Here is a 144,179-nt window from a genome sequence, read left to right as displayed (position 1 = left end):
AAACTAAGCAAATAGATACATGTTATCTCAGAAATCTAAAAAAAACCCAAAATAACAATAATGTTGGATTTGTTTGGGGTTTTTTTCCTTTTTTTTTTTTTGGTAGTTTTATTTATAACTTCACTCAAAAGTGAGCTGCAGTCCGGGAAGAGTACCCACACTGTGAAGTAAAAAATTTTGGTTACAATGAAAGTTAGGACTAACAAATGACAAAAGTCAATAACTGAAAAAATTGTTCAATGTGGGCAATTGAAGTTATTGCAATGCATCACTTCAACCTAGTTTTCTTTCTGTGTGAATGAAGTTCACATGAAAGACAATTGGGTTTGTGAGTAGATTAGAAAGAGAAAACAAATATTTATTTCCCTATGCTGTAACTTTTAAAATTTCTGACTCACTGTGAACTAGTCTACTGTTGAGCAGGATCCCTGAAGAACAAAGCTTTGAAGTCCCAGAACTGAATAGCCACCACCACTATTTCTCCTCTAAAAAACAACAAATGCTGTTTCGAAGTGCTCTGAACTGCACCCACAGTTACAAAAAGTAATGCAGAAATGCTTTCTGATTTGCTACAGATAACAGATGGTGTGAAAGAAGTCTGTCATACATAATGTTCAGCTGCCAAATCTCTTCTTATAAAAGATTGAATAAATATCCTGTGCAGATGATATTTTATGAAACAGATAATCTCCCAAAAATAGAAATTTTTTAAAGCTTTTCAATGCTTTCAAGAATGTAAATGTAAACAAAGAAAGAAAAAAGATTTTCACCCTCTTTTATGAGAAATGATAGGAGGAGTTATTTTTTAGAGCATTTTAATTTTTTTTCTTTAAATTGAAGGGAAAACATGATGCAGATTTAGATGTAATATTGGAATATTTCGGTTCCTTTAGTTCCACATAGTTCCTTTCATTACTGACCACTTAGTTTTTTACTATATCTCAGAGAACACTGTTTGGGTATTTTTTTTCATTACCAGATTCCTATTAGATTCAATAATTTTTAATGGGAATTAAGAAGCTCATCAGGACAACCAAATTTCACCAGCTGGTGTTACCACTTGTCATGGTTTGAGATAGCCCCAAAATCCAATCCCCTAGCTCCATTCCCCCTCCCACATCTCAATCTAATGTGAGATGGGTTTTTTCAGACAAAACACACCAGACTCAAAGTGGGGGAAAGGGAATATATTACAATGACTGTACAAATAAATACTATATCATATTATACACGCGATCACAACTATCTCTACCATGACATATGTATTTACAATGATCAGATATCTTCTCCCCTCCAAATAAAAGTCCAGGAGGGAAAGAAGGACAGATCCCTTCCAGTCTCTGAACAGCAGCATCTTCTGAGGCAGCAGTCTGTCTCCTTCACATGCAGCAGCTGATAGCTGGCTTTCTGCCAGCACTCACGAGGCAGGTATCCAACCTCTCTCGGCCCCATCGCCTCCAACCGAGGGGTCTTCCGTGGGCTTCGTAACCCCAGACAAGGTCGTATCACCACGTCATATCACGAAGACACAGGGGGGTCTTCGTGACGGTCTGGTATCTCCAGGAGACTCAGCTCCTTGCAGGGCCTCTGTGCCCTGCCTTCAGGCTGCCACCGTGGCAGCAGTGCAAGGGGGGGGAGCCAAGGTCAACTCCCCCCGCATTCCATCTGGCCGTCCCGGTCCAGCTCCAGGACGCTCTGAGCTTCTTAGCTCCTCTCTCTCTCTCTGGTACTGCATGTCTAAAACTCTTCTCCTAAATAGGAGTGCATGTCCCTCTTCTCCAAGAGGGGTCTCAAGGGAGTTTTAGGGGATCTAGTACAGTCTTACCCCCAGAACTCTGTCTCTCAGGCTGCTGGCTCTCTTTTTCCCAGTTCTCTTTCCAGGAGTCCTTTCTCTGGTGCTGCATGTTGCTTCTGCTGCTCCTTCAGTTCAGGTTCTTATCTCTGGCTCTCTGTCACCGTTTCTCTGGTCAGTGCTGGCTGCTGCTCTGTGCCCATGGAGAAAACATCTCCTGGCATAACTACAAACACTTAGCCCAGTCTAACACTGTTCCAGGTCTTTGCAGTTCCCCCCCAACCCAGGGCTGGGGGGCCCCAGAGGGCCCGAGGGGCTCAGAGCCCCTTCCTCGTGGCTCTACAACATGGCCACCTCTCCTGAACAATCAAACTACAACTCATCTTTTCCGGTGAGCTTGTGAGATGTTGACATTTTTTGCAGGAGCGCCCATTGGCTAGAACTCCAAAACTTCCAGGGGTTTCCACCCCTTGGGGTCTACCACTTTTCTTAGCCTCTGGGGAAAACAAGGTTCAAACCACTACACCACTGTTCACAGCATATAGTAGTGTTTGTTCAGGACTAAGCTGGTTTGGGTTTTTCTTTTTCTTTTATCTTTTAGGTTTGGGGGGGGGGGGGGGGTTTAGAGGGGGGTTTTTGTTGTGTTTTTGGTTTGATTTAGTTTGGTCTTTTTAATAGGAGTATAACTTTCATTCAGATTGTTAATAGAAATTAGTCGCCCAATTCTCTTTTGGTATGGTGGTTCAGAATTGTCGGTGTGATTGGTCAGATCAGCATTTTTACTTTGTGGGAATTATAGGTATTTATATGCTCCCAGTCAAAGTCTTTCTTTAGAAGACAGCCTGAACTCTCATCAGTTATCCGTATCTAAAGTGTCACCCCTCCTTTGCTTCCACCATATCTATATCTTGAATGATAATTAGGAGGTTTCCTCAAATAATATAATCAAAACTTCCAGGTTGTGGTTTTGAGGTCTTTTTTTCTTTTTTTTTTCCTTTCCTTGGTAGATGGGCTTTACTCGTTACAAATTTAGTATCAGGTTTTTGTTTTTGTTTTATTTTAATTTGATGCTAAAATATACAGACGAAGTGAATCCCAAGTTCTGTATTGCTGGTCTCAAGAAGAAAAAGTCAGATCTGGAGATGTTTTCTAACTTGAGTCTGTGGTCAGAGAGAGTCTTGAATAAAGTTATGCTTGACAAATTTTTGGTATTTGACAATTAAAACGCTCTTTACCAACTGTGTTTAGTGTAGTGAGTATCCTGGTCTGTTGAACAAGCTGTGATTTTATGATGAAGAATTTCAGTACTATTGAAACTCTCAATCAGCTACAAGATCAACCGGTCTTATTTTCTCATTTTTTCCCCCAACATTTATAGAATTATCTGAAACCAGGGGATGACTCTTTGAGTTCTATCTTAGTCTTCACTTCTCTGAAGTGAAGACTGCAAGTCTTTGACATGGAATTTAGTATTTTATACTGTTAACAACTTACAGTGATTTGCCTGAATTGTCTGTTCTTATTCTTATCCAGATCTCAAGGCTTATTCTAATATAATATAGTATGATGGATTTTTGTGCTTGTTTTTTTTTTTTGGCTAACTTCAACTTTATGTCCATCTGTCTATATAGATGAGTTTTGTGAAGGCAAACCCCCTAATATTGCAGCTAGCACTTTAGTTTTGTTAAATAAACAAAAAAGTATTTTTATGTCAGTTTGTGGGCCAGTAAGTTGAAAGACTTAATCATGGTGGACAAAAAGCAGGAATACTCCTTTAACTTTAAAAGAGGAATTTTGGGGTAAAATTTAGGGACTGTTTTTTAATAATTATTCCACATCCACAGCTAATCTGAAAGTAGGTTGGGGGCTCAAATGTCTAAAAAGTTAGATTTTTCTTGTCCCAAAGTTAATTCTAACATTTTGAAAAATAAGAAAATCTAAAATGCAGTACTTTCTCACATCCTGGTGGTGTATTTGTCACTGATACAAACTTGTTCATTAAATCCACCTCGTGGATCACTATTTGTCATTGGCAGTCCCTATAGGGCATAACTGACACTAAAGAAACAAACAAATGCTTATAGCTAATAATAACACTGCAAAGTCTGATCCTGCTTAACTGAGGATGTCCAGTGTAAGCACAGCTGGTTGCCGTAGGTAGTAGAGCATACATTCCAAAAAGGTGCTGAAGCAAAAGGTATGAAAAGCTTTTTAACAGTTCTGTCTTGCATATTGTACAAAGAATAATTGCAAGATGTGATTAGTGAAAAGTAACTACCTCTTCTTAAAAGACCAATCATTTTCCCACAAGAGTCAGAAAGCTGTATCACAGTATGTGATGCATTATCAGTTTTTCAAAACTCTTGTAGTGAAATTATCTTAATGTTCTTATTCTGTGTGGGTTTTTTATACTTCCTGTTATTGTGTGTGCATTCAAATGTACTCTCTTGTGAGCTGAATGACAAAACACATTTTTTTAATTCTGGACACAATTATAGTATTCCTTAAGGTTGAAAACGTCTCTTTACCCAGAGAAGCAACATCTTGGACTGTCCCTTTGACTGAAACCTCCTGTAATTTCATACTGCAATTTTCTGCTCTATTTAAACACAGGTCATTGATGGGTAAGCTGTATTGCTCCATATTTGCCCCTTGAGTGTCTTCCCCTCACAGTTTCAGAGTTCTGTATGATTTATTTTTCTTTTCCAGATTTAAGAGCCAGGTTTTGTTATTTTGTGTAAGCTCCATTGGTACTTCCACCATTAAGTAAAATAGCTCTTCTCTATGGAGGAGATCAGAATTTCACTGTGTGGGAGCAAAATTAAACAGTAGTATCTTCAAATGTGTTAGAGTTGGCTGATTTGGGTTTTTTTAAGTGTATGTGGGGTGTACAAAATGACAGTGAAGCTCATATTTATGTAAAAGGGAATACAGACTATCAAACCCCCAGATTTTTAACTTTTTTTAAAATTGTCTGAGTCACTTTTTTGTTTTTTATTGACTAAACCTAATTTGAGGAAGGAAGAGCTGAGAAGGAGATATTTGTTAACTTCTTTAGAAGGATATAGTAGAGAGGATGTACAGGTCTATTTAAATTATTCAAACTTATAAATAAAATGCCAGCAATAATTCAGTCATAACTTCTTGATCAATAAGTGGAAAGGAGGGAGAAAATCTCTGCCTTTCATTTAATATTTTACATTTCATCTACATAGATATTGGTAGAATAAAGTAGAAATAAAAAAGGCATAGAAACCTTCATCTAATCAAAGTTTGTTGCTGTCATTTTTTATTACAATCACCATTTCCAAAGTCTTAGTGAAATCTGTAAAACCACCTCCTAAGCCTTAGTCTTTTAGAGGGTTTCTTTTTAGCATTAAGGAAACAATATTTATAGATGGATTGAAGGAACATATGAATGAAAAAGAAGCATTAGTTATGTGGACAAATATGAGAGAGCAAGGAAATGTGCAGTCTTATTACTTAATAGAGCCCATACATTCCTCAGACAATGTAGAGGAAAAATAGCTTTTAGAGCCTTTATTCACAACTGTGATAAATCCATGCCTTTTGAAAGGTTTTGGTATAGGTAGTTGTGGAAGAATCTGTGAGATGCTGACTAATTAGAATAATGCAGCTCTTATTCGTACTTCTCAAGGTCTTACTTGGTACTTTCCTTTTAACTTGCCATCACTTCCTCTATTTATTAGCTTCTTAATGTTTTCTAGAGAAATAAAAGCCTGCCTGTGTTGTACCTCTAAAGAAATGAAATGTTGTATGGGGTTTTTTTTTAAGCTTAAAAAAGGAAAATTCAGATGTTGAGATATAAATAGTTTAAATATGTTAAGTAAAGCTGTGCCTAAAACCAAAACAAAATATTCACTACTTTGTGTTGGCAGGTAGAAACTGAGCCAGTTTTTGGCAGGGCCTCAGCACATGTAACAATTACTTGGGAAGTCAAATGTTGTAACCAAGTACGTTCTCCCATTTTCTTTCTTCAAATTTTATTGCTGAGCATGATGCCATGTGGTATGGAAGTCATATGGTATTGGTCAGTTTGGGTCAGCTGTCCTTTTGTGTTCCTGAAAACTTCTTCAAAACTTCCAGTCTACAGGCTGGGAAGGCATAGTGAGTGGGGTGGGGGTGTAGGGAATAACCCTTGACATGTGCATACACTGCTCAGCAGTAACCAAAACACTGGTGTGTTATCAGTGCTGATTTTCTCACAAATTCAATGCAGAACTCTGTATAGGCTACTATGAAGAAAACTCCATCCAAGCAGAATCCAATGTGTGAGCTTGAGAATCCTCTCCCACTACTAATTCATTCTTATGAGCTAATGCAGAGGGAGTGTGAGATTGAACACAATCTGTGTGATTCTGAACAATGATTCCAGAAACCTGAATTGACCTCTGAAATTGAGTGATTCCTGACTTCTGGGATTGTGATGGAAGTTAATCTATTTCTTTTAGCTAATTTTTTTTTTGTTTCCTTGCTTTTATTAGGCTATTAACTACTTCTTGTTATAAATAGGATATTCATACCACATTTATATAGAAGTTTGTGTAAAAACATATTTTTAAGTGCTACTAACAGATTTTGAGTCTGCCTTCTGAGTAATTTGATCTCCTAGTGTTGAAAAAAGAAATATTGACTTAACCATTTAAAATTCATTCTGTTCTCCTTTATCGTCTAACTTTTATCTTAGCTGACTCAGTGAGTCAGATCTGCAAATGATAGAATTAATCCAAATATGAAAGGAATTTTACTATTTCTACTCTTTGTTTTTTGTTTTGAGGAAGGGTAAAAATATTTTGGAAAAAAATAATCCCAGAAATCCACAATCACGAGTTTCTACATGAATTTTCAGTATTGGATATCAAAACAAGTTCTCTGTTTGTTTGCTTCCATAGTTAATTTTGTATCACCGCTGCTTTGTATGTACAATAACAGCTCTGAGTCATTGTTTTAATGTTTGATAAACAGGAAACATGTTCTCACTCAATGGACTCATTAAGATACTCTTCTTGTAGGTTCTTCATGCTATTGCATGAATAGCTGCCCTGAAGCACGTGTAGAAGTGAGAGAGCAGAGCTGGTCCATGATGACTGAGACAAGGAAGGCTCTGATCACCCATATTTGCCTTTGTTGTGCCCTTCACCACTGGGCTACCCACCCTGTTCTGCTGCAGGCCTGTGTGTTCTGTGGTCTCCTTGGTGGTTCACATACCCGAGAAAGTCCTTTTGTTGCCAACTGTATGCTGTTTGCTGTTTTCCAGATGAGATGAGCTGTGTCCTTGTTAACTCCACGTTTGTGAATTGGGACATTTGTCCTTTGTTTCCTCCATGGAGACCACCACTGAGGCTTCTTTTTTGTGCTTGAACACTGTTGCTCATTTCTGTGTAATCTGTGAATTCATGCTGTGGTTTCCTGTTTTCTTGCACACTGAGGTAGGCTGGTTGGTGTGATTCAAAGAGGTTGTTCTTAAAGATTGACCAGCTCCTCCAGGGCCTCTTTACCCTTTGGGACAGCCCTGCACAGCACCCATCGTTCCAGTCCCTGAGAAGGCATGCTTTACTGAAACCCAGAGTCTGTCTTCTGCCCCTGTCCTTTCTTGCTGTCCTCCCTCACTGTCCTCTGTGTCTTAACCTGTACCAGCTCCTGGTCCCTGCAGCCAGGTCGTGACTGTGGTATCACAGTGGGTAGCAGTGTGTAACTGAAACCGTGTTCTTGTTGACTCCAGTCAATGAGTTCTTTCACTGTAAGCATCAGTTATACAGTGGTTTTGATTTATTGGACAGTATGGATCTTTGTAAAGGACTCAAGATCCCATTGTAGAAACATACAACAGAAACAGCATGTGTGTGTAGAAGTTTTAACACTTGTTACTTCTTAGTCTGAAATACACAGGAATTGGTTTTGTTTGTTTGACTGTTATGTATCAGAGCAATTAAGAGATTTTTTTTTCTTTTTCGTTAGTGGATGCTATCATTCTCATCATCTTCTGGGAAAGGTGACTGTGACACAGTAGTTAAAATAAAATGAGGCTGTGGAGAAGATTTCACAAAAAGATTTCACATCTTTTGACAGTTTCATCTGCTTTCATTCAGAAAAATTTAATTTCTACAGTTCTGGACTCTATTTCTTTTATGTGTAACTTTGATAATCTCACATAATTTTTATAAAATAGGTTTTCTAATTTATTTTTTTTATGAGAACTACAGGAGGTTTGGAGTTGAGTGTTTTAGTTTTGTTTTCAAACTTAAGTGTAAGATGATGTCTTTGCCTTGAAGGAAAATAAAAATTGTAAAACTAGGCATGGTTAGAAGACTCAGTTATTTGGGTAAAGGAGACCTTAACGGTGTCAGATAAGTATAAACAAAGTAGTTTATATAGAGGAATTATGTGTGCTATCCCTCCAGGTGTCTTCCCTAATATTTGATAGTGTACTCAGATGAAAATTGTTAGTGCCCTACAAAGAGGGAAAACAGGAGTTTGAGAAAGTTAAAATTTTTAGTAATAGCTATGATGTTCATTATAAGAGACACCTTGGAGATAAAAAAAAAAAAAAAAGAACAGTTGAACGTTGAACATATTTAGCAAAATAAAAACTGAGAGTAAAAATAACATGAAGCTGGCTTACACTGTGTTCTAGTGATACCATTGAGTTAATGCATAATTTTGATGGTCTGACCTAATCTTTTAGTATTTTCTACTAGAATTCTGTCAGCTGAGATTCAAACTGCCTCCTTCTCCTCCCTGTGTTAGTCTCTGTGCATATATCAAAACACTGAAATGTAAGAAGAGCAGAACTACTCTTCTGATCCCAAGACTTCTTTTTTTTTTTCTTGTAAATTTCTGTATTATTGATTATTTATTTTTAAAGCAACTTTTGGACTATGAGAGATTGACAGGGTCTTCATATTTTCTGAAAAAGGAATAGAAGATATGCAGCTTCTCTATGAGAAGATAACTTTGTGGCACACAAGAGAGATCAGATTGGTGATAACAAACATGCTCTGACGGCAGTGTTATAGTGTGGTCACCCTTGACTGGATGGAGTGTTAAACTAGGCCACCTTTCTAGCTAGTGTCAGTCTCAGGCCTTGTTTGTTCTTTTGCCTATATCACCAGCTATTGGTGAACAGGTGGAAATGCAAATACTTTGCCTGGATAATGACCAAGGGTTTGTGCAATATCACCCTCACAATTTTTGCTGTGAAGATTTAATGTTGCCTTTGATTTCCAGGCCTGTAACTTGTAACTCTGTTGTGCCTCTGGGAGACGCTGCCCTCTTCCTGCAGCCAAGGACTTGATGCATGAGTGAGTGACCTAAAGACCGGTACGTGTCAGGAACTTAATTCTATTTAGAATCCAAGTCCATCACTTTACCTTGACAGCAGTAAGGCTCAGTCCTATCAGATAGCACCAGCTATTCGTCTAATATAGACCTCCCTTCCTCTGCCCGGTGACTGCAGCAGGATCCTAATTTAAACAACACTTTGAAGCAGATCTAAACCTGCAGTGGGCTCCCAAAGAAGACCGACAAACTTCTAAACTCAGCCATGTCTGGGGTTTGTTTGAGCTTTAGCTGTTCAGGTTTTTTCCCACATAGAAACTGGAATATCACTTTTTACTTGCTTGTTTGCTAGGGAAAACTCAAACATGGGAAGGCACACTTTAAAAACAGATCTCATAAAATGCAAATCTATCCCTGTCACCAAGCAACCAGGTGCTTTGTTTAGTTTTCCTTTCATTCTATGAAGTTATCTTCTTCATCTGAGTCTTTGCAGTTTGTGGTGTGTACCTTACTGCAGTACCACAGTCTGAGCGGACTTAGTATCCCAGCTCCTTGATGAAGTCTTCACCAGAGGTTAAACCAGTATTTGACCACAGGAGGCAGCATATCTTGCACCTATCAGGTAGTGCAGTTGGAAAGTCATATAAAAAATTGCTGAATTTTCATTGACTAGAATTTTTGGTCAAAATTCAGATGTGTTTAGGCATATAAGAGTAGCAATTGAGATGAAATATACAGCAAGTTTCACTTTTCTGATTGGACAAAAAAGCCAGGTTTGAAACTCTGTGTATGTTAGGTTGCTCACAAGAAAGATATATGTTATAGTATTTATCTCTTTGGCATCCTGTATTTATGTACCCATTGGGAGATGAAGATAATACAGCTCTATAAAGGATTAATCTTCTTTTCCTTAAAAAGCAGAATGTTTTTAAAGGGACATTATTTAAACCTGTTCTGAAGAGTTAACTGTTGTCCCCTTTTATTAATGGTACCAGCAAATCTGGAGGAATTGAGACTAATTACAAAATAATTCAGGTAGTTAAATTAAAGTTAAATGAAAACAGGGATGTGTATTCTAAATCTCATTTTATGTTACTAATTTCGTATTCTGAAAAAACTTATGTTTTTGGGTGGCGGGCATGATCTACAGGGAAAAAACAACCAAATAAAAACAACAACAACAAAAAAGTAAACTAAAAACAAACCCCCAAAATCTCAAAGAAACAAACACATTGCATCACTGAGCTGTAGGAAGAAATGTTCTTAATTCCTCAAATAATAGGAAAAAAATGTTAAACATTGCACATTAGTGTAGGAATTCTCAGGAAGAAAAATGTCCTGAGTAAATTGACATTTGCTCTAGTGTTAGAGGAAGCTGTTTAATAAATTGGCAGATATGATGAGCACCACTGCCAAAACTTTTTCCATGTGCAAAAAGTCAAGTAGGATGATCCAAAATTTGTAAAACATATTTCAGTTATAGCAGGACTGAGGCAGAGGGATGGTTTTAAAAACTATTTGATTTATAATGAAAACTAAATAAAAATTATTATTTCTTATTATGCTATGAAAACATCTATGTAGGTGCATAGAGAGGGAACATTGTCAGAAAAGTAGACTTTTTATATAGGTGACTAAATATTTTGTGAACTATTGCATCAGCAGTAAATCATCCAGCAAGATGTGGGGTTCCAAACTATTTGAAGGTGGATTCCAAACAAGAGGAATGATCATATGCAGCCTGAGTAATTCTGGTAAAAACCAAAGAAGGATCTGGCAGGACACTACCCTGCATAAATTCATAGTCATTGAATCTGCCTTAGTATTTTTTGTTACAGTGTTAGTAAGGTAAACTGAAAGGATATACTTTCAAAATAGAACTGCTTTTCAAATTATTTCTACCACTGTGACTTAATTACTGATGCTAATAATGGCTAACCCTTCACTGATTTCTTACTTTCTGTTTTAAATCTGGGAAAAAAAGTTAGAGTCCAACTCACTTCACTTCTCCAACTGATTTGTATTCTCAGTGTTTGAAAATGCAGTCATCCTCCCTTTCTTGACCTCAAAAAATCTGACTGACTTCAAAAAGAGGCAGCACCAGCTTAAGAAAATATAAAAGTCTTCACTAGGAAAGTGAAAGATTTTTCTGTTCACAAAAGTGAACAGATGGTTCTATTGAATTGATTTATTTTTTCATGTACGTGGCTATATTGCATCTAGTAAGTAAGATTTAAATGTAGAATCCCACTAAGAAAAAGAAATTAGAATTATTTCTGAATCACAGGGAAAATTAGTTTATAGCAGTGTCTGCTGCTGCTCTAGTACAGGTTGCTTGACATTTTCATTATAAATTTTGGGATCCTAAAAGAATTTCATGATGAGCTAGTTTTTTTCCTCATTCAGGCTCCAAATATGTGTTTCAGTATCATGTATATCCATATCTCATCCCTATTTCACACTTAATGGCTTTTAGAACAGTTTTTACAAGAGAAGCTTTGTAAGAACATCCACTTAGAGGCATCTGTGCTTTTTTTTTTTTTTTGCTTTCCTGGCAGGAAATATCTGTATCTCTAAAATCATAACTGCTTCATGGAAAGCTATTTCTCCTGATGAGAATCTCCATAAAATTTTTGATATTCTGAAACTCTTCCAGGATGCTAGTAACTTGGCTTTATTAATACCCTCAAAGGAGCTCATTGGTTCTGTACATCCTTAAAATCTAGAAGACTAATTAATAGACCTTTATCCACCTGGGAATGGGTTAAAAATTGCAAACATTCTCAGCAGATAGCAGGATAATGGTTCTATTTGCAACTAGGCATGATCTACTCCAATTTATGTTTCTTGCTGACAAATTAGTTCCTCCAGAATACCTGAAGTTTAAGTAGGTAAGTTATGATTTCATTTGCATGGATTGAAATTGAGTTCCTCTTGTGGGTTTCAGTCTCATGTAAAGATTCCAGGAGCATAGTCGATAGATATTTTGTCATTTGGCTGCCCTGAACTTGAAGTAGCTGAACTCTAGCCCAGACTAATAAATTCAATATACTGCATAAGGTGACCTCACTGAGCTTTAATGGAGACAAAGTTTATTAATCTATTAATGGATATTTACTCTTGGAGAAGATAACAGATGTCATATTTCATAGAACATAAAACAGGCCATACTCAGAAAAAGTATGTCTTTGCAAGCCCTTGGATGTAGACATTACTGAGGGAAATGGAAGGGTGAGGGTGGTGTGTATGTGGGGGTGATGGTTGTACAAACAGGAGAAAAAGGAGAAAGTTTTACAAAAGGGAACAGGCACAAATAAACAGCTGCTGCTCGGTACTTTTTTTGCTGACAAAGCACCCAGAACCTCTCCACTTCAGTCTATTCTGTCTTTTTAATAGTCCTGTTCTTAACCATTTTTCCATGTAAGGTATTCTGTACGTGTACTCCAAGGTCTAAATGCCAGCAACTGGAGGGACTGCGGGGGAGAATGGTTGAAATAGAGAAATGCCTGTGGGCCACAGGGCCTGTAGGTCTGCGGACAGCAGATGGTTTACATTTCCCTAGTGAATTGCAATTCTTTGTGTGAGTATGTACCTGTAATGTGCCAGCAGATGTCAAATTGGGCTCACTGGCAAGAAGAAGGAGACCTGCATATGGGAACACTTGAGGTCTGAAGCAGTGAATGTATAAGACACCCGGAGTCTGTAAAATGTGTATCAGAAAATGTGGAGTTTGTGACAATATTTGTTACTCATGCGGTTTAACCTTGGTAGGCCGCTGAGCCCCTCACAGTTGCTTGCTCACACTCCTGCAGTGGGATGCAAAGAGAACTGAAAGTGTAAAATTGAGAAAATTCATGGGCTGAGATAGAAATAGTGAATGAAATCTTTAGTTTGTTTTCATTATTAAACTACTACTCATCGGCAGGCAGATATTCATCCATCTCCAGGAAAGCAGGGTTCTATAAAAAATAAAGTTGAATGCTGAATATCATCTCCCTTCCTCCTTCCCTGAAACTTTTATTGCTGAAAATGATACCATATGGTATGAAATGGTCCTTTGGTGAGTTAGGTTCAGTTGTCCCAGCTATGTCCTCTCCCAATGTCTTGTGCACCCCCCCACTGGTGGTATGTGAAAAACAGAAAACCCACTGGTAAGACCTGTTCAGCAATAATTAAAATTTCCCTACATTGTCAACATTGATTTAATAACAAATTCAAAGCATAGCAATATACAAACCACTATGAAAAAAATTAATTCTATCCTGGCCAAAAACACTGCAGAGATATCATGAATTCAGGCATACTTATGAGTACGCCTGAGTGAGGGTATGTATTTTTTCATAGATGGACTTCAACACTAATCAGTCACAGAGGAAACAAGACTTGTGGGTGTTTACTTTGTAATTACATGTTGCTGGTTTTTATGTGGGTGTTGGTAAAGCCACTGTCTTTGTGACTATTCAGTATTTTGAATGTGTTTGATCATGTCTCTTCGGAATGGGTGTGCAGTCCTGCTGCTGTCCGAAAAAAGGACAAGAGCAGCCACACCAATGGGACAGGGCCAGGAGAGGCATTCTGGCCTGAGACTGTGTCACCTTGAATAACAGTAGCTGGGATGGAGGAATCATCTGGGTCCTGGCACCCATTGGATTCTGTGGGGTTTATTTTTTTTTAAACACCTTTTCTTTTTTAAAATCACTCTGAAGAAGTTAGTTACAATTTATTACTTTTTCCCCCTGCATATAATCTTTACATTCAATACTTAAAAATTGGAATTTGGTATTTAAGAGAAACAATACTATTAGTGCTCACTGTGTCTCTTTTGGGGTATGCCTATCATAGCCTAGAAGAACAAGTTGTTCAATCTATTCTACTCAGTGTGCTGAAACAATATTAGCTTGAATGGTTAGGAGAAGGAGGCAAGGAACCTCTTCTTGAATTTGTAGTTATTCCTTACCTACTTTCTGTAGATCTTTGATCTAGAGAAGCCTTTTTTTGTTTGTTTATACTATAAACTGATGATCCAGTTTTCCTAAGTATTTACTCTCTTTCAGAGAAACTTTCTGCTGCCCCTTTGACATCAGTTATTGAAAACTAGAAGTTTTAAACTAGAAGTTTTATTGCATATTATAATAACAAGCAATTTCTTGTTTTACCAAATTTAGTAAAACTTTTCCAAACAAAACTTGATTTACAAAACCAGCAACAATAAAAGTTAAATTTCAGACCTGTTGGATTCAGAACAGTGAAAAGGAGCTTTGAAATTTTTCCAGGAACTTTGAATAAGGTGCTCTTATCCATCAGTTAACCACTCCAGATTTTATTGCTGGGTGGCTCTCACTTCTGCAAAAGGTGCATTCAGCTAGAACAAAATCTTTTTCCCATATTAAAATTTTGTTCTTGTTCTCTTTCCATGTATGTGAACAATCCTCTCTTTTTGTGGCAGCTACACCAAGGCAATGATACTTGAGTTGCAAGTTGTATTTAATTTAGTCATACCTATACAAATTGCAGTAATGGTAATGTAAAAATCTAAATGATGTAGCCATATCTATTATCTCAGAAACCTACATAAGAAAGGTAACTTATTAAAATGAGTTAGGTAAGTGGAAAACCAAACTTCTCTGTGAGTAGAACAGGTAGGATTGTTGATATGACAGAGTACCTATTAGAGAAAGAAAGACATCTCAGGAAATAGCTGTTCAAAATACCTGCAGGGCTTTGTGCTAGTTATTCTTTACAGTTTCTCTGATTTCAAGACATGGTTGTAGAAACCTTTATAAACTGAGCTTTTGAGTTTTTCTTCCCTTCTTACACTGATGTGCATTGAGGGTTTATAGCAATGATGATGTTTCATAGCAGAAGATGGAATATTCTTTCAGAAATTAGTTAATTGTAATTAGTAACCAGTGTTTGGCTCAGATTTTGAGAATCCTTCTCTCTTGGTCTTTCAAATTTCTGCCCTTCCTAAAAAGTATGATCTTTCTGTTTTAATGTAGTGAAATTATGTAATTTTACTACTGTGGGTTCTGGATTACCTGATACTATTTTCTCATCTTTGCAGCATACCTCTGCAGTATGTTGAAGCACTGTTGCCTCTGGAAATTAAGATACAATTTTTTGAAAGGTGGATTCAATAGATAAGTATTAAATTAATGAGAACTAGCATGTTAGCAATGTCATCCAAAAAGATCTAGGTGTATGAAATGAACTTCAGATTTTAAAGAGAAAGAATTTTTTGTTTCTACGTTCAAGATAGACTTGAAATAAGTATTATTACTTAAAATGTCATCTTAATAGCTAGAGATGGTAGTAAGTATAATCACTGGTTTTGCTGTCCTTATTTTCTTCAGAAAACAGCAATTTGATAATGTATTTGTGTTTCTAATGATTTTTTTCACTCTGATGTTCCTTATATCTTGGCTAAATTACATTAAGTTACATAGTGCTATTTTAATGATCGAGTTTTAGGGGACTAGAAATCATAATCTTTGGGCATCATATGTTTAGTAATTAGTTTTTAGTTTAATGAAAGCCAAACCTCATCTATTTTCTGCTTCTGTGGTGGGTTGTTTTTTTATTGATGGAGCCTTTTTCATGTTAGACAGTAGCTTCTTTAGTATATACTGAAGAGGTATGTAACGTTCATAAAAGCACTATTTGAGATACTGTGAATATCCAAAATCATTTGTTATCCTGAAATCTTGAAATGGCAAAACCAAAAACCACCCAAAACACACATTCAGTATCTGTTTACAATCATACATTCAGTCCATGTATGAATACTATAGCATAATGATTTCTTCATAGCTGTCACTTACTGATTATGTTTAAAAACACATCTCATTAATGTAGCACTGGAATTTATTTGTCCTTGCTATTATTTTTATAGTATAATCTCAAGACCCTCACTCCAAAATTTTATTTATTTAAATTTTGAGAGAGTTGGAGCTAAATAGGAGGTTCTAAAGTAAAAGGAACCAAGACTTTGCCAAAAACAATGACAGAATGAGTTGAGAGATCACCTGTGGAAAACATTCTAGCCTTCAGCCATGTTCCTCTAGTTTGAGTTAATAGTATATGCATGAGCATCATAGACGTCAAAGCTCTCAGAGATTTTTCTTTTTAATTAGAAGTGAATGAAGGCCTTGTTATCTTTTGTCCTATTTGTTCTTATAGTAGCCATTAGATGAATATTCTGTGCCTGTGTAGTTACAATAAGAAAGCTTGTATCACTGTAAGAAAGAGTTGCAGAGGAGATAGAAAACAGAAAACTAGAAAGAAAAGGGTGGCAAAGTGAGGGAGATGAAAAACTGCTTGAAAAAGGGGTAAGCAGGAGAAGAAACAGGGAAAGAAAGAAGAAATAATAGATACCTTTATGAAACCAGTCCTGTTAAAAAGTGGGCTTTTACTGGTTGATGCTTGTTAATATAAAATGCAATTTGTTTTGCTCCATTGCTGGTTTTGAAAATTTTTGTAGGTTAGAAAAAATTCTGGAGTTCTTTTTTCTTACTTTATTAGCACTGCTTTCTATCAAAAGCCTCCCTGCTTTGATTTGTCTAGCTACAAATGTGAATATGTCTCTATTGAGCTTTCAGGTCGAATTAATTTAAGCTAAGATTTCTTCTTAATGTACTTCTGCAGTAAGGTTTTAACTCAAGGTTATAGCTAAATTAACTTTCATTGAAGGACTTCATTCACTGAACTTTCTGCTTCTAAGTATTATTGGCAAGATAGTACCCCAAATGCTTCTCTAGGGCTCTGCCAGAGTGAATTCCCTGTTAGGGACTGGACCATAAGCACTTCTGCGTGAAAGCACAGAAGGCTAAGAGGTACTTAATGGCAAAACCAGTTATCTATTTTAATGGTCATATTAAGAGAACCTAACTACTATAGGCCTTTGGGGAACTAATCTTATGATTAGAGAGTGATATGAATAACGATTCAGGTTGAGTGGACATTGGAGGGGCATTTGGGGCAGGAATGAATATCTGAATCACAAAATACAAAACCAGACAGCTTTAGAATAAAAATCATTGAAACAGCTTTTCATCGGAAAGTGCCATGTTGCTAAAATTATGATATTTTTATAGAGTTATGTAAATACATACAGAGATAAATTTATGTATGTATATATATGTATGAGTACATAATGTATGTATAGAACAGTCAGAAAAATACATTTATTGACATGTCTTTTCTAACATTGTCAAGGCAATATTAATATTTAATCTGTGTGTTCTGTAGAATTGTAACTATTCAATACATCAAACTACATCAAACTGCGCGTTGTCACAATGGCAGTACTTTAAAGCTATCAAAACATGGCAGTAGAATATAGTAATTTTGAGATTCTGCAGTGGAACTTTTTGTGGAATCATACAGAGAAAATCATACAAGTACCTTTTTTTTTTTTTTTAATTTGATTTGGAGCAGACAAATTTTCAAATGTCAAAGGTCTTCTGCAAAATGAGCTTGTCCTGTCCAACCACAATTAAATGAGTTTTGAGTAGTCCAGTTTTATTGTCTGTCTTTGGTCTTATGAGATCTAAATCTCAGATGATTTAGAAGGGGCCAGGTGTTACGATTTTGTTCTGTTCTGAAAGTATTTCCAAAAGAAGTGACTTGCAATTGACCCGGGAAAGGGAGCTGAGCCATGCTGAACCATGGACCATGCCCTGACGTGATGGATGCAGGAGACTTTGAACTGCAAAGCATGTAGCATCACTTTAATCTTCACCCTTTCAGGACAGCTAAGAAGTGGTAGGGTCTAAGAATGCATGATCTGAGGTTCCTGGCTGCTCTGGGCAGTGAAGTAGTACCAAGTGAGGCTGTGACAGTATCACTATGGTTGCTTGTTCCAACAGTGAACAAGGCTCTGGGACATACATGACTTCCAGCTTGTGTATTAGCATCCTTGATTATGACATTCTGCTGTGTAATCCCAGTGCTCAAGAATCTGTCACACTCAGTGTGCCCCTGGGCTGCTTACACATAGATGTCACCACCAGCACAGTGCCATCAGTCCTAAGATCCAGGTCTGAATGGTTTTCAAGCTTTCCCCTGGCTCTGTGCTGCTGAGACTTTTTCAGCCTCCCTTTCCTTGCAGTACCTGAGTTCCCTCAGTTCTTCAAGAACCCTCACCTTCATGTGTCCAGCCACCTACAGCCATTTTGTGGTTCTGTGCTTCATCGTCTTCCATCTGGAACTCATTTTGGTGTTCTTATGTCTTACTGGTGTGAAGTCTTATCTGTGTTGTGGAAGGAGAGACTGTAATTCCCCTGGGATCCTGCTTCAAAACCCAGCTGTGTGTGTATGTGAATATGGATTGCCTTTGGTTAGCATTGTGGGCACATTAGCCCTCCAATTGCAGTGTTTTCATGATGATTAAGGAAATGCATGACATAGTGGAGAGACTTCAGAGCAGCTCTAAAACCACTCTGACCTTTTCTTCTCTCACTCAGACTGTGTTGCCATTTACACACAGAGACCCCATATTCACCTCAGGGGGCTCTCTACACCAAAGTCCCCCAGGTTATTAGCTGAGAGTTGATTTGCTTTAGCTGATGGAACAGCTCTTCTCTAGCCTCCCTGCCATTAAAGCTGCTGCTGAGATTATGGAGTATCATGTGGCCACGGTACAGCAGAGAGGATTACTGGTAGGACCCACAGAGACATCGAGCCCTGTAGAGAGTGATTAGCAACTCAACATACACTCCTGGCTACCAAGAGCCTGAAGGAAGCTGATTAGTGCAATGCAGAAATGTGTTTGTGTCTGGGAATTGGGGAGATCACAGTGGTAGCAGTATCTGAGTACATGGGCAGAGGATGGGAACAACTATTTCCAGACTGTTTCTGATGGAGAGTCACCTCTAGGTCTAGAAGTTGTGCATTGAGACTGTTGTGTCTGAAATACTCTTGTGGAGGACAAGAACCACCATAGTAGCTGTCCCTGGAGAATGGAGGATGCAGGCTGTGATGAGACCACAACCATTCATCTCTGGGGTGGGACTCCCATGGCCTGGGGTGCTCCTTTGCCCACCAGACAGAAGAGTCCTGTTGCCTTTCTCAACAGCCCTTCAGCTTTGAGAGCTGAAGGTAGAGACAGCCATGTGACTATGGCCTCTTCAGCGACCTGCACTGAGGAATTCCACAGGATAAGGCTCTAGAAGAGAAGAAGTCTAAGAGAGCTGGTCAATATTTAAGCACCACTTCTTCAAAGCTCAAGACCTGTGTATCCCTATGATGAAGAAATCAGGCAAAGAGGGCAGCAGACCTGCCAGCAGGATGAGCTGGCAGCCAAAGGAAGATTAAGGAAAATATGGACCTGCTGCTGAATCACATGGATTTCCTGGTAACAGAAGACACAGAGAAGGCTGAATTACTGAATATCTTCTTTTCCTCAGTCTTCGCTGCTAAGGATGGTTCTCAGGAGTCCCAGACCAAGGAGGTAAGAGAAAAAGGCCAGAGAAAGGAAGACTTCCCCTGGTCATAGAACATTGTGTTAGAGATCAGCTAGGCAGGTTTGACACCCATAAATCCATGGGCCCTGTTGGGACGCAACCATGAGTGCTGAGGGAGCTGGACAATGTTGTTGCTCTGCCACTCTCCATCACTGAAAAATCATGGAGAACAAGAGAGGCGTCTGATGACTGGAGGAAGGCCAATGTTATTCCCATCTTCAAAATGGCAAGAAGGAGGACCCAGGAAACTACAGGCTAGTCAACCTCACCTTCATCTGTGGAAAGATAATGGAACAGGTCATTCTGGAGGTCATGAACACGTGGAAGAAAAGAAGGTCATCAGGAGTAGTCAGCATGGATTCACAAGAGGAAATCATCTTGAGCAATCTAACAGTATTCTACAATGGCATGGCAGGATGGGTCAACGAGGATGTTGTCTACCTCAACATCAGCAAGACTTTTGACACTGTCTCCCATAAAATCCTAGTAGATAAGCTCAGGAAATGTGGGTTAGATGAATGGACAGTGAGGTGGATCAAGAGGTGGCTGAATGGCAGATGTCAGAGGGTTGTGATCAGCAGAGTAGAATCCAGTTGGACGCCTGTAGTTAGCTGCATTCCCTAGGGATCAATACTGTGTCTAATCTTATCCAACTTGTTTTTCAATAACCTATACAAAGGGATAGGTATCCTCACCAAGTTTGCTGCTCTTATGAAACTGGGGGGAGTGTCTGATACATCTGAATGTCTGTGCTGCCATTCAGTGGGACTTTGATAGGCTAGAGAACTGGGTGGAGAGAAACCTAAGGAGGTTCAACAAGGGCAAGTGTAGGGTCCTACACTTGGGGAGGAATAGCCCCAAGTACCAGTACAGGTTGGTGGTTGACCTACTAGAGAGCAGTTCTGTAGAGAAGGACCTGGGTGTCTTGGTGGGTGACAAGTTGACCATGAGCTGGCAGTGTGCCCTTGGGGCCAGGAGGGCCTCCTACATCAGGAAGAGTGTGACCAGCAGGTCAAGGGAGGTGATCGTCCCTCTTACTCAGCTCTAGTGAGGCCACATCTTGGGTACTTGTGTCTGGTTCTAGGTTCCTCAGTACAAGAAAGAAAAGGAACTACTGGAGAAGGTCCAGCGGAGGGTCACCAAGATGACAAGGGGTCTAGACCATCTCTCTTATGAGGAGTGACTGTGGGAGCTGGGTCTGTTTAGTCTGGAAAAGACTGAGAGGGGATGTCAATAATGAGTATAAATATCTCACAGGCAGGTGACAAGAGAAAGATACCAGACTATTTTTGGTGGTGCCCAATGACAGGACGAGGAGCAATGATCATAAACTGAAACACAAAAAGTTCTTTTATGTTGAGGGTAGCAGAGCACTGGAACAGGCTGTCCAGGAAGGTCGTGGAGTCTCCCTCTCTGGAGACATTCAAACCCTACCTGGATGTGTTCCTGTGTAACCTGCTCTAGATGACCCTGCCTTGCCAGGGGTCCTGGACTAGGTGATCTCCAGAGGTCCCTTCCAAACCTAACAATTCTGTGATTCTGTGAAAAGAGCAGAGTACACTAGTAAACTTTTGCTAAGACAGCGGGTGGATTCTAAAATTTACTTCTGTAGCTTTTGGTGTTCACCATAGACTGTTATACAGAAAATAACTTTTTAATAAACACAGATTCTGTTAGTTTGTTTAAATAACCTTCCCTCCTTTTTCCATTTCTTTCATGGGGCTCCAAATTTATGAAGAATATTTTCTATTGAGTCTCTTCTTGATTTAGGATTGAGTTCAAGAACATCTTGAATGTTTATTTTTCCATGTTATTACATGATTAAGTGTTCTTGTCCTGCAAGTAAGACTACGGAAAATTACTTTGTATGTAACTGCCAAGTACTGTATTAAACATCTTGTGTATTACTTTACAAGGCTTCTAGGTATTTAATGAAATTAACAATTCCAAACCACTTTGAATTATCAAGGTTAGGAAGCTGCATTACCTAGGTAAATTGAGTCTTTTGGGAAAAGGGGGGAAAAAAGAAAGATTGAGATCAGTATGTGGTTTCTCAAACATTTGTTCTTTCTGCTATAATGAATATGACTGAAAATGTCAGAGCTTTTGGTAGACAATCTATAATACTTTTGGGGAGGGAAAAAATTATGAAATTGTGGAAAGCTAAATCTTAGAATGTTTACCCTTTTCATTTACATCTTGTTTCTTCCTTTTATTAGAGCAATTGGATTTTATTTGGAAATGGGTGATGATCCTGCATCCTCTAAAGTTCTTGTGCTAAGACTTTTAAGTATACTGAATACTTTTGGGGAGGGAGAAATATATTTTCCTAGTTCAGGGAAGTAAAATTCTCAGTCTACAGATAATTCATTCACTAATTTTCATGGGCAGGCGAGTATTCAGCCATCTCCAGGGAAGCAGGTCTCCATCACATGTAATGGGAAGACAAACACCATTCTACTTGGGAAGATAAACACCATCACTTCAAACGTCCCCCAACTTCTTCCTTCTTCCCTAAGCTGTATATACACCATACAGAAAACATCATGTGGTCTGGAATATCCCTTAGGTCAGTTGGGGTTAGCTGTCCCGTATGTATTCCCTCCCAACTTTTGCATCCTCAACCTCCTCTTGGTGGGGAGAAGAAAGGTCTTGACTCCCTATAAGCACTGCCAAAGAAGTGCCAGTGTTTGGAATGCCCAGAGGTCTCCAGTTCTTTGCCTTGGAACATTTTTCCCTTGGCATAACAAAGAGAACACCCAGCAACAAAGTGTGGCTGGAGCTTTCAGGTGATAGACATGATAATGAAATAGTTTCTGATTAAAGAAATTTATTGAAAAATTGTCTTTCAGAAGTTTTGTAACTTATTGCATAATTCTTGAGCCTCTTCTGAAGTGATCTAATTTTTATTCTAGGCAGTTTGTAACAATAAGAAAATATTTATATTTAGGATAAGAGGTGGACTTTGTAGTTCAGGGAAAATGACTGGCACATAGAGATTTAGCCCTTCTTATTATGCACATTAACTGAACTCTGTACACTGACAGTAGTGCTTGTGCACAACCTCTCTGAAATTGGAAAGTTATCCTGCAAATTTATCAGGACTTCAGCAGATGCATGAAAACCCTTCAAAGGAGGTATTTGTTTGTGTAGTAGGACAAGGTATGGAAACTTCAAACCTGTCTACCACAAAAGTAACTGTCTGTGTATTACTGAGGTCATCTACCACAACACTGTGCTATTCCATTTTTAGATCAAAATTTGTGTATGTTTTGGACTCAAATTTGTTCCTTTTTTGTTTGGCTGTTTTAGTTTGGTTTAGATGTTTTTGGTTTTTTTGTCAGTTCTTGCTCTGTTACCAATGGTAGACATGCCCTGAGTTTTTAATAAGGCAAATAAGCACTTTTCATTCCCGTTGCCAATGTGTTGGTTTTACTGTGCAGAAGCAGTGATGGTGTTTTTCTTCTTTATCAAAAAATGTAATATCTCTCATCAATAGTTGTTGTCACCAGCTGTTGAAAACCAACAGCTGTTCCTTTTCTATCACCAGCTGTTGCCTACAGGGATGGGAATCTTTAGAAATGTTCTTTTAATAAACTCTGAAATTACATGTCTTGTAATAACGCAATTTAATCCTTCACTTACATGAGTGTTTAAAATATACTGTTTGTAAAGATGCATGGAATGAGAATAGAGTCACATGAAGCTGTCTCTGTATCTACAAAATACACGTATGAGTAGTAGTAGTAACTCACCATTATTTATTGTCCAAACAGTGTGCAGAGATGGCTGTTTAATATAAATACAAATTTTCTGTGTACAACAAGACACATATGTGTGTGTGTGTACATATATTTAGACCAAATCTTCCTTCTACTATTGAAAAAAAAATGTTCCTCTGCACAACAAAGTAGTTAAGGAAGGGAGGAAATTAAACTCTAACACTGAAAGTAAGTACTATACTGCTTAAAACAGCCAAATAAAAGCTTTCAGATTCACCATTATGCAGAGATTTTTTTAAATTCTTTTCTCTGCTAATGGTTACTAAAATATGGTGCTTATATGGAGGATTTTTGTTCAAATAAAGCTACTTTATTGGAAGTTAAGTTCTTTGAAAAGCTATTGTACATGTTGGAGTTTTCGTTTTATTTTAACAGATACTTATAAAGCAATTTGAAGAATATCCGAAACCTACTATAAAGTAGGTGGTGGTTGCTGGTGGTGTTCTGCAGTTTTACAGTCTGCTTTTTGGAATTACACTGATGATATTCCTTAGAATGAAAAAACATAAGACTTTTAGAAAGCTCAGAAGCTTTAAAACACTTTCCCATACTTAAAAATGCGGCATTTCTGAAGTGAAGTACAGAGGAATTTTGTTGACTCTCAGATATTATCCAAGGAGAACAAGAAGAATTGAAGGAATTGGGTCTACAGAAGACTAGGCATTTATCAAACTGGTTGAGAAGACTCTCCTAATCTAGTCGCTTGGTACTGTGAATAAAAGCTGTGGTACAAAAATGATTAGCAAATTAGTGGGGAAATGGTGTGAAATGTGTAATTGATTATATAACTGCTGAATAAACAAAAGTAAGGTAAAAATATTAATAGTTAAGGGAAAAATTGATACACCAGAACAGATAGTTTATTTTATCTGATCTCTAAAGCTACTCTCATGAGAATACAGATTGTTGAATACAGATCAGTGTCTTGTATACAGTGTCTGAATGGAGACAGGTATAACACTCAAAAAATTATCTTAATGTAATTGATATGACTGTACCATGTTGTAGATATGATTTTCATTGACTGCTTTACAATCAGTCTGTTCCTCCTGATGTGGAAAATTCTGGTACTCTGTCTCATATCTCAGATTTAGCTAGGGTAATCAGTAGTTAGGTGGCCAGGAATGGTAAGTTTGGGTATGCCGAGATGTTCACATCAATGATAGGTCAACAGTTTATTTTCTGTCAAGATTTTATCTTGGTCCAGATTTAGGATAAAAAAAAAGTATTGGGTTTGCCTATCAAGTTTTGAGTTTTTTGCTTTTTTTTTTTGGCAGAGGGTAGGAGGTGGGGAGAATGGGCTACATGGGTGGCTTTTATTTGAAGGTGCTAGAAGCTTCCCCCATGTCTGACAGAGGCAATGCCAGCTAACTCCAAAAGGGACCCACCACCGACCAGGGCTGAGCCCATCAGCAACGGTGGCAGAAAAGAAAACCAACCTGCGGAATACCAGCAGCAGAGAGAAGTGAGAATATATGAGAGAAACAGCTCTGCTGACACCAAGGTAGTAAAGAAGGAGGGAGAGGAGGTGCTTCAGGCACTGAATCTGTGGTGAAGACCAAGGCTGTCCCTCTGCAGGCATGGAGGTCCATGGTGAAGCAGATATGCACTTGAAAAGCGTGGAAGACCCAAAACAGAGAAGGTGGATACCTGAAGGGGGCAGTGGACCTGTAGAAAGCCCACACTGGAGCAGGCTTGCTGGCAGGACTTGTGACCCTGCAGAGGTGCCACTCTGGAGCAGTCTGTTCCTGAAAGACAGTATTCCACGGAAGAGATCCATGCTTGAGCAGTTTGTGAAGAACTGCAGCAAATGGGAAGAACTCATGTTTGAGATGTTCATGGAGGACAATCTGCCATGGGCGAAGGACTCCACACTGGAACAGGGAAAGAGTGTGAGGAGTCCTTCCCCTGAGGAGGAAGGAGCGGCAGAGGCAACATATGTTGAACTGACCGCAGGCCCCATTCCCTTTCCCACTGTGCTGCTGGGGGAAAAGGAGGTAGGAAAAATCGAAAGCAATGAAGTTAAACCTGGGAAGAAGGGAGGGGTGAGGAGATGGAGTTTTTAACTTTTTGCTTTATTTCTCATTATCCTACTCTAATTTGATTGGTAATAAACTAAACTAATTTCCCCAAGTTAAGTATGTTTTGCCCATTAATGTATTTGGTGAATCTTCCTGTCTTTATACCAATGCATGAGCCTTTCATTATATTTTCCTTTCCCTGTCCAGTAGATGAGAAGAATGACTTCAAACTCACCTTATGGTCTGGAGCTGGCATAGTTTTAAAGCAGATGAATACTTTATTGATTTTATATTTAACTTTGAGCAAGATATGTTCTTTCACTTCACAGAAGGGAAACTCTGCATTTGATTTTTGGTTTTGTTTTATTTTTATTTTTACTGATGATGTGAGAAGAACAATCCAGACAAAATTATAGAAAATGGGTAGTAGGAGACTGCAAATGTGCTTCTCAGCCTGGAAGGTTTCTTCACAGAATTACCTTGTGTATTTGAAAGGCACATAAGACAGTATCGATGAAGCAGGGTTCTGTGAAATCAGTAAGTGTTTGATATTGTTTCCATGACTGTCATAACTTCAGTGTTCTTGAGACCACCTTTGTCTCTCTTTCCCTGATAGTGGGCACTTGTGTGAATATGTTCAGAATTTATCAAGAGCAGTAGCATGCGACCTGTGGTGTCGCTGTAACAGGTATTGGTAACTATTGAACTCTGGAAAGGTACCAGTCTATCCCGTCTTCCCACCTGTGGTGAAAGATATTTAGGTCAAGACAAGAATTTCCCCTCCCTAATTCATCTACTAAGCATGGAAATCTCAACTGTATAACTCTATGAAGAAGAGCCTTCAGAATTAAAATTCTTCTGTGAGTGTGAGAGACTGAGAGAATATGGTGCCATCTCACTTTTATGTGAATGTGTGGAGAAACAAAACAAAACACTGCGTCAATAATAACTGAACTTAGCTAACACTGTTTTATCAATCACTTTTTTTCTTTTTTTTTTTTCAGTGGCTGGTTATAACATTTCTTTCTATTAAAGTTAAGGAATAACAGAAGGGAAATTCCATATGCAAAATTCCTTAAAATTAAAAAGCAAACCTTTGTAATAACATGTCCATATTACTTTGCTTATATCAGCAGAAGGACATAGAATGAGATTTTTTGGTATGCAGCTTTTGATTTAGTTTTTTTAATGCTGTTGTCTATTTGTCTATTCTTCCAAGTTTGAACCCCCTGTCCAAGTGCAAAAACTTTCAGAAACCCCAAACAAACAACAACAAATCTCACCCCCCCCAACTGGCTTACATATCACGGAGTCGTCAGATGAACATGTTTTGTTTTTTCTGCAGAAATTTCTATTGGAAGGTAATTGGATTCCATATTGCATTGTAACCAATCCTTTGTTGGCAAGCATGGCCTCTGGTCTCCTAGTTGAGCACCCCTTTCCTGACCCTGTCTCTTTGTCAACATTTAATCTCAGATCTCCAAAGGATCATGCCAGCTGAGTAGTAAAGGGGTCTGTAGGGAAAAGAAGCTGTACCACTAGAGTCTGCCTGAGAAAGTAAGGCATGTAGGTTCAGTTTCTTGCTCTGCTGAAGATTTTCTGTGTGAAGTTGGGAATAGATGTTCTGTCTGTCTTCTCTTTTCATCAGGAAAAAATTCTATGCCTCTTGGGTGCTCCATAAATTAATATTTATAAAGAGCCTAAAGGGCTATGCTGAGAAAAGGATGTTTGTAAAGCAGTTCTAACAAATGTCTGCAGCAAGTGTATGCAGGATTGTTGCTGTTTTTTATTTTTCTTGCAATGGAACTCAATGTTTAAACCAAAAAGCGTGCTCTTGAGAATGTGTGTATTATTATCACAAAGCTTCAAGGGTTCCTATGTTTGGGACTGCAGTAGTTCTGACCCCAAGCTGAAATGCTTGCAAATACTTTTATTTCAGAGAAGCTGAATATTTAAGTCAGGCAAATTTGTCTTCCGAAATCTGGCACTTCTCTGTCTGCCTTGCCTGAAGGGCTTTAGTTGATGCTTTCAAAGTATGCTTGCTGGGTCAGGGACACTACAAAACCCAGAGGCAGTCTCTTAAAACTTACCGGACAGAGAAGGTGGAATATTTCTATCCTCTCCTTCCACAAGCTGAAAATGTCAGTTTCAGTCTGTATTTCAAAGACTATCCTGTATTTTATACAACTACTGTTTTTTACACACGATTTTCATGTAAAATGCATCAGATGCCAGGCTCTTTGCAGTGATGCATGGCAGGAGAAGTAGTATAATGGGCACAAACTGATACAAGAGATTACGATTGTTTAAAAAGGTATTTTCACCCTAAGCACAGTCAAGGAGTGGAGGAGGCTGTGGAGTCTCCATCCTTTCAGATTAACGAGACCGGACTGGATAAAACCCTGAGCAATCTGTTTGACCTCTGAGCTGACCCTGCTATGTTTGGGTCGTTGGACTTAGGGGCCTCCTAAGCCCCTCCAGCCTGAATCTGTGATCCATGAAATTCTATGTCTTTAAGTTTCGTTTAGTCTTTTTAGTTTGTTTGCTTTTTTTTTTTGTTTTTGCTTTTGTTTGGTTGGTTGGTTGATTTTTATTTTTGTTTGGTTTGGTTTGGTTTTTTTTTTTAGTTTGGAATTGGTGGATTTGGTGGATTTCAGGGGGAAAGATAATATGGATTTTTGTGTGTTTTTTTTCTCCTGCCTTGCCAGCTATTTCAGTGGGATGCAGTTAACACTACATTGATCTCTTTAGCCCACATCCTCTGATGTTTCTAAAGGAAATATCACAGCAACCTTGAGGCTTTTGTAACCACTTTATTATTAGATTTTCACAAACATTTTCCTTGTGATGAAAGTCTGTAGTGAAACTTCTGGCCATTGCTTCATCAGAGGAATTTAGGTGGGGTAGGGGAGGTGGGTGTCGCTTGGAGAGGCAGAAACTTTTTGTAGGAACAATGCTAAATTCTGAGAGATTGAACATCAAAAAAAGCCTATTTTTAAGAAGCATGTGTGTGGAACAGTTTGTGTTTCTATATACCTCTACCCTTCTTCTAGTTATCTTTCCCAGTGCAGAGATAGCTTAGAGCTCACAAAGGACTTAATAGCAGGTGGTAGTGCAGGCTTGATTTAAACTTATTCTGCAGCCTGAGACTGGAAATAGAGCAGTACAGTGAGCTTTAAACTATCTCCCCATTTTATAGCAGGCCAGATGCCCCTATCTGGCAGATTGCAACTCCCATACTACATTGCTAAACTTAACATCAAGCCAATCTGGAAAGAACCTCACTGACTTGTCTTACGTTTGCTGAGTGATATTACAACAAGCATCCTATAATGGAATATATGGTCAGGGATGGATGTCAGTCATGCACACTCAAGCGCGTGAACACTTTTTTTCATGTGAAAGGATAGTATAGACCCAACTTTTTTTCTCTGCATTGCCTGGATGTTATCATTAACCCTGTATACCTTAATATTTTTTCTCTTTATCTGAATGATTGTGAAGGAAGTTTAAAATAGAGAACAGTTCTATGTGGACAGAGCTCACAGCCAGATCATGATGTGATCATAGCTACACTATTTTTCTCCTGCATCTCCCTTCCCAAGGCTAACTTTGTATAGTTGTCGTACAAACATTTTTCATCAAAATTCTCAGACCAAGATAGAGCCTAGGGTCCTCTAAAGTCCATCTTTCTGTCTGCTGAGTAGCACTGAAGTTGGGCTTTACCTATTGGCTGAAATTGGTACTGTGGTGACACATTCCCCCACCCTTTCCTAGAGCTGCACTTTATCACCTAATGAGTAATGCTCGTTAGGCCTTGACCTTGATGAACAGCACCTGGGCTAAGGTCCTCTTGAGCTTATCAGAAACACTGTCTGCTGCCAGGAACTAGTGCTAACAAGCTCCTGGTTTTTAATGAGCAGCTTTGGAAACATATTTTTCTTGCCTGAATAACAACCCAAGTGGAACAATGTATTTGTTGTCAAACTTTCTAGGAAAGTTACCAACCCAAATTCAGGCCAGGATGGAAAATTATTATGACTAAAGCCAGCTCTCTTGTGATCCTATAAATATCAGTCCTCTGTGAGACCCTTTGAGCTCTCCCGGACCACAGTGGGCTGCAACCAGCAATGTCTGTGAGTGGAACACCTCTCAGAGACAGAGAACTCTCAAGTTGACTATACTTGGAGGATCACCACGGAACGCTGACCAGGGCTGATACCTCCATTCCTCATGGCTCAACCCTTCACCCACTGAGAAGATGCAAAAGCATCCGACATCAGTACTTCACAGAACTCGAGGGGAATTTTTCATAGGTATATATCTTGTACATACTCTTTAGAGCTGTGTGTGTGCAAGTGTGAATATGCTACAGGAAATGTATTATGAACATTGCTCTCTTATATTCTTAAATATGTTAGATTTGTAAGCAAGTTAGACCTGTAAGCGAGTTACTGTCATGCTCTGGTGGCACATTTGTAACATGGGCTTATAGTAAATACTATAGAATCTTTTGTTTAATTGTTTAGTTTAAGTGCTGTTTAAACCTTTAGGTCTAAAGTGTTGGTCAATCCAGGGCTAAGTCTGGTAAATGGTCCATTCTGAACCTTGTGACTCAATGGGAGTGTCTCCCTTATTCCTTTTCATCCTTACCCTTTTCCATCCCCAGACTCCACATAGATCATTTTCGGTTTGTTTTAGTTTTTGATTGATTTTAGATTCTAGTTCATTTTTCTCTGTGCTTTAACCATTTAGTAAGTAGTAGGATGAACCTCCCCAATTAACTTTTTCATGGTTTTACTTTTATATTGAACCTGCTTTTGCCAATAGCTTTGACAGTGATTCTTTAAGCAACCTAAAACACTCATTCACAATGGGTACAAATAAAGCTCTGACAGTTCCTAACATGGTTGCTTGTTTCCAAATCACAGATAGTTCTGAATCTAGGAATGAACCAGAGTTCAGTTCAAGCTGCTCCCTGCTTGCCTGTATGTTTCTTAAAGATTGTGTAAATCAATTTTATCTTCCCATGCACTGCAGCTATAACTACAGAGAGGTTCTCACACTGATCTGATTTTTCTGCTAGTTGTATGTGACTTTGGCACTGGTGACAGAGTTTCCATGGATTTTAGAGTAGTTAAGAAAACTCTTCTTAATACAGCTTCATGTTATTGCTGGACTAGATTTTGTTGAACTGTACTACAGGTAGCTCAGGCAAGCAAGCCTTCCTTCATTACTCCTTAAGCAAGGATTTGCACTCTAAGGAGAAGAGAAATGAATTTAACTGTCTGGTTCTTAGCTACCTTCTTTTGTGTTATGGTATTTTTTATGTTTAATTGACTACTTTATTCTTAAGGAACAATGTTATGTTTTCTACCAAAAATCATAAAGACTGAAAATTGAAGTGTATAAATAGCTCTTGCTCTACAAGTTTCAACCATCTGGTTGCTTTAAAGAAAACAGGAAAAGAAAGTGCCTTAAGGGGTGAAAAATTAAAATTAAAATATTTTAGAAATAAAACATTAACACTTCAAAATTCAACTTTTATCTTTTCATCAGCGTTAAGACATCTGGACTTGAAAAGCTTTATTTTCTGCCTGCATATGAACTGAACATCCTCTGGTTTTGTAGTGTGCAGTCAATAAGACAGTACAGCACAGCTGAAAATTCACAGCAATGACTTTATCCTCTATGCAGTTGGCAGCTTTTATTCATTTTCTGTCTCTTCCACAACTTGCTGCAGCGATTATGTGAAGTCATTGCAGTCATAACAAAACCAAAGAAAAATATCTTTTTTAATCTCTATACATTGGGTACTAATTTCTTCCTACTGCAACATTAAAACCTATGCTGACAACAAAGGAATTCATGTTTGTTTTAACAAAATGCTGAGATAAAGTACATTAGTATTTGATGCCTGCATCACACTCTGTTTTCTGTAGTTTTTACCATGAAGTTTTATCTCTGAAAACACTTTTCCCCCATTACAATAGAGGCCAAATAACAAATAATTTGATTGGGTCCTGAGATTTGCTTAGGATTAGACAGTATATGCAAATGAGTTACATTTCTTAGTATATGTAAGCATATATGCCATGCTAAACTTAGTGTGGAAAAACTCTGATCTAAAGCACTCAGTGCACAAAAAATCAGTCAGTATTCTAAGGCTTTGTAAATCAAGGCAGAGTCGGATTTGCAGCAACTGAGGACCATGCATAGCTTTCACACGTAGAAAAATAATTTCTGTGTGTATGGTAGCATATCTTTTCATGGTGGGTTGATCACAGCAGAATGCCAGGTGCCCACCAAAGCTGTTCTATCACTCCCGTCCTTGGCTGGACAGGAGGGAGAAAATATACTAAAGGCTCATGGGCCGAAATAAGGGCAGGGAGAGATCACTCACTAATCACCATCACAGGCAAAACAGACTCAACTCGGGGAAAATTGTTGAATTTGTTGAATTTATTACCAATCAAGTAAGAGAAGCAAACCCAAACCTTAATACACCTTTCTTCCACCCCCCTTTTCTTTCCAGGCTTAACTTTATTCCTATTTCTCTACCTCCCCTTCTTCAGTGCCTCAGGGAGAGGGGGAATCGGGGTTGTTGTTAGTCCATGACACCTTATCTCTCCCACTCTTTCCTGCTCATGGGGAGGACTCCTCACACTCTTCCTCTTCTCCAGCAGGAGGTCCTCCACAGGATGCAGGTGGATATCTGCATCTCCCCTGTGGGCCTCCGTGGGCGGTAGGGGGACAGCCTGCCTCACCATGATCTTCATCATGGAGTGCAGAAGAATCTCTGTTCTGGCACCTAGGGCACCTCCTGTCCCTTTCTCTTTACGGAACTTGGTGTCTGAAGAACTGTTTCTCTCACACATTCTCACCTGTCTCTTCTCTTACTTCAGTTGATCCTGAGCAGTAACTTCTTTCCCTTTTTTGAATCTGTTACCCCAAAGATGCTACCTCTGTCTCTGCTGGGCTCAGCCTTGGCCAGCATTGGAGCCAGCTGGCATTGGCTTTATGAGACATGGGGGAAGATTTTGGCAGCTTCTCGCAGAAGCCACCCCCGTAGCCCCTCCACTACCAAAACCTTGCCACTCAAACCCAACACACTGTCAATTTCATTGGCATTTTGACGAAACAAAAACTAAAATATCCTTCTGTTATGTGTTAATAAACTAATTTGAAGCTTCTTTATTTCCTATCAGTCTATTAGCACATTTCATATTGGTACAACTTTCTTTACCAGGTTTCAGTTAAATATGTTGCTTAACAGCACCATTTTTAGCATATGTATTTTATATTTAAGCATGTACTGGAGAAGTTGCCTGACATATCCTTTATAGTTGCCAATTAAAGCAATTTTGTATAGCTCTGTACATACAAAATATTACTAATATAGGAAATTATCAATTTTAAGCAGAAGCTATATATAAAAACTGTCAGAACATTTTTTTACTTTTTTTTTAGATACCTGAAGTTTGTTTTTATTTTTTTTTATTACTACTTTCCTCTTTCTTTCAAGGAAGGGGGAAAAAAGGACCAAAAGAAGGACCAGGACATAAAGAATAATACATTATTTTAAGGTATTACATGGAGCAAAGCAGTTTTCTTCAGTGGTGGTAAGTGCATATCTGAAAGTAAGCTAGAATGGGAGATAAAGAAACAGGTTTTCCCTGGGTATGTATATTTCTTCCATCTGGTGCATTATTTTACGAATTCACTTCACTTGGCTTTCAAATGTTACTTAACAGCTGGTCTAAAGGTTTTCATATTTGCTTTGTACACGTTCATAATTCATGTGTTTTTTAATATTCTTGGTAACATTTAGCTGGAGATTTTATTTCAGTTTCATCATTCTGATTTTCCAAATCAACAAATACAGTTTAGTTTTCAAATAACTTATTTCTTTAAAAGGTAAATGTGTAGTGGAAGGGTGCTTATGTCAGGAACTAGTAAAAAATCCAAACTAGAATATAATCATAGGATCTAAGAATAAATTAAGCTTGAAGGGACTTTTTGTCCTCCTCCTCTTCTAAGCAGAGCCAACTGTGAACTTGGATCCAACTTAAATAATGACGCTGTCCAGTTAGATTTTTGAGTATCACAAAGAATGAGAATTCCACAATATCTATAGACACTTGACCAAGTGTTTGGCCATTCCTTCAGTGGATTTGGGATTTTTTTTCTCCTTGTTTGTATTTGGAATATCCCTTGCAGTATTTTATGGTAGTTGTCTTTGGTGTTTGTTTTTTGCTTTTGTTGTTGTTAGGGTTTTTTTTGTTTGATTGTTAGTTTTTAGTTCTTTTCTTTTCCCTTTTCCCTTTTCTATTTTTCCTTTTCTCTTCTTCTGCTGTTTTCCCCTTTGGAAGAGCTAAACTCTGTCTTCTCTTTATTCCTTTACTCCACTCCCAACCCCACACTCATTAGGTAGCGGAAGTCTGCAGCTCGTTTTCCCCTTTAACTTCTGAAGCTAAACAAACCAAGGTGCCCAATCCTGTCATTGTATCAGGCACTCTAACTCCCAGTTGCCTTGTATGTGACTTCATTCATTCCTAAAAGGCTAAACAAAAGAAAAGTACCTCTTCCCATGACCTAAGGGCTGTAGTCTGGCAAATGAAGTCTGGTGTACAGTTACCTTTCATCACTAAAAAAGGCACCATTCTCAGATTATTTACCATGACCACCAAGTCTTTTTTTTGCAGTCTGAAGTCTTGGAAAGGATATGATCCCTCCCATATCCAGGATATTATATTTATATCTGGAAATTTTTAAGATTTCTCTTGATCTATTCTCTCTGAAAAATTGCCCTCCCCTCCAGTCTAGTGACTGCTCCCTTGGTTTGGCATGATCTACAAACCTAGTGAAGGCTTAAATCATAGCATCATAGAAGAATTGGGGTTGGACGGGACCTTTAAAGATCATCTACTCCAATGCCCCTTCAACTAGATCAGGTTGCTCAGAGCCCCGACCAACCTGAACTTGAATGTTTCCAGGGATGGGGCATCTGTCACCTCCCTGGGCAACCTGTTCCATCCAGTGTCTCACCTCTTTCAAAGCAGAGAAATCTTTCTTAACATCTAATCTAAATCTTTCCTTTTTTAGTTTAAAACCATTCCCTCTTGTCCTATCATTATCTGTACGCATAAATAGTCATTCTCCCTCTTTTTATAAGCCCCCTTTAACTACTGTCAGGCTGCAATAAGGTCTCACCAGAGCCTTCTCCAGGCTGAAAAACCCCATCTTTTTCATCCCTTTGACCGGATCCCTGATACAGGAATTAAACAATATATGCTCCAGTATTGACCCTGAGGAAAAACTCATTGCAAGAGTCACTGGCTGCTGATCCAAGAGCTTTTCCTATGCTGTGCAGCCCATCCATCCAGACTGCATTTCCAGGATATGGCTTGAGAGTGCTGTAGAACACTGCTTTGAAAGCTTTGCTGAAATTTATATAAGAAACATTCACTGTTCTCTTATACTCTATTAGAGTTATAAAGAAGAAGTGGTTTTCTAACTTCTTGTGAATTACCTTTTCTGTGTAATTATTAATTTTTAGATCTTTATTGAAGTTGTTCACAATTACTCTCAAGAAACCGAAGTTGTGTCTGACTCCTAAATAATTAAGTGGAATTGTTGAAAGTATCAAATTTTCAACTGGCATAAGTTGATACAGGTCAGAAAATCACTGAAAAAAAAGGTGGATGGATTCTTTTATATAAAAGATATACACTTTTTTGTCATAATACTTAAATGAAACTTCTATAGTTGTCTTAGCCAGACAAAATGGAATCAAGATCCAAAATACTGCTCTGCCACTTAATATGTGACTAGACTTAATGCCTTCTATCAGAAATACTTGTGTGTAAAGTGTGGCATATAAAAATATACTTTTTTTTTTCTTTTACCTTAGTTCTCAGGTAAACGAGAAGGGATTTTTTTTTAAATTCAGGAAATAATGCTTTATATGAAGTATACCAAATGCTGAAGACCCTTAAAATCCTTTCAGAGAAATGTAAGATTGTTCATTTTGTGGTTTATTTCTTGAAAGTTTTTCTTTCAAAACCAATCAGTTTACATGATACTTACCATTGCACAGTCAGGTCACATATCAATCAAAGATATATAAACTTTTGATAAATGTTTCAGAATTTGTAGAAATAACTAGCCAATATACAATAATTACGCTTTAAGTATGGTGGCAATGCCACATTCAAGAGTCTGATCTTTATAATAATTGAATATTTATATATTTTATAGTATAGATAAATATTTTATAATATTTATATATTTATGTAATCTTTAACACTGTGGTGATATGCATAATATATGAATGGGTGTCAAGTTCAGTTTTTCTCTAAAAAGTTTTTTTCTTTCCTGTGTCTGCATTAAAACAGGTCTTTATTTGCATGTTATTTCTGAGCCCTTTCTATTTGTTTATAATTTAACAGTTCTGATTCTTTTTATTTTTGGCATTTTATTTTTATGCTCACCATCCTTTCTACTTAAGACCACTGTAACCCCTGCCCTACACCACTGATGCAGCTCTGAAGTACTTTAATGTGCATCACAGTTTCATCTCTAATGCAGTACTTTATGTATTAACTAAATTATGTATATTATAATCTTCATCTGAAAAGAAGTAAATGAATTCAAATTTAAGTAAGCAATTCACTACTGTAGATGTTCCAGGTTTTTGTCAGAACTTCAGATGTGGTAGCTTATCTGAAAAACAGGAGGAATGCTGAATGTGTTTGTGGTGTGGAATCTGCCTATTTGCTAGTACATCCAAACTTCATGGAAATTTCCTATTTATGTTGTAAGGAATAGGTATTCTCAATTCCCCATGGGATTTATTCCACTTCTTAGGAAAGGTTCACTTTTCTGCTAATACGTAGTCATATACCTTGTTTTTCTGTTACACAGTTTTCTGTGCTGCTGCGTTCTTAGTACCCTGACAGCAGGGGAGTGGTGAGGAAATATTTTGCAATAATATTCAGGGTTTTTTACAGAACAAAGGCTACCCTTTGTGGCTGCTGAGCACTGATTTTTGCAGTGCTTTATTTTTGTATTATGGCAATGCTTTCTAGCAATCATCAAGACTAGTGGTGGTGAGCTGCCAGTAGTCAACGGGAAAGACATATGAGAAACAGTAAATGTTTGATTTGGCTCGCACAGGAAATCTTTGGACTTGGGTTATACTCTTAGTACTCATCCATTTCCCTTCTCTCTTTGAAAACAAAACCCCCCACCTTTTTGTAGCAGCAGTAGTAGCAGTGCTAGAAAGGTACAGTCTCTCAGAGATGACAGCAGTCTTAAAGAAATGTTGTTTCTCAATGTCCTTGATTCCCATGCAGTCCCATGGACTTGGTATTTCCAGTCTGATCAAGTGATGGTCCTTCTCTTCACCTTGATTTACTCTTGAGGGTAACGTTTTGCTCCCTCAAACTCTGAGACAGCTGTTAAATCCAGTAAGGAGTACTGACAGTAGATCTCACTTTTAAAGGCTGGAAGAGGAAATTCAATACTAGAGTCTGTTGGTGTTCTTCCTTCATTACTAGATTTCTTACCTCGATTAATAACAAACAGGCATTTTCCTTAATCTTGCTTTGTTACCAATGTCCTCATAGGAGCCTTTTGTTTTCCATCACATTCCATGTCTATTTTGCTCCCAGTGAGATTTACTTTCCTGATCTTGATTAGGTTTGTTTGGTATTGCTATGTAATCATAGAGCCTTTACATGATGCAGGATTTTCTTTCTCTACCTGAGAAGAGAAAGATGTATATGTTGTAGCTTCTTATAGCCAGAGGTGATTAGACTGTCTTCTATTCTGGAGTTTGCACAGTAATTTTATTTCATAAAACTACTTTCATGCTGAACTCTTCCCTACTATTAGTGTCGAAGAAAAAAGGATGTGATAAGAATCAGAAGTATAAAAGCAAGCAGAAAAATATACCAGTTTAGTTCAGAAACAGAGATCAGAAGTGAAGACAGGAAAATCTCTCTCATATTGAATAATTGTTGTACTGCTGAGTGGCAAAACCCACTTAAGCCCCCTTCCAATATGTTACAGTCTGTAGTTCCCAGACCTGTCCACTCATTCACTGACTGAAATCCAGCTTTTAAGCTGCCTCCATGTGACAAATTCAATACCTGTTTGTTTTTTTTTAGAATATGAGACAGTGCAGTTTATATGGAAATACACACAAGTTCATAGTGCACTTGAAGATCTAAACAAACAGTTCAGAATCTTATAATCTCAAAAGACTTTCACACGCTTTATAAGCAGGTACTGTGATAAGCTAAAACTGTAGGCAACTGCAAGTTTCAAGCATACTGAGCAGAAAAATAGACAATATGAATTCTCTCTGGATATTATATCCTAAAATTTGAATCTCAAGCCTGCTCCATCTTATGCTATTATTTTTGAAATGTGCAAGCATTTCACTCCAATTAATTTCTAAAATGAGAGGATCTGACCAGGTACTTTTTTCAAAACATCCCATGGTTTGCTATACATCCTTGTCATTACACAGAACCAATGTCAGATGGTTTCATTTTGGTTTTATTTCAGCTATCTTAACTCAGTGGTCATTGACAATTTTTGCTGTTTGTTTTTTGTTTGTTTTTTTTTTTTAATTTTAAAAATATATTGATTCCATTAGAATTTCACAGAACTCACACTGTCACATTTCTGCTTTTACCTCTTTTATACCTTTATGTCCCACATCAGAATTCTTCCACTCTCTACTCTCTTTTTTCTGGTGTATTTTTTTTAACCTTTACTAATACAGTTTGTAATGTACATCAGCAAATTAAATAACCTAAAACTTCTTTAACCGCACCTGAATTTGAAAGCAAGTGATGAAATTTGGGTAGACTACAGAGGCCCAAATAATATTTTTTGGATAGATGACAGTTACTAATATCTTATCCTTTTTCCTTGTGTAGTATTCAGAAAGATTGTCACTTCAAGGTGTGATGTAACCGCTGTGTCCCAGTGGAGATAGTGTCAGCTATTTATTATTGCCCTTTCTATTCCTGCTAATGAAATTGACCTGCTATTAGAGTCATGCTGAATAGGGTGGAAACTTAGTTATATCAACAGCAAGGTTCAATCTGACAAAGTTAATAGAATTTCTTTCTGCAGATTTTACAGAACGCAGTATCCCTGGTTCTTTCTGTGCAGTGGTTTGGGAAAAAGATTGGAACGAAATACTAGGTAGTTTCATTAGAGTTTCTAGAAAAACTACCTTCTCCCAACAATGTTTAGAGAACCAAAATAGTCTTGCTTTAACTCATTGTAATATAAAAGGATGTTTGTGATGCTGTACAGAGATGATTCTTGTGTTCTTATAGAGCAAATTATGTCTCTACTGTGTATCAAATTTGAATTTCATGGGTTTTTTTCAGTGAAGTGCTATTCAAGGTGATTAAAGATGTATAATCTTTCTCAGTATAAACTCATTCTGCTTTCACTTCGTGTCTCCCCTTTATGCTTACACACAGTAGCGGAACATTAACCTCCATTCTAATTCTACAATGTTAACACATAGCTCTGTGTAGTGAAGATGGTAAAGAAAATCAAATCATATGCCTCAGGGATTCAGACACTGGCCTCCACAGGGGTCAGAAAGACTTCCCAACCGCAAACAAGGACATACGTTGGATGAATCTTGAAGGTGCCTCGTCTTTTTATCTGAAGCACCAGTCTCTGCTGTGGCAGGAAATAGTATACTAGATCAATTTGCAGCAATCAGATACATTCAGAAGGTTTTAAACTAAAATTTAATCACTGCCTGTTCACTTCAGAGAAAAACTATTGTCATTTTCCCCTCTCTTTCCCCTGCAATGAGAGGCTGATTTGCTAATCATCTGATCAAGTGAAGGACATGGTGTTTGAAATACCAATAAGAGGTCTGCATTTCTGAAAACATTGTGAGATGTAAGAATTCGGTGAGGGAAGTGTCAAAACGGACTTCCACATTAAGTAGAAAATGGATAATCTTTGGATGAATGGGATTTCTGAGACCTGGGACACAGAATATAAGATTAAATAAAGAGGAGGAGTGAAAAATTCCATGGGTAGGAGTGGAGATGCAATTCAAGACCTAAATTTATGTACAGTGATTAAATCCATGGTCTTGTAGATCAGTTACATGTCTGTAGGAAGCAATTAAGGTGACAGTGGAAAGTGACTTTAGACTTAGAAAATTATGGTAAACCTTATTTTTTTCATACTTTCTCTTTAAACCTTCTCTTTCTTCCGATTTAGGTTTTTTTCTTTATGTATGTAAATTTTTCTACTAGTTTAACTGCCTTAAAGGTGTTCTGAATGTATTTGGCAGTACTTCAGTCTGGATTATGGAACCACTCTGTTCGGGATTCCACACACTGTTCCTAATATATCCACACACTGTTCTTCATGTATTCAAGCATTAGTACGTTTTTTCACTTTAACTCTGAAGACTCATTTGATGATTAAGTCATGTTAAAGACTTGTGACAAAAATTTCTCATTGATCTTTGCGATATTTAGTATAGAGCAGGATGCTGCATTTTGAAAAATACCTAGAAATCTTTATTTTCTAGACTATTGGATGTTTATAGAAGGTATCAAAGGGGATGCACACAAATGTTTAATAGTTTTGGAATAGAGTTTCTTCTTAGTACTCATGTTGGGCAGTTTTAAATTAGTGAATGTGTCCTTATTGCACAAGGAATGACCACAGATACCTTCATAAAACTTATTTCTCATATCGAAACAGTTATTAATTTCCTTTCATGTGCAGATTTTCTTCCTTTACTTGTTAAACTGAACCTGGAGGTTCATTTTAATTTTCATGACACTCCTGTGAAGAGATGTGGTTCTTGTTTCTCTGTTAATCCTTTCTAAAACAAGTATAAAAAATATCCTTTAAATTTAGGCATCGGGTGAGACAAAAAATACTGCTTTTTTACTCTGAGTTCTTAGTGTTACATACAATTTTTTTTGAAGCCCAACTCCAATCATTATTTCAATTCTGAACTTTGAAAACTTTGGACAATGACCTTCTCAAGGGACACAGATAGTTAAGAATCCCAGCGGTGTTTAGAAAGTAACGGTTGTAGAAGTTTGAATGTAAACATGCTTTGCTATAGAGTAAATGAAGGTGTGTTGTTATAGGAAACCAACTACTTTGAAGGTATTATCTTCCTATAATAAATGTTACATTTAATGAAATTTCATTAACTGTCCTGTGAAACAGTGAGAGCACCCGGTAATCAATAGCAGTGTTGGTCAAATTCATAAAATGAGAACATAAAAGAATATTTCATGTAAATTACCCTACCTGCTTATTTTTTTGTGTTTATCATTTCAGTTCTACTGAATATAAAAATCTAAAAATATATAAATGTAAAAAGTATCATTATTTAATGATACATATTTAAACATAATTAATTATCTTTGCAAACATTAATTGGGAGTTCCTGGGGTTTTTATTTTGCTTTTTTTTTCTGGATGAAAATGTTACTATGAATGAGAGAAAGAATGGATTCTCCAAAACTCTGGAAATATAATTGGCTTAATATTGGGTAAATATCAGTATTTCTAATTTTTACTTGAAATCATGGGTACCTTGAGATGTTGTTGGGGTTTTTGCTTTTTTTAACAAGTACTTCACAAATTTCATTAGCAACATTTTGATAGTGTGAACACATGCTAACTATCAGGGAACTGTGGTGTAAATTATTGGTCTCTTTGGAATCTGGCAGCTCATTCTCCTACTTAATAGAATTAGAGAGCTATTCTGACAATGGACTGCACTGGCCTATGACAAGAAAGATGAGAAATACATCCTCTACTTAAGGTTCTGAGGAGGTGAAAGAATTAGAAGAATTAAAGATAGTATTTGTATTTTTAGATTTGAATTCTATTAGTGAGTAATAATAGAAATTATAATGGCTACTTTTTGCCTGGACAGCTGCCTCATTTACATCAGTATCACTTTGCTGGCTGCAATGTCGCATTGACTTGAATGCGTAAATGGAAACTCTCAAAAAATAACAGTAGAACTAGTGGGCCTGATGTAGATAGATAATGAATATTTTCTTACTCTTATCTTAGATTGGTATAGAATGTCATCGAAAATTGTTTTTGCTGTTACAGATGTTTGAATGAGGCCATAAAAAATATCAGTATTGTGATCAGCTGCAGAGGGTAATGTAACTGTAATGACATCCCTCCTTGAAAATAACTTTCTGTTTGCCATCTAGTTCTTGCTGTGCCAGCTAGCTCCTGTCTACACTACTCAGAATATGCTAGGAAGGAATTTAACATAGTTTACATACTTTTCTGCTGGTGTTGATATACAGTTAATAGGTTTATTGAAATTTACTATGAATTTGTATACCAAAAAAAGATATTTAAGACTAGTAGAGATTTTTGCTTAGTAGCAACTCCTTGGAATGAGGTCATGGTAACTCCCTGTCTTTGCCTACTTAAGGGGGCAAGAGTACTGCAAGGGGTATTCAAACTGTTCACAGGCTGGACTACTGTAGAGTCCATATGAGATTTTATCCTGTCTTCCCAGAAAATCAGCTGGGACCTAGAGAAATAAGGTTTTACATTGCTTCCCACACTTAATTCACCTAGCAACACAGCAAAATCTGCTGAGGAAACAAACTAGACTTAACAGCTTTTGGATCTGGGAACCAAGCTGTCACACTCTGAATGAGATAGCTGCCTATAGTCAACAACAAGGGATTACAGAGAAAGTAGAGGCTAAATATAGACTTTGCAGGGGTTATGGTATTTCAGCCCATAGCTTGGACTTTTCTTGTCATATGCAAGTGTGGAAAAAGTTCATTATAATGGTTTCTATTTATCCAACTGAAAAGTTAAGTAAAAAGGTTGTTTTAATGGACTGGGAAGAGCACCAAGGGCAGTTTTGACTGCTTTTCTACCTGCCCAGCAGAGAAAAAGAGGTGGAGATTTCCTGAGTAGAGTATTTAAATCTGACTGGGATACATGCTACTTTTGATAAATTTGAAAATCTAAGAGGTTACTTCCTAGTTCTTTTACCTCCCTTTTTTTGTCTAGAGCTTGGATTTTAACTTGGATCTTTGTGTACAGAAGATGGCAACTTGCTAGGAAGATATACACTGAGAATAACACTATGCTGTGTTTATTGGAGCTGTTTGTTGGACCTGAAAACTCTTTCTACCAAATTTGCTTTAAAAAAATATATTTTCAAAATGGATTGTGTCCCTGCTGATATAAATCAGCATAAAATCAATTTAAATTTATAGAATTCATTGGTCATTTTTACTTGGTCTGGTCCGGAGGGTCATATATTCAGAACAGCATGTTCTTCTGTTGAGACCTTGCCTTGGCAATAGAAAAAGTGTTTGGATGTGTGCATTAATGAATCTCTGTGCACATTTACTGGCAGGTAACTGAGAGAAATGGTGGATTGCTGTTTCCAAGTAGAGTCTCTTTGGCTTACACAAGATTCTGCTGTCACAGTGGTTTCTCAGATGAGATGCTATAAGTTACAGATTTATAAATATATAAATCTGTGCTTTTATCTCTTCAGTGCTTATTTTGCAGAATGTCACAGTTGTTGCTTATATTATAGGTAGTTGGATTTGTGATTACTGAATTTAGGTGGGGAAAGATTGTTCTTGAAGAAAGTCATAATTAAATAGAGGTGAAACTCACTATGGTTACAAACATTAAATGTTGGTGTGGGAACAATGAAGGAAGAAGACCTTATTCAGTATGTATTTGTTTCCTGTAATAGATCTGTTCGTGTGATTTTTTATCTTAAGGTGCTCTCACATCATCTGCATTATTAATTTCTATTGCAAAATTTTGTCTTAGGTCTGAATGTAATTTAACATGTAGCATTCAATTTCTTGTGTAAATCCAGTACCATATAAATGAATTGAAGAAACATTAATTTTCAGAGCATTGAGAATCTTCTGGGTGTTATTTCAGATTAATGAATTACATACAACTTCAGCATTTTTTCTAATAGTCATATGAAGTTTTCCTGCTATCCAAACAAATCCAAGTGGAAAATAAAAACAAAATAAATCTAATGCTATCAATCACCATTTTACTTAAAGGAAAAAGAATTAACTATTTTTCTAAACCAAACATACTTATGTATCTTCTAAGTAGAATTTGCTAGTTGTACAAATGCATTAATATAGAGTATGCATAAATACTTTTTTGTTTTTATAAAATTAGTCTCTCATGGTCTAGCCTTGCATATCTTGTTCTTCTATAACAAATGTTGGTTTAGGTTTTTTCCTTTGTTTTTCACAAATCCCCAAAATTCTGACAAGGTACAGTAGTTCCTGAGATAGTTGTTTTGTTCCTAGTATTCACACATAATGTTAGCTGCTACCTTTCTTTCAAAAGTTTTGGATGAAGGGTATAATTGCTGATGCATAATTTTAAGGGAACAAGAATTTGATCAATATGATGCTGAAAACTGACATTGATGTAGCAAGTGGTTAGACTGCTGCTTTCATTGGAAATGTATTTTAGGTAAGAAGATTCTGGAAAATAAGACTCAGCAGATGTGATACTAGCAGGCCTATATAAATTTCATCTGGCATTTCTGTTGTCAGTGTGAAGTTTGCTTAAGTGCACAATTTCATGGTTCGCCAGTTACCGTCCTTGGCTGAATTTATTTTCAGTACTGGTGAAAAAAATTATTGGTTTACTAGTTGCTGCTCAGAGGTTATAACTCTTGACAGAAAATGCATAGTCCATTAGGATCTTAAATTTTTAATTCAATGTTTGTGTTTACTGATGGAGGCTAAATAATCTGCAGGTAGTTGCACATGTATGAGATAATTAATTACATGAGAGCGAATTGCAGTTTCCCTTACTTTGTTTTTCCTTATGTTAACAGCAAATAATAAACTCTTTTTCCATTATATTTCTTATTATATATATGTGGTAGTGTTCTGGGTGTTGAACCAATCATGTTCGTCCCTGTGAAATTAACATATTACAACAGACTGGAAAAGGAGACTGGTACATAGCTGGAAGGAGAGGCAGCCATGGCTTGAGACACCATGTGCCAGAGCTGAGGGGCCAGCGAGCCCTGCTGGGGGCCATGGTCCCCAACCCCCCCAGCCGGGACCCGGTGTAGTGTTAAAACTGGACTGGGTGCCGTGGCCAAAGGCTGGGGGAGTTTCTCCACTCTGAGCAGCAGCAGAAGACACTGAGAAGGTGGCAGAGGCAGCGTTGAGTAAAGAACTGAGATGTCCTGCAGGAGGGAGAGCCGGCAATAGAGCAAAGAAAACTCAGCAAAGACTGTTTGGGGGTAAGACTGAATTACTTTCCCAAAACCCTGAGACCTTCTGGAGAGGAGGGGTGGGCTTCCAAACTTTTATGAAGTCCCAAAATGCAACAGCAGCTAGAGAAAGAGAGAGGAGCTGAAAGCTCGGAGATGTCCTGTGAGCTGGACCAGGATGATCAGACCAAGGAATGCGGGAGAAGTGGCCTCACCTGCCACGTTTGCAGCAGAGATGGAGCAAAGGAACTCTGTTAGAATGCTTGGGGCAAAAACTGAACTCAGAACCCCTAAACATTCTGACTTGGGGGAATGACTCCTCCCCGAGGAAGGGACTTTCACAGGATGCCTTGAACCCTGTGATATGGCTGTTGTAAGGCGAGCTTTGCAGCCCATGGGAGAGACCTTCAGTTGGAGCCGAAGGGCCGAGAGGGATGAGAGAAAAACCCCTGCATTGTAATGAAGAGAGAGAGAGAGAGAGAGAGAGGGATGTTTCCATCTATGACAAATCAAAACTGCTGTCTCGAAGATAAGGGAGAGATGCTGCTGCCCTGAAAGTGGAGAAGACTTTTTTCTTCTTTCCTTCTGGACATTTATGGGGGAAAGAAGGGATTTGATCTAATGTATATATATTGTTTTATCATAGGAGAGATAGTTAGGATTGCTGTATATAAATGTATTATAGTATTTATTGTGTTAGTAATAAATTTTGATATAATTTCCCCATGTTAATAGTTATGTTGAAAACCTCTCACACTGAAACAAATTGTGGGGAGTTTGGAAATTGGATTTTTGGGGAGTTCAAACCACAACAATATATAAGAAAATCCACTCACGATCCTTAAATAGCTCATACAGATAAAAACTGGAGGTCCATTTATTTAAAAGTAATATTTAATTATTGCAACGTAACACAATACTAGTGTCTTCTGATAGCCTTTCTGGCTCCATGAGAAACTCCTGTGGTTATTATGTGTGATTTTGCTATCCTTCAATCAAAGCTTTGTTTTGTGCATGTAGCAGAGTATCATGAGCCCACTTATATGTATGTTTCATTTAGACAATTTTTACTTGCCATGGAAAGTAGTTTGTGGAAAATCTGATTCCTTAGCTTTTGGCTGAAGGGAGTTTTTTCTCTTTTATTGTGACAATGTAGCATACATGATGTTCAGGAAACTTTTAGTGACAGTACTGATTTAAAATGCTATCTGTCAACTCTCCTGAAGATAAGTTCCCATTTTAGTGTTATCATCTGTCAAACTTGCAGCTTAGGTAAAGAAAAGAGGAGGAAAAGGCGGAGCAAAGGGAGGAGATAAAAAGAGAAAATTTCTCTACTACAGATCTCCCTCTCACTTTCCCCCTATATCCCTACTGCCCATCTCTTTCTCCCCCCTTTACAGCAGATAGCTGCTGAACTAGTCTGTGAGGAGAAGAGCTCTAACAGCAATGAAGGAAAAGTGTCACAAGCCTTGAAGCTCCATAATACACTTGGCTCGGGTGCTGACAAAACTGCAGATATTGTGACATGCTAACAATAATACAATACCAGAGGAAAGATCCACTGTCCTCGAGCATTTTAAGTCTACCGTGAAGAGCTGCAGTTGAGTTTGGATGCAGCTTGCTTTAGAGCACCACAAAACTTTGTTTCTATGCTATTCTTAATATGTTCTTTATGCATTATATGAGCTATTTTTTATTCTGCTTTTTATTCTTTATGTTATCCTTGAGAAGGATAGTCTGTGCTTTTGTCATAGTTACACTAACATTTCAAATCCTTTATGGAAGGATATCAGTGTGTCTAACAGCATATTTGTTTCCACTAGCATTTGTTAGGATTTGAAACATTGGTAAGGGCTTAACTAGCCCTAAATACTTGGAAAAATCCTATTCATTTTCCATTCAAAAAGAATTGTGTTTAAGTGTAGTAGCTCACATTAAAGTACAGCTAAATTCAGCTTGAAAAAATTGAAACTCATTGTGCAGTTTCAACTTCTAAGCTATTTATATTAAACTGCATAATACCTTTGATGATTAACCAAAGGATCACCTGGACACAAGTGCAAAATGTCAAGTTACAGAACTCTCTGTATCTGAACTGTAATATTGCCAGACCAGTCCATCTCTAAATATTTTAGTTCTCTGGTTTAAGTATTTACGGTAAGACACTTATGTCTAGTACTTATCAAAACAATTTTCAGACCAGAGTTTTCAAGTTTGCTTAGAATTTGGCTAGACCAAATTTTAATTAAAAAAGAAATACAGACACGACACCTTAAAATTATGTAATGAAGTTCATTGGCTGCTGTGATTCTATTATATTCTCTATTGTTTAGTCACAGAGTTGCTTAGGGAACTTTACATGAAGTGTTAAATATTATCCTTATTCACTTGTACAGCCAAGTTAGACTCAGTCATAACTTAAACTCATGGAGTTGCAGAGAAAATAACTAGGCAAATTAAGCCATGATGAAACTTCAACAGTTATTTTCTGTTTGATCTAGTTTAATTTTCACTTCTAAAATGTGAGGCAATGTAAGTGATGAACTCTTGTGTTTATACATTCATATAATTCATAGCTTTACCCATTACCCAGATTATTTGAAGCTCAGAAATAGTGTTATGATGTAGGATACGTCTCTTTCAGCTTGTGATGAGGAAATAGAAAATAGCATGGTGAGGGCCTAAGTAACACAAAGAGGAAAGAGACATTCCACATTTTTGTGTTAGTGGGATTCTAGTCCACATATCTTTCCACCCTCTTTGTTACATCACTGAGCTGAGAAATATACTTTTACTTGGTGTGTCTTCTGACCAGACATTCTTCTCATAACTATCATTACCTTTTGAGAGACATTCAGTTACTGATTGTTAATGCTGCAGTTGTGGTAAGCATACATCTAGATACTTCTTCATCTCTTTGGTCAGATTGATGGTCTTAAATTTTTGTTAATTTCTTTGAGAAACATTTATTGTGAATGGTATATATTAATATCTATAGCATGAAAGGCAGATACAATACTATCCAAATAAAGGACTGAAGCTACTTACTTCCCTTGTCAGTACATTGACTTGGTTTTCACAGACAGAGTATGCTGAGTTGGAAGGGACCCAAAAGGATCATCAAGTCCAACCCTTAGCCCTGAAAAGGACCATTCTGAAGAATCACACCATGTGCCTGAGAGTGTTGTCAAAAGGTTTCTTGAGCTCTGCCAGGCTTGGTGCTGTGACCACTTCCCTGAGGACCCTGTTCCAGTGCCCAGCCACCCTCTGGGTGAAAAGCCTCTTTCTAATATCTAACCTAAACCTACCCTGACACAGTATCAGGCTATTCCCTCAGGTCCTGTCACTGATCACCACAGAGAAGAGATCAGTGTTTGCCCTTCCTCTTTGCCTCATGAGGAAATTGTAGATTGCGATGAGGTCTCATGTCAGTCTCCTCTTCTCCAAGTCGAACAGATCAAGTGACCTCAGCCACTCCTCATAAGACTTCTCCTGTAGATCCTTCACATCTTTACTGCTCTTCTTTGGACATTCTCCAACAGCTAAATATCTTTTTAATATTGTGGTGCCCAAAACTGCACACAATATTCAAGGTGAGGCCACAAAAGTGCAGAGCAGAGCGAGACAATCCCCTCCCTTGACCAGCTGGCGATGCTTTGCCTGATGCCCCCCAGGACATGGTTTGCCCTCCCGGCTGCCAGGGCACTGCTGACTCATATTCAACCTGCCATCAACCAGGACCCCCAGGTCCCTTTCCATGGCACTTCTTTCCAGCATCTCATTCCCCAGCCTGTTCATACATCCAGGGTTGCTTTGTTGTGTGTGTTTGATTCTGTGATGTTGGGGTTTTTTCTTGTTTTTGCTTTCTTTTCTTGTTTGTTTTGCTTGGTTGGCAAGGTTTTTTTTTCTGGTTTGTGAATTTTGGGGTTTTTTTCACCATAAGTGGAAATTAGATTATTCCAAGAACTGAGATTTCTGCCAAATTTATGCAAGGAACAAGATTACTGTTTCTCTTGATTGTCAGTCCACAAGGACGACTGGCAGTTTTGCAGACCCATAACTTGTGCCCTCTATAGCAAACTGTGCCAAATAAGAACAGTCAAGGGACTATGAACCACTGGACCTTCAGAAGTTCAGGTAAGTCAAAGAAGCTTAGGATAATCCAGAGGAAGCCTTACCAAAGCTCTGCTACCTTTGAAGATTGTCTATCATTGAGCCATACGGATTTGATATAAAATAGAAGCTTTATTTTCTGGAGTTTTTTCTGAGTCATTCATCTAAGTCCAAGTTCAATTAAGTAACTATAATTTCAATTTTTTTAAAAAAAAGTTTGATATTAAACCTATTAAAGTTTTCTTTTGCCATTTGTATGCCAGGGACAGCAAGAAGAAAAACCTGTAAAGAATGGAAGCTTTCATCTAATGTGAACCTCTGTTTCTTCTGTTAAAACTTAAATAGGAGAAAATTAACTTACTTCTTCCTCCAGATTTTGATAGTCAGATTGGATGATGCGTAGCTTTTGTAGCTTACACTTGAATTAATTGAACCTTTGAAATGGAAATTTGAAAGCAAACCTGTATATTATTTAGGAAATATAAATTCTGTTTTAAAAGTAACAATATTTTTTTAAGAAGGTTGGAGTACCTCAGAGTTTAACAGAATGTGAGAAATATCAATGTATCAAGATGTATGCCAGGGAAAATAAGCATTCCAATTGTACCACAAATGACCTATTGCCATTTTTCTTGATGACTGTTGTATATAGAGAGTTAACTGCATTGTTCATTTCCTACAATTCATTTTGATTGCTTATTCTGATAAGTGATTAGAGTTTTGTGTTTTGTTTTTTTTTTATAAAGGAATATAAATTAATGTCCTGTATGTCTAAAGAATGTATACAGTTCTAAATAACAACTCTGTGCTAAAAAAGTCAATGCAACAATACCTGCATAATCTTAAAATGTATATATGTTTAAATCTAAGGGTACGTGCAAGAGACAAATTGAATATATATATATATGTATATGCATATAGGTATATATACATGTGAGCACTTCTGTTACAGAAGACTTCTCCCAGTCCCTCTTCTCAGTGTTCTTGAATCCAGAGTGGAAAACTGCAATAATAATAGTGTTTTAATACAATTACTTGGATTTAATTCCTTCTTTAAGAGATGTAAGGTTTCTAAGCAAAATGAATACATTTATACTGAGGACACTGCAGCCTCTGCTAATTTAAAAAGAGAAATAAAGTCAACACAAGAATAAGTTTCTTTTGCACTGGGCCACTGGAATTACCTCATTACTGCCTAGATTTTCTGCTTTTATTAAAGATTAAAACTTTACTCTGGTCTTCCTTTCACTGTGTGGCAGCCCCTGTCAAATTCTGTAGTCATTCTAACCAATTTGGTCATCTGTTTCAGAAGCTAAATGTGGTACTTATTCTTTGCATGGTAGGCCTGCACCTGCAACGTGTGCACACCTGCAGCATTTTCTTACAAATCTAGGCTAAATAAACATATTGAAAGAAAATAATTAAAAAAGTGACACCTGTAAAATCAGTTTTATGACTGAGAAATCTAAAACATAGTTCCTTGCCTCTTGATTAGCTGTTTTTTCTATACCTATGGCTTCCCTGGTAGAACTACTGGATGAATGGATGGCTGTCCACACCACTGTATGTACACACTCTTCCTGGTTAATTCCAAGTTTTGGAGCACGAATTCTGCATAATGTAAATCTCAGTGCTGATTCCCCTCAATGTGCAGACTGAAGGATGTATTAGAGCACCCTACAACTTCAATGCTCCTACCTCTCCTTCTCAAAGCTAAGCCCATGTAAATCGGATTCTTCTCTTACTGCACAGTGGCAAAGCACCAAGATCCAAGTGTATATCCTGATTGCACTTTGATTTTTATTTTTTTTCCTAATAGGAGTGAGACCCAATTGTTTACCAGACTCAGTCATTTTCTCTTGATGACATTCGGATCACAGCAGAAAGGATAGCAAGGCATGTGTTCCCGCTGGTTGAAGAAAAGGCATCTCTTGTTCCACTGGAGTGTTGTGGCAGTTAGACACGGACCCACCACATTGAGTGCAGGCTGGCAAATCATTTATTAACGGTCAAGCACACGTTTTTATACTCCTCGATTACATAAGAGGTTACATAATCATAGATCACGTGCTATTTCCCCAACGATCATTCTCGAATCCTTCCAGTGGGCATGTGCAGTCGAGCCCTCTCTTCGTGGGCCTGCAGCAGAGACTACATTTCCCATCCTTCCTTGCGATAATCTTCCTGTAACGTGTTAACCCTTTCCCAAGGAATGTTAACAGCTGAGTTAACATTGTAATTTATTCTTCTTCTATCCTCAGTCCTTGCTCTGTCCTTCCACTGCTGTTTTGGATCTTATCCCTTTTGCCTTTAAGTTGAATTATTGTTTCTCTGTGTAGCTTCAGTGCCACTGCTGCAATCATGAAACTTTGAACAGAAGAAGAAAAAAGTAAAGGTTTGGAGGTAAATGTGATATAACAAAGATCAGGGGCTTTCTCCAGGTGAATATAAGATACACCTTCTTTATTTAGCCCTCAGTAGAAAATTTTACATGATTATGTTTTAAATTAGAAGATACAGAAAGTAATGCAGGTTATTAAGAAGGAGGATAAAGTATCAGCTAATGCAACTATTCACGCTGAAAGAAGAAATATCAAATAAAGGGAAATCATTAGTGTTTCTCAAAGGTCATTGGGAGTAATTTTCTTAAATGTTTTCATTAATGACCCTTACATTAATAGTAGGGAAACATTTTCAGCATAATTAGATTCTGTGTCACTAATTTTTTGTTTTCATTGCTCTTATTCCTATTGTCATTTAGGTTTCTTCCACTGAGAGTTTCTATTTTGGAAATGAGTGACTAAGGGAAGGTCTGAGTATACTGGTACAGCTATAAACTCTCATTGTGATGCATTTGCAAAAAGGGCAAAATGCAATTAGAACTATGTTACATCGAAAAGATAATTGCTGTTATTAAGATCTTGATAAAAAGAATTCTGAAAAATTATGTTCAAGAAGAAAGAGGAAAGAGAAGTTAGAACTTGAGCAGCTGCAAGTGCAGAACACTGTCAAGGAAACTGAACCAGCAAACGACCTTCAGTGGAAAAGACTTGAATTGTTTACTCTAGCAAACCAAAACTAAACATCTCTTCCTAAGAAGAGATGTTAGCGAAATTCGCAAACATATCAAACATAAATACAAGGAAGAAAAGGCCTATCTGTCTAAAAGGCCATGCTGACACCCAATAAGTGAGTATTAATTTACCTGAATAACTATAATTCGTAAACTGGAAGATTACTATCTGTTTAAAAAAAGAAATTCTGGAATTTTCCTCTACCAAAAAAAAATTATTAGGAGGAAAGCTGTGATTTGTTTCCTTTTTTTTTAAAAAATTTGGAGGTATCTTAGATTGTGTAAGGGATTTATATAACATAGTGTGTTCCAAAGCAAAGTTTTAGACAGAGAAAGGGATTTTAATAAGAATATTTAAGTATTCTAATTATCTGGGAACAACATTAGAGAATAGAATTTCAATTTATGAAATAAATTCCCATGCACATCAGCTGACAGTTTCAGAAATACGCAAGTCATTTCTGCAAAGAGGGTATAGCACCTTCAATTATTTACATTGCTATTGAAAATGTTTTCATTGTGATACTCTTGCTCTGTACAGCAACAATGATTCATGGAGGCCTATGGTATCCTTTTACTTATAAACCAAAAGAAGTTAAAACATTTCCAAATTTGAAGCCTCATTGCTAACAATTGTATGTGTGTCCTCTGACTGTGCATGGCATACTGCTAAGCACTTATCCCTGGCAGGCAGTGTTGTGCTTTAAGAATAACTGCTCTTGTTGCTGATCCATACATTGGACATATCAGGCTTTGAGTCACTATGCATTGGGTTATCTTGTCTTACAGAGTCCTTGAGGGACTGTTCAGTTAGCAGGATTTAAGAATGCTTTGCAGTATGGAGAAAGTAATCTAGGTGGTAGTGTAGCTGGAATGCATCAGGCGTACAGCAGTAGTATTTTACACTAAGCGGGTTTTTCATCAAAGCAGGAGAGTGCAATGCTGTTGATTGAAAGGAGAAATAATAGGAAATGTTAGACAAAACTTTGAAGTCAGTTCCAAAGATTGTTTGAAGCCAGAGGACAGAGGTTATATGTGCCTGGATATTGAAAGGGACGGAAATAAGTGTTGGTTGTGTATTTTCTTGACACTTTCCTCCTGAAGGCCCCAAGGAACCATCTGAACATAGAAATGAGGCTTCCACGGCCACTTTTGAAACTCGTCTCACTGACTTTATTGGCACTTTCCTTCCATTATAAGTGTTGGTCTTTTTGTCTCTCACTGGACACTCTTTCTTCCCTTCAGGTCATACCACTGGGCTCCTCACTACTTGCCCTTCATCTGTCACTTTTGCTGTTTCTCGTTACTGTATAATTTTTTCTACTCCTTTTGCTCATCTTCAAAGACAGCACAGAATGGACTGAAACTGAGGAACATTGTATAAAGTATAAGTGTACCAGATTTTTTCTTCAAGGTCTTTGCCTTACAGACAGGATCTTCACAGATGTGTTGACACTGATAGGTATGGAGTTCCAACAAAGACCGACTTCACTGGCCAAAGATGATACCAGTAACAAGGCAGCTTAGTCAGAAATCCATTGGTTAACATGGTCTGAGCATCTATAACGTCTTGGGTAACTTTAGTGGCATCGCTGGGACAGCTTCGTAATGAAACTGGATTCTTCAGTATGCAGAGGTGACATTTTGATTAGTCTTGAGTTTCACAAGGCATATTTTTCCAGTGATATTTTAGGCAACTTATTGTGTAGATGGAGCAAGATAGTATGAAGACATGGAGGTTGCTTACTGATGATTTGCAAAGTAGAAAGTTCTTTTAGGACACAATTTTTTAACCCTCTATTTCCTTTTTTTTTATGCTTTGTTCTTGAACCAAGTGAAATTTCACTGCTGTAGTACAGAAAGTAAAATGTATCTTTGTTCTGTGTTTAGTTTTTTAATTTGAAATTTAAAGTTTAATTTTTATTTTTAAATATCATAGTGATTTCCAAATATAGAAATGGAGCAAGACCAAGTACATATGAAAAAGGATAGTACTGGAAAAGCTTACACTCTTCAGTTTTTTTAAAAAAATTTGATAGACTAGATACAGAGGCAGATGGCGCCTCAGCAGTTCAAACAGGTGTTGTATTTTATCTCTCATCTGCCTGTTGCTGGAAAGGAACTACTCTCCTTCTTTCGGTCTTACCAAATCGTAGTAGTTCTTCAGCATCAACTTTGCACCTTTTACCTGCTCTTCAGGAGTTTTCAAAAGTCATTCAAATAATCTTTTATGTTAATTTTTAACTTTAGTTCATGTTTAACTTAAAGGAGGCTATAGCTTTTTTACCCTGCTCAAGGGAAAGCTAATCAGTGCAAAGTCCACGTTCTAGTGCATACATTCATTACTATTTAATTCTAATGGTTTGTCCCTGAGTCCTTAATATTTTTGGTGAAAATTATTATACCTTGTGATTACGTGGTGTGGAATTCCAGCATATAAACTGTCATCCATTTACTGTGATTTTCCTTATTTTATACCTTGAGACAGAATGGGAATGGATGGAAAAACATCCCTATCTGTAGCATAGTCATAATTTCTTAGAACTCAGCAGTGTTAACCAGGGAGACTAAGAATTAGGAGCTTTATTTTCCATGTGACTGTTTCATCCTTGCCCAGTCAAGCATCTTGCTGCAGCTATGTTGGATGCACAGGAGCCTATGCTGAAGCTCAGCCTTGGATAGCTAAAGGCACTGTGTCTTAAAGCTTGCAGCATACCTCAGGGGAGGAGGGAGCTGCTTCATCCATTTATTCCTTTCTCTTTCTCTCCTACAAACTAAATAAAATTTGTTTCCATAGGTATGAACACTCCTTAAATGAGACAATCATTAAAGCCTCATGCTTTCTCTAAATTTATCTGTTTTATAGCAAAGTTAAGAATGAAGGATGGAGGAACACCCAGGAGTCCATTAGATATTTTTTTGACGATGTCTGAGTGAGGCACTGTGATCTGTCTCATCCCTTCTGCAATAATTCAGCCTCCTCTCAGCACAATCAGTTTCTGTTGATCTTGACCCTAAATTAAGCTCAGCTGATTAGAGCATGGTGCTAATAACACCAAGGTTGCAGGCTTAATCCCTGTATGAGCCATTCACTTAAAAGTTGGACTCAGTGTTCTACGTGGGTCCCTTCCAATTCAGAATATTCCGTAACTTCTGTAACTTTGTATTTCAATGTAATAAATTTCTGGAGTTTACATGAATATAGCTTAGTGGTGCAACATTTTTCTAACATTTTGTTTAAAAATTCTGTATATATATATATGTAAACAGAAATTTGCACATTGCACTGTCAGCATCATAAACATCTGTTTCGGACTTAGTGACATTCAAATGGTTGCCAAATAGTTCTTTTTTATTTTTTTAAAGAAAAGTTATTAAGGGGACAAATTAGTAGTTGATACAGCTCCAACTGTATCCAGCTACTATACGCTGGAGTTTGAACTGAATTATTTATTATTAAATTGTCTCATTATGTTCCCAATTTGTTTTGGAGTTCTCACACTAAATCAGATATTAAGACATCTGTTACTTGCTGATCTACTAATGTAGTTTTGATTTCTGTTAGCTCTTACATGGTGTAGAATTTCTTTTGTTAGCTGAATAAGTAGATATCAGCAATCGTAAAGGTCTAAAATGGTTTCACAATGTCGGAGGTACTATTTAGCTAGAAAAAATACTATTTCAATTAAAAATTCTATGATAATGCAGTTCCATATCTCTTAAGACATTTTTTTTTGAGCTTCAATATAATTGAGTAGAGATTGATTCAGCATATTTTTTATTTGAAAAAAGCACCTTTATTGCCAGGATCTCATAATAACACATTTAGTCATCGTTAGTAAATGAACATTATTCTTTACTGTCAATTCAATTGTCCTATTTAAGACTCAAACAAAATATTTCAAAATGCCAGTGGACAGAACCGTCACGACAAACTTGGCCGAAATGCATAAATGGTCACAGAAACTTACTAATGTTTTCGTTAAATGAATACTCTTGTGTAGCTCAAACTAATGAGTTAATTGCATCCAATCCAAAGGTGAAAGTTATCTGTTTTGGTGATGTGAACCAACTTTCAGTTCTTTCAGCTGAATGTTGTAATTTCTGTTCTTTTAAATTTATGTTTAATAAGCTACTTAATGGTAGGATATTTTTACAGGATAGACAAAGATGAGGCACAGATAAATTTCAGCATGCATACAAGAAAGAGAAGCAGCAGAATGGGTGGGCTAGGCAGCAGCATACAGGTTTGGCAAGGAATGTTTCAGCTGGAAATCCTGCTGGGGGAATTTTGTAAATGCAGCTGTGGTGTGTATGTCATCAGTAGAAACCAGTCAAAACCTCAGAGCAAATGTTCAGAATTTATCAAATCACGTGAAACTTTAAAGTGCGTCTTAGGATCTTATATTCAAGCTTAATGTGGCTTTAAACTGGGTATTTTGGGGGCTGATAGCAGTATAGCCATATTGTGCAGTAACCTGTGTCTTTGAATTATTTTGAATACCAGTGTTTCCATAGGAATGTGTACTCTGCCCTTGCTGGGCAACAAATCACTGCACATCTAGTGTGTGGAGTGATGTGTGTTGGCATAGTAAAGTTTGTTTCCTAATTCAGGCCTAAAAGTATTTTTAAAGACAAAACACTTCTTATTTTGCATTTTAACTGTGTCTTTTTAAATTTAAATTACTAGTATCTCCTAGGAAGAACCTGGAAGCTTGGTAGGGCTTGTTAGTGGTTTCAAAAAGAACTATTTAGAATAAAGGTAGATACTGTCAATTATTTTTCATTTATCTAAAGGGTAAATAGTATTTTCTCTACTAAAGAAAGTTCTTCACTCAATTTGTAAAATAAAACTTATTTTAACTTTGCTTTTAGACTTATATAGCATAGCAATTATTCTTGGGTAAACAGTTTTAAAAAAACAGACTATGGTGAAGTATAAAAAAAAGCCATAACACCCACAGACAAAGATTTATTATTTATTTTATTTTGTTTGTCCTTTCTGTTTTAGGAATAATAATCGGCTATAAAATCTGAGGAAAAGTGAAGAAATAAACCTTCCAAAGCATAATATCATTGCTTTGTCTTGATTTATGCATGAGCTATTCTTTTTTGCCTGTTTCTAATATGAATAAATATTTCATGCAAAGATTTAGTATCTCATTTTATTTGAATTCAAAGAAGTTAAAAATTCAGTGTCTGTGTAGGTATATATATTTTAAAATTTTAAATTCTTGTCATTTAAGCTGTTAAATTAAGTCCCTGAAAACTCAGCATTGTACAAAGATATAAAAGATTCAGACATGCAAGTCAGTGGCAAACTACTGAAAAAAACTAATCTGTGACATACCAAATTTGGAGTTTATTAAATATGAATAACTGATGTTTTCTATATTATTTATATGAGAATTCTTATGTAAATGGAACACTAGGGATTTACTTTTAAATAAGGCCTAAAAATGGTACAAGGTGCTCATAATTTAAACTTTCTACCAGTTTTTCTCATAGCAACTGCTAAGAAAAATAAAAAATATTGCTTATATCTTTCTTTTTAAGATTATATCACAGATAGTAGGCTTTCTGAAATGTGTTGATTTTATGCCTTTTGGAAGGATTTACTGCAATATCAAATAATTTAGGAATTCTGCCATTCTAATTAGTGGCATTTTACATCCATTTTGTTCTTTCAGTGCGTAAGGGAAGGAGCACACTCATGGATGCTTAGGTCCCACGGGATATAATTTGGGCCACCTGGTCTTTGAGCTAGAATCCAGAATCCTGTGCTGAGCCCTTGGGCTCAGAGTGAAATCTGGGATTAAGACATCTCAAAATGTGATGTATAACAGCTGGGATGCTCATGCAGCAGCTTGTTTAGTCTTCATACTGCCTTTGGAAGGCAGGAGCGGTAAATTACTTGTCTAGAGTAGTGGTTGCTGCTATCTTCAATGGAGAGGGTTTGTATATAGGCCTAGAAAACTGTGAGCACAGTTCAGTATTCTCTTTATTTGGAGAAGATGAAAAAGTAGGTTATACTATGTACTTGTTTTGTTGTCCTTGATTCCTCAGACCTTCCTTTATTTTGTACTAATTATTGGTTATGCTGCAAAGACAGTTCCAGGTTATGATTCCATTTCTCCATAAACATGTTTCCAACTCTCTGTGGAGTTTGGTGTTAGCCCTTTTAACAAAATTCTCCCAAGTTTTCTAAAACATGCTATTTTTCCCACAAAGTAAAATGTAGTATGTAAGATTGTTGTTATGGTCCTTTTGTCTTACAATATATATTACTAATTTCTGGGGGAAAAAATGGCATGTCTGAGTGAATGTTATATATTGACGTGGATGATTCAGAGCTCCAGAAACCACCTAGAATCCTAGGCAAGAACACACAGAAAGTACCCCAGGAAGTAATGAGTTAAACTTAATGTTCAGAGGAAAATATTGTGTGTGTTTCTGGACTAGGTTACAAGGTAGCATTGAAAGCGTTAATATGTAATGTTACTTCCAACTGTACAAAATGTCATTTAAATGCCGAAATACAGTGCAAGACCTGCAGAAGTGCATAGGGGAGCATCATGAATAGCAAATGAATCTATTTTGATCCTTGATGGATGTTTCAATGAATAACAAATGAGTTCTCAGTGATTGGACACGAAAGTGTTAGTGATGGGTTTTTTTCCCTAGCATAATAAAGGAATCATCTGAAAGTGTTGGTACGTGGCAGACTGTGTTTAGTTGCCTCAGTACTGATGGTTGGGTTGTCACCTTTTCTTTAACTGTGCTTCCTGGTATTTTATAAAGAAACAACCATTTGTGTTCTTTCAAGATCTTATTTAATTATTATTTTTTTATTTGATAGAAAGGAATTAACTTATATTTGCAAAATATATGTTGAGTATACATTTTATATGCATGCATTAAAATACTTTCCAAAAGTCTCAATTCCATCAAACCTTATTAGAACTTAAATTATACATTCAGACCTTTCATTTTGAAATACTAGGGAGTAATTCTCTTATCACCAACCCCTTGAATAAAACAAAAATGAGACTGCTTGGTTTATTTTTCAGAATAGAGAGAGATGGTAAAGACACAGAATTTTGTTCTCAGACCTCAAACTGTTTCATTAATATAGAAAAAAATATAACTCAGAGCACTGTCTGAAGGTTCTACTGTCTAATAGCCAGGTATTTCAGTGTAGCACAGAAATCTGTGACTGCTATGTGGTGATTCTTGTTAGAAATGGCACCTTTTTTTTGTTCTCTTCTTATTGCCAAAGAGAATGATTTGGCTTGTACTTGTGCTTGCTGTCAGATTGGCAAATACAAATCCTTGCTTACAGAATTTGCTAGGTGTTTGTATGGAAGTGGGTTAGTATACCAAATTGATGCTTTTTAAATTATTTCTTCAAATAGTTCATTTCAATTTTTTTTGTTTCACTTTCTAAGGCATATTCTTCACAAGTAATTTGCTGTTGTGTTTTCATAATCACTATAAATCAAGAGCTGTTTGGCTTGCTTGCTAGTTTTTGAAGGTGCATATCAAGAAATAGTTTTTGGCTAGCCAGTCGCATGCTATTTTTCTCACCATGGACACACATTTATTTTGTTTTACTGTTAAAGAGAAAAAATGATAATACACCTAAAACTGAACGTATATAAAATTAGCAGCAGCAGTGGAGAATGTTATCCTGTTTTCTTCTAGTTATATTCTTTATATAGTCGCATAGTAGTTGGAAATTAAATGCTCTCTCTTCCATTAACCAGTGATTCGATATCAATTAATTATCTTTGACACATAGATCCAATGTTATTTTCAAAATAATCATTTGCACTAAGGGACTATTTTTGTAAGTCAAAGGTTTTCCAGAACTGGTTTGGTCATTTTGCTGTCCAGGTGCAAAATTCAGCTGCAGCAACATCCCTTAATTGCCAAGCAACCAAGAGGAAAACATCTGCTAGTTATGAATATGTTCTGAATTGGTAATCATAACAAAATAATGCCATACCTCTTCAGCTGAAGAGTAAGTCAGAAGGCTAAAGGCTGTTGCACGTCACTCATGTTTACCTTGGCTTATGACTGTCTGTAAATTTATTACCCATTCTGTCTCAATAAGACACAACATATAAAATAATAAAAGGGATATAAATTTAAATATTGGCAGATGTAAAAAAAGCATAAAGATATATTTTGTGCACTCTTTTTATGAATTCATGAATTTTCATGCTCAAAATGACTATTTTCTATGAGTAGATAGCCAATATAATACAGTGTGTGTTGACTGTACATTAAAGGCTGATGACATTTCCAGAGGAATGAGTTCTACATTATTAGATCTACTGAATTTCTTTTTGCAAATACAGGGACCTATTATTATCTTCTGGTAGTTAGCTGTATTTTCACTGTAGTCAAGGTAATTACATCATATTAAAATTAGTTTGAAAACAGTCAGTTCCACTGAGTAAAGGAGCTGATGGCATCAAGATGCATGTACTGAACTTTTAGACTTTTCCTCTGCCACGAGAAGAGAGTTGATGTAATTCCAGTATCCTGAACTCACCTCATTCCCCCACATTCTGACATAGTGCATGAGTATAGCATGTGCTGTTTAGTAAGTGTTTTGTCTGTTTCTTCTTTGTACAGAAGATATGTACAGACTCAATGTAACTTTAATCACGGTTCTTGTATCTTATGTACTTGTGTTGAATGCAAATAGGGAGTAAATCTAATTTAAAGTAAGACCCTTCCTGTTTCGGACTTTGAAATGTCTTCATCAGGAAAAAGCATGTGCGAGAAAAGCCAGCAAGACATTTTACAGCAGTGTTTGTACAAAATGCCTTTAAACTTGCTGAGTTTTGCCCACTTGCTCTGAATTGGCAACATGGCTGTGTATCAGCTTATTGATATGCCAAGGAAATCTAGTCCTACTCCTTTGACTATTTTCCACCTCTATTGCCATTAATTCACCCAAACACAAGCTCATAAGAGATTTGTTCATTGTTTTCCACTCAGGGAGATCTGACATTTGCTGTCTCTTTGTGGTATCTGATACCTCATGGGCTTCTGCTTTCTTCTGTGGTTTAACCATCAGGATTTACTATGTCCCTGTTTCCGTGCTGACACACAAGTTTCATACTTTGCTGCATGAAGTCTCAAATTTGTACAAGGGAACTGTTGTAGTTAAACATAGAGAAACATCGACAGACTTGACTACGGCACAGTCTGAAGGAATATGTGCCATTTGGGAGCAATATTCAGGTTCTTCTATGTTGGAATCATAAAAATTTTTCTAATACCAGTTTTCATTGTTGATATCTCCAGCTGTCCTTCTTGTCTAACATACTTGAGTATCAAATTGAATAAGAAGCTCCCAAGTATTCTAATTTGCTGGTCCCTTTGCCTGATTTCCTTCATTAGCAGGATGGACATGTTCTATAGGTGACATAGCCAAAATCAGTAAAGACAGGAACATGTTTCCAGTTGGTAACACCAGTATGTCTCTATGGCATTATAAACATTTAGCATACTTTCAGGAAGCCTATAGAAATTTGAAAGCCTTTGCTTCACTAAGGTGATCAGATCAAGGAAAATTGTAGTGTCCACAAAGTCATAAAAAAGAGGTAAAACTATAAGCAAAATGCAAACCTGATTGGCATTTTCTCCATTATCCCTTGCCTAAGAAAAAAATCTCTAGTCACTAATGACAAGCTATTAAGAAAATCGAGGTGTAGCCTTGGAGAGGGCCAAACTGGCCTTTGTAAACAGTAAAATATGTTGATAGTGGGTAAGGACCGGGATCAGGACTGTCGAGAGGCAGAGGGCAAACTTTGGTGTTTGAGGGATCCATGAATGGATCCATGAATGGAGGGTCCTGTGGATCCAGAGAGTGAGGGCATATATTTTCTCTAGTAAGCTTCAGCCTGGACAGCTAGGGAGGAGGAAGAGGACTTGATTTTCTGTACTCAGGTTTTATGCAGGTTCTGGTGGTGTTATAAGCAGCACCCTGTGTAGCCATCTGTACCAGTGTCCTCTCTGTGTGTTTGACCATGATACGCACACAGCTTTTCTTCTGGTTGAACCATGCAACATGGAAAGCATCAGCTGCGTTGTTTGGTATGGGAAAAAGAAACCTCTGAATGGCTGACTAGGTTCTGGCAGCTAGGCAAGAGGGTTTCTCATCTCCTGGAGTCTGCTGGACCACATCCCTGGACTCACTCTGCTATATTTTGCACATGGTCACTCACTCATGCAGTTATGATTCAAGTTCCTGTCACCATCTACAGCTCAATAACAAATATTTACATTCCTGTGGATGATGTTTTATAATGTCAAAAAAACTGAAAAGCATTTGATGCAGTGAAATGAAAGAATTAAAAGTTAATGAAATACAGTAAAACATAGTTGCATTGAAATTTCTGTAAAAGAGACAAAATTATGTGATTTAAGTTGGTGATTGACACATTTGATAAAATAAGCAGCAGCTCTGGTACATTCTAAGACAGGACAGACAAGGAATAGCCAGATGCTTACAAGATTCCAGATCTTTTAAATTTATTTTAGTGCTTTTGTGTTTATAGTACAGGTTTTGCATACTGTGTTGAATAGAAGAATAGTACCCATGTAATTTAAGTGACAGATGAGTGATTGTTTGTTTAACCATTTTTGAACAGCTTCCAAGTTTTGAGAGAAAGAATTGTGTATTTCTGAAGGATTATATAACTGTACAAGCTGTTGGTACTCAGTTAATTAATACCTTAGAGATGTGGCTATAACATCTGATAAATTAAATTTATGTCATTAGGTTTTGTAGTATGAAAGGCAGTGTACCATACTGAATCAACCTCTGACAAAGGATAATTATCAATAGTGCAGATATTTAATGTAGCTATTCAACAAATGCAGCCTTTGTACATGATCAAGAGTTCTACATTTCTTGCATGGATGCACGTCTATCTCTTTGTATGTTCTTTGTGTATAGCTGCTGAATTTTGGCTTTGGTATTTGAAAGCCATTAAGTGCTTTTTTAGCTACAGATTTTATCTATTTTATTCCAGTTGCCTGAGTCTGACTGACTGATTTAACTGGCCAGTATGAAACTCGCTGCAATTTCTGAGTGAATATAGAACTCCAAAGTAGGTTTGGATAACTCTTTCGATGTTTAAAGTTCACTGATCTGAGCATTCATTTCATTTGGTTTCTATTATTTAAATGTTCAGAGGAAGCAAATCCCAGAGTTGGAAAATATGGTCAAGTGAAAAATTTTCAGATTAGATGAGTATTTGTGAGTACTTTGAAGATTATTTTTTTCTTGTATCCCAGTTTTGTTCGCTGTCCGCTGTTTGCTGGGGCATGCTGCTTTAAGCCACTTTGCTCCTCCCTTTATCACATAGCTACAGTGTTGCTTTCTCACACCCTGTGAATTGTTTACATTGACTCTGTTTCAGGCTTTTTCCAAAAGAATATTTCCAGGAAAAAAAAAAGGTTTTGCAGCTCAGAGCAATGAAGGGCTGCATCAGGTCTACAGTTATTTCCTTCTAAAGTCCCTAGTGACTAGCACAGGGGTGGAACTTGGATAAGTACTAATTTTCAGAGCCTGTGAGGGAATATCTCTATAACTTATCAGTCTGATGCTTCCAGGCTGCTCCTGGCTTCCTCTGGGGCCCACAGGCCCACTGGCTCCTGTAAGTTAGAGCAAGTTTCTGCTCGCAAAAGGCTTCTGGGATGAATATACATGATTATACATCCAGATATCTCTGGACAAGATAGTATGCAATTTTGTAAGTTCGTTAAATGAATTCTGTTTAAATACACTTTCAAGTTTATTTTATTTGCCTTGTACTGCGGTCAGCAGTCAAACCCTCACAGATGCTCACTCCCCTCCTCTGCTCTGAGATGGGAAGAATGTATAAGATGGCAAGAAGGCTCACGGATCAAGATAAAGACAGTTTAATGGGTGAAGTAAAATCTGGACACACCAAGCAAAGCAAAGTAGGAATTCACTCAATATCTCCCATCATCTGGCAAATGTCCAGCCACCATTTGGGAGGCAGGGCCTCGGCATTCATAAAGCTAGCTTGGGAAGACAAATGTCATAACCACCACCACCTTCCCTTCTTCCTTTTTTCCTTGAGCTTTGATTGCTGAGCATGGCATGACGTGACACGGAATATGGCATGGGTCAATTTGGGGCAGTTGTCCTGAGTATGTCCCCTCCCAAGCTCTTGCTCACCCTCAGCCTACTCACGGAGAGGGCAGAGTGGGCAACAGAAAAAGCCTTGACACGGTGCAGACAGTGCTCAGCAACAGCTGAAACACTGGTGTGTTATTGAGGCTGGTTTAGTCACAGGTCCAAAGCACGGCACCATGTGGGCTGCTGTGAAGAAAGTTAACCCCATACTAGCCAGACCCAGTTCAAATTTAATGATCAGATTTTCATCACTAGAGTCTACTACCCCTCTGTGATAAGCAATTACATTTTATGCAAGGCCTGTGAAGTACAAATAGTTCTGGCAGATAAAGCAAGTAAACTCTTTCACTGGAAAAGGTACAATTCTAACCCATGTCTTGGGATTATCATCAGGTATGTAGTATTTGGATAAGAGAAGGTATTTGTTAAAAACTAGCAAATATTATTTCCACACTTTCAGCAGAACTAAGGTCAGAAAGTCGTTGGATAATGCTGACTTTTATTAGTCATCACACCCAATTTGAAGTGTTTTTTTTTTTTAATAACAATAGGTATACAAAACATTTTGTTTTGTGCTTCTGTCCACCTAGGAGCTGTATGCATCATTCAGCAACTCATACTTTGTAAAGCCCATAGTTGTTTTAGATAAATATTAAACTGTGTTCTGCATTTCCTGCACTGAGTTACAGGAGTATCACAGGAAAAATGCAAACAACAGTTAAAATTCACTTACCATACATAACAGACACTGACACTAATGTTTTGTGGAGATTGTACTTTTGTATATGGCAGTTCTACCTGAACTCCAACATTTTTTTTTGAAAATATTTGGATGAAGGTAACTCAAATTGTAACTTCATACAAAAGAAATGAAACCTCCTATAGCCAATTTTGCAACTAGTCATGGGAAAGTCATAAAAATAGGACTATTCTTGACCTGTAGGAAGATGACAAGAATCAATGACTATACTGTGAATTTACTTTCTGTCAACAGGTTATTCATCTGAAACATTGCCATTTTGAAGCCTGCAGAATTTTTTCTTGACATTGAGAGAGACTTAAAAGTTTCATTTCACCTTGTTCGCTGGAAAGATTTTTTTAGTGGCTTGTTTCAGCTGAGTAGTTTCAGTTTTATATGGAAAGTCTAGAGCACAGGGTGATACATTTATACCTCCTTAGAAAAGAATTCTTAAATTTAATTGTGAGCAGTCATAAAGAAAGAATTTTAAAAGTTGGTTTAGTTTTCCAAATTTCCTGGAAAGAGGTTTCTGGTGTAAAGGTAATACCTAGACACTCAGGCACCATTTAAAAATGTGAAGTCTGATAAGAAACATGTTGATAGTGGTTGCTGTGATTATATGCACAGTGTAATTTGGTGTAAATATAAAGTATAAATCCCCTGTGCATGTCAAATTTAATTTTTTGCATAGATCATGTGTACAGGTCATATACATATTGGAGATAATAGCACCTACTCTGTCTAAATAAAATCCTGAACACAAGAAATGTATTGAGTTTTTTCAAATACATTTCATAGCCTTTGAAAGTTCAAGGAAAATAATCTGTCATATGCTTAGTGCCATCTGTTTACACAATTCAGAGAAGTTCAGGAAAAGGAGACAATTTTGAAAAGTTTGCAATAATAACAAAAATAATAATGAAATGCTTATGAATTATACATGGAAAACAAGATATGGAGATACTCTAAAACCAGAATACAGTCCAACCAGAAAATGGTATTTCACTGGAAGGGAATTTTCAGAGACAAGATAAAGAAGAGAGACAGATACAACTTGGTTCTAGTTTTTTCCTGTCTAAGACTAAAGTGGCCCTGACTAAAACATCAAAATATAGAGAGATGAAGAGAAGTGGAGATACAAAGAAGGGCTAATGGTGGGGAAAAATAAAAAAGTAATAAACCACACAGATCAAGAGAAATAATGGGTTTTATTCTACTTCTAACCTCAGTAACAAGTAAGCATTCCTTTCACAGAGTATTTTGCATTAGATTTGCATCAAAACAGAAGTTGGCCCCTGGGTAGTTTGTTTCTTGTGCATTTTACTTTAAAATCACATACCAAAAAACTAAATGAAAAGTATTCCATCTTGTTTCATTTGGACATACCAAGGTGGTTTATTAGCCTAATATGGATATGAATGGCTAATTTGTTGAATTCAGATGTTTTAAAAGCTCAGTTTTGAGGAATCCTTATCAAGATATTCCTCATCAATGTACCTTTTAATTTTTAATTGCAAATCAGTAGTTTTTGCAAGATTTCTGGATTTTTACAGAACATTTTCACTCAGATTTGCAATATTTAAGAAAGATTACCATTACTGTCCAGACTGCTTATGAAGTAAGAGGTCTGGCCCTTTACCTGCTCCAGTATATGTAGTTTCCTGGTTCATATTATAACCCAGAGTTCACAGAGTGTTCACAAAAGATGTTGTTTACAGAAATATAAAGGAGAGGAAGGGATTTTGCATTTTTATGTTAATTTTGTGAGCTGAAGGCAATGAGAAATTTCTTCTTGGAATACAAAGTCAGTTAAGGATTTCCCTCAGAAATCTTGCTTTTACTGAAATGTTTGAAATTCTTTTGCCAGTATTGCCTTTTATTTTAGCATGGGCAGAAAACTCTCCTCTGAAAACATTTGAGCCAAATGCTGTAAGTAATTAACGGTTAATCTGCAAGTATTTTTCTAATTTTTAATCATCAGCAGTTGTGCTACCCTCTCACAAAGCTCATTTACTGGATGCTGCAAGTGGTATTGACCTAGTCTACCTGGAGACGTTGAACTTTTAACCTTCTTAAAAATGAATCTCGAGAGCTTCTTTTGTTCTAATCTTATTTCTTTATTTAACTTCTTTCTTAGAGAAACAGAAGATAGTAATAGTAATACTGATTAAAAAAATAGACTCAGGAGTTTAAATCTATGCATAATTTAGTATCAATGACTCATATCAATGTTCTGTAAGACCTTAATCAGTGTGAAAAATGTTTCTAGGCATCAGAAATTGCTGCTGAATTTGAAACAAAGAGCATACTGCAAATGAGCAAGAAGCGCAACAACAATGGAACTGGAATTTCTGAGCAGACTGTAAAATTAGTGGAAGAATAGTATGAAAACACATATGTGTATCACCAGAAAGAAGTGTCAAAGTTGTGAAAATCACTTCAGTATCAAAACTAGTGATCAAAGAAAGGGATTCATCCATTCATGCCATTCAGCATCCATACGGGCATGCCGAACTATATTGTTACCTAAATCAACTAAGCCAGACCGTCTCAATGACATCAATAATTGGAGACCCATTGCTATTGGGTCTGTAATTTTAGGGTTATTTTCAAGGATATTGACGGCTGGGCTGGCAAAGGCATACCCCATAAACCCTAGACAAAGGGGATTTATAAAATTGCCAGGCTGCTCTGAAAATTTAAAATTAATACAACTTCTTATAAAGAATGCAAAAAGAGAACACAAAGAGCTGGGAATGGTGTTTGTTGACATCGCAAAGGCTTTTGACACAGTAAGCCATCAACACATTATCGCAGGCTTGAAACAAAAGGGTGTAGATACTCATATTATTAATTTGATTGCAAATATGTACAAAAATATCTACACCCAAATTGGCACTAAAAATGAACAATCAGATCCAATTCAAATAAAAGTGGGAGTTAAACAAGGGGACCCTATGTCTCCATTGCTATTTAATTTGGCTATGGATCCTTTATTATGTGAATTAGAACAGTATGGAAAAGAATAGAACACTATGGGCTTTACAAAAGTATGTATGCATACTTTTATAATTTACAACATATCAAATAATATGGATTAATAATATAATGAGTTCTTTCATTAATATTAAATCTCTTTGGCCTTTGCTCTTTGTCACCAACTTTGTGTGCTTACACTATTGAAAATTAAGGTATTCTTAAGTGTCTTTTGAGTTATCATGCAAAATTTGAGATGTCATTTTACTACAGTCCTGCTATATTTTTTACTGAATTATTTCAATTAAATCCCTCTGGAGAACTAACTGTTTTTTCACATAAAATGAGGAAATAAAGCACTGGTTATTTAAAAGAAGTTACTAAAAGTTTTTCTAATGTCACAAACTGTTGTCTTTGTAGCCTTGGCTGAAGGTTACTTTTTTGTTGTTAATTTCTCAAACCTTTAATAACTGTAATTTGCCTATGTAGAACAGCTGAAATAAATGACTAAAAATTGAAAAACTCGAGGAACAATTGTTTTGAGGTGAATGATATTTCTGAATAAAATACCAACTTTCTTTCCTGGGTTTGCTAATATAAATAAAGAAAATGTTTTCTTCAGTCAGAAAAACTTGATAATGTTTCTTAGTTTCTTCTGACATAAGGATAAGAGTGCAGTAAATTCAGTATGACTGGTCAGAAAAGAAAAAAAGTGTTCATTTGGCCTTTTAAATGGAAAAAATTTGCATCTTTACATTGTATTCACCAATTATTCCTGTGAATTTCTTTACCATCCTGTTCTTGAATGTTTAAATGACAGTTATGTAAAAAAAATACCAAACCAAGCCAAACCACAAAAACCTGACATCAAAAGCACCACCACCAAAAAACACAAAAACTCCCAAAAAGCAACAACAACAACAACAACAAAACCCTGGCAAAGGGAAATTAAGCATTGCAAATTCAGATAAAGGCCAAAATTCCGTGTCCATGTAAGCCCAACTGACCCAGATGGACATGGAAGAAATACACCTTAAATCTAAGGTTCTACATAAAGATAATATCAAATGTTCTTGAAGTGTTTTCTTAAGATATTTTTGTATGTGTAAGATAATGATTAACCATCTCCCTCTTATCAAATGGTATTAAATAGATAGTGACACTGTTTTAGGTCCATTCCTGACCCCCAGTTTTTGGGAATTATCCTGCAAATACTGAACTATTCTTCATTAATGCAGCTGGGCAAACTTACAGTATGATTCTGAAGTAATTAATCCAGTAAAGTTCACCTTAATTTAATGTATTTGTGTAGATAATTAGAATACTGGCTCTGTTCATTAACATTTCAAATCTCATTTAAATGTAAATTGTAATATTCTTCTTTCGTGCAAGAGTGGTAGTTAGTGTCATTCATGAGTAATAAGGAATTTGTTCCTCATTAGCCATAGGGATAGATAAAGATATAGATCAAATGTGGATCGCAAATGTAGTTAAAAAATGGTTACCTGTCTGGAAGGGGAATTTAAAACAAGCAGTCATTGTTTTTCTCTAATTTTGCATTTTTTATTTGATCCTATTTCATAATTCAGAACATTTTCTATTAATTGGCTCTTTACATTATTCATGAGGGTGTGAAAGTGCAAAAATGTTTTCTCTGAGTGACTTATGAGATACAGTATGAAATTTTAAAATACTATTTTCATATTGGTTCAGATTAAGCCCATTTATAATGTAGAGCTCTACTCCCAGATGTTTTTCAAAGCACTAGAAGAAATACCCAGAAATAATGAAGACTGGCCATGTGAAATTCTTATTTTAAAAAAAATCTAATCATCCTATTTTGACTAAAAGATGGCTTGAATTGATTTAGAAGAGCAGTTGTAACTTGCCTCTGAAACTATAGTGAAGCAAATGAGTAATAATAAAAAAGAAAAAGATCACAAATTTCCTTTCTGTTGGTTAAGTGATGGGAATCTGCAGATTGTATAAAAGAAAAAAACAGATGTCTCGTAATCCTTACCATTTGTGAAACACAGAGAAGAAACAGGTATTTGTAATCCATTGCTGTCCCATTGAAGGTCAGTAATTCAACTATTCTCTACATAATCTACATTGCTTCTGTACCATTTTCACTGAGGTTTTTAGCAGAAAGCTAGCAATTATTTTAAGATAGTTGCATCAAAAATTAATTTGAAGTGTGCTCATGAATGAAAGGTGAATTAGGGAGGAAACTGATGTAATTTTCAAATACTGAATGAATGAGAAACTAAACAGTGTTAGCATATGTGAAGGGGGGGAGTTTAGACTTTTGTCCATCAGTGCCTCAGGAAACTTGAGACCCTGGTGTCTGACAGTCTGTCAACAACTCGTAAGGAGACCCTTCACCAACAGATTCACAAGATCAGAGAGTGCTTCAGCTGCCCTTGTTGGGGCGGGGCTCAACAGAGTGAAGACCCCTCAGTGGGTCCTTGCCAAGGTGTTTTCCGCTGCCGGCAACTGAGAGGACTCACTCTAACAGTTCACAGAATAACACTTTTTATTAATACAAATTGTGACAGATTAATAAGGTTTGAAAGTTGTCAGTGATAGGGTCTGGCTTCAAAAATATGTTTTAAAGAAATCTACCGATATATTAAGGAAGCACAAGCTCTAATACGAAGGCATCTACTAATATACTATAGGACAAACCCAAACACAAGCTCTAGTCCTAAAAGCAGCATTTAATAATTTTAAAATTCCTTTATTGTGAAGAAGAAGATCTATTCCTTTACATTTCTATGCATGTACGTCCTTGAGTAGAGAGAAAGTATGAATTATGCATACCTATGTATGGCTGAAAAATATCTTATGATTGTAATAAAATTATTATTTTGAACCATTGTCTGTCAGAAGTACATCAAGTTGTATTGTGGGGATTTTTGCCTCTCCTATTAGCAGTAAAGTTTTTTGACTGTTTTTGCAAATCCATCTTTATAAAACTTCTGACATAAGTTTGCTGATGATCTAATCTCTGTCTTTTCCTGAGTACTATATAAATAATTTAATTATTTCCTTGTTTACTTAGAGCAACCTGATATGGTGGAAGGTGTACCTGTTCATGGCAATGGGGCTGGAACTAGATGATCTTTAAGGTTCCTTTCAATCCAAACTTTTCTACGATCCTTAACCAAATTAGTTTTGGTCTCAGCTCTTAGTCTGGTAAATACTGTACAGAACTACTTTCAGACCATGTGGTAACAATAGCTTTCCATTTTTCTGTTTATATTTGTAGTCACTCTATGCTTGTATCAAAGTGAAAACTAAATAATTCTTATATTAAGAGTAATCAAGAGATACCACATACAGTTCTCTAGAAGAGGAACTTATCACAAGGGCCTTTCAAAATGGCTTTTATAGTACTGGAAAAGAAACCTTTAAGTATATATTAAAAGACAGCAATTTTTTTCAAAGCAAAAAATTATGATGAAAGACCCTTTAAGATTACCAAACATACAGCGGTCCTTTTAATCATCTCATTTCCAGATAGTGAATTTCTAGGTTGTCACTGAAGGTTTTCCTATTAGTCCCCAAATTCAAGAGTCTGTGAATGCTTTTAAATTCCGTTTCTTTCTTACAGTTATCATAACCAGCTCATTCTTCCTTCTTGATATTCCAGCATTCCTCTCAGCTGACCATGTTTCACAACCATCACAGAATGTGCCAAAATAGGGCTAGAAGGAATCTGAAGAGAATATGCATCAATCCTATGTACAATTCATTTTTCAAATATGAAGATAATCCCAGGTACCTTTGTCTTTGAATTTTGCTTTAATATCTAACCTGATTCTTCTTTTCTATAGTTTCTGTTTATTATTTTCTATTCATTAACAAAATGAAGGAAAGATTGTTCCCTCTTTCTTCAATGCAACAGTATTTTTGTGTCTGGAAGACGTAGTAATAGCCACCCTGATCTTTCCTTCTTTTGGCTAAACAAACCTCACTCATTCCTCTTTCCAAATTTCATATTGACCTCTACTGAACTCTCCCTGGTCAGTCCACATCGTTCCTGACAATCAGTGTACAAAGCTGAACAGTGAGTTCCATCTGGTGCCTTATCAGCACTGAGGAAAGTGAAGACAACAATTGCATGCCTCATGAGTAGGATTTCTGCCTATACATGCTAGTATGAAGTTTGTCTTTCCTGTAGCATCATGATATACTTGAGTAACATTTAGTTTTATGATCCACTATAAACACAAAGACCTTTTCTGAACAACTGTTATTCCATCCTGTATTTGGCTAGAATATTATTCCTACTTACGTGTTAAACTTTGCCTTGTCTTTATTGACGCATACTCTTCAGTTTCCTCTAAGACCATTTTTCAGCGGAAAAAAAAATGTTCTTAAGACATTATGAATTCTGATTCTGATCTTCAATTTGCTTGCAAACCATCACAACCTTTTTCATCAACTGCAAATTTAATGTGTACAGTGTTTATATCAGCAGCCAAATCATTATCTGAAACACTACACATAACCAGACTGAATATAGGCCCTTTGAAGAATTACATCACAGAAGGGAGCTACAGGCCATAAAATGGAATTATGCCATCTATACTGTTTTTTCTTAATTTGTATCTGAGAATGCCTTGTAAAATGGTGTCAAGATCCTTACGTAAAATCACAATATATGCAGTCTCCAAGTTATTATTTTTAAACAGATCTCTTATCCTGTCACACAAAAACTTGAATACCATTTGACTTTAATGCATCCAAATTTAGTTTTGGTTGCTTCTTATTTTCAAACATTTATTGATAATCTGATGTTTCCCATGTAAGCTTTCCTAAATTTAAAAGCAGGATACCTCTTCTATAACTCTATATTTCTTCCTTTACTGTTTAAAATGTAAGCATTATAATTGCCCCTTTCCAATTGTCTTTAACCCTATGTGTTCCCATTAAATAGGGTAAACATGAAAAAATTCCAATTTTTCTAACTAGTATTTTAAAGGTGGGTCAGTAGTTTCTTTTAATCAATGCATTGAAACAGCATAGTTAACTCCCATTCTTGCAATTTTAGTTTTGCACTAAATAGTAATCTTGAAGACTGGAAATATTTATTTCAGAAGTGACCTTCAGTGTTTTTCTAAGTTGGTAATATCAACTGTTTCATTAAAGCTTCTTGAGCTCTACATTTACCATATTCTTGGTATTTGGAAGGTTTTTCCAGATTTGGTCTAGATGGAATCTGTCTATCATTTGGTCTTTATGTTAATCTTGTTAATCCTTGAGAGGCAGTAATTTTTTCCCTTGTCTGTCAATCAGGATTTTCGAATGGGTTTGACTATTTGTAGTTAAGTTTTATTGGGAGTTTGTATCTTGTTTTGTGCTGTTGAACCTCAGTAAAAGTATTTTTCAGTTGACTGTCTGGCCAAAAAAAATAGAAGTTAGAACTTTGAGATTTGTAATGAACATCCATGTAAAACTAGAGGCATTTTCACTTGAGAAACATGGAGACAGTAATATTATCTAAACAAACGGTATTTTTAAAAAAAATCATATTTTATTACTGTGATGAATAGCTGTGAGAAATGTTCTTCAACCAGACACTAAAAATATTTAAAGCCCCATGAGATTTAGATAGTTAGTTCCTTTGCCTTTGTCTTCTCTGTGTTGATGCAATGATATTCTCTTACACCTTTTGTAAGCGATGTGTTTTTCCTCATTGCTATGGATTGAAACTCCTTTTTTTTAATACTATAAGAAATATCAAGTGCTGATTGTTTGTTAGATTACCTTTCTCTGCTCAGCATTTCAGTGAAGAAATATGATTTAGTCCATCAAGCATTTACTGTGACACATAAATTTTTCTACTTTCCGTTACCCATTTTATGGGTAAAGTCGGGGGGGAGTGAGGGGGGCAGTAATTGTCGTGGTTTCACTAGTTCTTCACCTGTTTCCATTGAAATGAGAGAGAATCTTTCAGAAAATTACTTTTCTGTGATAAAAACTACTAAACAAATACAATACCTAGACTTTTGTGTATACCAGGTAAGAAATTAGAATATCTACAGATGCTTACTGCCTTAACAGGAAAGAAATCATTAATATTCTAACTTAATGAGTAACAGTAAAAAATATTCTAATGAGCTCTATTTTCAGCAGGTACAAATGAGAGTAGTTGCTTTGTCTTCAGTGGAGCTGTGTGAATAAATACTAGCCAAGAATTTGGGCCAAGACCAGTAATTAATCAGATGCAGACTCTGTTTTACAAAGAGAATAAAAACAAGAGGAAGGTTCCTTTTTACATGTAATTCATCTCTATGCACTAGAGCTGATATACAAGTTTGCTGTGACTGCATTGATTAGCAGTAACTATAACATGGGTTTCATTTTATATTTTCTTTTTCTTTTTTCCAGTTTGCATTTAGTATGTTAGGAGGTAATAATTTATAGTCAAGAAATAGTGTCAGGAGGCCTACATGGATACTTCTGACAAGATTCAAACATCAGATGAAATCATAGAAGAGTTAGAAGAAGGATCTGGGCACAAAGGATGAATAGTACAGATATTCTCTGAATGTGCAGAGATGAATTTAGGAAAGCCAAAGCCCATCTGGAGGTAAATATGTCAAGGGGCATGAACAACAACAAGAAGAGATTTTACATGTGGCAGAAAAAAAGACTGGGAAAAATGTGGGCATCCTGTTAAATGAGACAGGGGAGTTGAAGACAAAAGGACATGGAAAAGGCCAGGGTACTCCAAACATATCAAGAGGGTGAGTGGGAGTTGTCATCTTGGATTTACAAAGGAGAAATCATGTCTGAACAACCTAATGACTTTATACAACCGAATTACTTTCCTGATGGACAAGAAGAGAACAGTGAATGTCATTTATCTTGACCTTAGTAAAGTGTCTCTCATGACATCCTCATTGACAAACTGATGAAGTACAGATTAGATAAATAGATAGTGAGGTAAAATGAAAACTGACTGAAGGCTGTGATCAGTGTTGTGAAGTCCAGTTATAGGCCAGCCATGCACTAGTAGTGTTCCCCAGGGATAATAGCGAGGCCATTACTATTTAATATCTTCATTAAAGATATAATAATAACATAAAGCACACCCTCAGCAAGCTTGCACAAGATTCAAATGTTGGAAGAGTGGTTAATAGACCAAATGTTTGTGCTGCCATCCAGATGGAGCTCAGAAGGCTGTAGAAATGGGTTAATGGGAACCTCATGAAGGTTTGCAAAGAGATATGGGAAAGACTAACACCAGACAGCAGTGTGGACTGGGGACCCAGCTCACACTATTTGTGGAATAGAACCTGAGGGTCCTTTGACTAAAATGGCCAAGGTGACTATAAGGCAGCAATATGCATCAAAGTAGACCAGTGATTTACTGTGCTGCCTTAAGAGGAGCAGTGCTAACAGGTCAAGGGAGACTATCCTTCCCCTCAGCCCTGGCAAGACACATCTGGGTCTTCTAGTATAAGGGCAACATGAACTTATTAGAGTGAGTATAGTAGAGGTCCACAAAATCATAGAAGGACTTGAATACCTGTCTTTTGAAGAGGCTGAGAGCTGGAACTGTGTAGCCTACAGAAGAGAAGGCTTGAAGGGATCTTATCTATTTGCTTAAGTATATGGTGAAGGAGACTAATAGAGAGATGGCCTCTTCGCAGTGGTACACAGTTGAAGGACGAGAGTCAATGAGCACAAACTGAAACATGGGAAATTTCTTTTAAGTATAAGAAAAAAATTTACTATCAGGTTGTTCAATCACTGGACCAGATTGCCCAGAGACTTTGTGGAGTCCTTTGAGTCATCCTTTGAAATATTTGAAGCCATTTGAACACATTCCTAAGCAGTCTGTTCTAACTACCCCTGTCTTGAGCTGGAGGGCAAGATTAGGCAATTTCCAGAGGTACCGTCCAACCTCAATAATTCTGTCATGCTATGAATTTACTGATAAATTCAGTAGGATACATTGCATTAGGTGATCCATGCTACTGGTATAGTCTTTGTTCCACAAGGCAGATTTTTTTTTTCCTATGAAATCACTTATTTTGCACTACTTTATTGCCCTAATAATGCTCACTGTGACTAATGTTTCAAGGAATTTTTAAATAAATACTTGGAATATATATATATATATATATATATATGTGTGTGAATCAGCTTTCTCTGCAGACTAGTTTTTAATACCTTATTGGATGATTCACAATGGCTGAGTAAGTGCTTCTGGAACAAACATATCGTCAGCATCCCTGATTCCTTCTTTAATAACAGGATGTCTTCCGATGAAGATGATCACTCACTGTCCAGTTTTTCTGTTGATGTTTGGGGTTTTTTCCCACAAAAAAGTAAATGTCCACATTCCAGAAATCTAGATGTAATTGTTTGTTTGGGGTTGGTTGTGGGTTTTTTTCGGTGAGTGAAAGGTTGACTTATGAAAACCGTTTTATTTGCTGTGTTCAAATAAAGTCAGAAACCATTTCAGAATACCAATCAAATGGGCCAGTAATATCTTAATGGACAATCTGAAATAACCTATCTTTTTCTATGGTTCTCCTAGACAGTGCTGAAATATAGCTTAACATTTTTTAAAATGAGTAATAGGAAAAAGAGAAGAGACAATACTGGAGAAAGTGTTACATATACTTTTCACACCTACCTTGCCTTTTATTTCCCCTGTGTTCTCCAGATAATGTAGCTTTCTTCATCTGATTCTGCCTGAATCTTGGGAGAGAATTATTCCAAATCTACTTAACAGCCTGTGACTGTTAGTTACCCAATTGCACTTACCTAGTTTTGAAGATGTCGGGGGAAAATATATTGCCCTGGATCTTGCAGACCAAGAGAGGCAAAACTGCTGCACAGTTTCATGTCCCAGGTCCAACCAGCAGTGAGGCTGAAACTCTATTCACAGCAGGCCCATGCAGACAGAATACAGGTATAGACCACAAATATGCATGCATACAGGGCTACAGCTAGCTCCATTGATTGGACATGCACACACCATTCACATCAATACAGTTTCATCCTGCTCCTGTCTCTGGATGATCAGGGTGAAAATCTAGTACAGAGAATACATGTACAACTCTCATCTTACCAGCAACTGACCTCAGACATTGTCTCTCCGTTGTCTGGTACCTGAATATATAAACTCTTGGAGCTGCAGCTCCACTTCGTTTGCTTGTTCAAAATAACTCACACATGCACACGTGGTCACACCCTGCTAAAGCTGACTGGGGCTCATCTCATCTCCAGTAGCCAGCTGCCCTGTGGTTTCAACCCATTTGCATATACATATACATATACATATACACACCAACAGGTCTCACTGGCAGCTGACTAGGACTGCCCTGATGCCCCTTGATAGGCAGCTCCTCTCATGCTCTTGACCTTAAAGACATGAGCCCCTCCTTGGTCTCCAGGCTGCATCACACACCTCCCAGTTGGTCCATATTGGTTCTTACTAGAACTTGCACTTGCTGCAGTTGCTGGCAGCATGGGTTTGTGGGGCTCTGACCACAAGATGGGACAGTTGTCCCATCCCCATGGTTGGCACTTGATCTCACTCACTCTGGTCTCCAGTTGGCACGTAGGCCAATTGGCCTGTGTTCTCAGTCCAGCTGGTGGCATCCAGTCCTTCTGTTTTTTCAGTAGCTGGTACTGTACACACACATGTGTGTTTAGGTCCCTATACACCAGAATACCCCTTTTTTCGTATTAAACTTTCTTATTTCAGTTTCTGCAGTTGCTGACATCACAGATGTATGAGCCCTCTGACCTGTAATCTGACTCCAGTTACTGCATTCAGACCCTCCAGTACACACATGCACATGAATATATCCCTCAACCAGGAAGAGAATTAGAAAGAAGGTCAATAGATAGAGCTGTTCAAGTACAGGATGTGGCTAGGTAAGTACAGTGATCATCACATTATTTATTTGCAAGCAACCAGCCCCTTTTATCCATTATCTCTCTATTTTCCATATACTTGTTCCTTCCCAAATTGCCTAAGTCCATGCCTTTCCCTGACTTTGGTTCCACCTCCAATCATCCTGTAATGTGTCTTTTGCAATCTCAATATGTGTCCCATTGCCCTAGGCAGCAATACACCTTCAGCTGGCAGGACGCTTCCTGTGTTCACACCTGGACAATGGGTCTGAGGGTCTTCTGGGACAGCCCTGATAAAGGTCTGGGCACAATATCCCATATCGGCTTCCTGCCTTGCATCCAGGTGCCTTTCATCTTCTGGAGATGGGCTCGATATGGGCTGAGGCTTCCTCTAATGGACTGGAGAGCAGCCAGGGTAGAGATTCTTTGTAGGTGTGCATACGGGCTTTTACAACCTACTCTAACATAATAGACTAATTTCTTGTGTATTGTACTTTGGCAGAGTTTGTTTCTCCCTGGAAAGTCTCTAAAAATCCAGCAGTGATTTCTGTAGGTATAGTCTCTATTTTTATGAGCGTGCATTCAAAGTAAAATAGGGGAATTAAATAGTTATTTAACAACGTTAAGTATTTACCTGAACTTCTGTTTATAATGGGCAAGATATGCCATTCTTGGGCTATATACTTCAATGGTCTCTATGGTAATATCTTCAAATGCCTTCCATCCATTTCTGGGTAGGTAGCGAGAAGAAAACTAACTTTTGGTATTGTCTCAACCAAATGAGGTACTTGGGCAGCTGTTGTTGACAGGTAACATCTGGATCTTTTATGTAATTTCTCACCTATTTTATGACTGAACAACAGTGCAGCTTACTGGTACTGTTGAATCAATTATGTTCTCTGTTAGTTTGAGCTGCCTTGACCTTATCTGAGAAAGATTCTGAGTTAAATTAATTTTGACGGTTACCCTATCCCTATCTATCTCTGTCAGACCATCTTCTATCTAAACATCTGAAAACTTCATAGTCTGTCTGCTTTTGCCTGTTGACTATTTCTCCCCGAGCAAAATAATATTATTGTAGCCTATTGGACTCTAGTAAGATGAAGAAATACTTCCTTGGCTTTTTCAAAACTCTTAGTGATGTCTGAAGGGATGGTGGTACTACCAGCAAGGAACTTTGAACTCATAAGTCTTTGAATTCATGTTCCATGCATTGATTGTGCATCTGTGAGGCCTAGCCTAGGAGATATTTTTTTTTAACTGTAAAATGACTTAAAATCATACAATCATTAAGAATGGAAAAGATGTCCAAGATTTTTGAGTCCAGCTTTTGACCAAATACCAGTATACTCATTAAACCATATTGTGAAGTGCCACGTCAACTTATTTTTTGACCACCAGGGATGGTGACTCCACCACTTCCCTGGGGAGCCTGTTTTAATGCTTAACCACTCTTTCAGTGAAGAAATTTTTCCTTTGGCACAAGTTGAGGCCATTTCCCCTTTTCTTATTCAGTCCAACAAAGTGCTTTTGTAAATTAGAAAAGACAATAGATATATTTATGGGGGTTCAACCTGTGAACCCTTCAGATGTTTGCAGCAAGCAATATCTTCCCTTTTTGAATATATTGAAAAGGACAGTGTGCATTAAAGACACACTTTACTGTAGAAACTTCTTATGAGATGAATGGGAAAGACTGAATCACAGTTAACACTTTCTTTGATTGTTCATATTGTGGGTGCTTTGAGACTTTGATAAAGGTCTTACTGACTGGTAGGTGTATTGTGTGTCAAAATAAACAGCAGATTGTTATTTTTTTATTCCCTTCATGCTAAAAAATTCTTTTTTAGGAAAAGCTTAGTACAGTAGTGAGCAAGAGTGCTGCTTTCAGAGAAAATTACAGCTAAAGAGTAAAGCCTCCATCTTTCATACTAAGGGGATGAATGGTCACATCTGGTAAATGGGCTGTAAAATGGGTCGTACTAAACTCTTTTCCAGTGACAACCATATTCTTACTTTTATTGAGACACCAATCCAACTATTTTATTTGAAGTAACTACAGTTTAAAAACTCTGAAACTGAAGAAGTTGTTTCATATCTTAACTGCTAGGTACTCATTTCTACTTGCCTTTATTCTTTTAAAATTTGGAAGAGTTGTTTGTTTTCTTTCTTGTTTCTTCTTTTTTTTTTTTTTTGTTCTATTTTGCTTTGCAATTTTCTGTAGAAAACCTTTTAGGTATTCAAAACATTCTTAAAAGCCTGTTTAGAGACCTTAATATCTTGGTTGGAAAGATTAACAAACTGCAGGAACTCTTTGTGTGGTGAACATTTGAAATATCTAACACATGATAACTGTAACAGACAGCTAACAGGATATGCATATACTGAAAAAAACTGCTTAGGGGCCTGGAGCAGAAAAAACCTTGAGCATATTCAGTTAGGGTTATTAGCGTGTGAATGAAGAAAACACATTTCAACATTCAGTTACTTAGAGTTATTGCCTTTAAGATGAATTGGAGAGTTTCTTTTTCTTTTATGATGCATAATAAGGCTTTTTTTTTCTCCACAGCACAAAAGTTTTTCCTATTAAAAAAAGAAAATTGTTATTATTAGATCTTTGTTTCTTCCTCTTTGCCTGAAGATACTAGCAAGATCTTTGAAAGACAGAAATATTAATGTCATATGAGGATACTGCCTGAGCCTCAGCCTCTAGAGAAAGGATGTATATTCATATTTGCCATGCATTTAAATTTACAGTTTATGCAACTCACAGGTTTCTTTTGAAATAATTGGCATGCTCCCTGCCGAGTTCCAAGATCTGTTGAATTCAGGAGAAAAGTATGTAGCCCATCTGAGTTCAGTATATATCAATTTTCTCCAGTGTTACCTGTAGGAAACAGAGAATCTATCTGTGGTTTCTCTTTTAGAGGTAATTGCATTGAAGACCATGGTGGGAACCACAGTTGTATTGAAGCATGAGTAAGAAGCAAAGTGGAAAAGGAGAGTTTGGTGAAACAGCTTCATTTACCTGCATCACTGAACCTAGAACAACTGACACAATGCTTGCCACAGAAATTTGTGATGCTACTTTATACTGTACAAGTCATGATAACATTTTAACTGTTTGAAGTAGGTTTGAGGTGTATTAGCTTTGGCATGTTTTTGAAGTCAGTGGAAGCTTAATAGTTTCTATCTGAAATAAAGCATTTGTGAAGAGGGCTTCAAATTCATTACAACTGTGATATACCAGGGATGATGTTTTCCAATAGATAATATCATATTGCAGAAGTATGTACATACAGACTGGGGAATGAGATGATGGAAAGCAATGCTATGGAAAGAAACCTGGGAGTCCTGGTTGATGGCAAGTTGAATATGTCAGCAGTGCCCTGGCAGCCACGAGGGTCAACTGTGTGCTGGGGGGCATCAGGCAAAGCATCACCAGCTGGTAGAGGGAGGGGATTGTCCTGCTCTGCTCTGCACTGGTGCAGCCTCACCTTGAATATTGTGTGCAGTTTTAGGCACTGCAATATAAGAAAGATGTTAAGATATTAGAGAGAGTCCAAAGGGCAATGAAGGGCCCTTGATGGGAAGCCATGTGAGGAGTGGCTGAAGTCCCTTGGTCTGTTTAGCCTGGAGAAGAGGAGACTGACATGAAACCTCATCGCAGTCTACAACTTCCTTATGAGAGAAAGAGGAGGGGCAGGCATGGATCTCTTCTCTGTGGTGACCAGTGACAGGACCCAAGGGAATGGCCTGAAGTTGTCTCAGAGGAGGTTTAGATTAGATATTAGAAAAACATTCTTCACCCAGAGGGTGTTTGGGCACTGGAACAGATTCCCCAGGAAAGTGGTCACAGCACCAAGCCTGACAGAGTTCAAGAAGCATCTGGATGATACTCTCAGACACACTGTGTGACTCTTAAGGAGTCCTTTGCAGGGCTAAGGGTTGGACTCGATGATCCTCGTGGCTCCCTTCCAACTCTGTATATTCTTTTATAAAATTCTGTAATAAAATGATGCAACATTTGCTAAATAGTTACAGGAGTAGAAGTGTATGTTTTGCAATACTGGGTAAGAGGTGTACTTTATAAATGCAATCAGTAGTAAGGTAATCAAAGAAAAAACTTTTAGAAAATCTTAATGAATTAGTACAATTTCTTGAAGTTATAAATACTACATTTCTCAGTCTGATAGGATTTTTCTGTTGAGGTTATAAACTTGATTATATGACAAAATTCTTCAGACAAGATAAGTTCTGAGGCATTAAGCATTTTAAGGCAACAATACCAAAGTAGTTCTGTGCAGAAAGGAAGTCTGAGACATAAAATAGACTCGCTTTTTTGGCTGCCTTTCACTTGGTTGAATTCATCCCCATTTTTGCATAGTGATGGTGAAAACAGCATAATGAACTACCAGATCAAAAAAGCTAAATGTAAATTTAGACAAAATATAAATGACAAAAAGAACCACCATCCCAAACATATTTGAAAGCCAACACAATCTGTCAGTCTTAAAAGCAGAACCCTGACATCCTTTAGAGTTTGTCTTGATGGGCAGAGAGAGCTGAAGAAAGACGGAGATTCACCAAAAATGGTGAGTGATCCATTTGTCCCTGTGTACGGATTTTCTTAAGAAGGCTACAGTCTCTTCTATTAGGAATACTTTGGTTTTCTGTTTAAATTCTGTGACTACCTACTTTGCTTTTACTGGCATATTCTAGCACTTAACAAAGTTAATACAGAAGAAGCTGTGGTAAAGGAAGACTTTTACTGTGCTCTGATGCAATGCTTTTTGAAGATGTAAGACAAATGGTGAAACTTCTGGAAAAGTTTTTGGACAACTTGTCTTGTTAGATATCAATTGCTTTGCTATAGAAAGTGTGAATATATGTAGAACAAATTTTATTTAAATTAACGTAAAAGGTCAGAAGGAGCATGTGTGAAATGAAAAAGCTCAACAATTTATAATTCTACAAATGTTACGTTTTTGGGAATTTTTCAAATTGAACCAATCTGACCTAAGTTTGTGGTGCTCCTATGATAAATTGAGTAATTTGAGTAGCAATGAGGTGAATGCTGTCTTACAACTGAATAGATGTCTCTATCAGGTAATTAGAGACCTCTGGGATAGGAGCATTTACAGACTGAAAAATCTGGCCAGTTTTAAGCTTTAAAATTGAATTTTACTAAGTTCTCTTGTGAATAATATACTTCCTGCTCATGGCCTGCTCATTCTTACACAATATTGAACATGATTGCTACTTATGAAATAAGTAGTCTTTAAAATATATGTTTTAAATTAACTTTGACTATACAATGCCATGTTTAGTAATGATGGCTGCAATTCTTTGTGTTCCTTACTTTCAGAGACCTGAATGATCAAGGTTAAGAGCTCTTTGACAGATGTTTTTATGCCATTGCTCCTTTCTAGAAGGGGAGTCTGCTTTTCCGCTTGTTTAGTTTGCTTCTGCTTGCCAATCGTTCTTCCAGAATGTTCAGCAGGATTTCTGCCTATTTTCACTCCCTTTGCTTGTCTGGTTTTTGTGTGACAACTTTTGTTACTTAGATGCCTCCTACCTGCAACTGCATCCACCTGCCTTCTCCCCTTTTGCTCATATACTTAAATAAAATTTTGGCTGGTTATGCAATCACAGTGTCTCAAAATGCATGCTATTGTTAGCTACACAATTTTAGTATGGTTGTATTTGGATTTAAGACACGTTTATATTAATTATGTCCTGATTGGTATATTCATAATTTATAGATGCCACAAACTTTGGCAATATATGAATGGAATACAGCTTTTCCATTAGCAGAAGTAAAAGTTCTCTTTAATTCAAGAATATTTGAACATTTAGAGTTGTTGTAATTATATTAGATATTGAACTTTCTGTCGTCCTCTAAGCAGGTTTTAAGTTGGTAGAAGAATTCAGTATAGCCCCCCATGTGCATTCTTTCAAAATATCAAAGGTATTTCCTTAAAATGATATTTTTAAGGCAGAGGATTTCTATTAGTTGTAAAATAGTCCAGTTTTGTTTTAGTCTGATTTCATTTCTGAAGATAGTCTTGTTAATGCTAGATATATCTGTGTGGTTTTCCTAATGAAAACATTATGTCATAGCATTTTCCTAGTTGTGTTGAGAATTCCAAATACCCTGACTGTGTTGCACTTCAGATGCTCACAGGTAGTTAATAGTAATTATATGCATCTGCAATGTCTTCAACAATACCTGCATTGGATATCAACCTTTCCACCATAAAAAAGCATTCCTGAAGTTGTGTTGGCAGGTTTTGTTGTTTAATTGTTTCTCCTTGCGGAAATAAGGATCAAAGTTTTGGAGCACAGTGTCTTGGTTTCATTTGTCTTTGTTCTGAGTGGTATGTGTCTGTAGGTATCCTCACACATATACACTAGACAGTTTGAAGGCTGGAATCATATGATAAATTGTAGAATAATCCAAGACAATTACTTCAACAGCTCCCGAGTAAGCAGCTATTCCTTCTCTGTCATTGTGTTTCGGTTAGAAATTCTTTGTTGGCACAAACAGCTGAAAGCAAAAATTATGTTTCTTATGAAGGTGTTTGTATGGATACAGTCACTGTCTTTTTCTTTACATTGAACTCTAAGCTTTATCACCTTTTTATTTTAGGTTTATTTTAATACTCTGAAATTGTTATTCTTATTGTGATGAAGGACTGTTTTTGTTGTAGTACTGTGGCTGTCTGGCAGATTGTTTTCATTGTTCCAGCCTTCAGGAATATTAACAAGTAATAGCAATATAAAAGATTAGAGAAAACTCTTGCAAATTAAATATTATTATTTCCTCAGCATAAATCACCAGGTATGTAAAAATTACTTTTTTGAGACTAAATTAAAATAGAAATGTTATTACCTTTTAGTGTAGATATTTAGGCAAAAGAAAACATTAATATTAAAGATATATACCATCATCTGATGCTCTCTGAAAAATACTGAGCTACCTCCTCAGTGCTGTCATCGGGGGCAACTGCATCAGCTTCCATCGACCTTTGTCAGAAAGTGCTATGTAAGTTTTGCATCATGGTACAGAAAGCAAGTTATACCATGTAGCTGCTCCCTCCAGTTTTGCCTCAGGGACTTCATTGCTTCTCATGAAGGTTTCACATGGGTATGTGGAATTGAGGGCTATTAGTAGGGCTTATGAGAAGAAGAATATATACTTATTTCTGATTTGAACATGTTCAGTAGAGAATGAGTATTTCAAACAAGTAGGTGTTCAGTGTCTGTTTCAAAAGAGCTTAAACTGATATTTAATGGAACTTGGGCATCTCATATTTAGGCTTCTTAGAAAAAAAATCAGTATTAGCTTTTAGAATTGCCGTACTTAAGAGATACTTAAGACATTGGTGCAGTTAATATGATTATAGTGTTGTTTTTCCATCACAGCATGTTTTTTTTCTGAAAACTTCCAAACATAAGCTTAACACCTGCCGGTTTATCACCTTTAACACACAGTGGCAAAATCTATTTCCATGCTGCAAAAACTCAACAGATTTTTCATAAAATTTTAGTGTTGTTTTTGGCTTTAGGAATCAAAACTTTATACGACTAGTTGGATTGTTTTTTAAAGGCTGAGTTTCAAAACTATAGTGAACAACACAGCATGTTTAGTTCAATTCAAGAGCTAATAAAGTCAGAAAAATAGCTAAGTAGTGAAGTTCAGATGCATTATTTGCTTTATATATTGTGTGACTGATTACATTGTCAAACCTTTCAGACCAGATTTTTTTGTTGTTCTGCTACACCAGTGAGCTGTTGTGAATAGATTGGATACTGGGGACTTGCATCAATGATACATTTTTAAAGTACTGTGTTTTATGCCATGGGACATATTGTCTTTCACCTCAAGATAACAAAACTTTTGGTTTTGGAGAGTGAAGCTGCTGAAGCTTTTGATAAGGGTGATGACTTCATGTCTGTAATGCTAAGAAATGTTTATGAACTCACCCTGAGAATGTCTTGTGAATCTGGTAGGTGGCACTTTGTCAGAATTTTTGGTTTACTAGTGAGTCCTTTTTTATGTTCTTATATAGTTAGGAAGAAGTTTGAAGTAGATATAAGTTTTCTAATTATTTGGTTGAAAATATGATTTTATTATGTAGTCCCTTTTCAAGCAGAGGCTTCTGTTCGTTCAACAGTGTCAAATCATAGGAGAAAGCTTCCTCTTGAATTGTGGGTTACCTAAGTAAAAACTGCAAAACTACATTAGTGAAGAGGTGTAAACAGTAGCTCAATCAAGGTCTTAGCAACTCTGAAATAATTGGAAGGAAAATATGGATTAAAAAGACAGATTTATTGTCTGAGACAATAAACTAGCATGACTCTTGCTCGTTCTCATAGGATGATCCATTTCACTACTCTTACCTCTAACATTATTTGTTTAATATAAATGCTGGGGAGGATATTTAGTAAAATGAAAGGAAAAAGAAAATAAATGTGAATTCTGCAGTTTCCAGAGATCTTCCTCTCTGAATTGGCTGTGATATTAGAAAAAAAATACATAAATTGAGTTTCATTGTAAAAATTGTTCTGTTTTCCTTGTATCTCTTGTACATTTTGTTTTAGAATTCTTCTTTTTCTCATCCATCTGCTTATATAAAAATACCCAATTTTGTTAAAGTTTGTTGTTTGTGTCCTTGTTTTTCAACCAAGAAAGTTTAATTAAAGAAAGATTAGTTGTTTTTATGGATTCTTCTCTAGTAGATTTTAGTTTCTTTTGATGTTTTTCTCATATGACTTGACACTCAAGCTGTAACGTATGCCTGATTATCTTCTCTGGGCTAATTTGAATGGAAAAACAGAAAACAGCTTCTAGCTTGAGGGTTAAATTATTGTAAGCACAATAATTATGGTTTAATTGTATTCAACACAATTTTGTATTTTTACAGCTTGTCCAAGATTCAGTTACAACAGACAAGGCTAGTAATGCATCTGAAAAAGAATAGCTTTCTTTTTCAAAATGTTGAAATAAAAAAAGTCATAGTATAATTAATACTAAACATTCTCTGTGTTAGTGTGACTTTTCTCCTAATCAAATGGCATAAACAAGTTTCTAGTTAACAGAGTTAGTTATTTTTATTATGAGTATATGCTATTTACTCCTCTGGTCTAATCTGGTAAACTTCAGAGGATAAATAGACTGTTTCTGTCTTTTTTCTTCTTTCAGATAGAAAGAAGACTATTTCAGACATTTCATATGTATCTGACTGGACTTTGCTTCCGCTATAACAGGCAGTGTGGTCAGAAATGTGTAGAGCAACCTGTTCGCTCGAGTTTGGAATCACACCACCACTCATGCAGACAGCATGCATCAAGGGTGTTTTTCCAGCTTCACGTTGGAAAGTATGCATCTTAATAGTGGACTCAAGCAGGTTCCCAAACCTGTGTTTCCCCTGCATGATAAGGTACTATTTATAAGTGCCAGAATTCACCTCTTCTAACAAAGCAGTACTTACAGCAGTGGTTGGCCTGCTTTCCCATGAACACTGACTGGAATATGCTCCTAATCTGATTTCAAGTTCTCTATAGCTATGTCAATACAACACTCTATAGAGTGCCAGGGACTTTGTCCAGTATGCTAGCCTCATTGTTCCAGAGAACGAGAGACTGTGGACTTGAGTTTCAAATAAGAATCTGAGAGCAAGATAAACTGTTTCCATAGGTAAATTCAGTTGGTTTGAAAATGGCTCTTTCTTTCACACTTAAAGCAAATTTACAACACTATGACTAACTAAAAGCTGTTGGAAACTGAAAAACTGTTTTCCAGTATAATTCATAGAAGTGTCAGGTCTATTATATCTTAGGTGTATAAAAAGGGGTGACCAATTTATCTTCTTTTTCTGTTGTTCCCACTCTACTTTCCACTAGAACAGTTGAGTAAGCATTCAGAAATGGGTAGGTTCTCCATGCTCAGCTCCATCCTGAGTAAATATAATTAGGATTTGGAGAGACCCTAGGAATGGAACCATGACTTTGAGATAGCCCAGTCTGCTCAGGTATCATTCACTGATAAGATGAATTTCTGAACATTTTCTTTAAACTTTACAGAATATGTTCCTTTACACAAAAGATCAATGGATATTATTTCCAGGCCAGAGGAGTCTTTTCTTTTTCTTTTATGGTGTGGAGTAAGAACTGAAAATTATGTGAAATTATATTTTACTCACAGCTAGCATTTAATTCCCTATCTGTAGCTAATATGAATTAGAAATTATTTATACCTTGAAATAGAAAGAAGTCTTTCCAAAACTTCTGGGAAATTAAAATACTGAAAACAACTAAGTATCTGTCAAATTTTCTTTTTTTTTAATGTTCATTTTTCATTTTAATTCTTACTATAATTGTATACAAAATTTTATATATATATATATATATATATATATAAATACAAGAGTTAGTATTTTTCTTAGGAAAGCTCACTTCAGGGTTTTTTGCAGGAAAGCAGGTTCTTAGACCTAGAGTATATAGATGTATAAATTTAAGTATCCTGTAAAATGACAATGAACAGAGGTAGACAGCATATTTAGAAGATAATGGTTTCCTGTGGGAAGTTTTGAGTGTATTTCCTTGGAACATCATTCCATATGAAAAAAACATTTATCATTATTATAAATTATATCATTGTGTGTTTCATGCTCTTATGTTTCAATAAGAAAATACTAGAAGTGAGACATGACCTTTCATCACATTTATCAAAACTGTAAATCACTGAATTGTCTTATCTTCAAGGTTAATAGCACTGCATATGGAAAATAAAAAAAAAATCCCCTTCTCTTCAAGTTACAGCAATTATATAAGTTTATTCTATGCTCACAATGTGACCCAAAGCTGCAGGTTAGGATTTTAAGAGCCTAAGGGAACATATTACTCAAACCTGCTGCATTCAGTGAGATTTGGAATGCATTTCAAATTTCTCTCTCAGTGTATCATTTTTTATTTCTACTTTGATATGTCTAAATTAAAATTCAGCCTGAGATACTTCTGTTATCACCTTGAAGGTAAATTTTTACATAGAAACAAACTGGTAAAAAAAAAGAACTGGTGTATGCCCTGTGAAGAGGAGGGTGATTTTTGGAAGTGTGCTGACCCCCATGTGTTGTTTTTTATCCTGTTTGGTTAATGGACTAACAAAACTAACAAAAGAGTGGAGCAGGAATATAGTAATGCATTCCACTTTATACTAAAGCAGTGGCCCTTCCAGATACGCTACTGTCATTTATGAAGTAAGTGGTGTGTGTGTGTACTTTCTGCTGGCCATGCCATTTGACTTTACTGATAACCACTGGCAGTGTTCATTAATCTACCTGCCTGAAATCATCCTTTTTAAGTAATAGGTCTCTCTAATATTGTTGCTTTTGCTAATGCTGATTCTTGTGCTTTCAATCCTATGATGATGATGATGGATATTATATGTATGTGTGTATAGTGCTCTGTCTGATAGAGGGCTGCTATCTTGCCGTGTGAATGACAGGCTCTTGTCCTTTTATGATTGGAAATCTGTTGCAGGCATCAGTGTGACAGCTTTTAAAAGCATCAGTGAATAAACTAGAAATTCAGTGACCTGAGCTGGAAATAATATTATCTGGGAAAATTTCAGATAGTATGCAGATACCTGCTTAATCTTGCAGTGTATATGATTTAATAAGCAGTTATGCACATGGATAACTTTACAGATGTGCCCAGTTAATTTCAACAGAACAGTCTATCTCAATAAATAATTCTTGCATGGAAATATTTTCAAGATTAAGCTTTTATTTTACATAAAATACAATATCCTGATTTGGAAGGGACCACAAGGATCGTCAAGTCCAACTCCTGGCTCTGCACAGGACAACTCCAAAAATGACACCACATGATTGAGATCATTATCCAAATGCTTTTTGAACTCTGACAGGTTTGGTACCACGACCACTTTCCTGGGGTGCCTGCTCCAGTGCCCAACTTCCCTCTGGGTGAAACATCTTTTCCTAACATCTAACCTAAACATACCTTTGCAAAACTTCAGGCCATTCCCTTGAATCACTATCTGCGCCTCTACTCCCCCACATGAGGCAGCTGCAGATTGATATAAGGTCTCTTCTTAGTCTCCTCTACTCCAGGCTGAACAGACCAAGTGACCTCAGATGCTCCTCTAGATCCTTTACCATCTTTTTAGCTCTCCTTTTGATGATTTTTAATAGCTTTATATTCTTCTAATGTTGTGGTGCCCAAAACTGCACAAAGCACAGTGCAGAGAGGGACAATTCCCTCTCTTGACCAGCTGGCGATGCTTTGCCTGGTGCCCCCCAGGACATGGTTGGCTCTCCTGGCTACCAGGGCACTGCTGACTCATATTCAGCTTGTCATTGATCAGAACTCCCAGGGCCTTTTCCACAGCACTGCTTTCCAGCCTTTCCTTCCTCAGTCTGTATGTACATCCAGGATTACCCTGTCCCAGGTGCAGAATCTGGCGCTTGCCATCATTAAACTTCACAGGGTTGTTAATTGCCCAGCCCTCTGATTTGTCTAGGTCTCTCTGCATGGTGTCTCTGCCCTCTACAGAATCAATAGCTCCTCCCAATTTAGTATTGTTAGCAAACTTGCTTAATATAACTTCTAGTCCTGCATCTAAGTTGTTTATGAAGATGTTGAAGAGAACTGGGCATAAAATGGAGCCTTGCAGAAACCCACTAGTGACTGGTGGCCAGCCATATTTTTCTGCTTGTTTGCTGGGTAGTTTCTCCAAAAGGACACTGTGAGAGACAGTATTGAAAGTTTTACTGAAATCCAAAAGGATTGCATCAATTAACTTCCCTTGATCAACTAGGTGGGTAATTTTATCATAAAATTAAATTAAATTTATTGATCAGGAATTTTCCCCTCATGAACCTGTGCTGGCTGGGATCAATGACTGCACTGTCTTTTGCGTGTTTTTCAATAAATCCTAGGATAATCTTATCCATAATTTTACCAGGTACTGAAGTAAAACTGACAGGCCTGTAGTTTCCGGGGTCATCCCTCTTACCATTCTTGAAAATTAGGACAACGTTCACCAGATTCCAGTCAGCTGAGACCTCTCCAGATTCCCAAGACTGTTCAAAACTCATTGAGAGAGGCCTTGTGATGACATCAGACAGCTATTTGAGTATTCTTGGATGAATCCTATCAGGCCTCATAGACTCACAGGGATCCAGCTGGACCAGGAAATTCTGCACAAATTCAGGGTTATCTGGGAGTTTATCATTCTCAGAGTCCTGGTCCTAAAACTCAGGGTTCTGGAACTTTCTCTACAGGCAATAAAAAGATTAAACATCTCTGCCTTGTCTATGTCTCCGCTTATGAGGTGATCATCTCCATTATGTAAGAGGACAAGTTTTTTTCTGATCTGCCTTTTGCTATGAATGTATTTTAGAAGGTCATTTCCATTGTCCTCTACATTCCTGGTCAGCTTCAACTCTAATTGAGCTTTGGCCACATGAATTTTGTCCCTATGGTGTTGAGCAACATCTCGACATTCCTCCCATGTCATCCGATTCTGCTACAACTGGGCATACACCTTCTTTTTTAACCTTAGCTCCAGGAGATCCCTTCTTAGCCAAGATGTCCTTCTGCCTTGCCTACTTGACTTTCAAAATATTTGGAATTGCCTGCTCCTGTGCTTTTAGGATATGACATTTAAAACATGTCATATGTCTGATTTTAGAAGCATTTTTAAACCATAAGGTTCATTAACTGTTTAGAGAACAAAAAATTGGGTTTTGTGGTTTTGCGGCACTGCAGAAGAGAGTCTGTTGTTTAACCTTTTAATCAACCTTTTCTGTGTGGAAAAAGATGTACATTTTCCATGAACGATTGATCAAAATTGGTGCACTTAGATCTGTTCATTTAAGTCTGTTAATTTAATTAATTTTTGCCTAAAATTTGCATGCAGCAAATATGAAATTAACCTGTGCATGCTGAGAACTATGTTTAATGATACTCCTCAAAACTGAGAACAACTTTGTCTCTCTCATTTACTTCCAGGGAATGCGATGAGTTCTGTAAAAATGAGCTAGAGAATAGTAGGAATGAGGTATCTCTCTTTATATAGTTGTTAAAGCTTTCTTGTATTGCAATCACTCAAGAAAAAAACAGTAAATGATTTTTCAGAAGCGGTGTTGATCTCTGGGTTTTTTCTTGGTAATTCTCTTCAGCTTGAAGGATGACAGTTGACTGCATAGAGGATAGCAGAAATATATTTGAGAAGATTAAACATGAATAATATTGATCTTACAAATCAGATTAAAAGTATGAAGACATTCATAAACTTATGTTTATATTATTCCATTGTGTACTTTACATTATATATATATATATATATATTTATATATATAAAATTTCTTTTCCTCTTTGCTGAAATTAATCTTGGTTGTCAATTGTTCCGATATCTCAGACAAATTCTAAATCTGACCATATCAGGACACAACCAGGTGTGTAGCCTCATGAGGATATTCAAGTTCACTAACCGTGACTTAACAACAGAAGTATGGTTGTAACACTAATGAATGTGAGTGAGATAAGATGCAGATGAAATAAGGGAGAAATAATAATTGACAGAAGTGAATAATACTGTCAATGGTAATACTTTCATTATTAATTATTATTTATATATTAATAATGGATTATTTAATTAATAATTTATTATTATTATCATGATGGATTGTGTATCTCTCTTACACTAATGTTTAATAATTTTAGAGAGATTAATTATTCCAATAAGATTTCACATATTTTGGGTAGCTATATGTGGTGGTTTAACACCAACAAGAAATTAAACTCCAAATAAGCCACTCCCCTCCCCTCTACCTCCCTCTGTCAAGAGAGGGGCAAAGGCAGAGACCATGGGTTTAAGATAACAATTTATTGAAAGCAAACAGCAATGGAATAAGAAGTGCACAGTATCAGCAGCAATATTAATAATAAAAGTATACAAAAGAGAAGGTGTTTTACATACAAAGAGGTGTTCATCACCTTGACTTAGTTCCACATGACCAGTGGGACAAAGACAAGATGGCAGCTGTTCCTGCACAGAGCTCCACTGGCTTGCCCAGGCAAAGACAAGATGGCAGGTGAAGGGGTTAATAGCGGGTCTGTTAGCTCCCAGGATGAAGATATTGACTGGGCAAACTTTCGGGTGCATCCCTGATGATAAGGAAGTCAGTATGCGGCCCTAATGGAGAAAACAAAGGCAGACTGTAAAGTTGGTAGGCCTAGGATGTGGAAACTGCAATAAGGCCTTGAGCTTTGCCAAATGTATTGCCCATAGAACCTAGCCAATGAAAACGCTGTTGCTTGCTTACCTAAAATAAGAATACTGCTTGCTGCTAGCAAGGGTTATAAAAAAGCAGATGAGAAAATAAAGACAATTCAGACATCTTTTCTTCACATAACTGACTCCTTGTATCTTTATCGGCCGCCACAACTCTACACTGACAGGCAGGTGCTCCCCACAGCCAGCTCTCCTGTCCCTGAGCCTGAGACAGCAGAAAACCAATGATGAACAAAACCCCAAAAGCTAGCTTGTCTGTATCGCGCCATAATGCCACTTTTGACTGCTCTGCTCCACTGGGGCTCGTTTCCGCACAGATGCCTTCCTTTCAGAACTACGTCCTGGAGCCATGTTCACTGTTTTTCAGGACCACATCTCAGAGACACAGCTCGGAAAAATTGGGAAGGAGATGGCATCCGCAGGGCTAATGCCAGCAAGTCCCTAATGAAGAGAGGGAGAAAAAGTGATGCATTTCCAGGGTGTACATTCTTTTTTTCTTCCCCACGAAACCACACCCCCCCAGTATAAAATAGCAAACTGGCCACACCCACTTGGGTATAAGCTTCACCCTCCTCTCTGCAAGCAGGGCACTATACAAATATAAACTAAGAACTGTTGAAGTTGTAGCAATGTGGGTCTTTCAGTGTGTTAGATGCTTTTCAATGTTTAGCTGTTTACATACCACCAGCACTGCATACAGTTTACCATTGAAACTTCATATTTAATTTTACCAGAAATATAATAATTTAAAAAGAATGTAATATTTCTGTTAGCATTATTATTAATTTATCATTCTTTCTCACTCTTTCCTTTTATTACTTTCTGTAAACTTTGCAAAAGACAAAATCATTGTTTTGCATTTCTCTGTAATAGAATAGGAGTATTCGTTAGCTGTTTCAGTAGAATGCTTGACAAATTTTAATGCACTCAGTAATTCCGTCCAAGTGGAATCTTATTTGCTGTATGCATGCAAAGTCTTAACTCAGAAATAACAGCTCAGAAGTTATATTATAATATGTTTTAATGTGAGGTAAATGTAATACATTTAAAAAATACTTGAAAATGGAAAAATGTATGAGGGGGAATATAATAGAAAAAAAATCTGCCCTCACTTTAATCAGCAACAAAACTACAAAAAAAGAAAAAGAGAATTTCACAATGTTTTGTTTTAACGTGGGTTTAAATTACTCTAGTAATTTATTTACTCAATCTATTTAGTTTTTATGTGAGTTGGTTTAGTTAATTTTTGTGTTCTTTTGGGATTAGGCTTCTGTAACATTTATTCAGGTCAAATACCAGTTGTACCTCTGAACCTGCTGGGGCCCAGATGTAGGGCACAGTGTGTAATAAAGACTTTAGATTAGAGACACAAGTAAAAGCATTCATGCAAGGAGCAAGTTGCTGTGAGGTTCATTCCTTTAAATAAATGATTGTGGTTTTATCCTTAGTTTCATGATCACTCCCTTGAGATACACATGATTTTCAAAAGTAAGAAGTGTGAGGACACCATATCCTGTACAGAAGAAGAAAGTTTGAGTATGAAATACTGGCTACATAAGTGCAAGCATTGGGGTCTAAATCCTACTCAAATTGCATTAGTTAGTCTTTTCAAAGCAAAGTCCTTCTGTTCTTGACTCATCCTAACAGGATTTATAAATAGCTTAGACTAACTGTTTGTTTCTGTGGAATGGAGATGCACTGGACTTGTCAAAAAGTTCTTACTAGAGCATGAATTGTTTGCTTTACCGAGGAAAGATACTCCAAAATATGCATTTTTATTTGTGTTTTGTATGGCTATGATAAATACTATTTCCATTTTTTATTCTTAAAGCAGTCTCCTCACCCCTTAAACTCCTTTCCTAACCATCAGCAAAGCTTCCTTTTTTGGTCCTTTATTGATCTGTTGTGGCTTATTCATAATTTGTGCTTCTTCTATTTGCCTTGATTTCTCTGCTACTTGTGCTAATGACCATTTGCACATTTGCTCATGACCCTGATTTCTCTTTTAGCAGCTAATAACAGTTTGTAGCATTACCCATGATATTCCTGTAAATACTGATGAATAAAGATTTTCTGTTCTACAGGCAGTGAGAAAGAAAGTGTATATATTTATACATTTGACTAACACACTATTAGGTGGTGTGACATCTGTTGCAATCAATAAAAAATATGAGAACAATTCATGATACATTGTTCATAAATTGATGATGAATAATAACTTGCAGCATGCTACTACTTGTCTGTACTATGGGGAGCAGGTTCTGCTAGTAAGGGTGACACTTTCACTCTTATGGCTGTTGTCTCTGGTCAAGAATGGTATTTTAGCTGGTGTCTGTCCTTGAGCAGGTCAGTTCCATTGTCACATGCTTAAAATCAGACACAGAGTACATAATTGGATGTGCAAATGGATCCTTCCCTGAAGTTCCCATTTATTTGAATGAGGGCATGATCTGAGGCATAACGCTCACTAGGTAATGACTTGCACAAAGAGAATTGAGGATATATCTTTAGTATATTAAACATGAATTATTAAAATATACTCTTGCTGAAATTTAACAGACTCCAAAATATCAGTTGGCAGCAGAACATTGTATAAAGTCGTTTGCTCTTTTATATATATAAAAATGGCCTAAATATTTCCAGTCTTAAGTTACAACCTCTCCAGAACTCATATTATAGAATGTATAAATCTATACCTTTATAATGATTTAAAAATGTCAGGTGTTATGAACTTTACATGTCAAGAATATGCAGTATGGGCAGACTGCTCAGTTTTCATGTAAAACTTTGCAACAGTAGTTGACTTCTTAAATGAGGTTTCCTGTGTTCACTTTGTGAGGCAACTCTTGTCTTTATCTTGATGAGTATAATAGCTGTAAGTTTTCCTCTTGAAGTAACTTATTTTTAATGCAGGGGCTACATCAGATGCGATTCTTTTAGTTTCACAATTCTTTTGGAAAATAGAATAAGGCTTTACATTCTTGAAAACTGTAATCATGTTTATTTAATTGTCTGCTTTCTGAAGTGATTTTTGATTATTCCCCAAGCAGTAAGCACTGTAAGTTTATGAAGTCTTTGCTTCATATTTTTTTATCTTTTCTGCATTACAAAATTGACTTGTAGTATTGTGCAGTACATGATACTGATTAACTTCAAAAGAAATCATCATAACACAGGGAGTTTATTGCATCTGAAACTGGAAAAAAAACTTAGGAGAACAAAGCCAAGTTGATATCTCTGACTTGAAGTAAGCAGTCAACTCACTGACACTGTCAGACCACTTCCATTACATGGAATTAATTTTTTAATTTTGAAGATAAACAGTTGAGGAGTTTTTGATGAAACGTGAGAAAAAAATCTTATATAGTGGTCATCGGTGATGCTTTGTCTTGCATTGCATAGTTATTATTTTTGTTATAAATGCAATTTCCATCTCCAGGTACAGGTGGCTTCTACATAGAGGATAGATACTATGACATACTATGCAGCAACAGATTGTTCATTTTAGTTAAATATGCACTTAGGGCAAGAATAGACAGAATACTAAAAATATATTTAGACTTAAAAATTGCTTTCATGGTCATCAGTTGCATCATTTAGGTCAGCCAAAATTTCAGAATTTTCTTGACTCTTGCCTGTGAAAGCAAGTCTATGTAATCTAATGTAACTTGGATGTTAAAAAATGAGAGAAAAAGAAACATTATAAATGGCATTCTTCTAAGGGTTATGGTGTTATTTTGGTGGTGTTGACTGCTTGTGGAAGGAGATAGGGAGGGTTTGTTTGGCTAACATCTAGATGTCTGTCAGGAGATTGCAGAAAAATTTTCATCTGTGGTCTTTGGCTAGAATTAATTTCTCTTAGCCTGAACACCAAAATGAACGTGAAAGATTCCCTGAGAATATTCCACAAATGATTCACAGAGCTAGGTACCTTAAGACTGATTTACCTTGTTTGCACTCCAGCTCACCAGGGGAGGTATATTTCTTTTTCCTCAGATTATATGAGGAGTTCAAGATGACTCATTCATTAACTTCATTACCTCCATTCAAGTTATGACTAAGCAAAGACTCCATTATGCGGCCTTTTCTGGCTGCAATAAGGATTGAAGCCATCTTATGTCTCAGTCATTTTTATACACAATGAATCAGTGGAGCAGAAGAGATGAACTTTTCTTTTTACATCTGGGAGGATCAGGACATGATGGATAAAATTCAAGTTGCAACATGGGTTTCTGAGAGCTTTTTTAAAGTTACTTTCCTATTTTAAAAAGTAACTGGTTTTTTTTTTTCCTGGAGACTGATTTTCATTGATGTTACATCATAATTATTTCAGTGTCTTCAATCTGCTCCTTAGTCAAATAACATTAAAAAAGATGAATAAATCTGAGAGTTTTTTTCAGAAGCAACACACAAACTACACTTGTATTGTTGGCATTACAGTCATTGAAGCTACAAATCCAGAATAAACATAAGTAAATCTGCACAATCATTGAAGCCAATATTGTTGTCTCATGTACTAAGTAAGATCCACGTGTCTGACAAAATGTTTCAGTCTAAAGAAATCTCATGTGGACAAATCTGTTCTCAAACAGTTTTTTAGAAAGACTTTTTAGATCTCAAGATGCCAAGAAAGACTTCATTGTTTTTGATCTCCTACTGTTACCAAATCTGTGCACTGTACCCTCTTTTTGGGAATCCTCAGTGCGTGAAATTATGACTAATCTGGTTAAAATTAGTAGAAGAAGACTGAGAGACATCTCTTTTTTATTTTGTGGAAATTGAGAGTATCCAATGCTTAAAAATTTTGAAGCAGATCGAAAAATAGTTAAGTGATTGCCTGGGAAATGCTGTTAGCATGTAGAATTTTCATATTTCATATTAAAACCTTATCCATAGCTCTTCCTTTTTTATTCATCTCCAGGGGTGGCATGGTATCCATTTGAGTAGTGCTATGAAATGATAATTTCAAACAAAAGAGAGCTATATCATAAAGGTCTCTGTGTTACCATGAAGGGAGTCTGTCAGTTTATGTATATGTATACTATCTTATGATTTTTGGATCTTTCCCTACATACATCTGTCAGGGTACCTCAACATGAATGAATACAGACAGTTGTGTACCCAAATTCAGTCAGTCAGAGAGAAACTTCATGAGCATTGTAGCTGTTAGTATAGCTCCATCCTGAACTGCTGCATTTCTCTGGTGGACTCATTAGGTTGGGCTTAAGGCAGAGTTCATGTGTTTACTCAGCTTTTGGAACAGCAGTGAAGCTCTTCCAGATGTCGGAAGAAACCTCTGGAGAGGTTTATTGTCTCTCGGACTGGCATCCGACCTAGAGTTACTGAGTGGTTCAGTTTGGCAAACTGTTGCTAGGGGTGGATCCAGATGAGTAATTCAACTTCACCAAGAAGTGTCCTGCTGAAGTTGATTTCCTGGATGTCCCCACTTACTAGGCTTTAGTTTTCATCACAGAACCATTTGAGAGTGCTTGAACAGTGCTTGCTTTTTGCATGAATCTAAAGCAAAAGAGGCATTCCTGGAATGAGCTTGGTGACTTTCAACTTCTTCATGGAATTCTTTTCTTCCGACCAATCTGGAGCTAGTCTGAAGTGCCCTTCTCACTTTTCTTCATCCTCCCACCCCCATATCTATGCAGCATTGATTTTAAATCCTCAGCACCAATTGTTTCTCCGACACCCCTCCCTCTGTTGCACTACACTACTTCGTAACATAGGCATGATCAAAATAGTAATCTTCTGAGTTGCTATATGGCTTTGTTGCCACAAGCATTGTGGGGCTATTGAAGAGGCTTGCTTAACGTGGGGAAGAAGAGAGCTTAGGGGAAGGCGATGTTGGTTATTTGGTGGCAGGTTCCAGTTTTGCACTTAGACTTTTTGGTAAGATCTGCTCTTGCTATGACAGGGATGAACACAAGTGCCCTAACTTTAGGACAAAACCAGCAAAGTCTGTCCTGTTTCTTATTAGTGGTTCAACCGTTACTTTTTTTGGGACTTGCATAATTCACAAAATACAGAGGATACCTGACAGTTAAGAGAGTAAGCAGAAACGACCACTGGTGGTTTGCATACATATGAACAGTCTTGCTGATGTAAGTTTTCTAGCTTAATTTGGTTCTAATTGGGTTTTGGGGGAATTATCAATGTATGACAAGACTGCATGGGCTTCTTCTGTTTTTTTCTCACAGTAGAAAGACATTTACAATTCCAATGACAGTGTAATTTTTAGTTTTTATTACCTAGAAAATGTGAATCTCTATAAGGAGAGTAATGAGAGACTTTAGTTTCTCATTGAAGCCAATGCTTGCAACAGACTGGCCTAACAGAAACAAAGAATTTTGCTGGAAACTGAGACTGTTGAAAGAGATGATTGTTTATCTGCGGTCTCTGTTTCAGAAATAGTACACTTGGATAAATCAAGTTAGTCACAGAATGTATCTTGTTATTTAATTTTTTAACTGTGAGATCAAGCAAGGCCTTAAGTAAACTTATTTATTGTGCTGAAATATTGCCACTTTTTTTTTATTATGGTTTCAATATAATAACAGTGGATGAAGCTGCAATATAGTGAACTGTTCATTCATTAATGTGTTTTTAATACTTTATTATTCAGAAGTCATGTCTTATAATCTTGCAAGTCTCTTGAATATTTATGAAATGTGCCAAAGTGGATGTTTAAAATACATAATTAAAATTAAAACTCAATTTGATCTATTTATTATTTTCATATTGACTTTCTGTTACCTTTTTCATTACAGTAGTATAATACTAAGATTACAATTTATTCTAAAAAACATCCTACATACTTACAGAAAGTATAAATATGTATCAGTCTACACAAATATATGTAAAACAAAGTGTAAATTGACTGTAATGTTACATATTCCATCTTCAGAAGAAAAACTGTCCTTATGTCCTGTAGACTGAAGTGGAGAAGAATATGAACAGTTTTGTAGGGTTTTTTTAATAAATTTTGAATAATTATAATTAAAATTATGAATTAATTTTACCTGGATATTTCTGACTTTTAGTTATACTCCAGGACCATTGCAGTGCATTTAAACACACTCATTTCCTTTAGCTAAGAAGTAAAACCAAACCATAATAAAAACCCCTTCACTTCATAGCTTTGTTATTTCGTTCATTCAGAAACTCTCTAAAAATAGCATCTTTTCAGCATCAGGAAATAAAAAGAGATTGCTAATATTCCTAATGGTTTCTCATCTTTCTTTTTTTAGAAACAAAATTAAGATCAGTGTAGTACACAATTTAATTTAGTACTTAACTTCAGAGGGCTCTATGACCATCTATTTTTTTCCCCCAAAATCCTGGTATTGTTATTTGAAATGTTGTAAATTTCTGTGATGCCCATCATGTTTTGGTTTGCTTTACAAAACAGAAATAAGGAACCGTAGTCTGCAATTTATTTTTGTTTCATTGTTCAAAGCTTTTAGTCATCAAAGAGCAATTTTGGAAGTTAATAGGACTAGGGGGATTTGCCTTAAATTGAAAGAGGGCAGGTTTAGATTAGATATTATGAGGAAGTTCTTTACTGTGAGGGTGGTGAGTCACTGAAACAGGTTGCTCAGAGAAGCTGTGTATGCCACATCCCTGGAAATGTTCAAGGCCATGCTGGATGAGGTTTTAGGCAACGTGGTCTAGTTTTCCTTGTCCATGGTGGGGGATTTGGAGCTTGATGATCTTTGAGGTCCCTTCCAACATAAATCATTCTGTGATTCTATACTGACATTCTGTAAACTCACATTAAAACATATAAGTACATATATAAGTACATATATGAGTACATATTGTAGTTGTACAGTCTTAACAACTCATATTTAGCCATGGAGACAGTTAGGGTTGAATATGATCTCCATAGATAAAAGATGAGCAAGCTTTGCATAGTATGTTTGAGAACTTCTAAAGTGTGAGGCAGTATCTTAGCTGGCATGAATTGACATGGCTCAGCTTACATATTGGCAAGGAACAGGATCATTAGTGCACTTCTGTCACTAAATATGGATGATTTATTTAAATGCATGGAATCACAGGAAAAGAATAGGAAGAAAGTAGCACCTAGAAAATCTGAGGTCCTTCACATTAGATTAGCCTTATATGGGAACTCTGGCAATATGACAAAGCCATCCTGGCTCAGACCCTCACACAGGAGTCACAAAGTCATAGTGACTAGAGCTCTTCTGCTGGCAGAGATAATGAATCACTTGTTATCAGCTCTAAGGTTGCAAAACAGAAGTCAGTAGCAATGAATAGGAGGTATCAAAGCACAAGAACCATTTGTTTAAGTGAAAGAAATAGGGGCACAATCCGACAATGTAAATAACCTGTGTGGTGATGGTACACAACGTGCATTTTTTTAAAGAAGCACATTAGTGATTAAGATGTATATCAGTTGCATATGTGTTATCAGTAACAGCAACTATGAAATATTGTGGAAATGGCTTTCACCAACTTTGATTGTCACTTAGTAAATGATTTTGCTTTTTTTCTTTGGTTAACATGTATTTCCCCTGTAGAATTTCTACACTCCATTTATACTTCTCTGTGGTTGAGCCTTCTCATTGGGGTATCATTTTTCAGAAGTGCATTATTAGCTGAAACCTCTCATTCCTTTGGAGGAAGAATATTGCGGTAGTGGCAAAGGCTATCACAGGCAGAAACAAACAAACACTGTTTTTCTTTCCATAAAAGTGGCCCCAAGAGTCTGTTTTACACTTAAGTAAATCATAAAGTTCTTTAGATAATCTGGTGTTGTAACAGGTGTTGAAGGGTGATCTTTGTGTATTGCTGTGTGCTTTCCAGCACTCTGTAGCAACCTGAGAAGTGTGATGAAGCAAACTGCTGTTTTTTCACTACCTTCACGACAGGAAGATGATGTATCATTTCCCTCTGGCTTGAGCTGGTACTCTTCCCTTTTACTACCATAAATAAAGAACTGAATAATTTTCAAACAAGCTGAATTCAGCACTTGTTGAAATTAATGGGACTATTTCTGTTGACATCTTCAATGGGATTTGGATTGTGTAAGTGGTGTCTTGCCTGAGACCAAGCGTTATCTTAGTCTTCTACCTTTCAGTTTTGCTCACCAGTTCTCCTTTCCTCTTTAATACAAAACTATATCAAGCAGACCAGAAACATACTAAAAAAATGAATACGAAAATCATCAAAAGATTGGCAGTTTATTGAGAATGCTGTTTAATGGGTTGGGAATATATATTTTGCATACCAGGTTAAATGTTCAGGAGGGCAATTGTTAGTCCTTTGGGATGGATTTACTCACAATATTTGTTCTAAACAGCCCAGGTACCAATGGCATGTGTTTATTTTTGCTACCTTGAACTCCAATCCTTCTCTACCATGAACTTCTCATCCGTATTTTAATTCAGTTTCGTCCCATAAGTAGCTGTACTGCAAGGTCAGCCTGGCTGCCTTATATGCTGAATGCATTCTGGTTTAGTAGTGGACCAGATGAACCTGCTATGTTTTGTTAGAGACACTGATGAAGTACATGTTTATTTCATATATACGTGTGTCAACTATGGGATGGATAAAAAAAAGATTTGAAGATCATCTTCCCAGTTCAGAATTTATTTAACCCTGAATAAGAAGTGGAATGTTAAATGCAGATTAGGATGTGACTCTGTGGATGTTTGCCTATGTGTGTTGCTGAATGCCTTCACATGTTGACTCGACTTTAAATGCTGTCTTGTAAAACATATTGTAGATCATTCTGCAAGAATAAATTATAGCTGGAACTTTTACACATATAATTATATTGTTTACAAAGGTTGACTATCATTCTGGGAGCATATTCATCTCCTGAAAGGAGGTAACCGGGATACAACTAATGTAGCTAGAATTGCAAGGGAAAAAAATAAGAACAAGCAAATGAAATGGGTAAAAAAGATAAATAAGACTATTCTTAAGAATATGGATTTATAAAATATAGTAGTAGGCTTTATTATGTTTGTGAAATTAACACCCAGACAAAAACATTTACATAATAAATGGTATGGACAATTTACAGTTACCAACCAGACAAAACCTCTTTGTTGTCAAAGCACACATCAAATGAAAAATGAGCACATATTGAAATCGCAACTTATGGGCTACTGATACCACTTTTTACCAACGTGTCTTTCATAGCACGGCGGAGTAAGAAGTTCATTTTGACTATGCTGTTTAATATATGTTGCTTGGTTTTGCTTTGACTGTTTTTGTTGTTTCTGTCATGAGTATAAATAAATGTGGAAGATGTGATTTTTTTTTTTTTTTGGAGACTAGTTGCTGTAGCTGAGGTTAGAAAGCAGAAGAAGGGAAACAGATTGAGGCAATAAGAAAAAATTGATCTAATTTGAAAATGTCTTCATCTCCAGACAAGAGAAACCTTGTTTCCTTCAGAGGAGGATAGATGTACTCCTACTATTGATTGTACTCCCAAAAATAATGAGTGTATCTACCTCCACTACTTTGAGCATTATGGGAAATGATTGAAATAAATCGGTAATACTGCTTGTGTTTCAAGAAGCTGAAAATAACACTATGTCACTGACAGAAGTCTCTTATTTCAAAAGTGTACTGTGTTTTCATTAAAAAATAATGCTAAACTGACTTAAGCAAGATATTTTAAGTCCAGATGGTTGAAAATCAATGTAACACAGAGTGATTACAACCTAACATTAAATTTTGTAATTCTTTGGGTTCAGGTCTTAATAATACTATATTGTGATCGCAAAGGTGAACAGGGCAAACAAAAATGCATAGTTTCTCTGAAGTGTTAAAAATTAAAAGTGTGACTGTTACTATTGCAACTCAAATATAATGGTTTGAACTGAAGACACCTATACAATATCAGGCTGTGTATTAAAAAAAAAAATTAGTTGCAATTTTTTTTTAGTTAATGTCTCTTCTATTGTCTTTACAACTAAAAATTTTAGGCTTACTTTACTTTCATACTGACAGAATATTCAGCCTTGTTTTCTACCTCTACTTTTAATTCTAATTCAATAATTATTTGCCAATTAGTTGCAATCAAATCTGTACCAGAGAAGCACGATAATCATTGGCATATGATTATTAGTAGTGCTAGTGACTGGGACAACTTTATCATCTTCATGTTTGCTGTGAATTAGTGTTTTCACTACCTTTAGCTTGGTTGTATTTCTCAAGTGGTGCAGTGGTGTACAATTCTAAAACAACCTTCCAAACTTCATTAATATTCCATTCTAGACTATTTATTACCAATGTTTTAGCATCAGTCCTGTTAACTGTTTATTTTTTCTATCCCTGTCTTCTGACTTTGATTTTGTGACTGTTAATTGTGCTCAGATCAATGATCAAAGGCCTGAACATCAATAGAGTATTATGAAACACTGCATAACTGGGTTAAAATAAAATTTTTAAAAACAGTCTGTATTTTTTTGTTCCTCCAACCTTCTCACTCAAAATTATAGATACTGCAACAAAAGGCCAGAAAAAAAAAAAAAAGACTACAATGTGTTCAAATGTGCCACATTCACACATGATGAACACCTATTGAGATGTGTTTCTTTTACAGTATCGTAAGCCATTGGTCTTGTACATGTACCCATATACATTATACAGCATCTATAGTGAAGTTGTCCACACTTGTTAATTGAATTGATATGACATACATTGTTGGACAGATCTTTCAGCCTTCGAAATTTTAATCAATGTATATCTCTACTTTTGTAGTTATCTCGATACTGGAAAGAAATGTTTTGTTAGCATTACTAGATATCAGGAATTCATAACTGATTCAGTAGTCACTGACCATCAGTGTTTGTTAGACAATGAGATGTGAATTTTTTGCTAAAATTTGTGAAGAAGATTTGACACTGGCTTAAAAACATAGTATGATTTGACAGCAAATTGTGATAAGATATTTAACAGAAAGAGCTAAAATGTTTCAAAACTGAAATCATTGTGTACTGAACTATTACTTTAAAGACTATGCTTGTCATACTGGCTAGCTTGAGAGAGATTTGTAGTGAATACCAGAAAACACTGTTACCTTCTACTTCTTTATTATTGTAGCCAGCATGATATAGGTGACTGACAGGGACTCCTGCAAGTTTGGAATTAAGGTGAAAGGCAAAATACCATTTGGTTACAGGACCCTCACAATTTTTTTTCTCAAGCATTCTGCCTCCTCTGGGATAAAAACACTGTATTGGTCCTATCTTTTCAACAAAGTTTTATAAATTCATGGTTACTGGTCTTCTAGTTTCAGTCTAACACTGCTAACTGCAAAATGCTGCAGTTTTATAGAACTGGGTTCAAAGCTTTCAAGAATTAAAAATGAAAGGCAACAAGTTGGAAATGCATTACACCTCCATTTGTACTCCAGTGAAGAAAAAACTGAGAAAATTTAATCCAAGTTCCAAATAGAAAATATATAAATAAGTAAAGAAATGCAGAAAGACCATCAGAGCTGTTAGAGCTCTTCTGTGGAATGCACAAGTCAGGCAATGCATCTTACATAATTTAAAATACTGGACCCTTGAGCAAGACGCTGTGAAAATTTACACCTTGTGTTCTAAAGAAATGTAAAGTAAATAGGAAAACATACTGCTGAGAAAGATATATGAAACAAGGCAGCTGGTGATCCTTCCTTACTGTAATGGACTTTAAGGACAACCAATAGTATAGGCCACTCTTACTAAAAAAACAATATACAAACAACACATATGTAAGAAAATAGATATTTTTGTGTATGTATGTGTGCGTGTCTTTCTAGATATGTCTGTACGCAATTTCATCTTTACCTATGTACTGTATTCTGAGGTTATAAAACCCTGTGCAGAACTTTTACATGCAATACATTGTTATAGTGTTGCTGTCTGTGCCCAAAGCTTTTAATTTGTTTCTTTTAAAACTTGCAATTCCTTTTTTCTGCTACATTGAAAAACAGACAATCATATTCAAAATTGTAGCTTTTATTTTTTTTAATTTTCTTTTTAGATTTCCTTTTTTATAAGGTCAGCTTAATCATTATTTTACATTGTCTGAATATGTCTCCACTTTACAATACTTATCACCCAACAGCACAATCGTGAGTTTTCTGCTTCTAAATCAAGAAAGTGGAAAATAAACTGACCTATATCCTAGGAAATATTAGCTAATAAATAAATAAAAGAAAAGAGGTATGACACCAACTGAAAATATAGCAGAGACAAAAAGTCAAGATTGAATGAAAATTGTTAATAGCGCATAAAAAAAATAAAAAGGAAAAATTATGGATACTTGACAAATGAAAAAAAAAACCCAGATTTTTGTTGTTTAGTGAAGAGGAAGAAAACGAGGTGTTCATCAAACTAAAATTGTCTGCTCATTTTTTCATCCTTTTTTTTAATCATCTTTTCTCAGTTTAATGAAGGAAAACACCTTAAATTTAACACAGTTGGAACTCATCCCTTGTGCTTCACTCTAATTACTTTCTGTGTAGAAGCCAATCAGGAGACTTAAATGGTCTCATAGAGATACTAGTGAAGGTATCCAGATGGTGACATCTGTTCCAAATTGCTACTAAAATTTTGGCACTGCAACTGTTTTTAAACAATCTATATATTTTATCTGGTATGTAAGTTATATGTAGTTTTATATTTGTATCATAAGAACATTTTTATTATGCAATCTAAGATTAGGAGTTTGGATATTAACACAACATGACATTTTATGTCTGACTAGTACAAAAATAAGCAAGTCCTAATAGTAATCTTAAATATGTGATTGGTAGCTAGTTTTTAGGGAGAAGTAACATTCAAGTTGCAGAGTAAAGACAAAAAATAGTATGGAAAGTATCTCTTTTAACTGTAGGTTTCATTGCTGTTTTAGCCAGTTGACATTACACAAGAATGAAAGTTTGAGTCCTAGGAAACGTCAGATACTGAATCCAAACTGCAAGACAAGAGGTAGGCTTTCAAAGTAAACATAGTTTCTTAACTAGTTTACATTCCTTTCTCAGATACCCCCTCTGATTTTGAAATTCCCTGCTCAAATAATTCTGGGTTAAGAAAAAATTGCATTACTCAAGACCTACACATTGTGGTGATTTGCATTTAGTGTTCTTCCTCTAAAGACTACTTTTTCAGACCTCTTATATTTCATTCTCCATGTAGTATCTGTGTACCTCACAATCTTTGAGATATTTATTCTCATAACCCCAAGGGGAAATGGGTTTGTACAGAAAGCCATGTGACCTCTGAGGTTTGTACAAAAGTCAATGGAAAAGAGTGAACCTGAACCTTTATTCCCTTACATTCAAGTCAGTGTTAAATGAACTTTCTTTCCACACTTTACAGAGACTTACTTTAATGATAAATTATTCTCTAGTTCAACCCTTATGTTGTTTAAAAATAATTTTATCTTGGGTGTTTTTTCATTGGAAGAAACAATGTAACTGCTTAGAAACAGCCCTTCTAAAATCATGCATTGATGGATTATGTATAAGGTGTCCAGATGGTAATAGCTTTATATATTGTTTTCAACTCCTCTGAAAAATTTAAGAAGAATCCAGAAAAAAATCTAAAAGATTTCTCATTGAAGTAAGGAAAAGTCATGCATTTTTTTTAGTGGATATTATACAAAATACATACTGCATTATGAATTGTTTTGAAGACAAAATTGTGAGGTCTAAACCAGGTCATTTATCATTGGCTAAGATGTATTTGACTTATGAAGTTAAGTGATACATAAAAGTGAAATTGTGAACCTTTTAAGCATTTAGCTAGCTAGAAAATGCTAACTTTTCTTGGGAGATATGGAGGAGAGTGGGAAATTACTAGTTTGTCAAGAAAAAATGTGGGGGGGGTTACAGAAGTCTATACTATTTTCTCTGAATTTTTATAAAATATTGGATAATTTGAGTAAATGCAATCGCTATCGAATTTTATCCCTTAAATGAGAATTCTTAACTGAGAAATAAGTTCAAATTGGCATGAAAAAGTACACTCTTCAGTGGATTGAAAAGTCTTTGAAAGAGCACAGTCGTAAACAACAGTCTCTAGTTGTTTGAACAACAGGATTAGAGTGGCATTTCTACATGAAACAGCAGTGTCGGTCAGTGTTACTTTAAAGAAGAGCAAACAACCCAAAGCTGAAAGCTGGTGGTATTATCATGGGCTGTACTCCACATTGTGTGGGCATAGGAAAGCTAAAGGGAATAATGTTTGAGAATATAGAGAAGAGATTCCTTCCTTACCTTTGGCCAGTTACACAATGGCAGAGTGAAATAACAGGCAAAGTAAAGAAACCAAAACCATACAGAAAACCAGCTGTCTCCTGTTCTGTAAGGAAGCTTTCAGAAACCTAGATAAAGATTTTGTTATGAAATTTAATGCAATTTTACCCTGTACAAGATTTTGCCATAAAACAAGAGAGGACTAAGTTTGAATGACTCTGATATGAAAATCAATATATTTGCTATAATGAAGTTTCGCCTGATTTGAGAGTTGATTTCCATGAAGCTTGGGAGAAATGGGCCAAGTTAAGGTGGGGAGCAAGGCATCCTCAGTGTGAGTTCCCAGAAAATGCTTAAAATTAATTATGTCTATGTCTTTGTTTTCTAAAATTTTTTTATCTAAAGGCTGTTTATAAAAGATTAAAGAAAACAGTGCAAGTATCTCTAAATTACACTAAAAATGACCCCTGTCTTTCAAGTAGCGTGAATATTTGCTGCAGATCCTTTATAGATACAGAGTATATGGAAGAAAAATTATGGTGTAACAAAGTAATTCTGTTCATCCTGAATTTTATGTGCAGAAGAAACCTTTTGCTTATGCCTTTTACTGCAAAAGACTGATGTGAGTACGACAGCCAAATGATTGCACTTATATTCATAGGAAAAGGTATTACATTTTCCACCTGTTCCTCCCATTTCAATCATACACTGATTCTTTCAGTAAATTAAAAAAAAGATAAAAAAATCTGTTGTCTGTAAGCTCAGGAGGGAAACTGATTTTATCCTAAAAAGAAAACCTTCCTTTTTTTTTTTTTTTTTTTTTTTTTTGTATGAGGGAAAAAATAAGAGAATGTGCTGTCTTATTTGGAAGATTTCAGGTCTACAGTTGTCAAAAGAACTGCTTCTCTAATTTGACTTCATTATGAAATGTCTTAAGGCACTAGCTGTGTAGTGTCTTTGCTGTTGTCTCACCCACAGCTTTTGCTTCTGTTCTGTGGATCTCTAAAGAAAAGGCTATGATGACTTGTAGACAATAAAGACAGTTGTTTAGCACTGAACAGAGGAGAAGTTTTCCTGCTTGTTGAAAACAAAGAGAGATTCAAACACATCACTTACGTTGTTTTCTATGGGTTGTTTTATATGTAATTTTTAAAACTTGAGGGCTGCCTTATTAATCTGTCCTGTGTTGTATCTTGCAAAGCTTTGCATACACCTTTCTCGGAAAACATAGAATGTAATGCAATTATACTTTTTTGGAAAGAATGTATGTTAAATCAGTATTCATTAGAACTGACTTGCATTCATGTCTATCTTCTAGGGCTGGTCACAGTGGAAGAAGTAAATTGACAAAGAGGTGGGATAGTGAGGAAGGGATGAGTGGAGGATTCATTCTTGCAGGACTTGAAAATGGGGTACTGGAACAATAGCTGAGTGAACAAAATGGTATGGAAGTGAATGAAGTCTCTGTAAAGAGCTCACTGGCTCTGGCACAATAGGCTGCAAGCACAAGTTCACAGTATTCCCAGTTTGACCAATTTCTCCTCTGCCCCCAAGGCTCTATCCCCAAAGACAAGCAGGGGAAGGAGAGAACTAATGAAGAAACTAAAGAAAGACAGACAACAGTGTGAGTCAAAAAGAATGACAAGAGTAGAGACAGAAGATGTAGAAACAATAGCCGCAATATGATTGCTTCAGCAGAGTAGGTATTTCATCCTATGTTTAAGTGTGTTTATATGTTACAAGACTCTTGTACTAAGGGTAAAAAAAGAAAAGTATTGCCATTGAACAAAGACTTAAATCACACGTTTTCGCTCCCTGATCAGTCAAAAAGTGTTCCTTTTGTTAGCCTTCGGGTCAGTTTCATTTGAAGTACACTGAAATTGATATCAAATATGTGTAACCTTGATATTTTGCTTCTGGTTAAAGAAAGTGACAGAAGACTTCAGTAATGAAAGACAGTATGTGTAGAAATTCTAAGAACTAAATTATTTGTTGTTTGCTTTATATTTTTAATCCTCATTCTGGCTTTGAAGATGCTGGATATAACAAATCAATGTGAATGTCTTTTTATGGAATTGATATTTTCCATTAACATATATAACATAATAAATCTCCAAAAAGGTCTTTTAGGTGTTCTGACACATTCTTTCCTTTAATGTATAGCCTTGCCAGAGGAGGACAGAAGAAATATAGTCCTTTAAAAAATATGATGTTCATATTACTCATGCAAACCAGTAATGTTAATGTTGCTGGCGGGGTCCTTAAATCAGAATATCATTCTGCTATTTTCCAAGACCATATTTGCAAGCTGAAATAGTCATTGCTGAGATGAGTAATAATTATTACTGATATATTGTGAGAAAATCAGCGCTTGGAATAAAGAATAAGAAAAATAAACATGCGAAATGGGAACCAGAGTCTTTTGATACCTCGGTGATGTGCAGGATGCAGTAGAAATAAATAAAATCATAGGACCAGGGCCCAGGTAGGAGATAGTGTAAAGGGTGGACCTGTGTGCAGTGAAGGTTTGCCAGATTGTGATTTCCATGATTATTGAAGCCACACTGCAATCAGTGGCCTTGCAGGCATTGGCCAGCAGATGTGCAAAGAGGCAGTGCAGAGATGCACAGGAATTCCCTCTACCTGATGGAGAAATTTGTTTAATCTCCAAAGGTGGTCTGCTTACCAGAAAAAGATTTCTCACTAAAACCTTTTCTCCTGTCTCCTGTGCCTCATCCCGCCCATCACGGGGCTGGAGAGCATGCATGCATGCACACAGGTACTGAACCACCATCACACTAGGGTCTATGCCATACTGAACCATTACAGACTCTCTAGCTCTTTGGAAAGGCTGTTTATCAAAGCACTCTGTCTGAATGCCAATTACAAATTGCAGCCTTTCCTCTTGATACTCCAAAAGTTCTTGAAAAGGAGACAATAGAATGAAAGCAGAGGTTGGTCTGAAGGTTTGATTTGGGGACTTGAGGAGACAAATAGCATTATTTTCCAGAATAGAATCACAGACAGGATAAACCATTTGGGCAAGATCAATACCACACACACTTTGATATAAATTGATTGAAAAGCTCAGCTTTCAACATGACAGATAAGTTTTAACCCCGAGCTGGAGTAGGAATCTTACTATTAGTAAGGCAAATCCTTGCTGCTAGATGGTCCACATTCCTGAATAAACCTTCCTTATTGTCAGGCCCAGAGTATCTGGTTGTGTTTCACAGTTTTTGAAAAATGTAGAAATTAATCTTTGGAAAAAAGTGCTAAACTCACTCATGAAGCAATGATTTCATTTGTGCAGAAGCAAACTATCAGCTGAGGTGGAAAATATATCATGAAGGACCTGTACAAATGACTGAATGTGCCTTTTCCAGAAATTGTCAAGTGCGTTCCTGTTGCCTAATAAATAGGATAGAGCTCTTTAAGTCAGGGAACCCTTCAAAGATTCCCAAACCTAATCTTTCAGTTCCAGACAAATTGAAGCACATATGAGTGATATCTGTCACAGTAAGATACTGTTGCACAGCACTGTGATCCTTGCAGAGTTGTATGATTTGCACAGTTGTGTTCATGTTCTGTTCAAAACTTAGTTGTGTTTGAGCGACGCTGCATTGTAGCTCTTTCCTGGCCAGTTCCTTAAACCTTGTCATGAGTGCAGTTTTACACGCTCACTGCAGTTTTACACCTTCATTTCCTGCTGCTAAGACCAATAATTTTCAAAAATAGGTGGTACCAGGTGATTGTAAGTAATACTTTTAAAGGAGAGAGATCTAGTTACTTTGCTTGGCATGTTTGCTACTGCAAACCCCTTGGAAAACCTCAAATAGGATTTACATCTTCTGATGCTTTTAGCTTCAAAGGGGACCTCATCAAATTGCTGATCTCAACTGCTTATTTTCAAAATCAGGGAAAATATAGTTATGTTTTCCAAGGTATGGAAATATGAAAAAGAAATATGAAATATTCATAAAGAAATATGAAAAGGTTATTTATAAAATTACAGGAAAACAGGAGAAGAAGAAAAAGGCCACCATGCAACAAAGTTGCAGTCAAAGAAACAGCATTATGACTCAGAGTTAAATTAATGCCTTTCTTCAATTATGGAAGTTATGATGAGCAGAGGAACAAAAAAAAAAGGCAATAGCTATAAAATACTTACATGGACGAATTAAATTAAAACTTGGTGCAATTAATGTGCTTAAGTTAAAACAATGCAAATTATTCCTCAAAGAGTGAAATAATGGCAAATGACACCATGTATTTGATAAATAATTAAAATTTAAAAAACTCATACAAGTCAGGGACTGTACTCTCAGACTGAAAAAAAACCAAACCCCGGATATTTTGTTTAAGGAAAAAAATATTTTATATGTGTTTTTACCATTATACAGGACTTTAGAATGATACTTGAAAGAAAGAATAGTTAATGGCTTGGGAGAAAATGAGCTGGAAAGCAACACAAGCTTGCCTAAACAGATCCAGTGTAACCTGACATTATTACTGATAACCAGTGTTCCAGACTTAAACAGAATGCCTACTCTTTTGGGACTGCTGTATAGTGTTTTAAGGCCTCATGGGAAATCACTAGCAAAGATAAAGAATTTAGGATTTGGTATAAAATAAATTTGAAGCAACCACAGAAATAATTAATTGGAGTAATGACTCTAGTGGCAGGAGACGTCACAGGTTACAGGGTGGTTGCTCATAGAGAGGGACTGTTTCTGTAAGATACATCTAAAAATATTTTAGTTTTTAATTTGATTGAATTAAATATTTAAATTTACAACATTAGAATGAAAAAAAGAAAGATAGATGCATGCTAACAAAATTTTCTCATCATAGAACCTGAAAACCATTGCAAACATAAAGGTAGAACTGGAATATTTTGGGACCTTATGAAATGAAGTAATAAAAAAGGGAAATATATAATTATATAAAGTGCAGTTATCCATTTAAGGACCAATGAGAAGAGCATCTGCTATACCACAGCACTTTACAGGTTTTAAATTAAGGAGAAAGGAAACTGCAATGCTTGGAATTCAATTTTTGAATGTTTTTGAGTTATCATTGTGATGTGACATGGAAATGGTAAATAAAGTTCTTAGGCATTTTGGAGAGGCCTTTCTGTAAAGAAAATAGAGTCTTGAAGATGTTCAAAGCACTGATCAGACCTCTGGAAGATTGTCTAAAATTCTGCCCACCTCCCTTCAAAAGGTATCAGTTTCAAAATAGAATTGATTAAGAAAGTGTCCACTAAAATAAAAAGAGAATGGAAAGTCCATCCCTTGGGACAACTCTAAAAGAACATTGCTTGTTTGTCATAGAAAACAAAAAACTGAGAGTGGATATGATTTATTTCTGTGCACTGAGGGAAAAGCACTAGAAAGGAAAGATCTTTTGAAGCTTAAAGGGCAGCACTGACTTAAAAGAAAATATATATAAACAGACCGTGAGTAAAGTTTTGTAAATGTAGAGACCCCTCAGAAAATTGAAAGGGTGCAAATATGCCTGGGAAATCATATCTGAAGAGAAAATGCCAGTGATTCACCAAGAAATTGAAAGGACTTACTCAGTGCAGTTTAAATTAAGATTATATGATTTAATTGTCTGTGATCACACAGGAGTGTAGACAGTGACCCAAGAAGTCTTTTATTCCTGTGTTTCTCATTACTCATGTGATATAAATTAGTATGAAGCCCCTTGAGCTTTTCTGTGCTAATTAACTGTGCTCCAATGTTACACATTTTTCAGCAAACCAGCACTGCATTTTAGGTAATTACATTTACCAAATCTTGCTGCAATGAGTACCGGCATCTGGGAATCTTTCCTTGTGACATTTCTCCTATACTCTAGACTTTAAAAACACTTTTGAAAAGCCATGTTTTTCCAATATACATGAGTTTTTTAAGGAGAACATTAGCACATATTCAGGGAGGCTGACCTCTGTAGAAATAATCATACTATAATATCAATGTGGGTGATAAATGCTAAAAATATTATTCTAAAATCTTTCATTGTATATATAATGTAATTACTTTTGGTCTCATATTTATTATGAACTGCATAAACGTCTTTTTATAAGTATTGTTACATTTGCTTCACAATGTTGCTTCTAATTTTGTTACAGGGTTGTTTTTATTCATTATACTTGCCAAGAAAAACCTTTTGAAATAATGTCACTTTTTATTTTCAAAAATACCAAATTTCCTTTCAAGCAGAGAGAAAGCTGGCTACAGTCATATAAAGTACAAAAGGCAGCTAACACTCAAACCAAGCAAAAGAGGTTTTAATTTTGCTTCTTTTCAAAATCTGGCCATAGGGCACAGGAGTGCACCTGGTCACTGCATTTCACAAGAGGAAGCTGGTCAGAAAATGCTCTTATTCTGCCTCTCAGAGCAGGAGATCAATATTGCCATTTAATGCAAGCTTATGGGTTCGAGGTTTTAGAGCCCAGAGCTGAAGCTGCTGTTTCATTGTGGCATTAGAAACTGTAAGCATAACAAATAATTTTTTCACACGTACAGAGTTACAGTCATGATATTCTCTTTCTATCCCCATTTCAGACAAAGACAAGAAAGCGGGAGACAGGGCTGAGTGTCTGCTTTCTGCAGTGGACAACACATTCTGATCCACAGATATGCTAGGTAGACGGTGCTTCATCCCATTAATTTTATTTTCTGTTTTGGGACTGTGACTGCTCTCTTCTATTTCAAGTTCACTCAGAGTACTTAGTTCTGCATGTTGCTTCAGCATAAATGATGAACATTAAATTAAATCCCAGGCTGTGTATGTATGTACTTCACTGCACAGCACAAGGAAGGATGCAGCACTGGACACAACAAGTGTGCAAGGCACGAAACGGAATCACTGTGTGATTTTCTGGCATGCATACCTGACAGTGGTCTGCTGTGTAAGTGTTGATGAAATGGCTAATTTGACACATGGAAAAGTAAAATCACATTATAAGCATACTCTGAGAGATGAGCTTGCTCAGACAAGAAAAATGCCTGCTGTTTTTCTAGAATGCTCTGATTAAATTGCTAAGACTGAAAATGTGCATATTAAGAACTTTATGGTTCCTTCAAAATGCCTGGCTCAGTGAAAGAAGGGCCTGAGCAAAACATTGTAACTGCAGTTTTTAAAAAACTCTACTTTTATAAACAGGGAAGAATCACAACACTTTTCATTGGAAAGGCAGGCTGGCAGCTGTAAGAAGCCAGATCTTGCCAGTTTTACTAATGTTAACAGTGCCATTAAAATCAGTGTAGCTAATTGTGTGAGAAGGACAATCAAGATCTGACCCCGTACCCCTGCTTTGTAAACTTCAGGATCACATAGATTAATATAATACTGACTAGCCAATGACATGTTAAAACCTTAATTAAATTAATTTGTTTGGAAGGTTTTTCCTTTAAAATCTAAAACAAATGGTTCAAGTGAAATGTGAGGTGTAGGGGATATAGAGAAAATCAATAAACCCAGCAGAATGGATGTGGAAATAACTTCTTTATGTTTTCCTGTTTTTGTACTTTATAGTTAGCACCAGTGCATAAATGTAACAGCTACGTGCAAGGGAAGAAATCTAAATCCAAACCTAGAGAGTGGTTGTGATTACCATCTCCTTGATGAATCCTCCATTCTTCTATGAAAGATTAGATTTCTTTTTAGATACTACTCATTAAAAATGCTACTATGTGAATATTGGTTAGCAAGTGTTTTGGGATTTTATTGTTCATTTTCATGTTTTCTACATTATCTTTATTTTTCTCATTTCATTACTAACAATTTTCCAAAAATAGAGTCCACTGATCCTCATGAATTTTCATCCAATATTTCTTTTTGTAGGGATGAGAGGTATTTTTAAAATATATACTGAAAATCATTTAAATATCAAGTTATTTGGGTTTCCTATAAGGACCTTATGGTGGCTTGAATTTTATGATATAGCATGCTTTAAATTGTCATTCTGCAATCTTCATAATACTAATGTATAATAAGGAAATTCAGGTCTACCTTAAAAGTATTAACTGATTAGGGATGCATTTTTAGTCATGACTTCATAAACCTATGTGAACCTATGCAGGGTGTCTGTACACTTAAATGCCATGGGAGCGTGGTACTTAAGAGAATTTCAGAGATCATTCCAGTATGGGGCTACTGATAAATGACTGCATAAAGCTGTACTAGGGCCAGTGAGACTGGACCATTCCTCATAATTTCAGAACAGAAAACAGCAATTGGGTAATGCGCAAGCAAGACAAGTGTATACATCTTGGTGCAGACTACAAATGTCTCCTCTCATCCATAGTTTTCTTGATTTTCATCTATAAACAAAGAGGCTCTATGTACATCATATGGGTGCACAGAGCTCTGAGAAGTAAGTGAAGAGGAAGGAAAGGGTTTGGTTGGGGGAAGCGGGGATTGGACGAAAAACAAATCCATCATACAGCCTCCTCCTCAACTGTAAATTGAGGTTGAATGGTCTAGATCTCTCACAGCTTCCTTCTAGCCTCTGGCAGGAAAAAATCTATCTGAGTCTGAAGGCATAGGAAGACTTCATAGGAAGTCTTTGGAAGCTGTCATGTAAGTGCAGTGCAAAATTATGTATGTAATGCAAAAGTATGAATTAGTGATGCAGAAAAATTGTTGATGAAAAATAAACAATACTGCCAGGCCTGTTTACTGAACTGCAATTAACGGTGAGGATGCTGGAGAGCAGGGGCATGGCTATCTATAGGATCAAAAAATGTGTGTGATAAAACATAGTCAGTAGGGTTGTCATGGGGAGAATATTCTTCAGTCTGGCAACAGCTTATCCTCGTTTGCTTATTTCTAATCACATGGGAAAATGTTTCAGCCACAGCTACAGCATGGATCTTTGCGGTCTCCATTTTTCAACATTTCTGTGGGAATCTCCAGAGTGAGGCTTTGGTGTGGCCTGGAAGGATCATAACCTGGCACAGGAAGATTAGGCAGTCAGTGAACCTGAGAAGGGACTCTACATTTATGTTCTGAACCTGCTAATGGAGACTTAGGAATAAGGTAATTGGATGAAAAAATAATTATGTTAAAATGAAGTGCCTAAGTGAGCTAATTAACTAGTTGCGACAGAGATTTTATTCTAAACAGGAGCAGGTAAGGTGGTTCTTTTAAGTGTAAAGGATGTGCTAAGTATAGATTAGAAGTAGGAACTTCTTCAGTAAATTTAGCTTGCTTCACTAAATCCAAACATCAAAATCTTCTCATAGGTATTCAGTTTGATAGTTATTGATTCTTATTTTTCTCCATGTTTTAATTCCATATAGAGCCCATAAAGAATTGTATAAGGACAAGTAGAGATCCTCATTTAGTGAACTGACTGAAATTACTGAAGTCATGTCTGCAGGTGTCATCTGAAACCTTGGCCACAAGATCCTTCATCTGGAAAGGCATAAGACACTGTTTATAAATCCCCTGGTGTATTTTTCTGATCTCTGATTAAACTAGTATGCACGTGCTTCTGATATAAATATTCACATTATATTAAAAATCTGTGGTTTGAAATTCTGGAGTTCAAATTATGAATATGGAACTCAATTGCATAGTCAGTGGTGAAACTTATTTAAAAAAGGGATGCAAACTTAAGGAAAGGGCACATAATTGCAAATATGAGCACACATATATACTGACTGTTGTTCCCGAAGAAGAGGCAAAAGTAACTAAAATGAAATAGAAAGAGGAAATCAATTTACACAACAGTAGTGCTAGAAGTGTTGGGACTAGTGGAAAAAAGGATGACTAATCTTGCAAATAAGCTTCACTTTTCTAGATGTGTTGAGCTGGAAAGTAATTGGAATCTATGGAGTATAGATAACTGAAAAAATTTTACAGTTGCAGTCCTGACCCAACAGAGTGGGAATTTTGCCATAGCTTAATTGGGGCTGACATTTTATATGGTGCTTTATCACTAACAATTCAGGGATCTGATCCACAAGTGCTGGCACCACTTGGAGTTTTTCCATTGCTTTCACAGATCTTTGGATCAGACCCATGCTGCAGATGCATAATTCTTCTGTCTGAGGGGTAATTTCATATGTAATTGTCAGAGCTATCAGAAGAGCCTCAGGCAAGGTTGGGAAAGAACATCTACATCTGGGCAGAGATCTTGAGATGTGAGCAGGACAACGATTTTAAAATCTGATCTTAAAATCTGAAAAAACATATTCCTTTATTGCTAACTTGTAACAACCAGCTTGGCTAGAAAAAGTGAAACTATTTCCTGTCCGTGGATCCAGCTGAAGAACTTTTGTATCAGCTGTATCCTCATAATATCTATGAGGTTAAATGTGGAGGGTTCCTACTTTCCTTTATTATAAGAAGCATATGTAATCCGTATGCAAGCACTGTTTTTGTAAGTCACTGAGCTGTAAGAGTCACTGAGCTCAGCTATTTATTTAAACATGTTGAACATGAAGTATCAGCATAATCCCCTTGACCTCTGAGAGGGTTTTCACCTGTTGTGTAGAACTCAGACTTTCTCTGGTATTTGGGCAAGGGAGTTCATTAACTCTCAAGACAGAAGCCATATACTCAATCTGACTAAATGAGGAGTATTACTAGTAAATTTTCGACTTTAAATGTTTGGTTATCCTGTTAAAAAATAGACCACTTCTCTATAAGTCTGATTGTTGGATTGAGCAATTTGATTCTTTTTAGGACTAGAGAATAAAAGCTGCTACTAGCCAAGAAAAAGTCATATAACAGCTATTACTGCATACTGTCATTGTTGCTCTCCTAGTACACCATGAATACCTGCATTTTTCTGTTGTGACTTCACATAGATAAAAGATGTCAAAAGAATCTGTCTGATTTTATACAATGACGTGACTTCTAAAATTTATTAACACCTTACAATATTTATCATCAAAATATGTTCTTGCTAGTGTCATCTAAATAGGTTAATTCACAAAGATAACATCTAAAAAATTCTTTTAATTGCTGTTGGGGGAAAAAAATTGGTTTAGTTTCTGGTGTCTTCAAATGCTGCCCATCTTTCTGTAATTGCATAACGCTATCACTATTCACTATTCTGTCTATTCTTGCATAGAGAATTGAAACATCACTTGAGTTTTCTCTGAGGATGGATTAACAAGATCTGCTGTGACATGACTTGATTAATTAATGAGACTAGAGTATTCTTTGGACCTGGTGTGCTGTTCTTGAACTTCTGAGATGGGAAAATTCTAACCTTCAATATTTTAGAAGCACACTGGGTAAAGCAAAACTCTTGTATGACCTTCACTAATAATAATACTGGAAATCCATTATAGAGGGTACTTGAATAGCTGTATATATTCAAGATGATTTTTTCATATTTGAAGAATGAAAGTGCATGCAGATAAAGTAGAGTACAGAAAAATATTTCATCGACTGTTTAAAATGTAATTAGATGCCTCTTTATTTTTCTTTCAGCAATCTTCTACAAAAAGAAATAGCTCTTGTAAGTGCTGCACTGCAAAAGTCATTTCACTCTATGTACGCACCCCTAAGGAAATAGGAAAGGTTCTCAAAGGGCAAACACCAGATGAAAGCTAGCATATTCCATCCATTGACCCTGCTTTAGAAATTTCTTGTCCACAATTGAGTATCAGGCTACATAAGGAAGTGTCAAGAAGTATGTCTGTAAAACACTCTTGAGATACACATTATAATGCTGCTAGGTCTACCTGTCTCACCAAGAGACTGAGATTAGTCTAAGACAATAAATTCCTTCCATTTTGTAGATGACTTAAGGCTATCTTCAAGCATAGCTGGCAGAAATAATAAGGATCTGGGTTTAGAGACCTGGCAATGTTGTAAATTGAATTGTTTGTGGAGCATAGTTGGTTTTGTCATCAGGTCAACATTTTAGTGGAGGCTCTCAGGGTCTATAGTTTGCATGTTGATACTAAGGGTGCCAGATAGTTTTTCACCTTCTGTTTCCTTCTTGCCCCCATCAAAGAAATCCTTTGAGAATCAAAGCTTGTGCACCTTACTATTTGTACTCTTATCAATAAATTGATACTCAGTATGTGAGTGTCAATGTTAAAAATTTCCTGTGCAGTGAAAAGCAGAGTTGAAAATTAGTTTTTTTTATCTAATAAAACAGGGATCACAATGATTGTTGCTTTTGTATACAAAGAAAGGCAATAGCTCTGCAACGTACATTTCCTCCTTGGATATACTTTGAAAAAAGTTAATAAGGTTAACATCGTGTATGTCAGCTGGTTTTGCCTTCATAGATGCCAGATAGCATTAGCAAAGAGAAGCAGATGTAAGTTCTTTAGCTAATATTATTAGACCTCTTCCCTCCTACATGCCAGCATGAGATTCACATTAATGAAATTAGACCTGAACACATCCAACAGTCTTAAGTCAGTAGTAGAGATAGGAAATAATTTATTGTAGGTGACAGGGAACAGCTATAGAATACAAACTATGTCTAGTGAGATGGGAAAAATGAATTACTAGCAACTGATGGACACCAGTGCTACTGATCTCAGAAGGATAATGTCACTGGCAGACATAAGTGTATGAGTTACACAGACCTGTTGAAATGAGTCAGATCCTCCAAAATGTCATGGAAAATCTGAAGTTGCCTTTGCCCATCTTAATTTTGGAATATGAGAGTCATGCATCGCTACTACCTGATTTTGATATCCCTGATTAGATAAATAGTCCCACATTAGGGACACAAATGGTCCCACAATAAATGGTGTTTCACATAGGCTGGACAAGTACTGTTAAAGTTATTAAATATTTCTCTTTAAAGCTTACTTTCATTTGAAAAACTCGTAAGCATTTATATGCAATTTTCCTTTCTCAGTAAGGATTTGGTTGAATTTGGTGTAAATATTCATTACAATGTTTCAAGCTTATAGAAAGAGGCATGATGAGGCAGTAGCATTATAAGAAATGCTTTTCTCATATTTTTGTGTTGTTCATTTAAAGAGCAAATCCTGTCCTTTTCTGTTAAATGTTTTAAGGATCAAATGTTCTGAGCTAGAGAAGTGTTGTTAAATCAGGCATGACCATGTTGTTACTCCAAGAAAATCTACCCCAGCTTAAATAAAAAAAAAAAAATTAGTTTAGATGTGATTAGTGGTATAACTTTTAGCTATAAAGTTTCTCTAAGTTTGCATATGCTTAAATCTTGTATTCAAAAAGATTTCTGTTGAAACCCCCTGTGTCTTTTCTGTCCCACTCTAATTTTGAACATTTGCATTGAAATCTCCGTCACTTTTAACCTCAGCAGAACTTCCCACTGGACAGAAGGACAAAGCAGACTGAGGTAAGAAAGCTGCAGGAGGGTAAAGGTGGTGATCAGAAACTTGGGGAGGGAGAGACAGAAAAACACAATAGTAAAAATACATAGAGGGAGAGAAAGTTAGGACTCAATATGGACAAAGTCTGAAATTATCTGCTAAAGTTGAGATAAAAGTGGAAGCTGTGAAGGAGAGTAAATAATTTCCAAGGTGAAGGGGTAGAGATAAAGAAAGATGATGCAAGGAAGAGACAAATAAGTTTTTTTCTTTTCTTAATAGAAGAACATCACTTTTTAGAGTGAGAATAGAAAAACTATAAATCTCACAACTTTCTTGGTCTCAGGGGAAAAAAAAGAATTGTAAAGCCTGCTGGCAAATAAATATATAAGTTACCTATTTTCTCCTAATACTCAGACGGGATGAATTGCACTCAGTCTTTAAAAATGCCACATTAAGCCCAGTTTCACATTATCTGTTTCTGTGTAAATATGAGTGTATGGTAACATTATTTGTACTTGCCTCACAGGACATAAGAGTCACCAGTTGCTTTAATAGAGTGCCCACTGGTCTCAGAACTGAACCTTGGATTAGGTAAACAGAAGACAAATGCTATACAGTTGCTCACAACTGTAAAAAGTGTAATGTCAGGATTCTTGGTGAATAAGCTGGGCTGACATTTTGCTCACCTCAGGAGATGAGCAGTAAAATTTTACTGCACCAAGTTGTCCACCCAAAATGTCTCTCCCTCAGAGAAGAGTCAGCAGAGTAAACATCTGCTCCTGCCTCCATTGTCATTCACAGTGCAGTGATTTTGAATAAATTGCTGAGAAAGGTGGGCATTGTCATCAGTGTGTCTGGGCTGCTGAGATACTAGCAGACACTCAGTTCTGCTGAGTCTGTTTTGGGGATGGAAACCTACAGTAGGGCAGGAAGGAAGGCAGAAGGCATAATGTTTTAGTCAGTGACTACAGTCCAGCAAGCCTTGCATTTTACCTGTTGTTAGAGGAAATCTCTATGCCACAGCAGACAGCTGTTCAGGACTTCCTTAAAGGGACCCCACCTTGCAGTCTTCCATCTTCTCCTCTGTGTATATTGCAGCTTAAGTTCAGAACACAGTCTTATTCTACCTGATTATGGGCCCACATTCAGAGTCTGTGTCTTATGATGAAACCTATTATAATATGGTAGCATAAAATCATGGAGAAGGACAGGACATTAGAAGGATACCTAATCAACCCCTGCTCTGACATCTCTTCTTATGGGCATTCAAAGACAGAGAAACTAAAAATTCTGCAGGAACTCATTTGAATTCATTTATGTTTTAAATTCATTTATGTTTTAGAAAGGAAGAAGAAACCTGAAGAGCTTTTTCTCTAATGCCCGATTTGGTACTTCCTGTAGTTTGCTTAATGTCTTATTTACCCCCCAACAATACAATGCAATCTGCTTTTTAGTATCTGCCTTTATATATTTGAAAATATTATCATCCTCTCTATTAGTCTTCTTTTTCTTCATTTGCGTAGCCTGGTTTTGTTTTTTTCAATCTTTTCTTAGGACCCTATCTTGATTTTGTAGGTCTCTGATCAGTTTTTTTTCCTTTTTGGCCTTTCTTCACTTGATCAAATGGCAGAAATAATGCCAGGACCAGTATCAGTAACATAACAGATAACCCACGATACTAGATACTAACTAAATATTAATATAGACTTAAAGACTTATGAGCATATTTATGAGCATTAAGATTAATTATAATTAATCTCAAAATATTCTAATCATGCACAATGCACACAATTTAACTCACCTTCCCTACCTGACTCCAGGCCCTGTGTGTTACCAGGACATCCACTTTTTTGTGCGGAAAGAGCAGATTCCCCAACTGCACAGCCCTCCTCTGGGAGGTTGGGATGCTCCAGCTCTGTGTGTACTTCTGCTGCTTCCTACCACCTGGTGATGTACATGCTGGCAAGGGAGCACCTCCTGAGTTCCAACACACACGGCCCCACATGTTGGTTCCCTGCTTGCTGCACCTCCCACTCTCTACATATGTGTGCATGTGTATGTGTATGTGTGTATCTGTGTCATGGCCAGGCTTCGCAAATGAAGATCTGGGAAGGGTTCTACCCACATTTGCTACAAGTGCCTTGGTGGCTACAAAGGCCAATATGAGACAGGCACGTCCAGCTGCAAAAGGCACAGCAGAAAGACTCCTTAGGAGGTATATTCTGCAAGCCACTATTTTTTCTGTGTTGTCTTTTCTCCTCAAGAGTGATCCTGCGTGCTTTCTCAAAAGCATCAACAGCATTAAAGACGGTGTGTCTTCAGACCTCCCATATGTGTGTGTATATATATATATATATATATATATATATATATATAATATTCTGAGTTGGAAGGGATCCATAGCGATCATCACTCTCCTGGCCCTGCACAGGTCCATTCCCAGGAGTCACCCCATGTGCCTGAGAGCATTGTTCAAACACTTGAACTCTGGCAGGTTGGTGCTGTGACCACTTCCCTGGGGAGCCTGTTCCAGTGCCCAACCACTCTCTAGGTGAATAACCTTTTTCTAATATCTAACCTAAACCTACTCTGGCACAGCTTCATGCCATTGGATTCTGTCACTGGTCACCAGAGAGGAGATCAGCAGACTGCAATGAGGTCTCCCCTCAGACTTCTCTCTGCCTTTGTTGCGTGCAGGCTGCTCCTGGAGACCACAGGGAGGCTGCACCTTCAGCTCTAGGCAGAGACTGTAATGGGATGGTTGCCACCAGTGTCAAAGCAGGGGCTGCCTGCTGCTTTTTGTCAGTCCAAAGTCTCTTCCTTGTGTTACAATTTCCATCCTGTTTATACACACACACACATATATCTTTTCAAGATGACTTCATTTCAGAAGTCTCTTTGTAGTTCACAGGTTACTGTTTGATCTCTCTGATGGTTGCATTCCTCTCACATGATTCGGTTTAGGTAAATGCCTGCTCAGATGGCTTTGTGTTCATTTCACCCATATCATTTATATTCATATTCCTATTTTAACAAATGTTGTTATTCAGGCCACTTGCTAAGGGTGAACCAGGTGAGCACTCCCACATGTGTTTTTGAATTTCAAATCTACTGGTGACTTAATACCCACTAGTGGACAAAGGCTCATTTTATAAATTTGAAAGACTTCAATTTTTTTAGTTTTGATTTTACTCCTACCTTCAGGCCCTGCCTGAAGTGATATAAAATCAAAGCATCTCTCCTTAATATCCAGCTAGGATGCTTCAAATAACTTTATCGTACCCAGCTACTAGGAAGAGTTAAATAAAATAATTTAGGTTTGCCAAATGATGAAGGAATAAAATTTGGGGGGAGTTTTTTTTAATAAAAAGGCAGAATATGGGCAAGATAATTTTAAACTATATTCTGATATTGAAATGACTGTGTGATGTGCTGGCCACTGCATAGTTGCTTCAAACTGCAAGACAATCACCTTAAAGAGAGCCTGAAGTGAAACCCAGTGCTGGTTGTTGAAGCAAAATATGTGATTCACAGCCTGTATCAGTACTAGTCACTGTTAAAGGAGACTTGATTTATTTAGCTCTCAGATCTCTCTCTTTGCAGTCTCAGAACATGTATCATCATCACTAGATAATTAGGACAGTCTTATTCAAAAAGGGGGATAGGAAAATCTAAAAATGATGACAATGAAACATGCAAAGACATTTGAATAGTTACCATTACCAAATCAGTAAGAAAAGAAGAAAGAGGAAGAGCAATAATCAGTCTTTTTATCATTTGTCAGAACTTGGAGTATTATCATGTGTAGGCTGCTTATTGTGATTGAAAGCACATATGCTAAGGAGTGAACTTTTCTCATATTCTCATATTCCTGAAGGTCACATTGCCCTTTAGGCTACAGAAGGCTAAAACACTTTGAATTTTTAATTCAATAATGAAATTTGGTCTGTGACCTTAGTGTTGCAAATTATCTCTATGTGTCTTTAAGAATAATACATCTACACTTAAAATGCAATACAGCAGAAAAATCTGTAAGTCTTTAAAAAACATCTGAAAAGAACAGTGCCATTTTGACTGCAACATTTAGAAAAATCTGTTTCTTTTTTTTCTCCCTGAAACTGTTCCTTGCAGGGTCCCACATCTTCAGAACAGAAATGGTGAGGAGGAAGTTAAAACCATGCATTGCCATTTCTCTAGCTTGAACAGTTTACAGTATTGAGGACACTGAAGACTAAAGGAATGGCCTTTTCTTGGATCTCCTTGAAGACTGTTGACATAAATTACTATAAGGAGAATTGACCTGGGGAGTTAGTTTTCAGTGGGTGTGCACTGACAAGAGATCTTAAGCCAGTCAGAAACTTTAACGTAGGTGAGTGATGAAATCGTGAATGCTGAGTGCTCCATAGACAGATGTGGGGATTTAAATTCAGCTTGGAAGAGCAAATTTGGAGAAACCTACCATTTGTTCAGAAAAGAATTTCACTATTTCTTGTGTTTTCCCCAAGAGATTCAGTCAAATCTTTTTCAGAGGGATATTTTGCATTAAGAAGTTTTCTTCCACCAGAATTTCCTAAAGGAGAAAGGGACTTGTCCTTCAGTTTGGACTTCAATTAGCCTAGCTAAATCACATGCTTACTTCAGTAGATGAATGAGTTTCCTTACACATGACTAGGTAAATAGTAAGTGGAGGTCTTATGCTCTGTTTGATGAATTAATGTTTTCTTAAGCAAGATTATTTCATCAATGTAAATTAATATCAATATTACTTAAGGAAATTTTTCCAAGTGCCTAAATCTCAGACATAAACAGATAGTCTTGTAAGATATTGGATATTCTTGGATCCAGTTGGGAATTCAGCTCAATGTTGATGAAAATCAGGGTAGAAGTTGAAAGTTTTAAAGATTATTTAGTTATTTCATTACTTAATTATGAACCCAGTATTTAGATAATTTGCAGCATTAGGATTGGCATAATTAAATTTTAACATCCAAAGTTAATATTTTTAATATTAAATTCTTATATTTTAAACAATAGATGTAAAATGCATATATTCATATAAAAATGTAAAAAATTTGTTTGACAGGAATTAAAGGCCTATTAACATTAAGAATTTACTATTGGTCTGCTTCTTTCAATTGTCTTTATTTGAACTATGAAATAGTCATATTATATACATCTCTGAAGTTCAGAAAACATACTAAAGCCCCTCAGTATGTTTTAAGTGGCTGTACAGTCTCTGTGCAGAATCTGAGATTACTGTTGCTTGGTTCCTTTTTTGTAAGTGTTCTTCTACAAAATGGCACACTGATAGCTTCTTTTAGAGATAGAAAATCACTACTTTTCTTATGCATAGAAATACTAAAATACACATAGATACACACACATTTACAAAAAAAGATTAAAGCAATCACTTCACAAGTTCCCAAGGTGATGACTCTGAGAATACATGAAAAAACCTAGATACCTCATGCAGTTTTGTGTATGTACATGTTTATGTGTTTTTAGGGAGCTGAGGTGGGGGAAAAGGCTTTGAACAACAGATTTTAAGTTGTTGATTTGATTATTTTCCAGAGGAACAAGAGCTCCTGCCCCACTACTGTGGGGCCAGAGTGTGCTGCAACATCCGGACTTAAGTTGTCACCTCCTGCAAGGATGGGTCTGAGTCATTTTTTCCAGTTCTTCAGACAAGTCAAAGTCAGGAGTGAAGCATGTGAAAAGACAGTGAAAGATGCTGAAGGTTAACTAGCACAGTTAAATGAAAAGTAGAGTTGCTTTTTCAGTGTAGATTTGAGTCACAGTAAAATCTGAGACAGAGACCACTAAAGTGAGCTTAGATTCTGTGATTGTCCTCCATGACATTTGTCTCACCATCCTCAATATTTCAGCGTTGTGAGCAGTTGTTCCTTTAATAGCTTTCATGTAATTTGCATATAGAAAGCTATCCCTTGAGCAGTTTTCTTTTCTACTATGAAAAAAAAGGTTGTTGGTGGCATGGTCATGGGGTGAATGACAACTTGAGTTTATTATACAATAAACAAATAATAGCTGCAATCTTTAAGACAGAAAAATGGCAATTATTGCTTAACCCTGTGAGGTTAGCATTCATTATGTACAGCATTTCAGAACTATTGAATTCTATGGTTAGTAAAGAAGGAAGGGTAAATTACTTCTCAGAAAAATGTTGTATTTAAATGTATATCACTTTCATTTAAAATACTTTCTTAGAAGCTGTCTGCTTGTGGTAATGGAAAACTCATGCAGGAGATAAATAGCTTGATAAATGCAATGCAAGTGACAGCAAAGAATTGCAGTTCAACTGTGATTTTTTGGTGATCAGATCTTTCATGATCATGGAGGAATAGTCAACTTTTGCAGAGGTAACATAAAGTTTATCTTGGCATTGCTCTCCATATTTTGAATTGCTGTGAGGGAGCTTGTCCTATGATATATGCGAAAGGAACCTGAAAGAAGATAGTAATATCTACTGTCTCACGTGCCAATCTCAAAATACTAGTTTCTGTGCGTGGTTGTAAATCTAATTAGCCAGAGTATCTTGAACAAATCATTTCACCTCTCTACCGATTTCTCCTCCCAACATTTTTTTTTTCTCCCTGAATTGTAAAAGCTTTGTTAGAGCATTTATTTATTTAACTATGACATTGAAGGTGTCCGCAATATACACTTAGCCCTCGGCTCAGGTAGTGTCTTTGGGCATAAAAAGGAAAATTAAGATCCTGACTGTAACCAACTCTATTTCACCAAGTTCATAAGTGCTTGGTGAAATTTGATCCTCTTTTCTCAAAGTGCTTGCTCTCCTGATAGCAGACTAGGAAACTGAAGAAACTCAGTGATTTTTAGAGAAAAAAATTGTTCTTTTTTTCCTCAAATCAACCACACTAAAAGGAGATTATACATTCAGTGTCCCTGAAGGAAGATGAAATTATAAAACAAGAGGAAATAGTCAGTATATGTACTCAGTCAAGTATGTTCAACCTCATCTACTGGTCTGGGATTGAAAAAGATGTAAATGGAGAGAATGGAAAGGAAGAAGAAAGATACAGTTAAGCTGAGAGATGTCTGGTCATAAGAAGAGTATTTGCAATATGATGAATAAGGTAAATGTCCAGCTCTACAAATATTCCTTCTAATCCTCCAACATACATTGTTTGTATGGGCACTCATCTATGAACTTCTCACATCTCTAGGAATCCCAGATTATACTCATGATGCCATAAAAAATTCCATGAGTCACATTAGCAGGATAGCCAAAATAAATCTGGAGGCAATGATACTGTGTTTCAAGATTTGTATTATATATATGTATTATGTGTATATATATATATATATGAATGTTATTAGCAATATTTTAACGTGTGGTGAAACTAAAAAAAACCCTAATATATCTAAAAGATATGTTTATAATATTGAAAAACCTTGTTTTATCCCCAAAATTGCAAAGGAAGTAGAGGATTTTACTACCAAAGAATAGGAAAAAATCTCTCAACAGAGGAACAGCCAGTTCTTTATGTGTTAAAAATGGATTTTTATGAGATAGAATACAGGATTATGATTTATTTTGTGTGCTCTTATCTGAACAACAAAATCATAATTAGCTTTTTTTTTTCTTTTTTTTTTGGTCTATCTCATTGCATTTTCTAATTTTGCTACTTTTGCTCAAGAGGGAGAATCTGTCATTAAGACAGTGACGTGTGTCTTTATTTAGACTTACTGGTGCAAGAACAAGTGTAGGATTTGACTGTGATTGATATCATTCTTTTTTGTAGAGTTTGGTTTTATAGATAATTCTTAGTGAACAATCAATGGATAAGACAATTTAATATATAGGATAACATTTTTTCTCAATAAGATGATGTCCTTATAGTGGAACAGTTGGAAATTCAGGTATGAAGACCATTTTCCACATATATTTTGCCTTGCAAATAAGCAGAAACCATCTTTGTGGCATTTCAAACGTATCATCCAAAACCTTTGTGGAATATTGCTAGGTAATAATAAGAAAGGCTATTTCTGAGTAATCATTGCATTGCCTCCTTCCCTTGCCTTTGAAAAAGACAGAAGGCAGATACTGCTTAATTTGAAGTCTCTTGGGGAAACCATGATGAGGTTCACATAAGGCATGTTGTAACTGTGCCTTCTTTTCCCAAATTGGATTGTCCAACCCTTTAATGTTCTTTGCAAAGCTCATTGCAAAGGACAAACCTTTCAATGCTCTTCATTTGTTGCCTTTTTTTTTTACTATAAGTCCTTAGAACAGTTCTATTCTATGTTGAAAACACAGGGGGTTAGCCATGCCACTGCTGGAAAGTAGATCATTAACTCAAAAAATCAATTTGTCAAACCTGAGATACATGTCAAATTCCACTGCTTACAGCAGTAACCACGGATTCCTGAGTAGAAGCATGTATCTCAGATTCAAGTTATCAGGAAGGGGAAAGGTGTGAGACTTTGTAGCTTTGTAGTTCAGAGAAGTCTTCTTTTGAATGAGTGTAGGTGTTGGGGTACACTAAGTAGACTGCAGAGTTGGAATCCCTCTATTGCTTGTTAACTCTTACCTCATGAATTATTTTTTGCACAGTGACCTGTGCACTTTGGACATGCGTGACAAATCAATTCCAGTTTCCTGGACTACATCGTCTGGGAAAAACTGAGTGTCCAGAGACAAATTGTTCTCCTAGTGTTAACCACTGAAATTCCATCTCAAGTTAAGGCACTTAAGTACCTCTTTGAATCAGAGGCACCAGTAAAGGGACCCTGTCTCCCATATCACAGTCTTCATGCAAGAAAAAGCTTACCAAATCTACTTGCCCAGGTAGGAACTTCATAGCTAATAGTTGTAGAAAGTGAGAAAAGATAGTATGAATCCTCATAGCTGTAGATTCCCCCTTATGCAACAATATATCCTAAAACCATGATTGCCGAAACATATTTGCACACAACTTTACATAGAGGAAAAAACAGTGAAGCCATTCACAGTGCATAAAGCTGACTATGCATAAAGTCTGTAGGAGATGGAAGCCAGAGTGAATTACTGTGCTGAAGGTGCATCAGTCTCTGTGGCTGATATAAAACAAAAGTAATAAGAAACCTTGGAAATAATTTTCAAAGAATTTTATGTACCATATAGTTTGTGGCTTGTTTTGTTTTTTTTCAGAGGCACAATTTTTCCCCCCTGTCTTTATGTTTAATGTGGAAATCAAAGTTTTACACAAAACCTCAAAACATTATCAAGGTACCTCGCAAGAGCACCAGTGCTTAAAACCATTTGTTTTGCAGTTCTTACAGGATGTTTTCAGCGAGTATTGAAGAATTTTGGCTCACAGATCATTTAGTTCTAGTCTTCACTCAGGTTATACCAGTGAAAGTATAGCATCTTTAATGTTAGTTTTGATAGTAATTTTAAGCAAAAGATTTACAGTAATGAAAGTAAGTTGCAAATCCTCATAAACTTTTTGTTTGTTTTTTTTTTTTCATTTAAAAAATCAAGCAAACTTGTCTGAAGGTCTGCTGCAAAAGATCTGTCTTCCATCTTCTTTCTTTGTTTCTCTGTATTTAAAATATGTTGATATATTTCTTACATTTTCATTAAAAAAATCTTGTGCTCTACCCTTACAGAAACATCAGATAATTATCAAAAAAATACTATAGATTCAATCTATAATTTTTAATAATGCATTACTGACATGGGCATTGCTATCTGTGAATAAAATAGAAGAAGTCCCATATTCTGTATTCTGAATTCTATTTTTAAAATTAAACAATTTTGTGTATGGTTACACTTTCCTTAGACAAGTAGTGAGTATTCTATATGTATATATAATATTCTATATATACTATAGTGAGTATTCTATATATATATATATTCTATATATCACTCCTAATGAGAAAACATAATAGTAACTGTACACTAAGAACATTGTCATATAAGATAAAAGTTTCAAAATATTTTTAACAAACCATGATTTTTTACCTTTATAAATGAAGAGAAATTATAAAACTAATACATTCATGCAGTCATTCCAGGGATAAAAAGAAACTATGTAAATGATGATACATCTGCTGATAATGCTGGCAAACTCATTAGTGTACTGTGATATCCATTATATAGGACATCATACGGATGAAAGCTATTAAATGAGAAAATGGTCTTGAGTTCTGTCTCAGTAAAGGAGCTGTGATTTATTACTCAAACTGATATAAGTAAAATGAAGGGTAAGTTGTACTTGTGATGTATAGTGTGGATGTTCTAAACCTTGCTTAAGTATAAGCCAGTACTCTGCCAAGTGTTTCAAAGACAGAGTAACCGTGTGGTACAAAAGGTAGTTTCAGTCCTAGCATGTTTGCTAGCTGACAGACTTCAACTGAGCAAGATAAAAATCCAGAGAATGGAAGAAGGAAAGCACTGGCAAATGGGACTGCACAAATGACGCCAACAACAAACCCTCTGACTGTGATGTGCAAAGGTTAACCCTTTAAAGGGCTGTCAATACAGTACAAGAGCTTTAAAACTCTTGTTTAAAACTTATAAAGTTAATTTAACCTGACAGCTTTTTCTCCAAACAGAAAACAAGGTTTTCATCTTTATATCTTTACTTATTACCCTACTCTCTGGACTCTGGAATAATGTATAATTGATATCACCAACTTGCCACTGTCTATTTTCCATTTTGCTTAAGCCGTCAGTATCAGGCATCATTATACTGACTGCCCTTCCTGTTGCTCTCTGAGTGACCAGTAGATAATACCTGGTACTCAGATTTACACTTTCTGTGGTGATATACTACATGCCTTTTTTCTCTCACATCAGACACTTGGAAAATATTTCTTTCATTTCCTGAGTATTTTAGAAATATTTACCATCTCAAGAAATGTGGCATTACAGTAGCTATGCAACACCACTCAACATGATGTTGCCCTTTTTCATTATCAGGTATGGAATTTCAATGGGTTGTAGGGTCTTGTTCTTTAATCAGTCACTTTCCATTTACCACACCTAATTATAATCTCTATATATGGCAACTGAACTGTCAAAAATCACCATTAGTTGCTTAGTCTGTGCTTGGGTTTCAGCCGACCTGATCCCAGATATACAGACTTTATCCAGCTTGTGAAACTAACTTTAAAATCTTCTGGGGTTACATCAATGTTTATTTAAGCAAAATTCAGACTCGCATAAACCCATTTCTTCCTATCGTACTTTAAAAGGATAATGATCTTTTGTGTGTCTTCCTTCTTGTGATCTGATAAATCCTGAAATGCAATTTTTAATTCTTTTCCCATCCCACACTATTCCACTCCTGAATACAGTTAAATTGTCTTCAGAGACAATGTCTTTCGAGACAAAGATTCAAAGATTTTATAAAAGTTGGTAAGCATCTATGTGTTACTTGAGGGGCTGTGTCTTTATATATGTGGCATCCTTTTTGACTGTTCAGTTGTCTTACTCTCCTTGTTCTTACTCCTTGAAGTGTCATGAGTCAGCAGATGTAAAGTCATCAGCAGCACTTTTAAAGAGTGTCATTAAAGATTTTCTAATAGCTCGTTATCAAAGTGCTTATCCACCTCCTTTAATTGTGGAATAGTTCCATTTCAAAAAAATCCACAGGCAGAAGCTCCTCTAACAGCTGAGTGTTTTCTCCTCTTTAGATATCAAGGGTCTAAGCAGCATGGGCTTCTAGCTGTGCTTCAGTACTCTGCTGAAGTGTTCTCCCATTCTTATTATAGCAGCTTTTCTGTAGTGCAGTCTTGGTTAACAGTTCTCTTTACTCTGTCAAATGCCTTCTTGTGGGTTTTTTAGCATTTTCCATGCTGTTTCAGTGTTCATGCATTCTTTCTAAGAATCACAGACCTCAACAGGGTAGCAACAGCAAAGCTGAAGAGATTTTCTTAGAAATCCTTGGGCAAGTCTGTATGTTCATCATTAAATATGACACAACTACTACCATGCACATGCATGTGCATACTGACTGATTTGATCACATATCTTTCTGTCCAGGTTCCATACTGGTAAATGCAGTATTCAAGACCAATCTTTGCTATGATCAAACTCTTCAAGATTTGCTGCTGTTCTGTAATACTTCTATTGTCACAACCCAACTTGCTAAAATGTTGTTTCAAAACAAAAAATTAGAGTAATTTGCCAAGAAAGTTCCCTGGTCTTTAAGTAGGCAGAAAAATGGAAAAAAAGACTGAAGCAATGTTAGTAGATTTTGATCTAGAAAATTATCTTTACTTCCAAACAAGAATTTTCTCTATACTGATGAAAAACAGAGAATACTGTTACATGGAGGCATTTTTTTCTGTTAAGATATCTTTAAAACTGTGCATCACAGATTAGTTTTACATCTGCCTTAATTGTTTCTTTGTATTGATGCCTTTCTTTTGCAACACTGATTCTGATTTTTGGTAATTGTGAACTTATCAATTTTTCTAGATTGTTTCTTTTTTTCTTTCCTTCACTTTCTTAAGTATGCAATGTGAACATGATTCAGTGTGATAGTTCATCTATGAAATCAATAGACCTAAGTGAAGCAGTAACTAGGGAGTATGACACAAAATGTTTTTAGAGAAAACCAGGCAGTGCTGAGGACTCACCATTTTTACATTAATCTACATATTGGGGTTTTTTTTCTTCTTTTTTCTATCTCCAGTCTGTACCATGGGATTAACACCCACTAACAGGTGGTTTACATTAGGGTATCTCCTAAACCTTGTTGTATTGTTTAGTTTCATCCAGAAGGACGAAAGAATAATAAATTCAACAGGTTGTATGGACCGAGACTTCTCTATAAAATGGTTTAAAACACAGTAGGTATTATTAATGGGGTTCATTTCAAAAAGCATACTGTAAATTCTAATGAAACACTATTGCAGATACATCAATTTAGCAAAACAAACAAACAAACAAACAAACAAGAAACCCACCAGAAATAACTCTGGGATTACTGTATTTCACTATGAGACTGAAAAGCCCGCTTGGAGTTCATTATCCACAAAGTTGGTGTTGTCAGTGTGGGATTTTGTCAAAAGCCACATAAGTGTCCTATAAGTGATGGGACAAGGGGGAATGGATTTAAAATGGAAGAGGGTTTGGATTAGACATTTGGAAGAACTTTACTGAGAGAGTTTGCATTTGATATTAGGAAGAACTTTACTGTGAGAGGATTTGGATTAAATATTAGGAAGAACTTTACTCTGAGGGTGGCAAGACACTGGAACAAGTTTCTCAGAAAAGTTGTGGATGCCCGTTTCCTAGAAGTGTTCTAGCCCAGGTTAGGTGGGGCCCTAAGCAACCTGGTCTAGTGGAAGGTGTCCCTGTTCATGGCAGGGGAATTGGAACTAGATGGTCTTTAAGGTCCCTTCCAAACCAAATCATTCTATGATTCTATAGAAGAGAATCAGTCCCCAAGGTATATATTATGATGCACCACTCTAGGAGGAGACAGATAGTGACAAAGCAACCTAGCAGACTTATTACTGGTTAATAATTTTTAACATGATTGCCTACATTAGAAAATAGCACAAAAGACAAACAACTTGGTATAGAATTAACAGGACAAAAACGTTTTTGTGCTAATAGGCCAAGTTATTACTGACAACATAAGTGTTTTCTGAGTCTTATTTTGCCCAGATCATACTATGCATTTCTGCGTGCTAATTTCCTTGTGTCCTTGAACAGTCTTGCACCTGCCCGTGATTCAAACCAAAGTATAAACATTTTCCTAAATGTCTTGTAGAGTTTATACAAGTGTTGGTAAAAGCAGAAAGAGTTGAGTTGGGGCTGAGGGGCATTACAAAAATGAATGGTTCTTGTGAAACTGAATTCTAGGGACTAAATTGCTAAATAAACTGCTAGAAGTTTTGCTTTTCATTTTTAGTAGTTAGTTTTGCCCAAGAAATTTGAAATTTCTTTTTGATCACAAAAGTAAAATATAATTCAGGAGATAAAGAAATGCTTTTAATAAAATTAAACTCTTGGTTAAAGGATTCCCTCTCGAGAGTTCAGTCAGTCTAGATACAGGTTATATTTTATTTTTGTTTGAAAATGATGAATCTCCATCTGTGTATGATAAGTGGCATGCTTTGCAGTACAAGCAAACAGGACTTTTTTTCTAATCAGAATCCACCTTTCCCCCCCAGAAAAGTTGTAGCATTTCAGTTTTATGTGAAGGACTTTGTCAATATTTGGATAAACCTCTTAAAATTTTATACTTGAAGCACAGAACCAGTTGAAGTTTAATGCATATTTCTAGCATACAGTAAGGAAAGATAACAATCCTCTGGTCCTTAAATAATCCATGCACTTTTTTTTTAGGCTGAAGACCTTTATTAACTAGAGTGAGCACTATCATGTCTTCAGGCAACATGTATTATATATTCAATTACTCTAGTTTAAGATAAAACGTCAAGATTAAGCTCTCCAAAACAGCCTGAGGGATTTAAATCTCATTGTATTCAAGATGAAGTATTTCACTGTGATCTGGGTCTGTAAGTCTTTAGGTGTGTTTAAAATACTAGCCAAAATTCTTATTTTATGAATATCAGCTATGGGAAAAAAGTTGCCTTAATTGATCTAAGTTTATTGCTTACGTGGTTTCTAGGTCACATCTCATAAATTGTAACTTGAATTATCTGCTTTTCCTTTAATGTCAACTAACTGTTCGACTGGCCTTTTTCCACAAGAAATTAGTGTAAATCAGACATCCAACAGGTTTACATGAGATGGAGGTAAATTACAACTTCACCTTAGATACTTTTACCTTTTACTGATGCTCATAAAAACACTAGAATATAGTTAGGAGAATTGTCTTATCTTGAATTAAATTTAATATAGGTAACGTTTGAAATTAAATTGATGTTTTAAATGTCAAATGTTTAAATGTCCCCAGAAAGACGATCATGTCTAAGAATCAGATAATCTAATAAATGAGTGGATGTAAAATAAAGCACAAGTCCTCTGATTTTGCTAGCAGTACTGAGAAAGTTTGCTAGATAAGTTTTAATATATATAATTAACAGCTAGAAATGAGAATATGATCCGTATTTTAAACAGGCTCCTAGGCTGTCACTTGTTGTTACTTCTCCAAAGGTAAATGGGGACTAGTCTGATGTAAGCAAAAGAAGAGGACAAAACCAGCTTTCAGCCCCTGTACCTGTGGGAGTGGAGAGTGAACCCAGAAAGCTAAACTGTTGAGCACTGAATCCCATTTCTTTCATCTGAGCCACTAGTTAGGTCTCTTATGGTAGTGGCATTTGTGAAGTCTCCTAGTTTTCCGGTCTTTTAACATCCATAATTTTTTACCAACATGTCATTAAAAATGCTTCTGTCGTAAGCAGGAGCTGTTCTGTGGTGAACAATTTCTAAACTGTATAGAAAGATAAGTTTGAAGACCTTTTACTTTTATTAGAAGATAGATTGGGATCCAGGAAATGTAACATCCACAAAAATTTAAAATGCAGAGGAAAACAATTTAAGTAAATATTTAATGAACTCTTACTCATGTAAGAACATCAAAGCAGTGTTAAGTGTTAACATTTTTGTGGCATGGAAGACAGATATTAGCTATGATTTAGTTCAGGAATAATCAATTAGGGCATATCTTGCTGCAAAGACAAAATTTAGGTCACCAGTTATACTGTCATTATATCTGATTTTTTTTCACTGCTGCAATCAGTCTTGAAGATGCTCATACATAAGTAAGCATAGAAGCCTGAACTTTCAGATATACCAGAAAGTCCTCTTTTGATCTTACAGACTAAAACATATTAAAAGTAGATCTAATTTGTCATCAAAGCTTCAGATACTGAAGTATGGTGTACTGATATTGAAAATTTATGTAGCTTGTATTATTAAAGGTAATTATCACAAAATTGCACTTCATTTAGTCTGTATACTGAATAAAAGCTTTAGGAGATGTTTCATATCACACTATATCCTTTCAGCAGCGAGAGAACTGAACACAACTAACCTAACATCCCAAATGATTATAAGTTTTTCAATGAAAAATGTGAAAAAGTTGTAATAAATGTATGATTTCTCTGACTTAAAGCCATTTAATGTTTCCTATGGTCCAATTCAGTAGTGCTGTTTATACCAAATATAGGACATTGGTAGTTATCCAGAATAGAAAAAAAAAATCAAATTAAGCTTGATTAGATGTGCTAACCAAGGTGCTCTACCTTTTTTCTTTTTCTTTCTCTTTCTAAATTAGAGAGATTTGAAAGTGATACTGTTGACATGTCACTTGGAACTTAATCCTGGATCCATATTTTCATATGTAGAATGGAACAATTGTGGTGTTTTAAATGTAGACACAATTTTATGAAAACAATAAGACCATAGCTTTTATCCTCATGAAACGGTGATCATCACACAAGGAAATTTCTGTTTTAGTAATCCATCAGTTAACACTGAGAAAAATTAGTAGACTTCATGATGTATTATGGTTCAGTACAAATATCTTAAAGGCTAGTCACCCACGTCTCCATTTCTAGGAAGACATTCACTGTGCTCACAATCCAATCCATTATATTAAACATTATATGTCACCTTCTGGCTGATGTACACTGCTTTGTGGTTTCTGAAGCATCACATACTTTGTTCAGCTTTGCTTTTGTCATGGAGACTGTGCAGTGTAGTGGTTTTCCTCCATTTTAGGTCATTGAAACAGTGACATGAACATGATTATCTTTAAGCACCTTTAGTGTAACATGTGGCATATTTTTCATGTACTGTAGTCTTATAACTCACTCACTTTTTTTTTTTTTCTCCTCACTTGTATAATGGTAAATCTCTTCTTGAAAATATGCAGGTGAAAGAGATCCTGTCTGTTCATTGCCTTTCTGAGTGGCACTGGTAATCCTCATTAACAGATGTAATTTTTCTTATGAATCTATTCCAGTAAACTGCTGCACTTCTGACAATTCTTATAGTTCCATAACTATTAACAGTTGCACTTCCTCAACTTATCTCTTTTCTTCTTTCTTGCCATTTCTTTGTGCCTTTTTATTTAAGTAGCTTTATTAGTAGATCCTAGAGGTTATTACAGAGACAAGTCAGAATCAGGTCTCTTCTCTGAATCTAGATATCCTTCCACAATAACCAGGACAAACAGGGGCACATCCAGTTAAGAAACTCGTAGTGTGCACCTGGAAGGCAGGGGCTTGAGGTACATTACAGAGTACCTTACATCTGCAGTGTAAGCTCAGCTACTGAGAAATTGAATGTGGAGTTTATGAGGACAGTAAATGTTTGATATTATTATTATTGAAAGAAACGTCTTTTGTGCTATAAGGAAGAGGACAGAATGGCAAAAGTCAAGTTACACAGCACTGTATGCAGAGTTTGGATCTTGTAGTGCTTTGAGGAAACTATATCCTTTCCATCTTATCCAGAGAAATTAATAAAAAGGCAAAGAAAGAGTTTGAATGGAATCACAAAAATTTGGTTAGCAAGAAGCCACAAATTGAAATTGGTGAAGACTAGAGCATATTTTCTGTTTTATCTATGTATTGTATTTACATATTTCCCACAAAATAGCACACCCTTTTGGAAAGAAGCACTTTTCTCCATGGGAGTTATGTCGATTAAATTCTGATGAGATCTAGTATTTGTTTTACAAAAAATGTGAGACAAGACTGCAATATCACATGCTTTTGTATTAAAATCCAGTTGGTAAAATATTTTTCCAAACATGAAAGAGTGAAGCACCACTCACATCTTTTGTGGGCATCTCTATGGATATCTTTTCCTTCAGTGCAACAGCTGAGTAGAATAGTCAAGTATTTATGGATATGGAATACAATAAGGGTGGCCATATTCTTGTTGAAGTTTTCAGCTTTGCATGAAATAATTAAATATTCATTGAATTAGAAAGATAATAAGTATGACTGTATTGCTTTCTGGTAAGAAAAGAATAATAAGAATTGCACTCTATTCCTTTACTTCAATAATACCTTAATATGAAGTTCTTTAGTATGAAAACCGTAAGCATTCCTTGGAAAAGGGAGTGTAACTCAGGTCTCTCCTTCTACTACAAAGCTAGGGTAATTCTCTTTACATCAGACTGTTTTCAATCCAATAAATATTTAATTATATGTATGCACTTAAAATTTCAATAAGTTGGAATTAGAAAGCCAATTTCCCATCTTCAAAATATTTTGTAATTTTTTTGTGAGCACATACACATTAGAAATTCAGGTGATTCATGCAAATAGTTTCCCAGCTTCTTAGGCACTGAAATCCTGGATTAATCTATAGCTCAACAGACCTTTTTGCTCAGGATTTTTATTTCTGATCCTGCAGTTGTTACAGTGTATATGCAAAGCAAGGTATCATGAAGTCCATCTAACTACAAGAACTAGTTAATAGTTGTCAGGGTAGAAATAAGTAGCCACTCCAGATTTACACAGTCAGTGTAAACAGGAAACTGCACTTCACAAATGTGAATGAAAATTATACTAAATCAAAATCTAGTCAGGCTACCATGAGATAATGGAATAAAGGGTGTAGACCTGTGTTCTTTCTTTATCTTACTTTTTCTTGCTCTCTTCCACCTTTCCTGCCCTCTCCCCACCTAAATGCTTATTAAAAAGTTCTTCTCTGCTAGGTTTCCAGTGGTGCAGGCTTGAATTAATAGATATACCTGAGGGATTGAAGTCTACATTCGGGTAGTGGTTAAATGTTTGTCTTCTAAATTTTACATATTGACAAGATATATAATTATAGGAATATTGACAAGATACATAATTATAGGAAAGAACATGTATTCCTTCACTATATGAGGTATATTTCAGTGAGTTTTTTAGCATTCATTTTTTTAACACTACATAGCTTACTGTATTTTCTTAAACCAGGCTATGCTTCTGCTTGAAGTTAGACAAGGAGTTAGGTACTTGGCTGTATCAGGACCTTAAATCTTAAAAAAAAATTTAGTATTATTGCCGTTGGTTAAACAGTTGATTGTTACAAAAAGACCATTAACTCTATTTTTTATGCTGATGGTGATTCACTTTATGCAGATAATTAAAGAAGAGCTTCAATTTTCATTATATGCTTAAGTATCTTCTCAATCCAGATTAAATTTAATAGAGCTATTTGCATGCATGTTTGATTGATTTGAAGCTTTGGCATGCAAACAAATTGATATTACTGAAGTTATTGACTGACTTACCCTGTATTTCTTTATTTTATTGACCTATTGAAATATTGTCAGCACTATAAAATGTCTTTTAGCTAAGTGCTAAACTTGAATCAATAAATTTATTAATGTACTATTCATAGAATGACTGAGCAATACAGATCTTAAGGGGCTTTCATGAACTTATGAATTAGTAGGATAACTTTTTAAATGATGAATCACTGAACGTTAAAGGAAGTGACTAAATAGTACCTAAACAGATGTGTTAAGGTTGAAACAAAATTAAAAAAAAAAAAAAAGGCATTTTGTGTTTAAATTTAACAAACAGAATAATTTTATACCAACAGTTTACAATTCTCTCTTTACAATTAGGCAAAGCTCAGTGACAGTAGTTTTTATTTTTGTTTTAAAAGGGTAAAATAGTCATGATAAAAAGAAAGGCTTGGGAGAACCCTGGGTAGAAGGATTTACAAATTTCTCCAAGGAATGCTAATGTTCAGTACTTACTAGTCTCCCTGACAGACATGACAAACATGGTAAGGAACTTGGTGGTATTTTGGAAAGATTATTGCTCATAAGAAAAAGTGGAAGTTGCTGAGTGGTGTCAAGGTGACAAAAGTGAGATGATTACTCTTTAATTTCAGGACAGTGAAATAAGGTAATATGGTTCATAAGTTAATAGAGACATATATCTCTCTGAGGCAATTTTGTACCCTTTCCCAACTGATTTGTACAATTCCCTGAAAGAGACCCAACCACTTCTCATTCTCTAAAAACCACATTTATTTCAAGATCAGAAAGTTGTAAACTATGGGATGATTTTTCTTTGAACTATTTTCCATAAATATCTTTTCAGTAATTAAGTAAAATTAGGTAAATAATTCTTTTGAACAATACTGTAAGATGTAGATGCAGAGGTATCTCTGTGAAATATCTCAATGTTATATCTGCTCAACAGTGTGTTAAAAGCAGATTTTCATCAACATTTCAATGACAAATGGCAAAACTTTTGTTTCATTTAATTTGTTTTATTTACCCAAATGTTTTAAAGTTAGGAGTTTAAAAAAACTTGAAATTTTTTGTCATTAGGTTCAATGAAGGCAGAATTTCATGTGTAAATCTGGAAAACAATTCTGAGAATTAAAAAGAAAAAAAGCCCACAAAGTAAAGAGTAGACTATAAAAAAAATCACCTGATCATAGAATAGTTTGGGTTGGAAGGGACCTGGAAAGTTCATCTAGTCCAACCCTCTGCAAGGAACAGAGATAGCTAGATCAGGTTGCTCAGAGCCCTGTCAAACATGACCTTGAATGTTTCCACCACCTCTCTGTGAAACCTGTGCCAGTGTTGCATCACCACCATCATAAATTCTTTTTCCTTATATCTAGTGAATATTTACTCCCTTTCAGTTTAAAGCCATTACTTCTTGTCCCATTGCAACAGACCCTACTAAAAAGTTTGTCACCATCTTTCTTATAGGTCCCCTGTAAATACTGAAAGGCTGCAATAAGGTTTCCCCAGAACCTTCTCTTCTCCAGGCTGAACAATCTAAAATTCTCTCAGTCTTTCCTTATAGCAAAGGTGTTCAATCCCTCTGATCATTTTATGCCCTCACAAAGGTCCACTTCTAAAGTCTCCAGGCCCAGGTCTCTCCAGATGGTGTCCCATTCTTTAGGCATGTCAATTGCACCACGCATCTTGCTGTCGTCTGCAAACGTGCTGAGAACACGCTTGATCTCTCTAAGTTTTTGAAAAAGGTATTAAACAGTACTGGTCCCAGTATGGAACCCTGAAGGAAATCAGTTGTCGCAGATCTCCACTTGGATATTGAGCAGTTGATCACTAGTCTGGATGCAAACACCCAGCTGCTTCCTCATCCACTAAACCGTCCATGTATCAAGTCTGTATCTCTCCAGTTTAGAGATAAAGATGTTTTTGGGGACTGTGTCATAGGCCTTACAGAAGTCCATATAGGTAACATCTGTAGTTCTTTCCTTGTCCACTGATGTAGACACTTCATCACAGAAGGCCACTGGGTTGGTCAGGCAGGACTTGCCCTTGGTGAAGCCAAGCTATTTCAAATCACCTCCCTGTCCTCCACGTACCTTAGCATGGCTTCTAGGAGCATCTGTTGCATGATCCTTCCAGGCACAGAGCTGAGGCTAATAGGTCAGTGGTTCCCAGGGGCCTCCTTTTTACCCTTTTAAAAAATGGGTACAATGTTTCCCTTTTTCCAGTCACCTGGGACTTCACCTGACTACCACGAGTTTTTAATTATCATGGAGAGTGGCTTGACAACTGCATCAGCCAATTCCCTCAGGATTCTGGGATGCATCTTGTGAGGTTCCATAGACGTAACTTCAGATTCCTCAGGTGATCTCTTACAGTGGAAGGTCTCTGTTAGTCTCTGCTTTGAGGTCCATTCACTCGAAAGATGTGGGAAGAGAGGTTGCCAGTTAAGACTGAGGTAGAAAATTATTGGTACTTCTTCAGCCTTCTCCTCATCCATTGTTACCAGTTTGATAGTCATGTTCATCAAAGAGTATGCTTTCTTTGACCTTCTTTTTCTGTCTGATATACCTGTAGAAGACTTCCTTTGTATGTCTTACCAAGTTCAGCTCCAGCTGCACTTTGTCTTTCCTGACCCCATTCCTAGAAACTGTTCAGCAACCTTATGCTCTTCCTAGGATACCTGTCCCTGCTTCCACTGCCTGTGCTTTTCCTTCTTGCCTTTTAGTCTGACCAGCAGGCCTTGACTCAGGTACACTGGTCTCTTGCCTTCCTTTCCTTATTTTTTACACATGACCACCAAGAGCTCTTGCACTCTATGAAAAGCATCCTTAAGGATACACCAACTCTGTTCTGCTCCCTTATCCCTGAGGACAGTTTCCCAGAGTGTCCTGTTTACTGACTTCTCCAAAGGTGGAATTACTGTTTTTTAAAATTTAGGGTCCTGACTTTACTCTTCACATGATCCATAGGTCTCAGGGCTGCATGCAAAAGAGCATGACCACTTCAGCTTAGGCTGCCTCCAGTCTTGACGTCACTGATTAGCTCGCTTGTGTTGGTGATCATCAGGTACAGTACGCATCCCCTCTGGTAGGGTTGTCTATTATCTGGCTTAAGAAGTGATCCTCAATGCACTTCAAGAATCTCCTGGATTTCCTACAGCTCGTTGTGCTACTTTCCTAGCAGATGTTGGGGTGGCTGAAGTCCCCCAGCCAGATGAGAGCCTACGAGTGCAGTGCCTCCTGTAGATGGAGCAAACAGACTTCATCAATAGGGTCTGTTTGATCAGGAGCCACAAGGTTCCCTTTGTTGCCTTAGGCTCTGATTCTTACTCACAGGCTTTCAACCTGCTCACAGCTGTTCTTCAGAGACAGCTCTTCACACTGTCCATTTGTTCATGTAGAGGGCAACCCCTTCACCTCTCCTTCTCTTGTCCCTTCTGAACAGCCTGCAACCATTGACAACCACACTCCATTCATGGGATTCATCCTACCAAGTTTCAGAAATATTAAGGCCAAGT

At 36.4% G+C, this 144,179-nt stretch overlaps 1 long non-coding RNA gene across 3 annotated transcripts; it reads left to right on the top strand.

Moving 5' to 3' along the window:
- Window positions 1-45,197: 45,197 nt before the first annotated feature.
- Window positions 45,198-117,658, top strand: LOC127476463 (uncharacterized). Of its 3 annotated transcripts, XR_007906628.1 has the most exons (6): window positions 45,198-51,172; window positions 51,531-51,958; window positions 106,854-106,930; window positions 109,517-109,897; window positions 114,774-114,854; window positions 117,516-117,658. It is a non-coding gene; the product is annotated as an uncharacterized LOC127476463 (long non-coding RNA). The 3 variants fall into 3 exon arrangements; XR_007906629.1 differs by lacking the exons at window positions 114,774-114,854; window positions 117,516-117,658 and having other exon boundaries at window positions 109,517-109,641; window positions 109,753-110,362; XR_007906627.1 differs by lacking the exons at window positions 114,774-114,854; window positions 117,516-117,658 and having other exon boundaries at window positions 109,517-110,362.
- The last annotated feature ends 26,521 nt before the right edge of the window (window positions 117,659-144,179 follow it).

The sequence above is a fragment of the Manacus candei genome, unplaced genomic scaffold (assembly GCF_025592945.1).
Source record: "Manacus candei isolate 608988 ecotype Guabito, Panama unplaced genomic scaffold, ASM2559294v1 h1tg000049l, whole genome shotgun sequence".
NCBI classification, from domain to species: Eukaryota; Metazoa; Chordata; class Aves; order Passeriformes; family Pipridae; genus Manacus; species Manacus candei.
The sequence above is the reverse complement of the archived record's forward strand: the minus strand, read 5'-3'. Positions and strand labels throughout refer to the sequence as shown.